The sequence below is a fragment of the Carassius carassius genome, chromosome 37 (genome assembly GCF_963082965.1).
Source record: "Carassius carassius chromosome 37, fCarCar2.1, whole genome shotgun sequence".
NCBI lineage: Eukaryota > Metazoa > Chordata > Actinopteri > Cypriniformes > Cyprinidae > Carassius > Carassius carassius.
In genome coordinates, this window is record NC_081791.1 from 7,725,228 (window position 1) to 7,869,406 (window position 144,179).

Below are 144,179 nucleotides of genomic sequence, written 5' to 3' on the forward strand. Positions count from 1 at the left end.
CACATTTCTAGCATTTGTAAAACTGCACTTTTCAATCTCAAAAATATATCTTAATTACAGCATATGCTCTCAATGTCAAATGCAGAAATGTTAATCCATGCATTTATGACCTCAAGGTTAGATTATTGTAATGCTTTATTGGGTGGTTGTTCTGCACGCTTAGTAAACAAACTACAGCTAGTACAAAATGCAGCAGCAAGAGTTCTTACTAGAACCAGGAAGTATGACCATATTAGCCCGGTCCTGTCAACACTGCACTGGCTCCCTATCAAACATCGTATAGATTTTAAAATCTTGCTTATTACTTATAAAGCCCTGAATGGTTTAGCACCTCAGTATTTGAATGAGCTCTTGTTACATTATATTCCTCCATGTCTGCTGCATTCTCAAAACTCATGAAATTTGATAATACCTAGAATATCAAAATCAACTGCGGGCGGCAGATCCTTTTCCTATTTGGTGCCTAAACTCTGGAATAACCTACCTAACATTGTTCGGGAGGCAGACACACTCTTGCAGTTTAAATCTAGATTAAAGACCCATCTCTTTAACCTGGCTTACACATAACACAATAATATGCTTCTAATATCCAAACCCGTTAAAGGTTTTTTAGGCTGCATTAATTAGGTAAACTGGAACCGGGAACACTTCCCATTACACCCGATGTACTAACTACATCATTAGAAGAATTGCATCTACGCTAATATTAGTCTGTTTCTCTCTTATTCCGAGGTTACCGTAGCCACCAGATCCAGTCTGTATCCAGGTCAGAGGGTCATTGCAGTCACCCGGATCCAGTAGGTATCCAGACCAGTTGGTGGATCGGCACCTAGAAAGGACGTTTACAGCCCCGAAAGACAGCGGAGACCAGGACAACTAGAGCCCCAGATACAGATCCCCTATAAACACCTTGTCTCAGATGATCACCAGGACAAGACCACAGGAAACAGATGATTCTTCTGCACAATCTGCCTTTGCTGCAGCCTGGAATTGAACTGCTGGTTTCGTCTGGTCAGAGGAGAACTAGCCCCCCTACTGAGCCTGGTTTCTCCCAAGGTTTTTTTTCTCCATTCTGTCACCGATGGAGTTTTGTTTTCGTGCCGCTGTCACCTCTGGCTTGCTTAGTTGGGGTCACTTAATTTACAGCGATATCGTCGACTTGATTGCAAATAAATGCACAGAAACTATTTAAACTGAACAGAGATAACATCACTGATGAACACTGATGAACTGCCTTTAACTGTCACTTTGCATTATTGACACACTGTTTTCCTAATTAATGTTGTTCAGTAAATGTATTTTGTTTAAAGCGCTATATAAATAAAGGTGACTTGACTTGACTTGAGTCTACCATTAAACCCACTTCTCTGATTAGACAGCAAATGTCCAACAGAAGTTCACTGAGAGTTGGTGGATGAATGGGATCTGAGAAAAACTCTTGCTTCTTCCGGAGAGTAGCTACAGCATTTCATGTTCACCTTGATTGAGAATGACCTTCAGCGTTGCAGGATAAAGAAGGAAATTCTGGATGCCAGCTTCTCTCAATTCCTTTCTAATTGGCACAAATGCACTTCTTCTTTTTACGGTGACCGGAGAAAAATGTAAGCTCATTGGCATGCAGTTATTGCATCCAGCTGCCACTGATCACAGCGTGATATAATAAGGCAGCAGGTGCAATGCATACCAGGTTTTCGCTGAGGAGTCGAGCTGGAGACCCAGCAGGTTCAGCGGTGGTACAGCAACCATGGCGATGGGACAGGGCGTGACGTCTCCGTTGCCTACTTCAGGAAACAAGAGTTACCATACGTAATCAAGATGTTCCCTTTCAGTCGTTCACTCTCGATGTCACGTCGGTGATAAATGAAATTGGTAGCCCTACCAAAGCGCCATGGGTGCTGCCCATTCCAGTGCCCTGTGCAAGCCGCCTGTGCCCCTATTAGGTGTACGTAGGCTGGGGCTAGGAACAAGTAGTTTCACTCACCATTGTCAAAGCACTCTTTCTCTGGGTGAGACTGGATAACACTGGGAAAACGTACCGTTCCGCTTGGAACAGGGACGCTGCGGAGGCCCCATCCTTCCCGAAGGAGTTTTCTGGAGCAAATACATATATAGCATCCATTTAGGTGTATATGAAGAAATTTGAGGTGATTAAAACCCTCTTGGGAAGGCAGAAGTCTGAAACAAAGACTCTAAGGCTATACCATGGACTATACACATATGAGTACCGCTTTGGTCTCAATATGCAATCCAGCATTCCATGATTCATCATGAAGGCCTGGTACTGGACGTTCCGCCGCATCCAGCTGCCTAGGGTGATGGAGGATCTCAACAGGGTCTACAGTATGGACACTCTGGAGTAGTTTAAGCAAGCCAACACTAACCGGGGCCTCCCACTACCCGTTTGAGGTGAGAACACAAACCGTAGAACAGGTCTGTGGCGCGGAAGGATGGATACATGATATTACGCGTCCTTCAGGTCGGTCGCTGCAAACCAATCTTGTGGACGGATGTAAGATCGGTCATAACCCACCGCCTTTCTTGGGTATAATGAAGTAAGGGCTGTAAATCCCCGTCCTTATATCGGCTGGAGGGACCAGCTTCCCCAGTAGGACTGCGACCTCTGCCCGCAGAACAGGGGCATCGGCTGCTTTGACTGCAGTGAAGCGGATACCACTGAACTTGGGGGGACACCGGGCAAACTGAATCGCATAGCCGAGGCTGATGGTCCGTAGAAGCCAGTGAGACGGGCTGGGTATCGCTGACCAGGCGCTTAGAAACCGTACACATGGGACTAATGGAACCACAGCCATACCCACGGTGGGGCAGCGAGGGCCTTTGTTGATGCTCTCGAACTGCCCGCTGCTGCCATCTGGCAAAGGAGGAGGATGAGTGAGATCCAGTGTTTGGCCGTCCGCAACTATCCGTGCCCTCCTGGGACCCAGAGATAGGAAAAACTGCTCTCTCATCGAGATTTCCAAATTCTCCGCCTGGCCCTCCTCCAGGGGAGAGAGAGGTGCCTTCGCCATCCCCCAGAAAGCAGCAACCTTTCTCTGGCCTGCCAGTCCCGGGGCCTCTAGCACTTCCGCTCACTGCCAGGTTTGATGGGGGCCAGGATGGGTGAGGTGGCCTGCCTGCGTCCAGCTCTACGGCACCACCTGTTGGAGAATGCTGCGGATGCGGCACGGGAGCAGACGCAGTGGGGCGCCCTCGGCAATTAGCAGGCTGGGGCACTGGGGCCGGTGGATGGGTGGAAATAGCAGCTGCCCGCAAGGGCAGGATGTGTCGGACTCGCCTCAGTCTGCTTCTGGGCAGCCGAGAACTGCTTGGCAAAGCTCTCGACCGCGTCGTCGAAGAGGCCGGTCTGGGACACAGGGGCATTGAGAAACCGGACCTTGTCGGTGTACCTCATGTATGCTAGACACAGCCAGAGATGGCGCTCCTGGACCACTAACATGGACATCGCAGGACCCAGCGAACTCACGGTGACCTTCATCGCTTGGGATGCGAGGTCAGTGGCAGTTCAGAGTTCTTCAGGAACCATTGGATCGTGACCACCCTTGTGCAGGTCCTTCAGTGCCTGAGCCTGGTGCACCTGCAATAATGCCATGGCATGTAAGGCAGAAGCAGCTTCCCCGCAAGACACATAGGCACCATCGTTTAGACCAGACGAATGCCTACAGGCACGGGAAGGCAGTAGTCGGTCTCCACACCAGGAGGAGGCAGACTTAGGACACAATTGCATCGCTACCACACGTTCCACTGGCAGGATCGCCAAATATCCCTTTCGCTGCACAGCCATCGAGGGTGGTGAGGGAGGAGGAGCTCACCGGCCGGTTTCTGGCAGTAAAACGTGCCTTCCACGACTTGGTGAGCTCATCATGCATTTCCTGGAAGACAGGCACTGGGGCGGGGAGCTGAGAACCAGCATGGGCCGCCCTGAGAAACCAATCATCCAGCCTGGATGGCTTGGGACACGGTGGAGGATTCCACTCGAGCCCTACCATCTCAGCGGCACGGGAAAGCATATCTGCCATCTCTGGATCCGGCTCAGGCTTTGCCACTATCCTGGAGGGAGGCAGTGCGGACGAATCTTCATCTGACAGCTCTCCCTCTGATGCTGAGATCGACATCTGGTTGGGGGGAGGCCCACTGGATCCACTGGATCAGAGTTGCAAAAGGAGTGATGGTCCCCAGAGTGTTGGTTCCCTGCGTGGTTAGCCACCACTGTTATTCTCAAACCACCCGCGCTACTGCCGGAAGTGGTTCTTGCCTGTCGGCCGCCAGAACGAGCCCCAGATCGTGGCAGTGGGACTCCGCCCCCTGAAGGTAGCAGAGCCTGGTTCGCAGCTCACGTGACCCCGATATATCTTGATAGTTTATAACATTCATGTGGTCATTCCAGGGGCTTTCAAAATTAAAACTAAATTATTTAGACCTGCTTGTAGTACCTCTACTATCATTTAATGGCACATTTGTGACCCTGGACCACAAAACCAGTCATAATTGTCAATTGGGTCAGATTTGGAGTTTAATTAGGAGATTCTGCTTTGTGGCAAAACTTAACTCAGAATGCAAAACTGTCAACAGAAAATAAACTAAAGTAAGAGAAGAGTGTGACAAAACTAGATGGCCTTTCTCCTTCTGATGTTACAGGAGCAGCAGACATGCAGGCTGGAGCACATGCGATGGCCACTTCATGGAAGTGTTTTTCAGTTTGTGATCATCGCATGTTCCCTTTGCTAACAGACTTCTGGAAGGGCCTTCAATGGAATTGAGTTGATCACTTTCGTTTGGAACATCCCTAGAAATTACGTCTCCTTTCCATAGTGCCCTTCAATATGATTTAAAGGGATAGTTCACCCAAAAATGAAAATGTTACGTTTATCTGCTTATTCCCAGGGCATCCAAGATGTAGGTGACTGTTTGTTGTTTCTTCAGTAGAACACAAACCTAGATTTTTTAACTCAAACCGTTGCAATCTATCAGTCATTTCAAACGTAAAAAATGTGAAAACCTCAAAAACATGTGAATGTTCTCTGAATGTGCAACACACAGGTGAGTGGGCTGGACAAACCACCTGTAGAAAAACTCATGCAAAACGTATGCTTTTGAATGCAGCCACAAATCATACTGCACTTCTTTTTTTTTACCTTAAATATCCATTTTGCACAATATTATTATATAAAGTACTTGTATCATCTGTCTTAGGTTATGTGTATGTATAGTCAATTATTTAAAGTATATGTATAGTTAGATTATTGCTTAAGATAGATATTATGCTTATTTATGTAGCACGGTGGTGCTGTGAGACTTGACATTTAATTCCACTGTATGTCCACACAAGTAGCGGAATGACAATAAAGTTTAACTTGAACTTGATATAATGGAAGTGAATGGGAATCATGGCTTTGAGAGTAAAAATACAAATAAGAAATGGACCATTGACACTCTTTCTACAATCTCAATTAGGAATGTCAATGGTACATTTGAGAGATAGGTGGTGGTAATGCACTTATGAATCTGCGATCTGCTGTAAAGCAAGAAGTAGAGAAAGCCAGCTGTTGAGAATGCAGTCAGGACAATTCAGAAATTGCGGTAAAACAAAGGTACAAAAAAAAAAGTATATAAATACTGTTCAGTTTCTTTCACGGACTGATCGTTTTGTGTGTTTACACATCAATGTATCGTCACAAGCTGCAGGGTTTAATTTTTTTGTTTGTTTTTATAACTTTCAAAGCTGTGATTCCCATTTACTTGTATTATACGACTGTCAAACTGCAATGGTTTGAGTTAAAAATCTTTGTTTGTGTTCCACTGAAGAAACAAAGTCACCTACATTTTGGAATGCCCAGAGGGTAAGCAGATAAACATAAAATTTTAATTTTTGGGTGAACTATCCCTGTAAGATGTTAGTGTAAGTAAGTTTAGTTTTAAAAAGTTTAATAGTAAATAAGACACAATTAGACAATATAAAAATAAGAAGAAATATATATATATATATATATATATATATATATATATATATATATATATAATATATATATATATATATATATATATATATATATATATATATATATATATATATGCTACAACTGAATGCTGTCAGTGTGACAGTAAATATCTTGCCTTTCATAATTTTTCCAAAGACTCACAAAATTATTCACAAAAGTGTAAAATTATTATATGTTTTGAAGTGGAACGTGGCGCTGTCTTATGCACCTGCTAACTTAAACTGTTATTAGTCAAGTAGTAAACTTCCTAGCCTGTGTAATAATGGATGTGATTTAAATGGATGCGACACTAAGTAATAAGTTTATGCAACTTTACACATTTACAATTGCTAACTATATTATTATTTACTATTACTCCACAAGGTCTGAAATATATATTGTATGTTTTAATCCCCTGGAACACACTACAAACATGATGATCTAAATCAGATTGCTGTGTCTCTCATAATTAAATTATTGAAAAAATTGGAGAAGGTGGCTGTACATGTGTTTGTGTGGTGTTTTTTTTTTCGTCCTTTAACGGATATTAATAAGACAATACTGCAAAAATAGCTTACGGTCAAGCTGTTATATTCCTGTTATATATTTATTGTCCAACATTCCTAAGTTTTCTGCCATTAATTTAATTTCATATGTTGGTATTAGTTCAGTGTTTATAATGCTAACATAATGTTTTTGTGAAAAAAGGAAAGACTTTAAAATAAAGTCTGTAAAATAAACTGTTAAAAGGATTTAATGATCACTAGTAATGGTACATTATTGTTGTCATCGTTCTGGCTGTATTTCAGTTTAGTGTAGGCCTACTTTTTTAAAAAAAAAAAAAGCAGCTGATATTTACCATAGCAACAGCTAGAATCTAGTGGAGTGCCAAGTCACTTTCACTCCAGAATGGCGGAAGTGTAGGGCTGCTGCTGGGCTTTCACTTCTTGTCAGTATTGGTAAAACAGAGCCGTTGAGAAAGCTTTACTTCCGCAATTCTCAGTTCCTATGGAAGCCTATGTGAGTGTCTCAACTCTGTTTCTCATTGGCTGTGCCGTTAAAGACACAGTTATGACAAAGTATTATGTCCCAAAGTTTGCCTACACTTCTGCTCAAAAGTATCTACTTTTTCTTCACAAAATCATTACATACTTTAAGACCATAGTATAATATGTGAATTGGAACAAAGTATGACTTAACTGTTGTGGTGCGGCATGACATGCAACTGTCACATCCCACATGTGTTAGTGTCATTTATTTACATTTTAGCATTTAATTTTCCTTTAATTAATAGATATCTTTTCATCAACACCTCATGAACCCCCCCGAAACTCCCTCGCGAACCCCCTTAGATTCAAGTGCGCAAAGACCACTTCTTTTCTCACAAAAACAGCTGTCTCTTCCATCCATCGCAATATCACAAATTTCCGTAATAATCAGTCTAAAGCTGTCTACCAATGTACATTATTTTATATAGACTATTGTTTGTCAAAATGAGTAATTCACGCATGATTGACTTTGCTCAACGATACAAAAACACATTTTGTAATTAGAAACACACTCTTTAGAGGGCAAAGTGGCAAACACATACACACTTGGAAAGGTTGCTAAATCTGTTTCGCCAGTAATTCTGTTATTACAGTTTCAACTGAGGGTGCTCTTGCTTTTGTTTCAGGCTGCTTGCTTTATCCCCCTCCCACTCCCCTACTTATGGGCTTCCTAAACCTAAAATGTTCAACAAACACTGTCACTTACAACAGAAAAAACTAACATTTATAAGTTGAAATGTGCTCTCTCTCTCCATCTCTATGTCTCACTCTCTCTCATACACACAAACACACACACGTTTGTTTTTGTGAAAAGTGGGGACATTCCATTGGCGTAATGGTTTTTCTACTGTACAAACTGTATATTCTATCGCCCTGCTTACCTCCATACAGTTACTGATGGCCGAAGCAAACCCAGACGACCCACTCATGGCTGATATAGTGAGTCTTACATCTGTTTCCTCAGTTTTTAATGGTCAAGTGCGTAATTTCTCTGTTTGTTTGAACAGCCCGTCATTACATTGGCTGAACCAGAGGCTTAAATTGGGTGTGGGATTAGCTGTTTGTTCAAAAATTGATTTCATTTTGTACCACTTACACACTTCTGACTGTTAATTATGGAAACCTGTTTCTGCCACAGAATAAAAAATAAAAAAAGTTAATTGTAACTTCTTATCTCACAATTCAGACATTTTTTCTCACATTTGCATGATATAAACTCAATTGTGAGAAATCAATTATGCATATTAAATAGGCTTTCTTCTCGCAATTGCAATTTAACTTTAATCTTAATTCTGACTTTTTACTCTGAATTTCATAATATAAACTTGAAATTGTGAGAAATAAAGCAATAATTGCAAGATAAAAAGTAGCAGTTACATTTTTTTATTTTTATTCAGTGGCAGAAATTAGTTTTCATTGTTATTGCTCTCACATTACACTTGAAAATGAACATGCTGACCTACTTTCCAGTCCTCGGAATTTAAATACAACAAATCACTATATCTAGAGAAGGCAAAGAAATGGACAGCTTAACACGCAATCCAGAAGAACAAGGTAAAATGCATGCTTTTCTGGACTGTCATATATTTAAACTGTAGCAATAGCAAAGTCAAACAGTTCTTAGATTGACATTACACACATCAGACACTAAAGGGAGCCAGTGTTCGTTCATCGCTTCACTCTGATGGCACTGTTTCTCTTCTCTCTTTTGTTTGAAGGGTTGTGTGGAGACAAAAGAAAAGACTCCTGAGATTAAAAATAAGAAAATTGCATACAAGAGAGAGGCTCTAATTGCACAGGAGAATTTAGCACACCAAGAAAGTATGCATGCAGTAGGCTTATGTTTTACAAATGACTGATTTTAAGTTTATTATACAAATCATTTCTGTTGTTTGTTCTGTTAGTTTGTTGTTTACAGCTGGTTATATGAATGTAATAAAATATATTTAAAATTGCCCCACATTTACATCCCCCTGAGTTGTTCATTAGTCTTCAAGATATACATTTAATAGTGCCATTCAATGTAACACTATTTCTTAATACACATTTAATATTTAATGAATAAAAATATATTAAAAGGTATCCCATACTATATCAGAGATAGTTATATTGAATAATATAATAGGTAGCTTACTTTACAATCTGTGAAAGATCTCAACCAAGCTTTATTACAAACTAATCAAATCACTCATGTTCATGATTTGTTGACTTGTGGTTTTATTTTAACACAATGTAAACATGAAAAACTTGATGAGCTTTTATTGTGACCTGTTTTAAACAAAACAAAAAATGTTGGTTGGGGATTTGTTTTTCATTTTTACAGTGTAAGAGTTTAAATTTATTGTAGAGTTGGTAACATTTGGTTGTAGGTTCAGTTATTTGTTCTTTTCTCCTGGCTGCGCAATTGTGAAGTGTCAGCTATAAAAAGATCAAATTAAAAGATATATAACTTTATATAACTATTACACGGCCCTGTGGAATACTCGATCCTGATTGGTCAGTTGTCACATTCAGAGGTATGCTATTCCAAGTCAGATAACAACAAAGTCGCTTTAAAGGCAAGTCGTGTCATTCGGCAGCCATCTTTGAAATGCCTCTCGGGCATGTGCAGCTCATTATCTCTTTGAATGGGGGGACATCAAATTCTCCAAAACTGTTTGTCAAGCATACGATTAATTTAATGAAATCACCAATGAAATCTGACAACAACTGTATCATAAATGTTGTTTATTTTGCTCAGATAGCGTTAAAAGTCTTGGGTATTCTATAGTCTTTGTTGATAACAATCTGTGAAAACTAGTAAGAGGTGGGGGAACTATGACATCACTTTGTTGGCCAATCAGCTGTGAGCATCACACTGGTCGACTTGTGTGTGTGTGTGTGTGTGTGTGTGTGTGCGCTCTTGTTTTTGTGACATATCAGGACACAACTCTGTATAATGACATGGATATGACACAGGTATTACAATGAGAAGGTGAATTATGAGGACATAACCCATGTCCCCATTTTTCAAAACGCTTATAAATCATACAGAATGAGTTTTTTTGAGAAAGTAAAGATGCACAAAGTTTCCTGTGAGGGTTAGGGTTAGGTGTAGGGTTGGTGAAGGGCGATAGAATATACAGTTTGTACAGTATAAAAGCCATTACGCCTATGGGATGTCCCCACTTTTCACAAAAACAAATGTGTGTGTGTGTGTGTGCATAACAGACTTGTGTATAGACTGACTTCTGATTAACTGGTTCTCACCATGAATATAGCCATAGATGCTGAAATGGCATTCAGAAGAAAGTAAACAAACAAACAAACAAACAAACATCACACTGGTTCTCTCAACAAAAAAACAATAGGATTTTTGTTCCATAGGCTTTTGTATTATCACAAAAAATAAACTCTGTGTTCAACCATAGTTGAACACATTTAGTCAGTCAAGACAATCCTTACAAAATAATACACCTTTTATGAATTTTGGAGCCTAAACAAAAGCACCAGAACTTAAAATCAAAACTTACGCTCTAAACTAACTAAACCACGGTCTCACCACCATCATTCTTCCCTTTTTCAAACTTATTTTTTAGAAACGTGTTTTGTGAAAAGGATTTACTTTGTATATGAATTTGAATCCATGCTTATATGAACCTTTTCCTATAAACTGGAATAAATACAAAACTGGAGCCAAACTAAAATTTTAATGAGACATTAGTAATAAATAGTATAGTAAATAAGTAAAATAATATACATTTCAAAATAAGGTGTGCATCAAAAGTCAATCAATCCTTGAATAACTTGAATAACAATCACCTGTCTCCATGTTCTATTAAATACCAATCTGGTGTATTTAATCTATTAACAGCAGAGTGAGTGCGTTTTTGGATATGGTAAGGTTAAACATATTTTTGTGAATAAAGTACCACATTTCAGCTATAATTTTGTTAGGGTGGGTACACAAAATTATATTTTATCCTTGCTTCTACAAAATCTTCAATCTTATATTTCAAACAGGTTCATGTGGCCACAAGCATTTAATTTTAACATGGCTTGAGCACTATGCATCATTAAAGTTTTACTTTCACCATGACTAATCCCGTAAACGTGTTGTTTACATGGAATATTTATACGAGTTTATCTCATGGTATGAACCCAGAGTCTCCGTATCAGTAGGAAAGTGATAAAATGAGCATCTTCCATCTGAAGACACAATAACTTCTGGAAGATATTGGTACAAAGCAAAAAATAATTGTCGAACAAGAATAGAAAATGCAGGAAACTGTTAATTGGTTATTCTACAATTAATTGTCAGATAATAATACATTTGGAAAGTACTGTAAATTAATAAACTGATCGGCGTGATAATGTTTAATGTCTCAGACAGTGCCTGTAGTCCAATCTAACAACTTGGTAGCAACATGTTTCTTTTTCTTTTTTATGTAACTGCTTCACGAGTGGTGTGTAACTGGTGTGTGTGTTTTTTGGGGGGTTTTTTTTGGTCCTACAATAAAACTTGAAAGTATTTTGAGCTTTTGTGAACCACAGACCTTATTTTAGGGGAATTAATCAAATTCCCATTTAAAAAAAAAAAAAAAACATTGACTCTGGGATGAGGGAACCAGAAGTGCTAAAATGCTACAATGAAATCACAAATAATAAAATTAAATCGCAAAGGTGAAAAATTGCGATTAGGCTGAAGATGCTATTGTCATGCATACCTTTCAGTGAAGCATGGTTCTTTTATCAGCAATAAAGACCATAGAATACCCAAGACCTGTCACTCGTATAGTTTTGAATGGGGAAAAATGCAATGCTTAGTATGGCAGCTCAATCGCAGGAAGCCATGCCTTCTGAATGAAAGAGCTAATCGGTAAAGTCAGCGCCTAGAAACAGTCAGCGCTCAGGACTGTGCATGCGCAATAGCTGATCTAGCCTGAAACACTAGCCTTTTGCTTTTTGAGCAAATGAAACTACAAACTACAAATGTTTACGCAAAGAAGGCGTAACTTTTATTCTCGCTGTTGCCGCCGCCGCCACCATGTTGTTGAGACACTGTGTGTTTCGTTGTGAAAGCGAAACTACTTTGTTTGGCCTTCCAAAAGAGGACATGACAAGAAATCAGTGGTTAAGTTGTATTTACAACACTGTTCCAGAACAGTTCAACTCAAATATTCAAATGTGTTTAGCACATTTTGCGGAGGACTGTTTCCTGTGAGAGTAGCCTACAATGGCAGTGTCTGTTTCTATAAAGTTGGGCAGTTCCAGCTTTGCAAGGACAGTCTGGAGCTTCTGACTCACAGTCTGTAAGTAAGTTTTCATATTTAAAGAATTTTCCACAGATAATTCAAACGTGAGTTTGGAGCAGTGTAGAATAGGTTTGTTGTTTGTCATTTCTCTGATCACAAGTGCAGACATGGTTTTATGTTTACGCAGCATGATACGCAACGAAAAAGACAGTATAAGTCATTATAATCCGTAATTATGTCCACCACTGGATGCAACAAATGCTTAGTTTGTAATGGGTTTTATTGGTTTTGTTTCCTCATGCTGGGAGTCAGCATCACAATGTGGTGAGGGGCATAACATTTCCGTCACACACTTGAGGTATTCAGCCAATCACAATGCACTGGATAGCTGGCCAATCAGCATACACTTCACTTTCCAGTACGATGAGCTTTGTAAAAATCCCCAGAAAGGGGGAGGCATAGAGGAGAAACAATAATGTACATTCCTGTGGCTCAGTTGTAGAGCATTGCATCAGCAGCGCAAAAGGTTGTGGGTTCAATTCCAAGGGAAGACATGTTAGCTAAAAAATGTTAGCCTGAATGCACTGTAAGACGCTTTGGATAAAATCATCTGCTAAATGCATTAATGTAATGTACATTATGTCAAAAATCAGTTTTCCTTTTTTTTTTTTTTAACCTTAAACCACATTAACACATTGCTTCACACCAAATACATGAAATAATGTTATTTTTAACAACGTCAAATGACCCCTTTAATACTTGATTTAAGGGACTATTTGGGAGTCTGATACAACTGGCAGAATGTAAAATTATGGTAGATTTTATAAATAGTAAAAGATGTTCCAGGTATTTGAGGTAGATAAATCACCTCAGTGGGGGCCTTTAGAATATATTACTGTATTTATTATTATAACTTTAAATCAGTGGACTCCTACGTTTTTACAGTGTGTGGAATTTTTACACGGTCCCTTGTTATGGCAAAGGCAAGTAATAGCACGTCTGCGCAGACATTATACTACTGCTACAATAAGCGTTGCTGGTTTTGATGTTTATGTTAAATATACATTTGTTTTAGTTATATAAAAATAAACGTAAGTGTGCTGTTGCTCTCTGTTGTAAGACTGTCACGACCAGAAGGAAGTGTATATCGACACCAAATCATGCGAAAGCCTTTAACCCACTTATATTAAAAGGTAGGCCTACAGTACCTGCACCGTACAAGTTTACACCGAATTACAACAGTATATGGACCTTGCCTTTCATAGTCGACAGCTAGGTACGCAGTTGTGAATTCAACGCCTATTTTTCTGTAGTATTAAATATAACTTTTGAACGGACTTCTGTCGGTTCTTTTGAGGCTAAACTTTGAAGTATTCTGTGAATTGAATTAACTTTAATTTCGTCTGCAGTTTTGCTGATAATAGTTCCTTTTTGGCTTAGGTCAATTAATAGTTCCGCGTTTGTTTGAGTCTTAATTATATTACCTACTTTGGAATGTTCTTAAGTTTTTGTTTTTTTTGTGTGTGCATAGAAATGCTGGCTAATAAAGTGGGCAAACAGCTGGGTCACCCCACGTATTCTTTAACTGGATGGTTGGTGACCAAGTTCTTTAAATGGAACAATCGGATTTTGGAGGAGAATGCTGTGAAACTGTGCAACATACAACCCAACGACACGGTGCTGGAGCTCGGTCACGGGCCAGGCTTCGGTCTGCAGGCGGCGGCGCAGCTCCTCACGGCTCCGGAGGGGAAACTGCTTGGTGTGGATTACTCTCAATACATGCATGAGATGGCCAGTCAGCGCATGAAGGAGCAGATTTCCAGAGGAAAGGCTGTGCTGTATTGCAGTGATTTGGTGGCCATGTCGATCGAGGAAAACACGGTTGACAAGGTGTTTCACTGCAACTGTTATTACTTCTGGCCGGATCTAAAAGCAGGAGCGGGAGCGATTCACAGAGTGATGAAACCAGGTGAGATCTCAAGAACTTGAGTGATTCAATAAAGTCTCGAACCAATATAAAGAAACATTAAAAAGGCATAAATGAGTCTAAAATAATAAGGTGCCTCACTTTTTGTTCACTAAATCTCTCACTAAATTAATTTTAAGTGCTGTCATTAATCATCTTAATTTTTCATCTGAACATAGACATTTGTGAGATTATTCTATCTAAATAGTTCTGACATATTTTAAGCGAAAGTTCAAGCAGGCTGTGATTGCATTATATATTTTTTTATATTGTGCTATACAAACTAGCCTAAATAAGCAGATGTTTTGATTTATTTCTCTTAATAATAATGGAGGATTTATCACCATCCTGTACGCTCATAACCCCTCTAAATATGTTCACACTTACACTTTTAACATAAAAGTGCTTCACAATGCCAGAAGAACCTTTTTTGTCTAAATGGTTCCATAAAGAATCTTTAACATCTCAAGAACCTGTCTGTTTCACATAATATTATTTGTGGTGAAAAAAGATTATATAAAAAAGAGATGGTTCTTTAAAAAAACCTTTGACTGAATGGTTCTTTGTGGAACCGAAAATGGTTCTTCTATGGCATCGCTATGAAGAACCTTTTAAGCACCTTTATTTTTATGAGTGTATAGCAATATATTCACATTGTTCTTAAGGGAGGCATATTTGGCCATTTCAACCTAAATGTAGGCCTATCACAAATTAAAAATGCAGGCTCCAACTGTGGGCACAATGTACATATTTATGAGTAAAAGTAGGCCTATATGTGGGTCGGATAGATGTGATGTATTGTCCAGTAGTAATTGCAGTGAAACTTAATTAGGAAACATTAGTTGATACTCAAATACAGTCATGTAGAAATTATTTAACAGCATGGAATAGAGATCTTATAAATATAGAAACTTTTTTGATTATAAGCTAATGTGTGATCAATCTTACAAGGAAAAACAGTGTTTATTTTGTGATCATTATTTTGTGATTTTTTTTGTTTTTTTTTTAATTGAAATTAAGTCTTCAGTGTTTGCCTTAAAGGTGCCATAGAATGGCATGGTTGAATTATAAGAGTGCTTTTCATGGAAATCACCATTGTTTCATCCATATCCTGCGTGCAAAAGACCACTGTTCTAGACCAGCTGGACCTCCACAGCCGAATCATCGATGCAGTGTTGCCAGATATTGCTATTAAAACAAACAAAAGCCAATACATAAATAAAAACAAACCACAATTATTTCAAATCTTTTGAAATTAAGGTAGTTTATAGATGTCGATGACTCTGAACTGCGCCGTCCTACTTTATTAACTTTCTAAAGTGTATAAAAAAGTGGAAAAGACAAGTCCAAAAATGCTTATATTATGACAGCCGAGACTGTGCCCGTGCCTTCACACACAACTCTTTCAAGCCTCGTTCACTCCACCAGCGTGACTCGCAGCGATCATGTTCATACCACAGACGATAAACATTCTTGCAAAATCTCTCAAAATCTGTATCTTCATCTGATACAGGCTCTAACAAATAAGGTTGGATGCCTAATCTCTCCATCATTCACGCTGGTACAGGGGTGTCCAAAGTCGATCCTGGAGAGCCACTGTCCTGCAGAATTTAGCTTACCTCAAAACACCTGCCTAGAAGTGTCTAGTATGCCTAATAAGATCTTGATTGGCTGGTTCAGGTGTGTTCAATTGGGGACGAAGCTGAACTCTGCAGGACAGTGGCCCTCCAGGAGCAGAATTTGGCTCCTACTCTAGTGCATATATTGTATAGCAGCATAACAGTATGTGATATAAAAAACAAGCTCTACTTTTAAGGACTGTTAAACTTAAATGATTAGTTCACCAGAGAATGAAAATTGGTCCATCTTCTATACCAGGCATAGGCAACTTCGGTCCTGGAGGGCCACTGTCCTGCAGAGTTTAGCTCCAACCCTAATTAAACACACCTGAACAAGGCAATCAGTGTTCCCTATCAAAAGCTACTCTCGATGCTGCGCTCAATAGCGCTAATGAGAACATTCTTTGTTCGACCGGTTGTGAAGCATGTGTGTCAAACACGCCAAGAATTGGCTTAAAGGGACTGTAAGTAGGAATTACTCCCATCTAGTGGTGAAATTGTATTTTGCATTCAAACTAATTTTGCTCTCCAGCGCCTCGCTTTTTCAAATGCGCGTTGCATCTACGGTAGGCGATATGTACCAAAAAGCTTTGACAGGATGTCTTCTAATAGCACTTCGTTTTGGCGACGATGTTTTCTCCTCCTGTGGCGCGGCATATGTATGGTCCATAATAAGAATGCAATCCAGACTTTTAAACTTGCCGGTGCAGTTTCAAGCGCCTCTCACTGCTCTGCACCTGCGTTTCTGGCTCGTACCGAAAACGCGCTGTGGAAACGCGTTGGCTTAGTACTTTTTGTCCCTCTCTGCTATTATAGTTTTGCAAGATGGCGGAACTACATGGAAGCCTCCGTCGACCTACCCGTCCCATGTATATAAAGATAATAAATTCTTCATTTACGAGGATTAGTTTAAACATTGGTATATGTATTTGTACACCATTGAGGGCATATTTATGAATAAAAATATTGATTTTAGATAATAAAATTCCTAAAAAGTTACTTATTGTCCCTTTAAATAACCTCGACAGTTGACGTCACTGATAACGTGCACCTGCAGGTTATAAATAGACGTGAAACGGAAACATCTTCAGGTTTCTTTGTCTTCAGAGACCGCATTGTGTGTGTGTGTGACACGCTGATGAAAGTATTAAGGCGGGCGTACACGGTGCGAATTCGGATGGTCGGAAGATTGTATGTCCACGCACACGGCACGAGTGAGTTTATCTGAAAATCGTACGGACGAGATGATATACAATCGCACGAAGTTGATAGACGCGTTCGACTTGAAGCACCGCTGCATGCACAAAAGGTATGACATTAAAGTACCGCGAGAGTGCTAAGAGAGCACACATATCCAATGCTTTCAAATCGCTCTCGCGGTACTTTGATGCCATACAGGTGATGTCATTCTGTGCAGCGCTGCTTCAAGTCGAACGCGCCTAATATAACTGCTCTCCCATAACTGCATATACAATATTGATACAAGCCGTGACTGTTTCCTACACATACATGTTATTTTTCAGCAATAGGAAACCGGGACGTTTGGTCACCCTATGTGTGTGTGTTCTTGTAGGTTTATAAATATCTGAAATAGGTATTACAATGTAAACATGGTTTGTGAGGACAATTCCTGTGCCCTCGTAAACCAAATGGCTTTAAAAAAATACTATACGGTGTTTAATAGAAATTTTAAACATGCATTTTGGAGATAATGGATAGAGGTAGTATATGGGTAGTATATACAGTATAGAATACCGTTACGTCTATGGAGAGTCCCTGTTAACTACATAATGCGTGTGTGAGAGAGAGCGCGCGCGAGAGATAGAGAACTAAAAAGCATGGTACACGTTGCTAGAAACATCATACAGCGCTCGCTGTTCCTGTCAGACTTCAGCGAGTTTATCCTCCTGGTCAATAGTCCACATTCGCAATGGCGCTGCCCTGTTCGTGTTTCTTCTTCTGTGGTTTTCCTAGTTCGTGATTGGTCAACTTCAGATAAATCAACAAATCGGCTCGTTCAACTGCACACATGTCACGAATTCAAACCGATAGCTCAGAAACTTTTTAGACATGTTTAAAAATGATCGGGAAATCGGGAAGTGCTCGTAAGCCACTCTGCTCGGCTCGTAATTCATCGCAAATGATACGAGCCGCGACCATACGAGCATACGCAATTTCCACACGATTGAAAAAAATCGCATGCGAACTCGTACGACAGCAAAAATCGCACCGTGTACGCCCGCCTTTAGTTTAAAGGGAAGTATGTTGAGAGTTAAAAAAAAAAAAAAAAGACAAGGAAAAAAGTTCTAACTATTCTTGCTGATTCTATAAGACAGGGGTCATCAACTTTATTTGTCAAAGGGCCAGAATCTTTCTCTGCAGACACTGTAAGGGCCAGATACTCATAATATAAAATAAAATTCGATTGCGATATTTTACGCTTCATATTTGTGAGGCTGTCAAGCTGTCCATCACTGTCACATGCAGGTCATAGTTTGTGGAGAACACTAGAAGAAAGGCCTTCTGAATATATTTGAATGAAAAATGGCACTCTCAAAGAGCCTTAAGTGAAAAGTTGATTCAGAGAACCATAGTTTTAATGAAGAATGGACTGATACGTACATATATATAGTGCCTACTGTTAGAAATGCTGTACCTGTGTGCCTCATTTGCTTTTTTTTCATTAGATTTAAAAATAAATAAATATGGAACGGACCCGAATATTCATTCGGTGGGTTGGTATTCTATTTGAAAATTTGACATTCGAATAATCGTTTTTTTTTTTTTTTCACACCTGGGATCCCCCGCGAAACGGTTCTCATTCCCCCTTGAATAAGGCCGGCGACACACTGGCTGCATGAGCGTCTCAGCTGCGTGGCGTGTCCGTTTTTATTTTGGCTCCCATATTTAACAGGTTGGAGTTTGCACACTGAGACACGCATCTCAGGCGCGCTCGAGCCACGCGGAAAACGCGTGCATGCTAGAAATAGAACCGACGCGTGTTCCACCAACTGGAGTGTTCTCTGGCTAGAGCGCAGAACAGCGGAGTTTGTATGGACCGAAGTGCATGTCTGAGCTTGTGTTTTGTTGCTTTGACATTGTTGAAAATAGAGTAATAGAAACAAAATGTATTAGCATTTTTACCCGTTATTATCAATCTAAATTAATCTCGTTTTTAATTTAACTTAATTTCATTTTTCTTCATTTAAATTTCGTTTTTTCTTTATTTAAATTTCGTTTTTCTTTATTTAAATTTCATTTTTCTTTATTTAAATCTACCCTTACTGTGCCAATTTGTTAGTCAGAAAAATATTAGACTAGGCTACCTTAAAAGTATTGCTTAATTTAACAGACCTGTGTGTGTGCATTTTATATCACTAGTGCAGTGTCCGTTCTTGGAGCATAAGCCCTGCACGCGTGTTCTGACGTGTTCCGCTGTTCTGACTGTAGTTTACTAAAAGTTTATTAATTCTGAATGTGTCGCGTCTTGCGGGTCCATCTATATTGCACCAAATGCGACACTGCACTCCCTTGTGAAGTCAATTGGATGAACGGTTCTCGAAATAATGAAAATGCAAACGGAAATACAGACACAGATTCCTGCCTCTATTAGAGAGAAAAATAAGTTCATCCCCTCTCTCCGAAAGTTTCGAATAGGCAATGTTCATTACTACCGAAGCTTCGAAGCTCAAAAAATGGTATTCAGACCAGCCCTAAACTTTTTCCTCTTACAAGGCTATTCCTGAATTCAGTATTATTCTGGGGGCCGGATGGAAATCTTTGGCCAAATCTTTTGGCCGCCAGTTGACGTTGCATGCTATAAGAGATGCGTGCCTCGCTCTCCATGGCCGATCTCTGAAGAGAAATCGCATGTTTATTGTTTGAAAAAAAAAAGGCTGCTTTTGAATTCCTGAGTGGCAGTTGTAAGCACCACGGTTCACTTCCTTTCCACGCTAGGCTCTTTGCTCTCATGAGGAACGAGCTGCTTCCCGCTCATTAAGATCACGCGGTTCTCGCGCCCACCTCCGAAGCGTGCCCAGGCACTTCTTCGGATTGGGCACAGGCTGCTGTAGCTCTAGCTTCTGTTGAAATGGACATTGAGAGTGCTCTCTCCTAGCGCTCCTCTCGCGATTATAAGCACATGAGGAGTTACTAGGTGGTGACTCGTGCAGTGACCAGATTAAAGCCTTAAAATTAGATTTTGTACATTATGATTTTGTATGTGAGAGAGACGCTAGCTTCTATCTCTCCCCTATTGGAGAAACATCATTTAAATAAAAATATAAATAAATGATGATGAAAATGATGATGATGATGATGAATAAAAAAAAAAATATATATAAAATATATATACGAAAAGACAGCAATTGTTCCCTGCCAAGCCACGTACTGTAGCAGCATCTACACTTGGATGGAACGCATTTTATGCTGTGGGTCAGACTAGTGCTGCCCTGCACACCATAGGTTCTGCAGGCATATCAGGCTGATCTAAAAAAATCTGAGTGCCAGGAGGAGACTTTTAATATGTTTCTCACTCACTGTGCTCAAGTGTCGGGGCTTTCAAAAAATAAATAAATAAACAGTCCCGACCCGATCCAGCTCCTCTGGGGTAGGAGGTTCAAAGAGAGAGTGTGAGTTGTGCGCCCCCTCATAAGACTGGGGAGCAGCTTGTAACACTTGGCAGCCGCAGATGGAGCTGGACTACGGTCATACGGAAGTACGGTCATCACGACCAAAACAAGGGCCTTAAGCTGTGCCCAGGACAAAGGGTTTGTCCCCTCAGGGAGGGCCCTGGAAAATTCCATCAGAAGTGTAAGGCTCCTTCCTGGCACCCTTAGGGGATCACTGAACAACCTCCGTTTCGGGGGGCAGTGCCCTCCAGTGAAATGATACATGCTCCGTTGCTTCCTGCCACGTTCAGGACACCAGACATCTTAACCCCCCCCCCCACAACAAACAAAGTGTCACAATTGGTGAAACACGGGAAATGGAATCTCCACCCCTAAGTAGTCAGTCAAATCTGGGAAAGATTTCAAGTAGCAGAAGTGGACCTCTGTGCTTCACAGGATATAGCACAATGTCCCCTCTACATCTCTCTGACTCATCCAGCTCCCCTGGGTCTGGACGCTATGGCCCATGCGTGGCCCAGACTGTGTCTTTACGCCTTTCCTCCGATTGCTCTGCTCCCGGTAGTCCTGGCCAAGGTGCGTCGACAGGGTTCTCGCCTCTTACTGATAGCGCCCCGTTGGCCGACTGGAGTTTGGTTCTCAGATCTAATATCCCCCCTCGATGGCTCGCCATGGGCGATTCCAGTCAGGAGAGATCTTCTCTCAGGCACAGGGGACAGTACTTCATCCCCGGCCTGAGCTCTGGAACCTTGACGTCTGGCCCCTGAGGGGGACCAACTAGAGATGCTGGCCTTCCAGCCACAGTAAAAGTGCTAGGACTCCCTCCACTAGAAGAACTTATGCCCTCATATGGAGTGTTTTTGAGGGCTGGTGCATGATACACCATGCAGACCCAGCTCACTGCCAAATTGTTTCAGTACTAGAGTTCCTGCAAGAGAAATTGTCCTAAGGCACATGCCCTAGTACTCTCAGAACTTACATGGCCACTAGTTTGGCTTGCCATGTTTTGATTGACTGGGTTTCTGTGGGGAAGCACCCGCTAGTCGCCTGCTTCATTCATGGGGCTCAGAGGTTGAGGCACCCACTAGAGCTACGGCCCCTTCAGGGGATTTAACCGTAGTGCTCGAGGGGCTGGCCGGCACCCCTTTCGAACCATTAGAATCAGCGCCTGCCAGGCTTCTGACTCTAAAGATGGTTTTTCTTATGGCCATTACCTCTCTAAGGAGAATTCGGGATTTACAGGCTTTGTCAGTCCTGCCATCCTGTTCCAATTTTGCCCCTAGGCGAGTCAAAGCTATTCTGCCTCCTCACCCTAATTATCTTCCGAATGTTCCTTACTGTATCCAGTACGTGCTCTTCCGACTTACGTCCACTGCACTAGCCAGTGGCGTAAGTCAGAGCCGCTTTTCATATGCCATGGGGGCCGCAACCGGGGGGGTGGCTGCCTCCAGCAGGCAAACAGTTTCACATTGGTTGAGGGATGCTCCTGCTCAAGTGTGTGATGCAGCAGGTTGGTCCTCTCCGCACACATTTGTCAGGTTCTATAGTTTTGATGTCCATCCTACTCGTTTCCAAAGACTTCTGTCCTCCGCCATTTACAACACCGGAGCAGAAAAGACTTCACTTACTGTGTCCAGTATGTGCTCTTCAGATTTACTTCCACCGCACTAGCCAGTGGCGTAAGTCAGAGCAGCTTTTCATATGCCGTGGGGGCCGCAGTCAGGGGTGCTGCTGCCACCAGGCAAACAGTTTCACATTGGGTGAGGGTTGCTATTGCCCTAGCTTGCGAGGCGCGTGGTCAAACTTCGCCTCTAGGAGTTAGTGCCCATTCAACCAGTTGGGTTGCATCTTCAATGGCTTGAGCAAGAGGTGCGCCCTTGCAGCAAGTGTGTGATGTGGCAGGTTGGTCCTTTCCGCACACATTTTTCAGATTCTATAGTTTGGATGTCGATGCTACTCTTGGCTCACATGCCCTTTAGTCCACATCCCAGTGGTGTCATGTCTGAGATCTCTTCGATGTTTGTGCGCACACACTACACAACCTTGGGGGTCCAGACACTTACAGTGCGGCGTTGGTATTCTCGTTCCCATTAGCGCTATTGAGCGCAGCATAGAGAGTAGCTTTTGATAGGGAACGTCTCGGGTTACTTGACTGTAACCTTGTTCCCTGAAAAAGCGGGAACGAGATGCTGCACCTCAATGCCGCACTGTCGACGTGTCCGGACGTCTCTTCAGACAAAGGGGTAACCTGAGGATGTTTCCGTTTCACGTCTATTTATAACCTGCAGGTGCACGTTATCAGTGACGTCACCTGCTGAGGTTATTTAAGCCAATTCTTGGCGTGTTTGACACACATGCTTCACAACCGGTCGAACAAAGAATGTTCTCATTAGCGCTATTGAGTGCAGCATCTTGTTCCCGCTTTTTCAGGGAACAGGGTTACAGTCAAGTAACCCGAGACGTTAGATAGATACAGGCAGGTGAGTTTCTATGAGGGCTGAAGCTAAACACTGCAGGATAGTGGCCTTGCAGGACCAGAGTTGCCTATCCCTGTTCTATACCCTCGAAGCATCCTAGGTGTATGGGACTTTCTTCTTTTAGAATGATCCAATCGGGTGAGTTTCATGGTGAATGCGTGAGAGTTGGCAGCCCTGTACAAAGTTAGAAATACAAAACAATTTACTTTATACATTTACAACAAAATCTGAGAGCAGGCAGTTTAAACTTAAAATTTAATATAATATAATCAATTCTGAATTCCATATAATATATAATTCTATAAAATAATATAATATAAAAAATTATGAATTACAAAATTATAATAGCCTATCTGAAAAATGTTGTTAGCTACCGATGCTGACTTGAAGTAATTTTTTTATATAAAGTCCAAATATTTTTATTCAACCAACTAGTTATAATGCATTTGACGGAAAAACAAAGGATTTGATGTTCAGAACAGAATAACTACAGTAATTGCCCATTGTTTTTACTCCACAGACTATGTTTGAGAAAAAAAAAATTGTCATTCTGAAAATATAATTATATTTTTCTTAAATGACACATACTCCCTGTCTACATGCTTTCATATAACCGTGTATTTTCTATGAAACAAGCTTTAAAACATTTATTTTTTCTTACTGCTGAAAATTAGATCATTTAAACGCCTTTTTAATGTACATCACCAGTTTAAGCTTCAAGGTGAAAACTTCTACATTACTCAACATCAATGTAGTACATACAATTAAAACTTTATCTTGTGCTTATTTGGGGAAAAACAGTAGGGAGGCATTTCCCCCACTCTACCCTAACATTGAAAACAATGTGCAAATTATTTGTATTTATTTTCTGTTTCTCAGGTGGAACTATGGTCACAGCTCTCAGGCTTGGTAGTGTTAAGAAAGTAGCCTCGAAGAACATGTTTAGCGGGGAGAGCTGGCATCCTGAGGTATACATGGAAGCACTGCAGTCCTCCGGATTCACAGATGTCCGAATGGAGAATAAAAGAGAGAAACTCATAACATTTCAAGCTATTTTTGCCACTGCTGTGAAATGAATTCCTGTGTGAAATATATGGCCTTTCTCACTTTTAAGATTGAATCTGAACTACATAAATCAAACAAGAGTAAATATTGCCAATTACATTATATATTGTATCTACAGTATATGAGATGCCAACACTTCTGAAACAATAAAAAAAATTACTTGCAAAACTATTGTTTTGACCAACATAAAGTATTATGGAAAATTTAAACCACAAATTGTATAAAAAAAATATATATATATTTATATATATATATATATATATATATATATATATATATATATATATATATATATATATATATATATATATATAAATAATAAAAATTGTAGTTTCTTGCATTTTTTATTTTGATTAATCACAATTAATCACATTGTTATGCACAAAACTAATAATGCATTCAAAAGTAGTGTATTCTGCACTTTTTTTCATTTTAAATTAGGACTACTGCTGTATGAACAAAAGTGTAATAACATTTGGTTTGCAAATACTTTAAATAAAATGCTTTTTACAGCTGTATTCTCTTTACATAGTAGCAGGTAAAATATTTATTGTAGCCTAAATCTCAACTTATAAAATTAATGTAATTAAATTGAACATAAAACAAGCTGACTTGTGAGAGACTTGTGTGTGCGGGATGCGTTAGAATAATTAGGATGTGCTCACACTAGGCAATCTTAAACCCCAAAGCCTGGTTCATTTGACTAGTGTGATCGTTCGCTTAGCAGTCCCTGGCTTGGCTGGAAGAGGTGGGCAAGAGCACGGTTCAGTTATATATAGATCAGTATGTGTGAGCGCACGCTGGAGTGCAGATCTTCTGATTAGGGATATGCCGGTATCAAATTTTCCTGTTGCAGTTAATTGATAATGTTTTTATCACGGTATACTGTATTATCACGGTATTGAAATTTTGTTTTAAAAAGTGGTCATAATACAGTATAACAGGTTAAATAACTTTTTTTTTTTCTTATAACAAAAATAACTAAACATTTAAAACAATAAAGCAATACAGAAAAATATATAAAAGTTAAATGTTTTACATATTAAAGTGCAAAAGAACTATAAAAACCAATAGGTATCACTTTACAATAAGACCTCATTAGTTAACCTTAGTTAATGCATTCAACATTCAAGGCTAGGCAAGGCAAGTTTATTTATAGCACATTTCGTACACAATGGTAATTCAAAATGAAAGTAAAAAAAAAAAAGTCATGAAGAAAAATAATCACAAAAATAAAACAAGCAATTTAAGAACTTGAAAAGGAAAATTATTTAAAAATGGACTTAAAATGAATTTAAGACAGTTTAAAAATAGAAAATGATTTTACATAAAATACAGTGTAATCAGTTCGGACATCGCATAGTGCTCATTCAATAAATGCACAGCTAAACAATGAGCAATAGCTACATTTGATATAGATGTTATTAATCTTTGTTAAAAAAATCTTAAAAGTCTTAGTTCATGTTAGCTCATTAAATAACACAGTTGCAACTTTCAATTTTAACAATGTGTTATTAAATATTGGAATACCTAAGATTAATGAATGTTCAGAATAATTTTTTCATTGGCAGTTTATGTTAACTAATGAAGCCATAATGTAAAGTGTGAATGAACAATAAAAGATCAAAACACTTTCAAACAATATCTAGGGCATTTGTAGTCCAGGTAAAAAAAAAAAATGAATGTTTGAAGATAAATAGCCTATTATGTCTAAATATTTCAGTAGTTGGCACTGTAATAAACACCATAGGGGAAACACAAATCTGAATGGTTATTTAAGATTATTTGTATATTTACAGGGTAAGGGCTGCATTTAGAGCCATTTGCTGTCAGAGAGTGAATGTGCTTTCATTCAGCGCGTCTCTCACGTGTTCCCTCATGTGCTTCTCATGCTGCTTGTTCACATCAGAGTGCATGCGCTCTTTCAAGCAGCATACAGCGATGTTGTGCATTTTAAGCAGATGATGGGAATAATATTCTTAAAATGCATTCCAAATTCTGAATAATTTGTAATTTATATTTATTCACGGTATTTAGAAGTGTCCACGATAACAGTACCGTGCATATTAATCACCGCAATATATCGCATTACAGAATACCGGCACAAGTCTACTTCTGATACGTGCTGCATGATTGCGTGAATATTTCTGAGCAGCAAAAGCTATAGATCTGTAAAGCAATATATTGTGAGAAGGACGTGTGTTACTGCGTACCATATGACTCAAAATAATAAACCACAAAGTTAACATAATGATTCACTCCACTGTGTTGAACGAGAGCACTTCTCTGCTGTTTTCACGTGCTATCAGAAACTTCCTATTTCCAACTTATAAAATCATGATTACGAGCTTGTTGCATTCTTTTCTGTTAAAAATAACAGTGGACAGTGGTTTGTGAATGTTGATGCTTAGCCTAAGTAATTTGACCGGGAGCATCCTGTGACCCATGATTTGTCTGTATGTGCATTCAGACCCAGTGAACAATGGACTTGCATAATAATAAAAAACTGCATTATCGCACGATAAAATAATTGTTGGCGTTAATCAATTAATGCATACATGTATATATAAGAAAGTAATAATTCAGGTTTGAGAAAATTATGACATAATTAAAATTTTTACTTTACTATCACTTTGTATCAATTTAGCAAATCCTTGCTGAATAAAAGTAGCCTTTTATTTTCTTTAAAAAAAAGAAGTATAAAAATGTACTGACTCCAAACAGTAAAACTGTAGTACATATTGTTACAATAGATTTATATTTTAAATAAATGCTGTTATTTTTATCTTTTTATTCAAAAGATCCTGACGAAAATAAAAATAAAGATAAAAATAAATAAATATTAAGCAGCCCAACAGTTTTATCATTGATTACGAATTAGCATGTTAGAATGATTTCTGAAGGATCATGTGACACTGAAGACTGGAGTAATGATGCTGAAAATTCAGCTTTGATCTCAGGAATAAATTACATTTTGAAATATATTCAAATAGAAAGCAGTTCTATTAAATAGTACAATTATTTAAATTATTGCTGCTTTTGATGTATTTTGGCTCAAATAAATGCAGACTTAGTGAGCAGAAGATCATTCTAAAATAATAATAATAATAATAATTAAAACCTTTAAAAAGCTTTATGTTCAAAAACTTTTGACTGGTGGTGTAGACAGATTATTCTTATAAACTGAAACAAATGTGCTTCAGCCATGAAAAATAATTTGTGAGAAAGAAAGTGCTCAGAGTTGCTGCAGAAAACAGAAAGCAACAACACAAACATGTTTCTGGAGACAGGCTTATTGAAAATGCAAATTCATTTTCAGCCAGGGCAGCAGGAGGCGCTTTTAGAGTTAGAAAGAGGGGTTTCCACACGAATGACCATGCACCTTTTTCATTTTTTTTTTCCTTGGGTGAACTATCCCTTTAAGTGTTTTGCTATTGCTTCAAAATCTCCTTAAAAACTGATGAATTGTCTGACATACTTTCCAGTCCTCAGATTTTAAACACAACAAACCAATACATAGATAGGAGAGAAGGCCAAGAAATGGACGGCTGACCATGAATCCAGAAGAACAAGGTAAGATGAGTACTTTTCATGACTCTTCAATGTTTTACTTCTCTCTTGAGTGTTGTGGACACAGATGAAAAGATTTTTCTTAAGCATAAAAATATGAAAACAAGAGAGGCACTGGAAGCACTTCAGAGCAACCCAAGAAAATCTTACAACATCTAAATGATATTGATCTCATTTTATTTTGTAACAGGATTTCATGTTTATTGCTGATGAAGATGTAGAAGTACCTTTGAATATATATATATATATATATATATATATATATATATATATATATATATTTACATTCATATCTCCCTGAATTGTTCAGTAGTCTTCAAGACATACATTTATGAAACTAATAACTTTATTAAATCATTCTTTATCACATGTATACAGAAATATGAAAATATTTACATCCAGAATAGTGTCTGTTGTACAAAGATCTTAAAATTTCAATATAAAAATTACATTTTAATATACATTTAATATAAAAAAGAATAGAAATCAATAAGGATAAAAAGGTATAGCATGCTAGATCAGAGGTAGTTATATTTTACAATACAATAGCTAGCCTAGTTTACAATCTGTAAAAGTTCCCAACCAAGCTTTATTACAACCTAATTAAATCACTCATAGTTATTTTTAATCTTCAGTTTATAGCGTCAACATGTTCAGTATATTTCATGTTTTGCTCTACCTTAATCATATGGACTTAAAAAAACAAAAATCCTGACATTGTGAAGCTCAAACATAGGCTATACAAGTACATGAATGCAAATGATTTTAGCTATGCAAGCTTGAATTTAAAGCAGTGTTTTATTTTGAAATGTGTTGCAAATAATAATAATAATACTAATAAAAATTATATATATATTTTTAATTTGCTTTAGTGTGTTTTAATTTTGTATATGTATTGCATTCTTAGAGTTACTGTCAGGTGGATCATGGTATGAATATGCATAATGTCTCCTATGGTGCATTTTTGCTTCTGTCAAAGTTTTTTACTGTCACAATGCATGCTAAATATATACAGCATGAACAGCTTGCAGAGCGTTTAGCAAGCCTTTTATGTACAGTACTTGCAGAGAGCATGCTTATGGCAGTATGTTTTAGCACCTGTTGGCATGATGTTTATGTTGTTGTTTTTCAAGACACTAAATATTATTTGACAATATACATAGGTATTTACCTTCCCATCATTTTTTTTATTATTATCTAGGGGCAAGTAAGCAAGTGATGACTTGCAAATAATTAACGAGACTTTGATATATATACACTTGGAAATGAATGCATAAAGATTTGTGTATACATAAGATTTGAGCTTTTTGTAGAGACATTTTTTTTTTTCAGATTGAAATATTTAGATGAATAACTCCTTGTACATCAGCAAACATCCCTGTGATATATTCTAATTAAAGGGATAGTTCACTCTCAAATTAAATTTTGATATGTTTTAGCTTACCTCAAGGACATCCAAGATGCAGGTTTCTTTGTTTCCTCAGTATTTCCCATTATGATATTTTTAGGTCCAACCGTTCTTGTCTGTGACTCACATAATGGATGTCTATGGTCACCACCTCAAAGAGCATGCACAGAGGAGTCAAAATTAAACAATTCCCCATCACAAGTACACATTGATGACCTAATACAAGAAACGAGCGGTTTGTGTAAGAAAACGAACAGTATTGATATCTTTTTTACCTTTTGTACACAACCACATCCAACTGATCTGAGTTCGCGAGTGCTTCCTGATATAACGTGTGTGCGCGCTCTGGCTTTAGTCTGCGCAAGCGCGGAAAGCCCCGGATGTGATGTCTCGCGCATGCACATCACTCATTGTTTACCACATGCTACGCTTTCAATCTGCACTGTCTGAAATATGTAGTAATTGTAGTGCAGTAATTGTAATAAATTAATGTTTATAATGTTTAATGTTTATAATGCACCCTATAATCGTTGCATTTATAATAAAAATACAACACATTACTCACTCTATTGACAGCGTGCCATTGGGTCCCTCTGGCATTGGACGTCGCCTCCAGTTTATACGTGGCAAACTAAACACAACGTGCAAAACGCTGGGTCTCAACAGCAGAGAAAACTCAGGATCTTCAGTCAGGCAGGTGTGTGATGCGATACTGTTAATGTCCTCGTCGTCATCTTGTAGTTGTTCCATTCGTGACAACATATGCTCTCTACTTCTGTTGGCATCTCACAACACTTGCTACTAAAACACCACCAATTTTGAAGAGATCTCTGTCTCTGAGGCTTGAAGACGTGCTGCTGCAGCGGGTCGCTCCTGAGTACTTGGTCTGTGTATTCTGTTTCAAATAAATATGGTTGTGAAAAAAATTCAACGTTGTCTATGGATATATTGAAATCGTCTTCCATTGCAATTTCCTGTACGTCTAAATATGTTTAGATCTTCACAGTGGAAGGTAATACTTCCAAAATCTGTGTAAACCATAGGCAGTAAGTGTAAACAATGAGTGATGTACACGCGCGAGAGATCGCTTCCGGCGCTTTCCGCGCTTGCGCAGACTAAAGCCAGAGCGCGTGCGCACCTCACATCAGGAAGCACTCGCGAACTCAGATCAGTTGGACGTGGTTGTGTACAAAAGGTAAAAAAGATATCAATACTGTTTGTTTTCTTACACAAACCGCTCGTTTCGTGTCTTAGGTCATCAATGTGTACTTATGATGGGGAATTGTTTAATTTTGACTCCTCTGTGCATGCTCTTTGAGGTGGTGACCATAGACATCCATTATGTGAGTCACAGACAAGAACGGTTGGACCTAAAAATATCAAAATGGGAAATACTGAGGAAACAGAGAAACCTACATCTTTGATGTCCTTGAGGTAAGCTAAAACATACCAAAATTTAATTTGAAAATGAACTATCCCTTTAAAGGAATGTTCCAGGTTTAAAACAATGAAAGTAGTGCTCATAAGACGTGAGACGTGTTTTGTAGATGCATTGTGAATTTGAATTTTTATGCAGGTGCAGTACTTCGCCTCATAGACTACCATTGTATGTACATTATGCATGTTTTCATTTTATTTATTATTATTTTTTGTTAAAAAAGAAATTACTTTCAGTGAAATTCCTAAATATTCCATGGATGAAGGTGATATTAAACCCAGAACACACCTTTAAGCCTAATTACACAAACAAGTTACAAAAAATAAATGTTTTTGAGCATTTTGCTTAAAAATAAGATTGTTGCTTAAATTAGTAAATTGCCCACAAGATTATGCCATAAAATATGATTAGGCTTTTCTTTTCTTTCCTTTTTTTTTCGCTTAAGAATGCCATGTAGCAGTTGGGACAGTGTGGTCATATATAGTCCCAAAACACATTTCATTGTTCATTAGCTCTGAAGGTTTTAGGGGTCAGTTCATATGTGGGCTTATGACTTCTCATGCTCAAAGGGTCTTTAAAAACTTTATAGTTCAGGAGAAGACTTAAGAATGAGTTGAGAGATGCGTTGTGTGGTAGACTCCAGAGAAGGTGGTTCCATTATGAGTGTCCAGTCCACTGCTCCTAATGTTCTCCTGCTCTTTGACAACGAGTCCTGGAGTTGACCTGATCAAGTTCTCTGCAATATTATCCTTCTCTGTTGAGGGGTTCATCTGCATCTGGCATGGGATGAGAGGCACTGAGGGTGGGCTAGAAAACCTGGCGACTGACTCTGGGTTTGCTGCTGATGAACTCTCGAATACTGCATCTGATTCAGCGGCAAAGGACACCAAGGCTTGAGTGGAGTCATAGGAGCTTTTCTCCGTGTCAACAGAGACGAAGGAATCCAGGTTGCGGTCATGATGGAGGTGAACTTTGCTCAAAAGCAGACGTGCATCTTCACGGAAGTGCGGATTGAAGAAAAGGTAGAGCAAGGGATTGATGCATGCAGGAAGAGGCAGAAGCACCAGGACAACAGATTTGACAACCTCCTCGCTCACAGGAAAGAGTCCCAGAAGGGAGGAGAAGGTGAGGAAGGCCACGGGGCAGTAGAGAAGGCAGTTGGTGAAGATGAGCCAGGCTACGTGCTTGATCATGGCGCAATCCCAAATGCTGTCAAACTCGCCCTTCATCAGGTCCCAGTACAGTTTGATGTAAGTTCCGGTGATCACCAGGAAACACAGGGAATTCATCATTATCAGAGCGACCATGAATCCCAACGTGGAAGGTTCGCCGTCTGGCAGTGGTGATGGCATGCAGAGCGGGGTTGCCCCATACTCCCCGACCCCAATTAGCGGAAAAGCGGCAACTGCCAATGAAAGTGCCAAGCACGCCACTGCGGCAGCTCGCACACTTCCCAGCGAGGGTGACTTTCCATAGGCTCGAGCGCATGACACGGACACGCTGCACTGCACTGCAGCCAAGGTCAGGAAGAGTATGGAGCCCTCCGAGGCTAGAACTGAAAGAAAGCCTGTTGTTTGGCATCCTGCACCCATTTCCCATTGAGCGCCATGTAGGGCAAACTCTCCAAATGTCCGGGCATCAACCAGTGCCAGGGTGCCAGTGCACAGGCCCGTAAGCAGGTTGGCACCACTGATGGTGCCGATGATAAACTTAACAGGGGAGAGATAGCTGGGGGATGCAAAGACTGTCATGAGGAGAAGGCTGTTTCCCATCAGCGAGACCAAAGAGATGAGCCACATGCCAAGCCGTACCACCCAACTGTCAAACAGGTTATCGCATGGTTTAAATGGACCTGAAGGGGTGACATGATAAAACAGAATTTAAACAGTAAGAACACATCACCTTGAAGCCTATTCACACCATGCATTTCCTTATGGATCATATACAAAACAAAATGTTACACAAAATTCTGTGTAAATCTTTTTTCAAATAGTTTTCTACTAAGTTTGAATTTTTACAAATGAAGTACACATCAAATTGTTGTACTGGTTTCATGAGACCTAACACATCTTTATCAGCATCTTTGCACCACGTCAGAAAACTTGTACTGCAAGTGTCTGTCATTTGTTTTATTGCTTATTTATGAATATTTTTTTAGGCTTAGGCTTAAATCGCAGGCTAATGTTTAAGTCTGAGCTGTTTCAACTGAAAGAAAGTTGCACTAACTGATCTTAAAATATGGCAGTGCCTTTTTTGTCTCAAGATGCACAGTATTGTTTTTTTTTTGTTTAGTTTTTTAAAGACATGTTTATAAAAAAGTATTTAAATGTCCCAATTTAATTATTGCCTAATCCTGTTTTAACCTAAAGCCTGTCTGTGAATCCAGGACATAGAATATTAAATCTGAGAAAGATTATAGGCCACATTTTCCTTGGCATAAAATATTTTGTTCTCTTGTGTGTTTATCAATACATAAAATTACACTTTAGTTAGTCCTATGAACTACTTAAGAACTGTGACCCATCAAAAAATCTAATTATAATATATATAGAGTATACATATGTATATTTTTTTTTATCTGAAGTGTTTCTGGAAACTGCAACACAAAGTTTTATCAGAGCGTAATCAAATAACGCTAGACTTAAGTGTATGTGGGGATCTGGAGAAGCATGCATAGTTTTAGTGTAAAAAAATCTATTTGCAAATATCTCTTTCTTTAGCATTGCTTGTTGTTTAGTTTATACAGTACTTGATGTGAACAGGCCATTATAGTCTTGATGGCATATGTAGAAGCTTGAGTTCAGATCTGCTGCTGGTTGAATTTACCTGGGATGGGGGTACACTGTATGCTGGTTTGTACTTTGGACTCTTCAATAGCTAACTGGAATTCCTCTAAGTCAAGGTCATCTGCAAGTGAACACATGAAAAGCATGAAACACCTTTGGTTTGTTCTTATACACCAGTATGATGAAACAGTCTTTAGTGTTCTTCAAGATGACATGATGCACTCAGTCTTGCAGAAGATAAATCACCATGTTATGGACATCTAGTCTGCTGGAACAGATTAATTTATCTAAGGGCTTTAGCGGCACTCAACACCATACACATCTCATTTGCAACTTTCCATTTCTCCTTCAGCTTGCAATCAATCATCAGGCTTTGTTCACGTTATGGTTTTCTTATTTTCTGATAACTCAAATGGTATGTTTTGGACCTTGAATTGTTAATGTTAATCTAATTTCCCATGGAGTGTATTTACGGAGAGCTCCTTTCAAGTCTGAAACCTGATCAGATCACATCAAGGAATGCATGGAGAGAAGACATTTTATTTCATCTGTCAAATACCTGCGGTTACTGTAAGGCCCTGACATGTTTCTTCTGTGCTAATTAAAGATGAAGAGACTGGCAGATGGAACAGAGCAGATAAAAATAGACGCGCACACACACACACACACTGTGTGGAAAACTGCTACAAGTGGTTCGTTTATGTTCCTTTCATTTGAGGAACATATTTGTGTAGGGCCAGTGTTTTAATTTTGGCTACAGGGACTCTGATAAAAGGTTAACTGTACAAACTTGAGTGACTTGCTACAATACAGTACTGAAGTTTGTAAACTTGCCCCGATAATTTCAACCTAACCAACTGGTTTCTTCTAGCTGTTAGCATGTCTGTTCTCACGGTGGAAAGACCATCTCAAGAAGTCTACCTGTTCTGTTCAGTGCAATAGTATTTACATCAGGGATTCTCAAACTCTGGCCCTCAAGATCCTATTTCCTACAGAGTTTTGCTTCAACCCTGATCAAACTGAAATCATAGAGCTTGCTTTGATTGTCAAACACTGATCATTCTGCACAGTGCTGGATCAAGTCGAACACTCCTAAGATCTTAAGAATAACAAGAGAATTACAGGTGAGTGAGTTTGGTCAAGGTTGGAGCCCAACCCTGTAGGAAAGTGGTCTTCGAGGGTCCGGGGTGAGAACCCCCTTATTTACCAGAGGTGTCTAAACTCACTCCTGAAGGGCCAGTGTCCTGCAGAGTTTAGCTCCAACTTGCCTAAACAAACCTGCCTGGAAAGTTTCCAGTATGCCTAGTAAGTCCATGATTAGCTGGTTCAGGTGTTTATTTGGGCTTGGAGCTAAACTCGATAGGAGAGTGGCCTACCAGGAAGAGGACTGTTCACCCCTGGTTTAGATCATTAGCCGCTTTTCCACTGTCGGGCCAGTGCTCCAGGTCCTGGAGTACCGCCCAAACTCTGCACATTTTGTATTAAACACAACTGATTGAACTCATCAGCTAGTTAGTAGAGACTTCAACCCTAAAATGGTTGTGCCAGCGAAACATGCAAAATATGTTTTGTTGGGGGTACTCACAGCCTGTACTTATGGGGAAGTCATGGCCTAATGGTTAGAGTTTGACTCCTAACCCTAAGGTTGTGGGTTCGAGTCTCAGGCAGGCAAAACCACGCCTGTGTGTTCACTGCTGTGTGTGCACTTTGGATGAGTTAAATGCAGAGCACAAATTCTGAGTATGGGTCACCATACTAGGCTGTATGTCACTTCACTTCACTACTGTTTGGGGTACTCGGGAGGCAAGAGGAGAACGAGCCTCGAACTGAGCCTGGTTTCTCCCTATTTCTGTTACTGATGGAGTGTTGGTTCCTTGACACTGTTGCCTTTGGCTGGCTTAGTTGGAGACACTTAATTTCTGGCAATATAATACAGTGTGGATGAACGTAATAATAAATAATGTGCAGGTAACCTAACTTTTGGCAGGTAGCAGTACTCCAAAGAATACCATGCTATTGTAAAAAAGCAATTGTAATATGTAAAATGGTGAAGCCACCTTCACAGTTACAAAACTGTATAATCTTTCCAGATCTGTAGGATGGCCTAGTGAAGTTGTAGGACTTACAGTTGTTGTCGGCATGAATGGGGAACAAGGACAGCGCTTTCTTCTGGAGATCTTCCTCTTCACTGCCCATCTGTTCTTCCCACTGGCTGGCTGCTTTGTAGCTGTTGCATGCTCCAAAAACACAGCACTGATAGGCATATGGCATCTCAATGACCCTGTTTCAACGATAGTGACACTATAAAATTTTGTTTATATCAGATGTTTCTTCAGTTGTGCCAAATGGAGTTTGAACATTAAAATAAGTGCACATTGTATCAATTTGAGGAAATATGAAAACTATAAAAGATCCCATTTCAGAAGAAGAAATCAGAAAAAGAATGATTCATCAATCTGCAAATGACGCATGAAGTAAACTAGCAATACATCGAACCACAAGGACTATTTTATATGTATTTGGGTCACAGTTGAAACTGTGATTCTCTTTCAATTGGTTTTGCATAATTGGTTGCTTTTAGGAAATGGTAATACTTGAAATCTCCCATTTTTTGAGGTGCTAATCAAATCACGCAAGTACTTAAGACTGAAGTTTTGGAGTGTCTCCAAAGCCCTGAGCAGTTAATGAATCGGGACCAGGTATTTATAACAGGCTCTTTGTATTGTGAATATTGAGGTATCTTGAAATAATCTTTCCGCTTGTCAGATGACTTGCTTTGAGCCAGATATTCTAGGACACTTCAACAGAAACCGTTTATTCCTTGAGCAGCATATTATCTTGAAACTGTCAATTCTATAAACAGTTGAATGTTTCTCTGAAAACAAAGCAAACCTTCATGTGTTTTGGAGCTGTTCAAGGCACTTGTGTTGTGGGAATTAAGAACCACATACCCTTTTGATTTTTCTTTGACGGTTTAATATGAAAGTGTTTTAATCTGTTGCTGTGCGGGATGGCAGATTAGATTTTTTGGGGGTTATTGGTTACCACAAATGTACCTTATGTTGGGGAAGTCCTCCTCTCTGAAGGAACGTGAGAGTGCCATGTTTCCTTTCAGTTTCAGGTGAGTGAGACTTGTTAGCCCAGTGAGAGGAAGAATGTTCAATCGGTTCCCAGTGAGATCTCTGGATGGAGATAGAAGATTAGCATGTGTAAGAAAATTGCAGATGGAAGCCACACTTGAAGTATCTATTTAAAATGTCCCATATCATATAAATAGTTTAAACATTTGCCAACATCTTCAGCAGGAAATCATGGTAGTAGAATCATGAGCGTCTAGAATTTATGAAAAGTGAAATTAGTCACCCCATTAGACATCACATTGAACCATCATATTTTTGTAGTTACTTGTAATCAGCTGGTGTGCCAGTGATTTGAGTGGATTTTATTGTGAAGTTAGTTCTCCTCAAGTTCACAAAGGTGTCTTACCAGAGGAACCACATTTCAGATTAAATATAAATGTTTTACACTGACATCTGCCAATATAGCCAATATATTTCCATTCCAATTTTTGAAATATAAACATAAATGCAACTTGATTGAATATTTTGAAATTCAAACATTTTAGGTGCAAACACCTTTTGTGGACACTTTGCAAGTACTTAACAGAGTGTAAATCCAACAGCATGACTTGATTAGAGAAAGTTTTATTTAAACCGACATGTTTTGGCATACAGGCCTTGAACTTTTAACCCCGATGAAAGCTAGAATGTGTCAGTTTAAATAAAACGCTGCATGTTCCAGGTTCAGTAAAAGTTAAGCTCTATCGACAGCATCTGTGGCATGCTATTTATTACCGCAGAAAAGTATTTTTGCTTGTTATTACAACTGAAGGACGAGTCAAAATTATATTCTGTGGTAATCAACAGCATGCCATAGATGCTGTCGATGGAGTTGTACTTGTATTGAGCCCAGAACTGTCAACAAATACTGCTGGTTTTGACTTCTCTACCAGTGATTTGACTTTTCCATGCATGTTGTTTGCTAGTGAATTTGCACAAGGCAAACTTGAGGTTTATAACTTATAACAATATCTACTCGGGTATGACGATCTACTTGTTCACCGCTGCACACATTTATCAGCCACACTCTGTCACTCTTTATCAGTCTCCCTCATTCATTCATCACATTCTTTAAGTAATGCTGTTTGCATTTAATTGCCTGTGACTGACGAAGCACGTCTTTACCGCTGTGCAGAGATTTTGACCGTGATCACAACCAGTCTTTTCACTTTGAGCCAAACAAAGCATTGCACAGATGACAAAAACTCCAAAGTGTACATCATGGAATCTCATTGTTTGTGTAAATGGGATGGTTGTGCCAAGTCACAGTTTAATAACAGTTTTTGTACGACTACACAGACATCTAGACTCTGAGGTGTGTAATCTCTATCTTCAGTGCTAAATCCGATGATATGCATTGCCACTGATTTGCATTAATTATACTTACAGCTTAATAAGTGACTGAAGAGAGGAAAAGGCATCAGGGTGGATGGTGTTGATCCTGTTCCAGCTTAGATCCCTGTAATGAGAAATCATTCACTTATCCGTACATCTGTCATGTCTCATTTTCTCAGAAAAACAGAAATGTTTTTGCTCAGATCTTGACAGCCAATATTAAATATTTTATTGTTCTCAAGATCTGATATCTGAAAACAGTCTTGCTTTCAAATTCTTTTAACAATAATCATTATTTAAAGTTTAAGAATGTGATCTTCTGCCTTTTAGTTTTGGTTGTACAAGATTTTTATAGTTAACTTGTGTACTGTAGAATGTTTGGCCTCTAGGGGGAAGTATTGGTGAGCCAAAAAAATGAATAAATAAATCAAATAATAATAATAATAAAATAAAAAAAAAATATATATATATATATATATATATATATATATATATGATTCAACTAAAATCATGCACGCTCATTATATATATTCTATATATACAGAAGGGACAACTTTGAAATTTTTTATAAAAAATAGTTATATAGTTATGTTTTGAAAGTAAAAAAAGAAGTCTGTTTTTATTATTTAAGATACATTTAATTATTTTTAGGTCAGTAATCAGTCACCAATTGATGACATGAACTAGATTTTTCAAGTCAATAATGCAGTTTGAAAAGTGGGTTTTGGCAATGAAATTGTTCACTTAAATTGTTCTGCCAATATAATTTTAATTGAATTGTGTATTAAATTAGAAAAGTGCCAAATAGAAACACTTTAAGGCCAGCTGAGCGTGTGTACAGTACTCACAGTGAACGCAGAGAGCTGAGCTGTTGGAATGTGTTCATCTCAATCTGTTTGATCAGATTGTGCTGCAGGCCTCTGCCGAGTCAAAACAAAAGAACTGGCATTACTACATCACACACACACACACACACAAACATACACACTATGGCAGACATCATGAACACCAGGCACGTGCACAGGTAGGGCTCAACCTGTGCCGAGCACATGCCCTTTTTGCCCTTACACTCCGAAGTGCCCTTTTTTGGTGGTGGTGTTTTTTTTATTTTATTTTTTTATCAATGCTATTGGTCACCCTTTATGTCTGTCTGTCTGTTTTAGCAAATGAAAGTTCTTAAAACGAGCTTGTGTTAATCTTATTCGATCCTCAAGCTGTCAGTAAGCTGATAACTCCGCCCCCTCTATATTCATTGAATCAACTGAAGGTCCACAGCAGCCGCACAGTAGACAACAGCTGACCTGAACAAAGTTTTGCGAAGGGTAAATAAATATCTTGTTGTTTGAATAAGTACTACTAAACACTATGTCTATAAAGGCTCATATTTTATTTATGATGTCTGACTGACTCACTGACTGAGACATGTGGGACGTCGCCTGAGAGAGAGGGCTAGCATTTGCCATCTAGTCATAGCCAATACATAGCCAACACTTTAATAGCCTGTGCATATAGTAGCATTTCATCTTTTATAAAATAAGATTTTGGCCAAATGCATTTTACCACAGGAAAAACTGAGCGCTTCGTCTATATAGCTACAAAAACTAGTTTGTAACCTGTAGATGAAAATGTAGTGTGATGCCGGCAGCGGCAGGCAGGCATTTTAATGACGGACAAAAAAAATTCACATTTGCACACATTCGCTGGTCAAAAACTATATATTGATAAGTAATACAACAACATATAATTTGTTTTTACCATCGGAAAACCATAACAAGTGCGCCCCCGCTCTGTTTCGTACTGGAACTTACACAAAGCGACGAGTGATCCTCGTCACCTAGATAACATATATTTCTAAGAAATTTCTTCTTTGATTTATGATTGCTGATACACTTAATTTATTAACATTTAGGCTAATCATGTTATGGTATACTCTCCGCTATTCCTCACATGTATAAAATGTAGTAAAACATGGTTCCCTTTCGAAAGGGAACTCTACACTACGTCAGAATGACGCTTTGGGGAACGCCTCAGGCGTGACAGGTGTCTGAAATCACTATCAAATCACGGCAATCATAATGACCGACGACAGCCCGTGAATCATTAACGTGAATGATTAACGTGCGACCTGCAAGTATAAAAGGGAGCCTTGCAAACATGACAAACATCTTTTCGTCTTCAGGGACTGTCTGTTTGATATCGCTGGAAAAGTCGGCAAAGAAAATGAAACGCACGGAGAAGGCTGAAAGCTTCAGGAAGTGTGCGGATCCGTGCCCAAGGTATTTGACGCCGGGTGATTCACACGAACTGTGCGTTCTCTGTCTGGGCAAAGAGCATGCACAGGCGGCTCTTGAGGGAGCTGTCTGTGCAAACTTTGAGCGTTTTGCTTTGAAAACGCTCCGCTCTCGTCTAGCCTTCTTCTCGAGTGAGGAGGGCTCACCATCTGTACCTCGTGGCTCAGGTCCCGCTCGCGCTGAGGCAGAGCGGCGACTCGCGTCATGGGGTTCCCAGAGGGATCTCGCCGATCGTCTTGAGAGGGGTGTTAACCTCTCAGATGATTCGGCGGATGACGAGGGTGAGTTGCAGGTGGATGACGAAGAGGATTTTTCTCCTACTGTTCCTGCAACAGATGCTCTTCAGGACGGGCAGGTGATGGATGATGAGGAGGTCATTCAGGTGGACCCTGAACCCTCTCAGCCACCCTGCCCCGTGTATGCTGAGCTGCTGGATGTAATGGAACGCGCCACTGACAGGTTGCAACTGCCATGGCGGCGCGTTAGGGGAGAAGTTGTTCGTGGCAGGCTGGACGATCGATTTCTCCCCGGCCATAGACCACCAGCTCAGGCGAGCCTTCCATTTCTTCCTGATCTCCATACTGAGATCGAGAGGGCATGGAAGAACCCATACTCTGCTCGGATCCACCGACATCAGCGGGCTAGTTTCGCTGATGTTGAGGGGATCGGCGAGTATGGGTATGTGTCGATGCCGCCCATTGACGAGACGTTTGCGAACCATCTCGTGTCTGGGCGGGCGTCGACACTGAGTGCTCCAGCCCTGCCATCCAAACCGCTCAAGACCACAGCGCGTTTGAATGGCAGAGCATACACGGCAGCGGGTCAGGCCGGTGCTGCCCTGCACACTATGGCGGTGTTGCAGGCGTACCAGGCCGACCTGCTGGGGGATCTCGACCAGGGGGCAGGGCTGTCCCCTGAGGCGGTGGCTGAGCTGCGCCGCACCACAGATCTTGCTCTCCGGGCCACTAAACAGACTGCCGCTTCGATCGGTCGATCGATGGCGGCAATGGTGGCCACGGAGAGGCATCTGTGGTTGAACCTGGCTGGCATCGGGGAGAAAGAGAAGGCCTTTCTCCTTGATGCACCGGTTTCGCCCTCTGAACTTTTTGGCACCTCCGTGGAGGCGGTGGTTGGAAAGTTCAGGGAGGCGAAGGCGCGCTCAGCGGCGTTTAAGACCTGTATACCGCTGAGATCCGGATCCGAGCCCAGACAGGCGGGAGAGCCTGGCCCTTCACGACCTGAGGGCCGTAGACAGGGCCAGAGAGCTAGTGTCGCCTCTCGTGCACCCCCTCCATGTAGGAGCAGGTCACAGAGGAGGCGTGACTCCCGCAGGAAAAAGAAGGATCTGAGGGAGGTGATCCAGTACAAACGATCACAGCGTTAGTGATGGATCATCTCCTGGAGGGCTGTTACTATCCTAGCCCTCTCCTCTTTTTCCCGACCCCCCAGGCGTTTCTTACACCAGGCCTGGGGCTGGGTCTATGATGAGAACAAGGTTCTGATGGCCCGCCTCGGCTTGGTTGGTGAGAGCGCCTCTTTCAGGCATGTAAAGTGATGGCCCCCAGGTTCATAGAGAACTCTCTGGCGAGTCTTCACTCTGCACGCCGCAGGTGAACTGGTTGGTTTTTAATATAATTTCTGTGTGTATACTAACACTGATTTGTATTTCTCTACAGACCTTGTTCCCTGTATAGACCTAGGGAGTCATTCTTAGAGGAGCAATGAGGTGAGGTATTGGAACTTCAGGGCCCTGAAGCCCCCCCCAGCTTGTGGCTAGAACGATTTAGGGAGAAGCTCAAAAAAAGATTTGACTCCCGTGTGAGTAGGTGATGGCCTTCCTGTCATGACATTTTTATGCGTGGTGGGCCACCACTCATTTCTATGTTAGCCTCAGGGCTTTAAGCCGCCTAGGGGTAGAGTAGTTGGTCTTCCTAAAAAAAAAAAAAAAAAAAACTTTTTTACTTTAGGTTTAGACTGACGCTGGCGCTTCAGATAGATCTTATGTCCTACCTTTCGGTTTGTGACATTGGTATCCTGAGTACTTCGCTCCCCTGGCAGTAGGTTGAGTGTTTCACAGCCTCTCAATCAAGTAGGCTGTGGCTCCTCCGAGCCCTCAGGTAGATCTATGCTTGTAGGTCGGCCCTAACCCGGGCCGCCTCTGTAGCTGGCCTAGGCTATGTTTGGGATGTTGGAGGCGTTTTGCTAAGTATAGCTGCCGCATTTTATTATGTGTAGGCTTCCTCCCCGAGATTTCAGCCTCCTCCCTTAAATGGGAGTTGTTGGCCAAAGCCCGCCCCTTTCACTGCATTCAGGGGTGATAGAGTAATGCAGGGTGGTAGTTGAGGTATGATCCTTCAGGCAGGTCAGGCTGTCTTTCGCTCTGCGATGTGATAGTTTGCCAGACCCTGCCGAACAGAGGTACTTGCAGGCCCGCTCCCTGTCTAACATTTCAGGGGCATATGGTGTTACTCCCCCGCTAACGCAGGGTAGTTTTGAGTAATCCATTCTCAGCTCTGTATTATCTACCTCACACCATGATGGCTCCGGTTGAGCAGGGAGTTCTAACTACATTTCATTCCGGTATTTGAACTCCGCTCCCTTGAAGCCAGAGCATTGCCATGAGCTGATGCCCTTGCATTTAGTAGGTAGGCCCTTAAAATGGGGCCTCCACTAGGCAGAGTGGCGTATGTTGTACTCCCCTGCTATGAGGGTATTGCTTTTTGCTGAGTACACTGCCTTTGGCAATGTGATTAGGTACCAGGATGCTGTAAGCGCTGTAGTAACAGTTTTTCTGCCTTGAAGGCTGCACAGTTAGGTAGTAGGCCCCAGCAGGCCTCCTTGACTGGGTAACCCCTAAGATAGGGCTCCTAGGCCAGCTCACCTTTGGTGGTTGGCCCTGGTAGTTTGGGCAGAAGACTCACTACCGAGTAGTAGGTCTTAACAGGCCTCCTCGGAGGTGGGTCACAACATTGTGGAGCATACACTAGGTCAAAACTTTAGGAAAGTTTTTTATTAGTATGGTTCCAGCAGTGTTCATTAAAGTAGCAGAAAGACTCGCTATCAGCTAGTAGGCTCGACCGGGCCTCCCTGTTAGGCGAGTCCCCAGCAGCAGTACACATCCAGCTGATTAGACCGTTTCAGGAAGTAGGCCTCTTCAGGCCTCCCTGAAGATGGGCTCCCACATTTTTTGTGGAGATCAGGTAGTAGGCTTTACTAGGCCTCCCTGAGGGCTGAATCCCTCATACTGTGGTACTAAGTAGCCCTGAGGTTGAACTATCAGGTAGTAGGCCTCATAAGGCCTCCCTGAAGGCAAAGCCCCATAGACAGTCAACTGGACTGCCAGTCTGGCCCACTGTCAGCTGTGGTTTTCAGGTAGTAGGCCTCTCCAGGCCTCCCTGAAAGTAAGCTCCTTCATGTCATGGTTCTCTGGTAGTAGGCCTCACCAGGCCTCCCTGGAGTTGAGTTCCAACATACTTTGAGTTTCCACTTAATGTGGGTTTTCTGGTAATGGGTAGTAGGCCTCTCTAGGCCTCTCTGTAAGCGAACTCCTATGTACTGTGGTAGGCTTCACTAGGCCTCCCTTAAGTTGAGCTCCCAGGTTTTGTGGTTGTCATGTAGCAGGCCTCTCCAGGCCTCTCTGTAAGTGAACTCCCATGCGCTGTGGTTATCAGGTAGTAGGCCTCACTAGGCCTCCCTGAAGTTGAGCCCCCGCATACTGTGGTTGTCATGTAGTAGGCCTCTCCAGGCCTCTCTGTAAGTGAACTCCCATGCGCTGTGGTTATCAGGTAGTAGGCCTCACTAGGCCTCCCTGAAGTTGAGCTCCCACATACTGTGGTTATCATGTAGTAGGCCTCTCCAGGCCTCCTTGGAAGGTTAGCTCCCACTTACTGTGTGTTCCACTGAGCATGGTTTTTCAGGTAGTAGGCCTCTCCAGGCCTCTCTGAAAGTGAGCTCTCACGTTTTATGGTTATCAGATAGTAGGCTGCACCAGGCCTCTCTGATGGTGAGCTCCCACATACTGTGGTTGTCAGGTAGTAGGCCTCTCCAGGTCTCCCTGAGTAGTTTCACAGTGGTGCTGGGTTTTGTAAGCTAGTGGCCGCTTACTTTCAGTTTAGCAGACCTTATCAGGCAGCTACCAAAGGTGAGCTTGCGCCCTGGCTCGACTCAAGTTTTTATTCTCTGCTACGGGTTCCCTCCTGGAACCTCTTTATCTTGCTACAGCCTGGTTGCCTACCAGGTAGATCTAATGCTCCCCTCACTGAGGGTCAGTATGAGTATGTGGTCTCCTGAGTCTGATCAGTCGGTCGTAGGCCTCTCATGAGGCCTCCCAGTTAGATCAGTCCTTAGGCCCTCACAGGCCTCCTTAGTGTTTTGAAACACAAACACTGGGTTGATCCGTGGATCGAGTAGAGAAACTCCCCTCGCTGGCAAGGGTTGTAATGCACTATGCTGAGTCATACTCTCCAGGATATCCCGTCTCTGAGATCCGGTCCGAGTGGTCCACTGCCTGCTTCGCAGTCCCTCGGGTTGGATGCCTTCCTAAAGGCAAGTGTCCAGAGGCTCTGTCTTCGGACAGACAGGAAGTGGCCAGACTATAGTGTCTTGTATGGTGACACCAGGTCAGGCCTGCCTGGTGGCATTTCAGGTGGCACGTTCCCCTGAATAGTGACTGGCTGGGGTTCCCTCAGGTTCCCTAGCCACATTCCCTAGAAGGGACCCCTTCTAAGAAGTTGAAGTTGTGGTCCTAGGCCCTTGAGCAGGCCCAGGTAGACCTTTCACTAAAACTATGTTTATGGAGGTTTTTCTGTGGTATCATATAGCTTGGGCTATGACCGTAGGGAGTGCTGTCACTGACAGCCCAGTGTGACCTGAGGGTGAGTGGTTCTAGCGTTTCATTTGAATTTGCTAGTTCTGTCAGTTGTCACTGCCGCTTGGCAGGCACTCCCCTTAGCATGGTGGCGTTGGTATATCGTTCCCCAAAGCGTCATTCTGACGTAGTGTAGAGTTCCCTTTCGAAAGGGAACGTTTCAGGTTACGACTGTAACCTATGTTCCCTGAGAACAGGGAACGAGACACTACGTCTTCCTGCCATGCCTCGGGGCCTGCCTGCAACAGTCCCTTCAGACGATAGGATGTTTGTCATGTTTGCAAGGCTCCCTTTTATACTTGCAGGTCGCACGTTAATTATTCACGTTAATGATTCACGGGCTGTCGCCGGTCATTATGATTGCCGTGATTTGATAGTGATTTCAGACACCTGTCACGCCTGAGGCGTTCCCCAAAGCGTCATTCTGACGTAGTGTCTCGTTCCCTGTTCTCAGGGAACATAGGTTACAGTCGTAACCTGAGACGTTTTACTACAGTAATGTAGTAGTAACTAAAAAAAAAAATTACAGAAGATCCCTGTGAAATCTTTATATTTTATCATGCAGAATGTAATTCATGATTCATTTCAAGGCTTCATTTATTTGATCCAAAATACAGCAAAAACAGTAATATTGTGTAATATTTTTACAATTTTAAATAAGTGTTTTCTATTTGAATATATTTTAAAATGTAATTTATTTTGTGATCAAAGCTGAATTTTCAGCATCATTACTCCAGTTCAGTACTCTTCAGTGTCACGTGATCCTTCAGAAATGCTTTTTACTGCAACTGTACTTTTCACACTATTTTTATTTTATTTTTTCATTGCTGGCTTATTTTAGGGAAAGTGTAGTGAATAAGAGACCTTCAAGAGACCAACGTACCTGGTCCACCACAGTATCAAATTTTTGCCAGGTAAGCGGATACATGTTGGATATGTTATAGTAACGGTATGGCTATAGTTTCTTATAATCTGGAATTGAGTTGGACATAATTACTTAAATTATATTTCAAAAAAGTTTGTCAAAAATACTTGACTCATTGCTCACCTTCCCCTCTTCTCAATGTCATTCATAATCATGTTAACCAAATAATACAAATTAGCTTATAAAACCAAACAGAATAGCTAAAAAAGAGAATATATATAATTGATATGAAAAAAAGGGAGGGGGTGCCCTTTTTTAGTTTCAGCACATGCCCCTCAAAAGGTCCGTGCACGGCCCTGATGAACACATTTGAAAGCTTCCCAAATATGGACACTGATGGATTGCTACAGTAATGACTGTCATTTGTCAAGTACTATGTGGGTTATTTAGGGCTCTTAGAGTTATCATAGATATGTTAGTGATATTACTCTATTCCTGTTTCACTGGAGAAAGAGAGCAAGGGACGCCTGAACTCACATCTCCTGAAGAGAGGCACAGTGGTAGAAACTCGGCAGCTCTTCGATGACATTGTGTGACAGCTCCCTGAAATCAAACACATATAGACTGTCTGTTAATGGAAGATTCCTGATAACTGAAGAGTGCTGTCAGTAAAGGATGCATAAAACTTCTTAACAAGACAAGATATATTTATCTTAAAAAGCATGAATTTATGTGGAAATACACAAAATGTGGCCTATAATTAATTTTGATGTAAGGGCAGTAACGTGCGGTGAAATCTTGTCATGGGTAGGCTGTGACCTATCAATGTGTGGAATATATGTTCATATATTCATTCAGTTAATTTAGCAACCCAAGTTCATATCAGGCATCATCAGATCGCTGCCTGCATTCAGCAAAGTCAGTCATGTGAGGCTAATGCACAATCAAATATAATAATCAAATTAATGGACACATCTATCTTATGACTTATACAACAAACAAATGTTTTGTGCGGGACACAGAGAAGGAGGCGGCGCGGCAGCCTAGTCACTCCATCAAAATGCGCAAACGCGCACAGACAGCCACGGCGCACGCACACACACACACACACACACACACTTTTGGTCTGGTGACGGCGCACCAGGCTACAGTCAGAAAACATTGCGTCAGCAGTACAGCTTTAAAGTACAAAAACAGCTTATTCGCCCCTACAAACTGCTAGGCGCACACACCGACACGCAAGTATACTAGATGCTAGTATTCGGGAAGCGCGCGGATTGAGTCAGAGCGAGTAGATCACGTGACATGAAGCAAGCTCGGTCTCTGCCTCAATGTTGATAATTCAAGACAGCATGAGAACTGACTGCGCATGCGCAAATCTACATAAACTACGTTCTATGGACCAAAGAGGCACCGCTCACCTCTGCCTCAATGGCCATGGCTTTTGAATTTCCCGCATGAAACAACGGTTTTTAGGAGCAAACAATGGCAAAATGAGTATATTATGTGTATTCCTGAAAATTTTTGTTACAAAAAATAATATTTGGAATAAAATTAATGCAATTAATAATGTGGTGAATTAATAAAGCTCTTGGAATTAATAAATGTAATGTCAACATTTCCTTTGGTGAGGCACTGCCTACCCTGCCTACCCTGACCGCACGTCCCTGTGTAAGGGTACATTTACACGACAATGGTGTATTCAAAACGGTACAGTTTTAGAAATGTTTTTGTACAGAAAACAATCTCCGTTCACTTGGATCGGCCAATACAGCTAAAATGCTATATTATGCATGCCTGGCCTAGGCCAGTAGTTGGCAATATCCCTTTGTTTAAAGAAACACTTTGTTTCTGCACACATACCTATAGAATGAACACGTAATACACATGGACATCAAGTGCACATTCATGTTTTTGTACTTTACATGGAGACAATAACAATAGCGTTTCAAATAACTCGCAATTGGCACAACCGATAAAAACGATCACATTGCTCTCTTTGTAAAGTTGGCTAAATATCTGCCTGCTGATGTGTTTTGAAGTTTATGTTAAAACAGGCTTTTAGGGACTCCATCAAATCCCTCAGGATGAATTTGAACTCCCTTTCCAGCCCTGATCTTTAGGAATCGTTTGAGGTTTCCAATGTGTTTGTGTGTTGCAGGAGTATATTTGTGTTTGGAAACTCACAGCACTCTTAATTTAGGCAGCAGGTGGCAGAGATCGAATGGCAGGCCGGTCAGTCCAGCTCGGGTCAGCGTACTGAGAGAAAATCAAAGAGAAGAGTTTGAGCTGAATATGTGTGCGCAAAACAGGAGACAGAAACAGAATGTGCATGCACTGCAAAGATTATAAGAAAAAAATAAGAAATTGAGATTTATTCCTAGAACAAGTTTTGCTAATGTAAATAGAGTATTCAAGATTCTCAAAATACATCTCGTTTTAAGGATGTCCGGAAATTTATAAAGGAAATAAGATAAATCTTATTAAAACTGATTTAAAAAAATGTATTTCCATTAAAATTGTTAATAAACATTGACATTATCAAAATGTTAAGTTTGAGCGTCCCATCCGACCCTTGTGCGTGAGACTGGTGCACAAACAAAACCCATTTCAAAACCCTTCTCTTTAACTCTAATGAACAGTTTAACGCTCCTTTAGGATCAGTAATCATATACAGGGGCTTTATATTAACCGATCATTCACCAGTAAACAAGATGCTCGGTTCAGTATGCCTTTGCCGTCCATCAATATTAACCTTGTACGAAACTCGCTGACATGGTGAGAGTTCAGTAAAAGCATCTCTATTTTGTCAACGGTTATTCCTTTGTCCTTAACGGTGGGAAGAACTTCTGGAAGTCTCTTAAGTGAAACTGATCCTGCGTGAAATGGGGAAATTTGATCTCAGACTCACAGAACTTGCAGGCTGCTGGTTCCTTTCAAATCGGGAAACTCTCGGATCTCAGTGGCCCCGTTCAAAGAGCTAAAACGAGATTAGATAACTCATTAGTGAGGCTCGTTCTGCTAATGAAGATGTCGTCCAGCAAAACCACAGGGATGTCTACTGTTACCGTACACACTTAGATCTCCATCATCTAGAGGCAATATTATTCCACTTGATTCCATCATTTTGATTACACTCGCAACACTACCCAAAATCATCAACGGAAGACTTTATATCAAAATAATGAAGGCTGAATAGACTCTCACAGCATTCTTATGCACTGTCTGTGTAACTGGAGAGAGATAAATTAATTTGTATAAGTTTTTTTGAAAAGCTAAATCTCATATTTTGGCATTTATGAGGTTATAATTGAAACACGCTGTTTTTTGGAGACAAATTACTAGTTTAATGTTTACTTATGAGAGACATGATGGCAAGAGGTGAGCAAGATTACAGTATTCATCAAAATGAAAGCAATGATGGAATGGAAATTATACACATTTGCCAACTGGTGCTTAAAGGTGCCTCATCGGAAGCCAAACTGCTCTGTTTAATCATGTGTGTGTTATCATTTCACACACAGCTTTCTACTTACAGTGTGTGTAACTTTGGCAAGAACTGAAATGCTGATCTGCCAACAAACTGAATGGGATTCTCGTAGAAATGTCTAAATAGAGAAGAAAAAGACATCTTTTGTTAGAAACTGGATAGATCATTCTAAATGAAGTGTCTGTTCGATTTTGACAAGGATATTTACATTCTTTCAGGAAAGGTTGTATTTAAGTGTTAACAATGACAGTGCCATATCCAAATTAAATCTAAATGAATAAAACCTAATAACCTCTATGCAATATATAAAATAACACCCTTTTTTGAATACAACTCAATAAATTTGGTACTACAAGGAGAACAAATACATTTTAAAATAAATCTGCTTTGTTGATGTATTTACACATACGTTTTGCACATATTTAAACTTGTAAAAGAAGAAAAAAAAGGCACCCATTTGTAAAAAAAAAAAAAAAAACAATTCCAAATATTTGTCGCACATTTCCTGGTCCGTTGGCTGAGATAAACAGACTTTTAACATGTCTTTCTATCACACAGTGAGGCATGTTTAGTCAACAGAGAAGCTCAGAGAAGTTGCTGAGACAAGATACTCACATGGTCTGCAGAAGTGGGTTCCCCACAAACGCTTTCTCGGGAATGGCCTTAATATTGTTGTTGTGGAAACCCCTGTAAGATGCATGGAGAGTGAGAATATGACCATCTGCACACTTGAACACAGTCCACTATTGAACGAGGAAATCCAGCGATGAAGAACAGCTTTGCAGAATGCTTTTGCTAACTGCATCTGCTCCATATAGCCTATAAATTGTAGCGCTGACGTGCTATTCGGAGCAGCCGCAAATTCAACTACTGAAACAGCTTATAATTCATCATCATCTGCCATCACTATGAGTATAACATGCTAAAGTTAATTTATGGGACACACGTTGCCAGCAAATTGTAATCCAAAAATTCTAAAAAGTCTAAAATAATTACGCGTGTTAAATAAACAAAGCTATAAGGTCCTTTTTGGGTGCCGAAAATGAATTCATCACCTTGGGCAATCGAGTCCAGTTGCATTTTATCTCATACTCCTCCATAAGCACACGTGTGAGCCATTTGGTTGCGTCAATTCACATTTGCCCATGTAAACATCCTTTGTATCTTACAGAAACACCTGTCTGGAGGCAGTCCCGCAGGCAAAAAAACACTTTAGGATACTTGAGAAGGAAGGACTTAAGAGCTCATCCCCAAGCATCTGCTTTTTTCAGGAGACTTGTGCTTGAGAACCACATTCTAGGGACTAAGCGGGATTTACAAGGAGCATGAGGCCAGGCCAAGCGGTCCACTTTAAAGGAAGCACACTGACGCATGTATTCTGGGTAAGTTAGTTTCGGTTACTCACAGTTCCTGAAGCTTGGCTAGTGTGCGAATGGCCACGGGGAACTCTTGAAGCTCATTGAAGTTCAATTCCCTAGAGAAAGGAGACCAACCATAAGAGCAGAAGAACTTTGAGAAACACAAACTAAGCGAAAAAGATGTACGTCTTGTATTAGATCACCTTTCGAACAACAATTAGTGGTCTCCTAACATATTAGCCCAACTGTTTTGACGTTTATATTTGATCTTTCATCCTACGTGTCTGTAACATAAGCAAACACTTAAGAACTGTGGTTCCAATCAGTCAAAATCCCTCCCTGTGACCTTGCGGGTTTTCCGTGTTGGCTGCTCCTTGGAGACCAAGACAGCTGTTCTAAGCTAATCTGACATGGCGTGACCTCTCTCCTCTGCATACATTATTTTTGTTGTATGCATTTCATTAGCCTTCTAGGAAACCTACGTACAAAAACCGTGCTTGAACCAAAACATGGGCGGTTGCTAAGGGCAAGCGGCCTTTACACGCAAGTGCAAGAACAAAGTGTTTATGGCTGTAGTTTGCATGTTGTTTTCCTTGGATCTCAGCGTTCCTTTTCATCTCTGATTCTTTTGGAATTTTTCAGAGAATAATTATTAGGAAAGTCCTATAATTGAACAGGAGACTTTTTTATACCCCACAAACCTTTTTGCCCAGTAAAGGCAAATGGGCTGTATTAATGGGTGACTTTGGCCCTGTATCCCCTCGTGAAGGCCCAGGTCTTAGTCATATCGTCCACTCCCTTACAATACAATACCGAATGCTCAATGTGTCTCTTCATACCCATAATTATATGTCTTATACTTTAGTGTTAAGTGTAAATGTTTATATATATATATATATTTTTTTTTTTAAGAAAAAAAAAAGTTTCTGGCAGGTAGCCAGTGCATTTGAAGTAAGCTTGGTGAATAGGGGTGGACCTGCGTTGGCCGCCATCCAGAATGGGTGAAGCACTTGCTTAATTCCAGTGTGTGGGTGTACATGTGTGTGTTTATATGTGTGTGAGTGTGTCTGTGTTGCACAAGAGTGTTAAAGGTGGGGTAAGCGATTTTTCAAAAATGCTTTAGAAAACTGATTCGGGCCGAGTAGCAAAACAAACTTGTAGCCAATCAGCAGTAAGGGACATGTCATGATGTGGAGGATAGAGCGTTTAGTGCACAGGACAGACATGAGCCAAGTGACAGAAAAATAGAGATGGTGGATAAAAAAACTAAAGATGAAAACGTCTGTGGAACAAAAGAAGGCTTAAAGGGATAGTTCACCCAAAAATGAAAATTATGTAATTAATGACTCACCATCATGTCGTTCCAAAACCAGTAAGACCTCCGTTCATTTTCGGAACACAGTTTAAGATATTTTAGATTTAGTCCGAGAGCTCTCAGTCCCTCCATAGAAAGTGTGTGTACAGTATACTGTCCATGCTAAGAAAGGTAATAAAAACATCTTCAAAGTAGTCCATGTGACATCAGAGGGTCAGGTAGAATTTTTTGAAGCACCGAAAATACATTTTGGTCCAAAAATAGCAAAAATTACAACTTTATTCAGCACTGTCTTCTCTTCCGTGTCTGTTGTGAGTGAGTTCAAAACGCTGCAGTTTGTGATATCTGGTTCGCGATCGAATCACTCCATGTAACCGGATCTTTTTGAACCAGTTCACCAAATCGAACTGAATCGTTTTAAACGGTTCGCATCTCCAATACGCATTAATCCACAAATGACTTAAACTGTTAACTTTTTTAATGTGGCTGACACTCCCTCTGAGTCAAAATAAACCAATATCCGTAGTAATTCATTTACTCAAACAGTACACTGACTGAACTGCTGTGAAGAGAGAACTGAAGATGAACACCGAGCCGAGCCAGATAACGAATGAAAGATTGACTCAATCTCGAGTCAAGATCCAGTTGCATCCGTTTTCGGATCACCAGTAGTGATGGGAAGTTCGGTTCTTTTCCGCGAAACGGTTCTTCCGGACAGTTCAATTCAATAAACCAGTTGAAGAAAATGGTTCACCGGTTCTTTTGCGCTCGAAGTAATGGCGTCATTGGCGATGATTGCCCTTGATTCAAGCCTTCGGTTTACCTTGGCTCATAACATTAGCACAAAATCAGTTCACAATCAATCACCAAAAGAATCAGTTTGGTTCAGACGCTCTGTGTGTCAGTCTGGTTCACGCTGAATCACACATGCGCAGTATCATCAGCTAAGTTCTCAAATCGGACGTGTCTGACAGAAACGGTTCTTGACTCGAGAGCGAGTCAATCTTTCGTTCGTTATCTGGCTCGCCTCGGTGTTCATCTTCAGTTCTCTCTTCACAGCAGTTCAGTCAGTGTACTGTTTGAGTAAATGAATTACTCCGGGATATTGGTTTGTTTTAACTCAGAGGGAGTGTCAGCCACATTAAAAAAGTTAACAGCTTAAGTCATTTGTGGATTAATGCGTATTGGAGACGTGAACCGTTTAAAATGATTCATTTCGATTGGTTCAAGAAGATCCGGTTACATCAAGTGATTCGTTTGCGAACCGGGTATCACTAAACTGCAGTGTTTTGAAATCGCTCACAACAGACACGGAAGAGAAGACAATGCTGAATAAAGTCGTAGTTTTTGCTATTTTTGGACCAAAAATTATTTTTCATGCTTCAACAAATTCTAACTGACCTTCTGATGTTACATGGACTACTTTAATTATGTTTTTATTACCTTTCTGGACATGGACAGTATACCGTACATACGTTTTCAATGGAGGGACAGAAAGCTCTCGGAAGATAAACAGAGGTTTTACGTGTTTGGAACGACATGAGGGTGAGTTATTAATTACATAATTTTCATTTTTCGGTGAACTAACCCTTTAAGGTAATAAGTAGGGCCCATGTGAAAATCAGATCAGCTTTCCAGCATTGGAGATAACTCAAGGAGTGGAAGGCCTGCGATTGGACACAGAGGTTGCTTTGTTTCATCTCGATAGGTGAGTAACATCGTGTCTGCGCCGCAACAGCTAAAGTCTGTCTACACTGGACGCGACAAAGCGACTGTTGAAACTCATTTGAAATTTGTGTCAATACGTCATAAATAGAACGCAGCAGCATTTTCCGTTGGGGATTTCTCGTGTCCTGCCACATCCAGTGAAGACCATAGATATGTACATACATATATATATATATATATATATATATATATATATATATATATATATATATATATATATATATATATATATATATATATATATATATATATATATATATGGAGTAGACAGCATCACTGATTATAATGAGTTCTATATATTTAGTCATGCTGTGCCACTCGCATCCGGTATAGACGCGGTGTAACATTGGTTTTTATTTCTTTCACAGAACTAATTGTTGCCTGGGTTACATACGTATGTGTAGGGTAGAGATATCAAAATAGGGGTTAGACCCTTTGGGGGTAGAGGCGTGTTTGTTTGTAAATTTTAACTTACAAATACAAATATTAATATGACAAGTTCTCACAATCAGATCTTCAACCTCTCGAGTTTTGCTACTGATTTACCTTCATATATTTCTGCACCATTAGCATCACCACCCAAACTGCAAAAAGTTTTCAAACACAAAGATAGCTATGCCTAGGGTGACCATATGAACCGTTCATACAGGACACGTCCCAGCCAGGATTTTAACAATGCCTAAAACATCCAGAGCAGTTTGACCAATAACATGCAGGTATTGTACATAATTGACCAATCGTGGGGCTGCGTGTGAGAAGGTGAGATCTAGAGGGAACAATCAAAGCGATGCAAATATGCGCACGTGTTTGTTTGTTCGATTGACTTGAAGCGTCGCTGCGCACAAATCCATAAAAAAAATCAAAGTGCGCCACAATGCTTCAAGACAAACGAACGAACAAACACGTGAAAGCAATTCGAAAGCATAAGGAGCCGCCTGCTCTGCTCTTTATAGCTCTCATGAATCACACAAAGAAATGAAAGTTACACAATGATCAACCTGCACAGAGCAAATAGCCAAAACCTGGATATTTTAGGCAATATTAAAATCCTGGCTGGGATGTGTCCCGTATGAACGGCGCATATGGTCACCCTAGCTATGCCCCAAACCATTGGTTGAACCATTATTGGTGAGCTTGTTGGGATGCACCACAGAGGCATGTCTTGTAAATGCTAAAAATAAAGATTCCAAAAGGGAGTGCATTATAGAAGAACCATTTTTGGTTTCCCAAAAGAACCTTTCTTTAAAAAAAAAAAAACAGTGTCTCATAGTGTGAAGAACACTTGAATAATTCATAGAACCTGTTTTCCACTATGAAAAACCTCTTGTGGAATGGAAAGTTTCCATGGATGGTGAAGGTTTTTCATGGAACCATCAATGCCAATAAAGAATTTATTTTTAAAAGTAGCACTTTTAAACAACATGAGCCATTTAGATTATATGAATGTGAATCAACATCTTTTTCTTCATTAGTTCGCTCACTTCTAGTGAGTCATGTAAGTGTTTAAGTAATTTTCTTTAAACACTGCATGGAAATCCACTTGGCTTGCGGCCTATAAAATGGGCTGCATATGGAGAGACTGGGAACACGCTGCTGTGGGTGAGCCATGCCACGTGGTTCTGCCATGTCTACATCCTGGTTTTGTTTAGAACATCCGTCAGTCTTGTTTGGAGACATTACTTTGAAATAGCAGAGAAGAGAAATGCCTTTCATTTCCTGGGAAGACCTCATTGTTTAGAACAGGAGCTGTCAGTTACCTCGATTTACAATTTGTCAAACCACGCAGAAGTTTGTTTGAAAGTTAAATCTTCAGGCATCATGACAAAACAAAACTGTGGTGGCCACTTTTTCTGATGGTTGTGAATGCATTTTCAGAGATAATTACAGTGATGGGGATTACAGTGGCATCAATAAAAAGATGCAGATTGTCCCAGGGAAAGATGCCTGAGATCGCTAAAAAAAGGCAAACATGTTTCCATCTGTTGTTTCAGGAAGCTCAACACTTCCCAAACACACATGTGCAACTGAACTGAGACAGCTGGCATGATTTCTTCCAGTGTGTCATGTTACATACAAGAATATTTGCCTCCGGAAGATTAGTTTCTTGCTTAGCCATCATTATAACAGTAATTAAAATGTCATTCAATATGCAACATGACTACATATTACAGTTTCTGGGAGCTTTTTTAATCGTGTGGAATTTTAATTGTAATGCTTGATACTTAATAAATACTAACAGGTGACTTATTCTTGTTCTTGTACAAAAGAGTTTAATGTACAAATTACTCCTAAAATTTATGCCCAGTAGAAATGTTTTTCAAATTGTTTTTTTGTCTCTATCATTTTTGTCATTTTCAAGAGCTTAAATATTTTCTCCTTGAAACAAATCTTCCAAAAGCCAAATTTATCGAGCATCACAATCGCCAAGGGAGAATTCTCAGTGATTGCTTTCAAATGAAGTGTTTCAGTTCAGTGTGTGCAATTCTCAAGACTGAAATCCTTCTCGTAAAAAGGAAAACGTAATCTTTAGCACTTCAGCAGGCTGTTAAAAAGCAGGTGTGAACCTCTCTGTATCCTGGAGACCACCGTGACTTCAACATATGCTTATTCTTTTAAAGCCAAACTTTCATAGCATGGTCCATGTAATGTCTTTCATACATTACATTACAAATATGCATTGGCTCTGGTTCGTAAGCCCCTTTCAAAATTTCTCATGAATTTTAATAGCATTTCTAGTGTATTTATTGGACCTATTTCACATTTGATCTCAGTCTACCATGTTCAGTAATGTATAGGTTACCGTATATAGCCTGGATTGAGGCAGATAATGTGCACTATTGTTCAGCTATGATATGAAAACGTCTCAAGGTTACGAATGTAACCCTAGTTCCTTGAAGGAACGAGATTCTGCGTCAAGCGCTTTGGGGAACGTCCCTGACGAGACCGACTCTGAATATCGTGTGCAATCTTTCCAATGGAAGGGTGTGACGTCATGAGCGGGGTGATGTAGTGACCAGGAAGCTATAAAGGCACCTGCCACGAAGCTGGCTTCAGCTTCGAGTAGGGAAGCAAGCGCCGGCAGAGATGCCGGGAGTATGGCTCTGCGACGCAGCGTCTCGTTCCTTCAAGGAACCAGGGTTACATTCGTAACCTTGAGACGTTCCTTTTCAGGAACTCGAGCTGCGTCAAGCGCTTTGGCGAACGATTTTCCCATGCTGCCAGACTTCCAAATCCCTGCCTAGTGTGTATCCAAAGAGCACAGCTAAGACGAGAGAACAGAAGAGTGGCTCGCATATCAAGGTCATAAAATCTGGCAAATGTAGAGGGCGTGGATCATCCCGCAGTGTTGCAGATGTCCAAGAGGGACACACCTGCTAGAGAGGCCTTAGAGGCAGCCATACCCTGAGTGGAGTGAGCCTTGTCTCCCAAAGGAAGGGGAAGACCTGAGGACTCATAGGATACGTTGATAGTCTTGACTATCCAACGACTAAGGGTCTGCTTAGAGGCAGGAAAAGCCTTTTAGGAAGACCGTAGCAAACAAGCAATTGGTCAGATTTTCTCCACAGGCTCCACGTATGCGTCCAGCGCTCGAACTGGACACATACAGTTTAGCTTCTCCTGGTCTGGCTCCCGAAGGGAAGAGGGCAGAAGGCCTGCAGTACTATGGGTTGTGGAGTAACAGAGGGAACTTTAGGAACATAACCCGCTCGAGGGTATAAGAATGCTTTGGCCATACCAGGGGCAAAGTCCAAGTAGGTAGGGGCCACCGAGGGGGCCTGAAGATCTCCAACTCTCTTTAGAGAAGCAATAGCCAGTAACAGGGCAGTCTTAAGGGTCAGATGTCTATCTGATATATCTTGAATTGGTTCGAATGGAACTTTACAGAGAGCCTCTAACACCACAACCAAGTCCCACGGGGGAATACAGGACCGTACTGGAGGTCTCAGCCTCAGTGCACCGTGGAGGAAACGTGTAACTAGGGGGTGTCTACCCACTTACTGACCGTTGAAAGGGACGTGGTAAGCAGCTATGGCCGCCACATACACCTTTAAGATGGAGTGAGTTAACCCCGCAGAGAGCCTAGCTTGGAGAAACTCAAGAACTGTACCAACTAGGCAGTTAACAGGGTCAAGCTGGCGGTCTCTGCACCATGAGGTGAAGAGCTTCCACCTCAGGGCGTACAGTTTCCTCGTAGAGGGAGCTCTGGATTGGAGGAGGGTCTTAACAACCTCGTTTGAGAGACCGGAAGCTATGAACTGTGCCCCCTCAGGGGCCACGCCCACAACTTTCACAAATCCGGGCGAGGGTGAATTATTTTGCCCTGCGCCTGAGAGAGAAGATTTGTCCTGATCGGAATCTCCCATGGAGAGCCGTCGAGGAGAGAGATCAGATCTGCAAGCCATAACGGGCCCGACCAGAAAGGGGCTAGTAATAGAAGACGGACCCCGTCAGAACTCCCGGGAGCAGAGCGATAGGGGGAAAGGCGTACAGATGAAGCCTCAGCCTGGTCTGTACCATAGCGTCCAGTCCCAGAGGAGCTGGATGAACTAGAGAGAAACAGAGGGGACATAGCGATATCTCCTGAGTTGCAAAGAGGTCCAAAAACTCTCCATATCTACTTCACCACCTCGGGGTGAAGCCCCCCTGGGCCTTGGCCCCTGTCTCGACAGTATGTCTGCTCCCACAGTTCATCTCCCAGGAATATACACTGCTCCGAATGAGAGGAGTTTGTCCTGGGACCACAGAAGGATCTGGTGTGCCAGCTTGTACAAGGGGCGCGAATGCAGATCTCTCTGGTGACTGATATAAGAAATCGCCAAAGTGTTGTTGGTGCGCACCAACACATGGTCACCTCTCAGGTCTGGGAGGAAATATTTCAATGCTCGATGCACAGCTAGCATCTCTAGACAACTGGTATGCCATGTCAGATGGCGACCACTCCACAGACCGCGGGCAGGGTGGCCACTCATGGCCACACCCCAACCGGTGAGGGACGCGTCTGTCGCTAACGTTACACGGCGACCAAGAGCTCCCAGCACCGGGCCCTGATTCAAGAACCAAGGTTTCTCCACATGAAGAAGGCCGCGTGACCTTGATAGTTCGTAATGGATTCCCCCTTGGGGAAAATCCCTTGGTCTTGAGCCACCACTGTAGGGGTCTCATGTACAGGAGGCCAAAAGGTATCACGTTGGACACAGCTGCCATAAGCCCTAACAGTCTCTGAAAGTGACTGAGTGACTGGCCTTCTTTGACTCTCTCGACTGATGTGAGGATCGACTCGATCCGAGCAGAAGACAGACGTGCCTGCATCGTGGTCGAATCCCACACTACGCCTAGATAGGTGGTTCTCTGAACTGGAGAAAGTACACTCTTCTTGGCGTTTAGTCTCAAACCCAGCTCCCCCATATATGCGAGAACGACATCTCGATGTTGAACTGCCATTTGCTCTGATTGAGCTAAAATCAACCAAACGTCGATATAGTTCAGAATGCGGATGCCCTGCATACGGAGGGATACCAGAGCCGCATCTACACATACTGTGAACGTGCGGGGTGAGAGTGCAAGGCCAAAGGGAAGTACTCGATATTGGTAGGCTTTGCCCCCGAAAGCGAACCTCAGAAACTTCCTGTGTTGTGGAAGGATGGATATGGAAGTATGCGTCTTTGAGATCTATTGTGACAAACCAGTCCTCGGATCTGATTTGAGCTACAACCTGTTTGACAGTGAGCATTTTGAACTTCAGTGACATTACTGAGAGGTTTAGATGATGTAAGTCTAAGATCGGACGCAACCCCCCATCCTTCTTTGGAACTATGAAATACCGGCTATAAACCCGGACTCCCTGTCTAGAGGAGGGACCACCTCGATGGCCTCCTTCCTTAATAGGGTATTCACTTCTTGTTCCATAACCAGAGCCTGCCGGGGGCCGACTATTGTCGGTGTAACCCCGTTGAATGTCGGCGGTGGATGGCCGAACTGAATGCAATAGCCTCTTTCTACTGTGTGCACGACCCATTGAGATACATTTGGCAGTAGTTTCCATGCTGCTAACTAATGTACTAAGGGAATCAGTCTCTCGAGACTGACCTCTGGTGTAAGAGGCCCCCGAAGGGGCGGCGAGCGTCTCAGCTCCGCTACGCTCACGGGCGGAAATAACTGAGAGCAGTGCTCGCTGGAAGCCGCTGCACCCTGAAACTCTGGCAGGGTTGGCAGACCCACCTCCTGAGGGCACTGAGGTGAGACGGGCACCGTGTAATGAGGTGGACACCGCTCTACCCCAGTAGGGGCCGCCCTCTGTAGTCGTGACCGAAATGCGTCATGACTTCTTGGCCGTGGACCTCCCAGCCGGAAGTACGCTCCATCGGATTCGGATTAGGCTGAGAAGTCACTGGCCCAGAGCGTTGCTTCAGCCTCTGGTCCCGAAGCGGCAACGCTCTGTTTGTACGCGGAGGGGGCTGCTCCCACCCAGCAGTCCCTCCAGTACATCTAACTTCATGAGTCAAATAACTGTCATTATATTCCTCAGAATTTAATGCAATCAAACAATCAGACAAGTAAATACGGTCTGGATTGTGATACAATACACATTGAAGTGATATATTGAACTTCTCGAAGTTAGATAACAGTCATTAGATTCCTCAGAATCCAATGCAATCCAACAATCAGACAAGCAAACACGGTCTAGAATGTGATAAAGTACACATTGTAGTGATATATTGACTTCTCAAAGTCATCATATTCCTCAGAATTTAAAATAAACAAACAATCAGACAAGTAAACATGGTCTAGATTGTCATACAATACACATTGAAGTGATATATTAACTTCTCAATGTCATTAAATTTCTCAGAATTTAATGTAATCAAACAATCAGACAAGTAAACGGTCTAGTTTGTTATAAAGTACACATTGAAGTGATAGAACTGACTCCTCCTTATTTAATGGAGTTTAAATAACCAGACACGCGGTCGGGTATGGAAAAATTCACATCAAAACTGAAAATGATGTAATACACGCGTTGCGTCGACAGCGCGCGAATAGCTTAGTCACACAAACAATATTAAATCCCTCAGAGATTAAATAGCTGCTCATCAACGCTGCCCATATAATGTTAGGCATAACACTGTTTGTTGTATACTGGTGCTTATGCAACTTTATGTTTGTGCAACTACAAGCTCGCCGACGCCCTCCGTGTCAATCTCCTCGGAGAAAGAAAGGCAGAGCGTCAAGCCCGATGCTCGGTGGGGAAGAAGCAAAGCTCGGGCTTCCGAACCCCGGAATCGGGCAGATCTGGTGGGTAAGTTAGGAGATAAGGACGTGCCCGTCTCCATTCCTTCCAGCAGATCGATCTGCGAACCCAACGAATGCTGGCGCAGCTCCGCCTCGCGAAAGCGGGACCGGCATCGCGAGGAACGCTGGCGAAGGCTCACTTCTCGAAGAGAGCCCTCCGGGATCGAAGCGCACATGAAATCATACGCAACGCGCTTTGATCCCGGGCAGACCACGCACAGACCGTGTGTATCCCCGCCTCTAAAGTTTAGCTTTGTTGAGTAGGGAGGAACACACAATCTGAACGCGGTCTGGATTCACCCTTCAGATGCCAGTCTTAGTTTTGCTCTCTGACATACTATAGCTACTTAAAGGAGCTAATAGTGACAAACGACAATAAATAAGCCTGACAAGACAGAAAGACATGCACACACAGAGCGCTTGTTGAAGGACAAGAAGCTGAAGCCAGCTACGTGGCAGGTGCCTTTATAGCTTCCTGGTCGCTACGTCACCCCGCCCGTGACGTCACGCCCTTCCATTGGAAAGATTGCACACGATATTCAGAGTCGGTCTCGTCAGGGACGTTCCCCAAAGCCCTTGGCGCAGCTCGAGTTCCTGAAAAGGAACTGTATTTTCACTAGTATGTCAATTAGTTTTTATATATTTTTTTATATTTTATACGTTTATATAATATAAATTTGAGCAGGGATTATGCCATTGACATTGCACCCAAAAAAAAAAGTGTAGTGATAGAATGCATACCCACACATAAGTATTAAGATAATACATTTTTATATGGATATCAGATTGCTACATTATGAATGGAAAGTATTTCCTATTACATTTCCCACTCAATTTTATGATTAAATACTATATATACTATATATATATATATATATATATATATATATATAGGTAGCCTGTCATACCAAAATCAGCCACATGATAACTGAAACCACAAAGTTCCCCTAAAAATCACTGTATAGTTTTGTATAGTATTGCTTTCACACATATTTTTGTATGGAACACTAAAGAGATCACCCAACACTGAAGTCATTGTCAGGACATTATTGTTGTTTCTATCACAGAAAATGAAAGACTGCCATTCATGCATTCTTTAATTTTAATGAGAGGTGAGAGTGTTTTTAAGAAAACAAGGTACTGCAATTAACATGTGCATATCTCAACAGCAGAAGTATTGTGTAAAGAATGATTTGTTTAAAGTTCATACAAAGCTTAACCACTGAGCGAGTTTGCTAGTAATTTTGATTTATATTTATAGACGCCGCCCCTTCCATAATGATCCCAAGTGGACGCCAAAATCAAATAACAAATCAGAGTTTGTTTGCATTAAAAACAGGAAATGCTTTCATGTTTTTAATCTTTCATGAGGGGACGGTCTTACTTACAGGGTCTCGAGGCTGTGCAGTCCCTCAAAGCAGTTCTGTTCGAGGGTCCGGATCATGTTGTTATGAAGATGCCTAAACATGAAAACATTCATTAGGATTATAGTAAACATCAAAACATACCCCAGGAATGACACCTGCTTGGTTGTGTACATTGCTTCAAATGAACATAAACCGGTGGTGGATGAGATATAAAATTAATCCACACTATAATTTCAGTTCTTTGTAATTGAAAGAGTTTAAGATTCTTGTGGTGTCCTGTCAAACCAAGACGTGTTCCAACTTCCTCTTATTTCATGGCTTTCCTTCCTCATACTGACACAAGCAATATAGTTAGTGTGATTTAGTTAAATATATCAAGGGTTAGGGTAAAACATTTAAGATCGGGTTTAGGGGCTCTAAAGGGTTAGTTCACCCAAAAATGTAAATTCTGTCATTAATTACTCACCCTGATATTGCATGTGTCATTGTACTCTTGTGAACATGTGTAGGAGACTGACACGGAAAAGAAGAAATTGTTGAAAAACAAAAGTTTTTAATTTGTTCTTTGCGCTCAACAAGTATAATTGTTGAAAAACAAAAGTTGTTCATTTTGTTTTCTTTGCGCTCAACAAGTATTCTCGTAGCTTCATAAAATTGTTCATAAAACAATGTCCTTACTACCTTTCTGGGTCTTGAATTGCAGTCTAGTCAGGATCAGAAAGCTCTTGGATTTCATCAAAAATATCTTAATTTCTCTTCCGAAGAACAAAGGTTTTACGTTGTTTGAAACAACATGAGGGTGAATAATTAATGAAAGAATTTTCAGTTCAGGGAGATATATCCCTTTAAGAGCATTCCTACATTTCTCATCTGCCTGATAAGTTGATCCAGGAATACATCCTACTTGGTTTATTTGTGTTGTGTGGAAGTAGATACGTACAGAACAACCAGGTTGGAAAGGTTCCTGAATGCATAGTCTGGGATGTGGGTGATGCGGTTTAGGGCAAGGGTCATAGCCTGGAGCGAAGAGAGGTCGTTGAGGGCGCTTACTGGGATCTCTGTCAGGGCATTGTCATCAAGCCACAAGTGCCGCAGGGATCGCATACCCGAGAGAGTCCTTGCTGGCACCTCCATAATCAGGTTGGCATCCAGACGCCTGTGTAGAAGCAGATGTTTATTTCAATACACAGTTCATGTATGGAGCAGAAAATTAGCAGATAATACAGTAAGTTATGTTTAACTAAGTCACCAGTGTGTCCAATTAGCAGTAGATATTAGTGAAACTGAGCAATTACAGGACAGGTAGTATATTCTTTCCATGTAGATTAATTACTGAAGGAAGTTTCGGAACCTGTGTTAACTAGACACTGTACATTACCCACCCTTCATAAAACAACTTGTTTTTCTCCACTTGCTTTTTTGATATTGAGGCCTGACCTGGCATGACACCAGCCCCACAATGTTTGTGACCCAGTCAAATGCAACACTCTTTGTCCGGGCAGTGTCCTGTCACGGAATCTTACCTCTTTCATTTTATTCATCAAACTGCCACGCCTTACAGAAGTACATAAAAAAGATGAACAAAGGAGCCACAAATTGTGGCTAAACAGAAAGAGATACCATGCTGTGGTCTGCGGTCACAACATTTATGCTTTGACAATATCATAATTAAAGCATAATTTTGTTGCCTCTTTGTTTCTGTCTTTTGTTCTTCTAGTGTAAGGATTGGTGGTAAGGATTGATTTAGTTTTCCCCCAAGCAATTTATATGCAAGTGTTTTATGAAGCTATCTTTAGTTACTCCAGCATGGACTTGTTTAATGAGAGTTTTGGCACGGTCGCCACTCTGAATGTTTGATGAAGTATCGGGAGCCCACAGGTGGAGTGCTATGCTTTGTGGGTTTTTACGTTTTTCAATTTAAAGCATTCAGAGAAAGGGTGCTAAATCACAACAAGTGGCTTTCAGAGGATACAAAGAAAAGTTGTGCAATCACAAACCAGCCATACAAGGGCTGTCGAGGCAAAGATTCCACTCTTGATCCAACCACATAAAGGCGTTTCGAAAATTGGCCATTCCTCTTTCATTTTGCTTGCACTCATATGGTGTTATAAAGCACCGACTGATAATTTGATGGCTTTGTGGCATGGTGAGTTGATTTGGTTAAAGCCACCAAGCAATTGTTGCTCCACACTGACTGGAATGCTTTAAGATGCTATTGAACAGTTTTTCTCTGATTTTTGGAAATTAAACAAAGAAACTGAGCTAAAGATAAAAGCTGTGATAAAAACAACAACAACAACAACAAAAAACATCAGAGGTTGCTGGAAATAACTGAAAGTGCCGACGTTTGGATTCTTTCACAAATTGAAATTCTCTCCACCCACCTCATTTTTTTGCAAGGCTGTTGTTCACAGACCTTGACATCTCCACAACCAAGATGAATGTCCTCCCTATGTCAACAAGTTAAGACTTTGATCTAATGAATGTTGCCCCCTGGATTCAGTGGAACCTCAGTGATCAGCAAGTCTTGATGTATGATAGCAGAAGAGCCTGTGGAGTTAGCCGCAAGCACTTCCTCTGCATTTTTCCCACATGACCTTTCATACACATTCATTTTACACTGGCCTCTCCTCACCTTCCCTCTGGCCTTCTCAACCCTCGAGTCCTTCAGCTGAGGGTAATGCACGACAATCATCAATCAAAGAATTACTTGAACCCAAAGTACAATGCCAATTGGCTTAAAAAATGCCCCATATGTTCAGACTGCATTTTCCATGCTGTGCAACCATGCTAGGTAAACACCAAGATCTTGCTGATAATGCCTCAATCATCTGGCTTGATAGACTTAAGACTTGAAATTGAATGTGTATATATTGCTTACATGGTCCCTTTTGTGTGGAATTTTATTGGTAGGCATAATTTGATCAAAAGGTATAGCGTTGCCTCTGATTTAAGGAAGGCGAGTCTTGTTGCTCAGCTTTTACTAGATCTTTATCAGATCTTTCTTTCATAGATTAAATCCTGGAAGGATGGTCTTGACATCAAAGGATGCTCTGTGCTGAGTGTAGCAAGTATAGCCTACAGACCTTAACTCTAGTAAAGAAACAAAGATGAGTTTCATCACCAATCCTCTGTCCTGCCCCAACTCATCTTCCCTCTGTCTACAACGGGCGCCAGTGGACTTCAAACCTTATAGCCCCCCAGTGGTTAACTGATCCCCATCTTATCATTACCCTAAATTACATGTTTGTTGAGAACTAAATGCCTTTATACTCTTGTGGGAACTCAGGATAGAGCACCTAGCCGAATCACTGCATATTCTTTGTTATGGGGGATTGAAAGTGAGCGTAAGTTGTCTGGATGAATGCCAGAGTCTCTGCCTCACTACAGGGAGGGCCTGGACACAGTCTATGCATGTCTGGAGCCTCTTCTGGAACCAGGCACGTCTTCCATGCGGAAAAAAAACTCTGTAGGTGGCAAAGGAATTAAATTTGTACGCCATGACTCTAATGAAAACATCCTCGCAAAGGTAGAAGGAAATGAGCGTATAGATATTTACATGGAATTATTCATTTGGAAAAAAGTGGGTGTGCAGCTCCACTCCAGGATGCTGACTGGCATCGGAAATAATTGAAAGGAGCTGAGGGGTGGATGTAAGTGGAGCAGATGGACAGGGCTAGACAAAATACCAGACAATATTTAGATTCTGACCTTTTCATGGGAAACCAGTTAGGAAGGGGGCGTGATTCCGATTAGGAGGGAAAATTTGGACATAAGGGAAGAGGGAAGAGTAACTGATGGAAAATTGGGCTCTTCACAGCTCATTGAATCTCCCAGCACTCACTCAGGAGCTAGTGCACAGTGTCTGGCGGCTTCCTCATGGGTTCCAGATGCGCCAACAGCCCTGTAAAGGCTCCTCTTTTTCACAGTTCTGATATTAAATTTGACGTAGTTACGTTTTGTCTTTCTCAAGAAGAATATCATATTTGTCTCTCTTGTTAGTTAGCATTTAGCTAATAGCTCTTAGGGAAAAGCTACAAACCCAGATTCACTGAATTCATTTTCAAACAATATTCATTTTAAATACTGAACTGCACAGACCACACAAGAACTACTATGTAATTTGTTTCTCGTTCTTGGTTCTTTATTTGTTGGATCTCCTCTGAGAAGTACATGGCACTTTTTGTGTGATCGAGACCCCACCCCCCAAAAAAGAAGAACATTTGCTGAAAAAATTCTACTTGCCTCACTATTTCACAGCCAAATAACACCTGTTTTACCACTGCCATGTGTGTCCTAAATTGCAAACTTTACCCTCCCTGGTGGGGAGTTCTTTAATGAAGGGCCTAATGGTCCTAATAGGCATATACATAACTGGGGTTTCCTGCATCAACTCTAGTAGAGAGTAATGCCAAGAGTTACCTCATGACTAGATTGCACTGTGAACCAAATTACTACTGCTAGAGACCTTATCTGTTAGAGTGGTACTAAATAATTTATTGTGTGCTGTGCTTATGATGCAATATCTGATACACAATTTCTTGATCTTTAAATCAAGTGTATCCATTTTATTCTAGCTGTTAAGCTTAAAGCTGTGGTCACAACCAGGAGGTCCATGCTTGGCATGTCAGCCTATCCAATGTTGCTTTAATATACACCATTGTTTAATGTAAAACTCTATAAGCCCAAGTTTGCTTTTGATCACTTGAACTATGTGATACTTACAGAGAGAGCAAATTGGGTAATTCCCAAGGGTCTTCACTGGGCAATCTCTCTAACTGGTTATTCTGCAACATCCTGTAAAGATAACGGAAATGAAAATTAGAAAGGAAATAAATTCTGCTCTGGTGAATAATACATTTTTTAAAACACTAAATGTGGCCCTCTCTTTGTATTAACAAAATGTGTATATAAAAACGTTAACACTAGTCAGTTCCATATGTGTTTCCTGGGTGGTATAGCTGAGCATTAACACTTGTCAAAAAAACAGACTAAAAAGGCCTTTTTTGAATGGAGCATGTCAGTATGGCTCCAGGGCACAAGAGTTGTCCATCTAACTGCTGATGAGGTTACCTGTCGCAGACATCAATCAGTCAGGAGATATGATTTCAGGTACTGTGTGGTGCACTTTTCAGTGGACAAAACCAGAACATGGGAGGGGCAGAGAGACTGAACAAGACGAAACGGACAGAGGGGGAGAAACTGCTTGGGTGGGCCACTGAGGACATGCTCACAGGACTCATCGAATAAAAGAACGAAAGAAACAGGAAGTGGTGGAACAATGACACTGAGCTCTTTGAACAAAGCAAATTATTCTAAAGTGAGAGTATGCGGCCACAGACATTGAGCTTTAATTAGAAGGCAGACAGCTTTATCATGTCCAATCAAATGAAACTCCTGACACTGACCACACAGCAGAGAACTGCTAGTGTTTGAATGAATAAATATGCCTTTGTGGGCAGGATGCCCTTATCAAGGAAATCATGGTGCTACCATAGCCATTGTGAATATAGCCATAAAAGGTCCAGAAGTCTTTATGACATTGTGAACAAGCCTCTATTATTTTGTCATTTAAATGCCACAAAGTATGTATTCACCCCACCCCCTGCTCTTTCAGTTTTGTCATATTTTCACTAACAAATGCTTTGAATGTAATATTTTCACTATGTTTTTTCATGTTGTTTTGGTTTATGTGATTCCATATTTAAATGTAATTCCGTCTGGCTCATTGAAAACAGAACATTAGTTTAAATGTCAGGAGGTCAGGTACTCGTGCCTTACACAAGTTCGGTTGTTGAATAAGATAGTACAAAACACAATAGGACACAGAAAGCAAACAAAGAACATTTGTAACTATTGTTGTACCCAACCCAATCCCTTTTTGTCTACATTGACCACTGAAATAAGATCTCTGACAATTACAATTATATTGTTTTCAATACAAGGGAAAGGATATTAAATATTAAACTGAACTAAATTAATGTTCTCATTAACCTACTAAAATGTAAATCTAGAAACAGTTAAAGCAAACATTTTATACAAGGTAGTTACTGAAAATGTATGTTTTTTGTGGTGTGCAAAAAAAATAAAATAAATGTGACTATTGTTAAATGACAATACAGGGCAAATTTACTGTAACTTCCAGGACGGAATGGAAAGGTGCACTTAATCCTATGTGGAAATTTTGAGATGCATATTGGCGTGAATGAAGTTGTTCCATGCCTGGTCTTTGTCTGTCCTATTCAATTCCATCAACTGGGTTTAAGTCAGTCAATAAAATAAAAATCTGTCAATAAACCATTAACAAACACCCATGCATAAGTACAGCTCAGTGACCATTCACCGCAAAGCAAAACCTGAATCATCACCTGTCCAAAATTCTGTTTCTAATTTCGCAGTGTGTGACACTGCAACAAAAGTCTTTTTTTTTTCAGAATGAATCACCCTGAATGTTATTTTCCACAGAAGCATTAACTGAAACAAAAACTCTCTCGCTCTTTCTGTCTTTCATTACTTACAGGACTTTGAGGTTGTAGAGGCCTTGAAGAACGGGGCCAGGGATGTGTCTCAGGTGGTTGCCCGAGAGTCTCCTGTGGAAGGACAAAAGAAGTGGTTTGGTTCATTTGCAGTCCAACACATTGATGACTTTAACAGAGAGAAGAGAATCTGTTGAATTCATAAAGATGAGTATGCATGTGTGTGCGTTCAAGGAGTCAATGGTGAAAACAAAAGTGAGAGATCTCCTTAGAAGCAAGAATCATGGCAGCTGGGTTTCAGATCTCTCTGGCCACTGGTTTTTACCGCTCATGTACAGAAATCTCTCTTTTGTATGGTCTTCAAACATGTCAAAACATTTTGAAAGCGGAGCCAAGATATGAATGTGCTCTAAGCTCCTTTTGCCTCCTTTGGCAACAAACATGTCATAGTACAAGTGAATTTAGTAAAAATGACACAAAATGCCTGACGAGTTTGCCATGAACGTGAGATATTCGCCTCAATCGCATCTTCCACGCAAGTTTAAAAATTTAAACTCGAGTGGAAAATTCACCTTACGTGTTCTCGCGCAAGTCAATCAGCAAAGAGCTTATTGGCATGTCTGGTTGAATCAGAAAATGGAGGAGCGCATTATTGTAGCTGTTTGTTACAATATGTTTATAATATGGGATATGGGATGTTTTTCGCCTCACTCGTGCGAGTAATCTAGAGCGAGGGATGCGATGGGCACATTTGCTTCACGTTTGGTGTGAACACACCATTAGATCTTAGTATAGATTGAGGGCCTCATTATACAATCAGTGCGCAAATTAGTTGAGTTTGACGTGTTTACTTAAACGCTAAATGGTGTTTTTAAACAACATGTAGTCAGAGAGTATATTGTCACCTGATGCCAAATAGGCATTCTTAAACAGAAATTGTGTTCCGCTGAGGTAATCATACCCACATGGTACATTCAGTGCCAAAAGTGGCCTATAGGCAGCCAAAATCCAATTTTAGTCATTTCAGCAAATCATCCTTTAAGTTATCTACCAAAATTTGAGTTGACTCCTTAGAAAAATTGCTATATAATGCACATAGAGCCACAGCCAAGCATCATGGCTGATAGCTACCTCTGAAAGTACTCGATACACAGGAAAGACCTTCCCAGAGAGAGTGAGAGCCAATATCAACCAGCTGTAGGCTCACTCATCCGGACTAATCAATTTGTTTATCAAACAAATCACTTAATAAGCATTCGTGACTGTTTTTTCCTGGGTGGCAGAGTTTGAGGAAAGTCTGTCGAAGCCTCACAAGAAGTCCTGACAAGCTAAACAGGACCACCCAGACCTCCAGACTTCTTTGCCTCAAAGTTGCTCCATCCTGCCGGAGTAGCCTCATCTACTCGCATACTCCAAACGGTTCTTTTTGTGTGACAAGATGAAAGTTTTGAGAATTGCTGCTAATGTTTAACATGTAAGTCAGCTTAGCTAATGTGATTGGTGCGACAGCTCTGGAAAAGCAACAACCGTGTTGTATACAAGCACATTAAGGGCCACAATAGCCCAGAAAGCAGAACGACAAAACCCAGAAGTGGCTCTTTGTCAAGGTCTGACATATCATACTCACACACGCTCACACACACTACCATCTTCCACAATTGAGCCATGAAGTCTCTGAGGTTTTTAATGGCTGTCACTTCATGTTGTGCCAGACCACACTCCCATCCGTCGACTCTATTTCTGGTAAGACCATGTGCCGGCACTCTTTCACAAACATTTGTTTTGCGCAGGGCAAGAGACAGAGGGAAATACAGCAGGGGTATGGAGGGTATGGGGAAGGCAAAAATATAAGTGTCAGATTTGGAGGCTGCGAAGCTTAGCGGTTCACCCCGTGTAAATAGGCCAGTGACGGTTTAACATGCATGTCGGATGAGGTTTCAGGCACGTACCACAGCAAGCTGTTCTGCTGAAAGCTCGTGCCAGCTCTGTGGTCAGCTTTTATCCCTAGTTATAATTCAGTCATGTATCTAAACACTGGAGCTTTCTGCTTTTAGTGTTCTCTCACTTTACAGACAAACATGGCTTTAATGCTAATTTTCTTAAGCCACTTGTGTCAACATGTTGTATATTCTTCTGAGAAATGATGAGTGTATTGATATGAATATTATGAATGTTTGTAAAGTCTTCAAAATTGAATCTGGCAAAGGAAACAAAATATGATATATTAAATAAATATATTTTATTATATCAATGCAATTAAATTTTGACGCACTGTATACACACAAAGACAAATCCAGTAGGATTTCTTCACAAACTGTAATTTCATTTCTGTATATGAAGTCTTTCATTTCAAAATTGGTCTGGTTTGAGTCATGTGAACTCGTATTATTTGCAATCAATACGAACCCAATCCATGCTAAACTGAATCTGTTAGCCTCTGTTGCAAAGGTAGCCAAACCTGCTCCTGGAGGTCTACCTTACAACACACCTGCCCTATATTAGCAAGTAATCCTGAACACCTTTATTACATTCAAATGTGTTTGTTTAGGGTTGGAGCTGAACTCTGATGTAGCCCACCAGGAGCAGGGTTGGCTACAAATGCTCTGTTGATAACCTAGTCACGTTTTAGGAGTAGCATTTTAGTATTCTGTGCAGCTTGTCTCATAATAAATTGCCTTTGGAGAATGAAACATAGGCATTATCTTGTCCTGAGTCATTAACTGACAGTGTCACAGTGGTAGTAGGATCTACTACTACACCAGCTGTGTCCATTGTTGGTCCCAGAGAGCCACAATCCAGGAGAGTTCAGCCCCAACCCTAATCAAACACGCCTGAACAAGCTAATCAAGCTCAAAGGGTTACTAGTAAGCTACAGGCAGGTGAGTTCTCATCAGGGTTGGAGCAGGACTGTGGCTTTCCAGGACTGATGTTGGCCACCCCTATACAACACATACTACCTCAAACCCAATAATACAACATGAAAAGAGGCTAGTGGAGGCAGGGAAAGAGGAGTGAAATCAAACTCAGGTTCAGAACAAGCAATCAAACCAAGTGTGAAAACAGCCTAAGAGACACTGCATTAAACAGAACCTCTTTGAACCCTTTCCTAATAACCTGTGCCAGCCTTAATAGTCTATGCTCTTACTCCAAAATTGTCCAAACTGCCCTCAACACTCAACTCCCCTACAAAGGATCATTGAATAGTGAGATTAAGAAAGTTGTGAATGAGAAAAATATGTTATTGGTGGCAACCATTTCAAAAGCTTTGATACATTTTGGGGTTTAGCTCTAAACTGATCTTTAAACCAAATGGTGTAAAACTCCAAAACAGTTTTTCAAAACAGAATTAATGCATTTTGCTGGATGCAAGTTACACAAGGCGTATTTACTTGCTGTTGTGTGGGATCTCCAGCATCAGTCTAAATCAGACCAAACAATAAAAGTCTGCATCAGATGAGGTGTGAGCTGAGCTTTTTCATACTGCAACATTCCCACAGATGTTTGTTGAAATTAAGTGTCAGGACACATTTGGTTGTCAAAAAGCATAATCACAACCTACTAACTGCACTATTGTTGCAGTTCCAGTCCGTTTTAGCATCAATTGCAACCTCATAAACCAGCAACCGCATGTTTATTGGGAGTAGTTTACGAGAATCGGCTGCATTGCAGATAGTGTGTAAAAAGGTGAAGGCTGGCCATTGTCATTAAATCACTGAAAGCTGTGTTGATAACAAGCAGCACAAGTCAGAGGCAAAAAACTTTGGGATTGCTGGTTAGTGTTAGGCCTCCTGCAGCACATCTGTCTTCTGTTAGATGCCTCATTGGGGGCCAAAATACTGTAAAACTTTAATCATACTTGTCTTTTTTAAATTATGGTTTGTTCTTGTAGAGCTAATTACAGCTGAGTTTCAGAGAAGAATAGTTAGCAGGCCTTGATGGGTATTTATACTGATTCAGCTCTTAATGTATTCTCATTTACTCTAGTCTCATGGATGTATCAGTGAGGAATTTGAATTATTAAGGGTTTTCCTCATCCACATGGAATCTATTCCAGCAAAATAAAAAGCCAAATAAAGAGGGTAAAAAGCTTTTCAGACTTCAGCAAAATTGTAAAACCTGTCATTCAAGAAATGTAAAAAAGGTGGTTATTAGCTGAAGTGCAAAACGGAATACTTAATTGTTTTCAAACAGGTTTCCCAAAAGTTCTCCGTGCCAGCTATTGGTTAAAAACATTAGTAGCGCTGCTTCAAAACTCACACTATTAAACAATGTTTCTATGTTGGGCTGGTAAGGATGTTTAACTTATAAATGGTATTTTAACACAGAAAAAAAGCACACTTTACAGCTTTAAACATTTTGGCAAATGTAATGATGACTGAAGCTTGCAGCTAGCAGTCAGTTTACCATATTCTACCATGTTAAAATCCATTCTGCAGATTTTCACACTCAATCAGTGCAGATAGAAACATCAGCAGATTCCTTATAGCCCTGCACATCCACAATCAAACTTTATTACATATTTTATTAACATGTGGCAGTACGCAAACAATACAACTTTTTGTTTCTCCTTTTTGGGATTAAAGCCTACATGATAAATTACTTTTATAGAATAAAATGCATACTGTGACCTTGAGATAGCTTTTAAAGAGTTCACTTTCATTGTCTACCAATTAAATTATTTATTTTTGCAATTACCAAAAGCATGCTGCAAAACAATGGCAAACATAAACCTGTACAAATGGTGATTACTTGAACAAATTGCTTAAACCACATATGTATTGCATTATTGAACAATTGAACCTAAAGAATTCTCTGACTGGTGAAAATATCATTGGCTCTAAAAGCCTAAGAACGGGGTCATATTATTTGCAATATAGTTTAATGCGATATCAATTTCACAGCACGATGGAAAAACGTTTCTATAGCTAAATCATTTTTGATTGGATCCTGGCCTGAAGAGGATCTGCAAATGGAAAAATGTACACATTGTGACTGCACTTCCTCTGGCTTTGAAATCTAAACTCTCGCCAGCTCCCTGAAAGTGACCCTTTCTTCTCGAATATGTATTCATCATCATCAGTATAAACTCTGCGCGCAGCCCCTTTTGATTCTCTTGTAAAAATATTGGATTGATTTTATGGCATTTACACAGATCTTTATCACAGTGCTCATGCACTGTCCCATGTGGGCACTTGTGTGAGAAGGAAGATTAAAAAAAAAAAAGAAAAAAAAAATTCCTGTAATATGTCTTTGCTGTCATACATATCTGATAAGACTAACCAAAAATTTACATTTCAGAAAAACAGACAAGATTTAAGACTGATTCCAATTGTCCTAGCTTTGATTTCACAAGCCAGTGTTGTGGAAGCTAAGTTGTTTATGACTGTAGTTGGCTACACTACAAACTAGTAGTGTTGACTAGTAACATACTAAAATACTTATAATTCTAAAATAGAAAGAATCCGTGAGGAGATCAAAAAACATTGTCTAATCTGACATGAAGTGTCAGAGATATCCAGACAGCTGAAGTCATGGTACAATGAACATCACTTCGACTAAATGCAGTATGTTACCATGTTTTGGTTACTACAGAGAATCAAAATGAGGGTTGCTGTGAAAAGCGTTGATTGGATGCATATCGACATCCAATCTTTCCAGGTGGCATTATCTTTGGTAACGAAAAGATGTGAGAAGAGAAAAGAAAGGAGAAGAGGTTATCTGCAAACACATGGATAGGGTGTGGGTTTTTACGTAGGTGCTAATCTAAGTGAGTTTATCTGAGTCTGACATTGTGACTGTAATATCAGACTACCGTCTGATGAAAGACATCTGCACAGAGCACTCGATTTGCTGATATATTGTTCTGACAATATCTACAGAAGAAAGGAGATTATATTTGAAGTGAAACATAGATCCAAATTTGTCTTTTGGACATTCTTTAAAGAAGCCATCACATCACCTTTTAATAATTTAAGCTTTAATTTTAAGGGTTTTATGTGTGTCAAAAATCTTATTTTACTTTTTCATATACATACAGGTCCATCTCAATAAATTAGAATGTCGTGGAAAAGTTCATTTATTTCAGTAATTCAAATCAAATTGTGAAACTTGTGTATTAAATAAATTCAATGTACACAGACTAGTAGTTTAAGTCTTTGGTTCTTTGAATTTTGATGATTTTGGCTCAAAAATCATCCCCCCCCCCCAATTCACTGAATTCACATCTCAACAAATTAGAATATGGTGACATGCCAATCAGCTAATCAACTCAAAACACCTGCAAAGGTTTACTAAGCCTTTAAAATGGTCTCTCAATTTGGTTCACTAGGCTACACAATCATGGGAAAGATTGCAGATCTGACAGTTGTAAAGAAGGCAATCATTGACACCCTTCACAGGGAGGGTAAGCCACAAACATTCATTGCCAAAGAAGCTGGCTGTTCACAGAGTGCTGTATCCAAGCATGTTAACAGAAAGTTGAGTGGAAGGAAAAAGAGTGCACAACCAACCGAGAGAACCACAGCCTTATGAGGATTCAAGCAAAATCGATTCAATAATTTGAGTGAACTTCACGAGGAATGGACTGAGGCTGGGGTCAAGGAATTTGGATACAGTTGTCGTATTCCTCTTGTTAAGCCACTCCTGAACCACAGACAACATCAGAGGTGTCTTACCTGGGCTAAGAAGAAGAACTGGACTGTTGCCCAGTGGTCCAAAGTCCTCTTTTCAGATGAGAGCAAGTTTCGTATTTCATTTGGAAACCAAGGTCCTAGAGTCTGGAGGAAGAGTGGAGAAGCTCATAGCCCAAGTTGCTTGAAGTCCAGTGTTAAGTTTCCACCGTCTGTGATGATTTGGGTTGCAATGTCATCTGCTGGTGTTGGTCCATAGTGTTTTTTGAAAACCAGAGTCACTGCCCCCGTTTACCAAGAAATTTTGGAGCACTTCATGCTTCCTTCTGCTGACCAGCTTTTTGAAGATGCTGATTTCATTTTCCAGCAGGATTTGGCACCTGCCCACACTGCCAAAAGCACCAAAAGTTTGTTAAATGACCATGGTTTTTGTGTGCTTGACTGGCCAGCAAACTCACCAGACCTGAACCCCATAGAGAATCTATGGGCTATTGTCAAGGAAAATGAGAAACAAGAGACCAAAAAATGCAGATGAGCTGAAGGCCACTTTCAAAGAAACCTGGGCCTCCAGACCACCTCAGCAGTGCCACAAACTGATCACCTCCATGCCACACTGAACTGAGGCAGTAATTAAAGCAAAAGGAGCCCCTACCAAGTATTGAGTATATGCACAGTAACTGAACATACTTTCCAGAAGGCCAACAATTCACATTTTTTTTTTTTTTGTTTATGGCCCTATGAAGTAATCTTATTTGTTGAGATAGTGAATTGGTGGGTTTTGTTAAATGTGAGCCAAAATCATTACAATTAAAAGAACCGAAAGCTTAAACTACTTCAGTCTGTGTACATTGAATTTATTTAATACACAAGTTTCACAATTTGAGTTGAATTACTGAAATACATGAACTTTTCAATGACAATCTAATTTACTGAGATGCACCTGTATGTATTAGATACATTTTACAAATGCATTAGTCATATTTTATATACCTGTATCTCCTGCAAGATTAAGTTTAAGAGATTGAAACTTTCAATACAGTATATAAGATACATGAATTAGTGTTTGCAGACTAATATAATTGGATATAAGCCCATTTCCACCACAGAATAAAATATAAGGTCAAATGACTGTTTTTTTTTTTTTAAATGTCACAATTTCTCGCAATTCCAAGTGAATACAGTATATTGCAGTTTTGAGTTAGGATCTCACAATTCTGAATTTTCCCTCCGAGTTTTTATCTTTGAATTTCGAGTTCACAGTACATGTCTTTTAGGGAGCGTTTAATTTCGTGCTCATCTAAAAAAAAAAAATTCTATTATTTGGAATAATTCTTTATTCATTTTACAGTCATATTCATGCCTTTCTACATAATGAATGACTTAGACCACATTCCTATTCATTGTTTAGTTGAGAAATACCACCTGTTCTACTTGCTCTGTCATTTTCCTTTATGACTGGATGACTTAAGTTTCTGATCATCTAATAGACATCAATGACGTGTAAACGTAGACCATCCTGTGTCAAGCATCTGACATCATAGACGTTTTGAAAGTTACAGTATGTTTTCATAGTACAAGCCTTTTTATCTCAAAAGATCGAGGAAAATTTGATTGCTTATGATACGACCCCTTTAAGGTTGACGGCGTGTGACTTCAGAGGCAAGCTTTGCAAACAGTGCATGACTTAAAGTTACTATTGGCTTACAGCTAGACCACAAAAATGAAAGTAAGATTTTTATCTCACAGCAAGTTTCTATACTCTTTCCCAATGTTTTTGGTTAAATCACAAATTAAAGCCTGACTAACTCAAACAAGGGCCCTTTTGATCTGCCTGATCCAGTAAAACTCAAAAAAAATTCTACAACCATATTTTTTAGATTCAGATTTTCAGAAAAGTCACTGTGATGTGTGTACCGAAAACGAGGCCACGTCATTGCGGTATAGTGGAAGGCGCCAGGTACAGGAGAGGATACAGTACAGTCTGATATTAAGTCATATTATTTAGTCATTAAAGCAGATGGAAGCTTTTATTCTGATGTCTGTAAGCTTCTCTGTCCTCCAGTCTGCAGTCACTGCATTTATCCTTCATTAATTACAGGATATAAGACAAACCCAGAACTCTAAAGATTACCTAATCACACTTCACTCGCGAGTGTTAAATGAATGCTTAATGACAGGGATTAAATATCAATGAAAGATTAAAAAAGAAGGGAATTAAAAGAGAGGAAAGGGGAGTGGTGCACCCCAGGAGATCATCTGCAAAAGCAGGTGGGTGGCAACCTCCAATCTAGTTATTTATTTAGCTTGAACTGCGCAGTGACCATAGAGATACATTTAAACACTCCTCAATATGGTTAGTAACCAACAGGCAAGGGAAGGGATCTTATTAATGATAATGTGCTTCTTGCCATTATTGTGTCAGAAACATAACAGTAACACTAAAGGTGTGTTCAAATGTCTGATATTGTATATATTTCATCATGTTCCTTTAATTAAAATATTAAGATGCAAAAAAATGTTTTGTGGTTTTAAATCACCCATAATCCGTCAATTGATAAAACAGCAACACAGAAAAAGCGTGCATCTATGTTCACTGCTGCAAAAATCCAAAAACACACTTTTACAAATTATGATTGCAATGGGAAGATTTACATTTAAATACTTGTTTTGTGCAGTTCTGTCCACAATGGTATGTAATGTCCTCAAAACATGTTTGCAATACTACACTAATACATTTTGACATTTTTATCACATACTTAGCTCCATTATATGGCTTTTTTTGATGTAGTAGACCTGCTCGGTAGCGCACCTGGTACAGTACCTCACTGCTTGAGTCCTGTTAAACACGAGTCAAAGACATGTAGAAGCATGTTGAAATCCTAATTAAAGTTACTTCAGAAAATGTGTTTTTATGTCTTGTTTGCTATTTAAACTCTATCGGTTAGTTTCAGCATAGGGTTTTTGTTTAGGTTTTACATTATTTGTCAATGTTATTGGACATTTCACTATAACACTGAAAAGTAACCAGGACATTTCTGGACATTTCACTTTGAAAGTGTCAAGAAACACTTGCAGTTTCACACTTTTCATTTTGCAGAAATGTTGCCACAGGTCCGTTTTTCCATTTGAGCCTGAGTGTTAAAATTCATGTACCATGAATGCATTGCAAATCACTCAGAGTAAGCATCTGGCTCCAGTAATAAGTTCCTGGCACCTTTCTATGGAGCCATTATGTGAAATTTAAAGAAACAAGTTCCACCTGCTCTGGTTATGTTGGCCATAATAAATGATTCTTCATAAATAGATTTAAAATTAAGGAAAAAATAATAATTAATTGTTAAAAAAGATGCACAGTGGAAACAAGTAAAATCCTGGGAGTCTTGGGTGTAAGATATCTTAATACAGTAGTGTCAGTTCTGGCGCTGTGCCGAGCTCTGCCACAACATGCTTCATTCTGCGTGTCTGCTAGGTGTGTTTTTAAAGGACCTATTTATATTCATAAGACGTTTTCGTTTGATGTGTGTAAGGAGATCTACCATTCACTTTAAAGGATTTCTGCAGTTATACTTTCCAGCTAATAGCAGGACTTTGATTTATTTTGTGGCAGCTCGCTGTTTATCTTACTGGTGTGCAAACCAGACAGTGTCATGTTAATTTTTTTGCGTTTTGCGCAAGGTGTTATTTTAACTGCATGTCATCGGCCTTCATGCTGAATATATATATTATCGCGCGTCTGTATTTGCTCATCTGCTCGGCAGAAGCTTCCTCTGATGTGAAGACAGCTTATTTCTCTGTGTGTGGTTCTCTGTTTTCATACTGGAAGTGTGTGTGGAGTGTACAGCTCATCTCTGTGATTACTTCACATTGATCTGACGACCGTCACATTGAACCAGACATGTTACAAATTACTACACTGAGTCCGTGCATGTGCGTGTGTGTTGGGGGCTGTGTTTGATGGATATAGCAACACAGGCTGTGTAATTTGCTCCATATGAGTGGGGCTGCCGGTTGGGTTCTGGTTTATTATGGCAGGACAGAGCGGGGGAAAGCATCCAGCACTCTGCGGTAGGTGACTCCAGTGCTGTCACCTGCACTGACAGGCGTCAATCAAAATGATTCACCACCACCTCCTTCAGTTCACATGACTGCATCCTTAAAGTGAAAGGAGGGATTTTCCTGCCCACAAGGCCAATTTGTATAAATGTGTAATGTAAACAGCTTTTATGAAGATTACAATTTTGGTTTGTGGATTTTGACAGATTTATAGCTGTATGACTTTTCTAACAAAGCTGTATTTGGAATTGTTATTTTTGCAAATGTAGATTAAACCACAGCATGGAAGCTTCATATTGAGATTTCTTTTTATTTTTTATTTTTTTAGTAAAATTCAGTTGTCTTTATTTTGAACCTGTGTGCATTTATATCTTCTGCATAGTGCAAAAGAAGATATTTTGAAGAATGTGGGTAACCAAAGCGTTTTGTTATCTATTGACTTCCACAGAAGAAAATCAGTCATACAGGTATGGAATGGCATGAGGGTGAGTAAATGATGACACAACGGTCATTTATTTTTGGGTGAACTATCCCTTTAAAATCAAATCTACCATCCTCTACACACATACCAGAGTTCTGAAAAAGATTTATCCTTCTCAAACTGTTTCTCGTTACCTAGATTTTCACTGCAGCTGAAATGTAAACACAATTTTTTGTGTGAAAATACACAAATTACATGTATAAACATACACCAAACAGATGTGAATTCCAAACATTGTCAAGACGTGATTTGTGTGTTTTTACTGTGGTTTGTGTTTAGTAAATTTGCTGAGGACCCCTCTGTATTTCTTGGACAATTAAGCTACACCGTCATTTACCTCCCCTTGTATAGTAAACTATGATGTACCAATGATTTCTCCACTCGTAGCACAGTTGTACTACTGTTTGTGTCCTCACGAAGGTTGTTCCGTCACTGATGAAGCCAAGTTTAGGCTTTTCTGTTTATTGCTGTTCCACATGCAAATCACCAAAAATCAAAACAAAACTCTCAAGACTTATTCTGTCTTGTCTGTCTGTCTGTCTAGTGATTTCATCTCTGTCTGTCTGTATTCCTGTTTGTCTCACTGTTTTATCTGTCTTTCTTTGTCCTTATGTCCATTTATCTATTCTTTTCATCCATCTCTGTTTTTATTTATCTATATCTGTCTGTCTGTGTCCATGTATTAGTGTTTTCATTCATGCTTCATTGTTATTCTGTCCTCAAAAGGGTCAAAACACCATTAAAGTCCTCTCCATGGCAGTCACGTCCTCACTGGAAGCAACACAAAGCAACAAGTATGTCTCATAAAATGTCACGACATGAAAGTGGACAGTAGAGACCAACAAAACCTTTTGCACTCCTCCAGGGCTGAAGCCTGCCAGAGACATGAGCTCTATATTTTGTTTTTTTGGCTTCCTGACATAAAATCGGAGATGGGGACCAAAGCAGGGTTGAGTCTGTTTAGGGGGTTACATTGAAATTGCAGCTGGTCTTTTTCCTCATATGATACCTTTCAAGGCTTTCATCTCCAAATTTGGCCCCAGAGAACTGAGGAGAGGTAGAGAGAAAGAGCAGTATTCATCACATTTCTGTTGATTTGCACAAGCATCTACAATGAAAACATCAGATGCTGAGGCTTAGTTGGGTAAACGGTCAGAGTGGGCTGGCGAGAGAGGGGCTTAAGGGTCATCACGGCCTGGTGCGCTCCAGCCTTGTTTCATAATGTAAGTCCTATGCTGGATTAGGCTCTGAAGGTCTCGCATCACCAGGGTGCCGTTCAAAGCCGGGTGTTCACTTTTAAGTGCTTTTCGTTCACCGCTATGGGATAGAAAAGTAGTTTGAACTACCTGAGCAGCAGTGTAGTGTTAGCAAACATCCTCATGCTGCACATGCTGCTGAGAGACATAAGTAACTATATATAAAGTAACTATATGCAGTACCCTTTCCTTTCAATAACAAAATTAACACGACAAAGATAACTGAGGTGAGAAAACAGCAGTTAAGAAAGCATCGGATTATAGCGATGTGGATATGTTTGCACCAGATCTACAATCTCAAGATCAAGTCATGTCACGTTTATTTATATGCCACTTTATGCAATAGATTGCTTTAAAGCAAGCAGCTTTACGGTATTAAACATGCAATATCACTGTCAGTGTCATTTTAAGTTAAACTTTTGACTTCAGTTTCTACTATGAAGCATCTCGCATTTGACCTCAACTGATAGAACAGAAGAAATAAACCTTCTGCTTCAAAGAAGGTGGAGCCACAGAGCCACACCTACCTATTACATCATTGTCACAGACCAATGGTAGTTCAAAGGTGTTTAGCATCTGGAGCAAACTTTTCCGGGAAAGTTTAGTCTAAATGAACTCCAAACAAACTTTGTTTTGGCTCGATTTTGATTATGTTATACTAGTTTGTTCTTCAATTTCACTACCAGTCTAAAAGCTGGACATACATGAGTAAATTAATGTTTCTTATTAATTTGTACTAAACCTACCAGGAAACATCAATTGATAGAACATGAGAGCTTCTTGCTCGCTACAAATCGCAATTAGTAAAGCAAACACCAGCAGTATTTCCAGTCAGCCGTAATGCCGTCAGAGCAGCTGATTAATGGCCTATACACATGAGGGATTAACCATTTTCGAATGGGGCAACAATGCACCCATTAAACCCCATCAGCAGTGACAGGGCTTGTCCTGTGAGATGGAGGTACCTTTAGCCCTCTAATGGCTCAGCATCAGCTTGCAATAATAAAGAAACAGAGCAATCTGGCCGCGGTTTGTTTGGTTGATGACGAAGGAGCCATGAACTGTGATTTCAGCTGAGAGCCATTACGGAAAAAAGAGTGAAAGGTGGGAGAGGGGAGCTGGCCATGGCCTTGTGTCTCACACAGGATGAGGAAGATCAGAAGATTGAACACAGGAGGACGAGTGTGAGACAGGAATTCCAGGTCTTTAGCATCGGATTGTTCCCTTCTTAAAGGTGCTGATAGGTCACTTACTGCCCGAGCCTGGAAAAGAAGCTTGCGCTTGACTGCAGCAAGCCAATGAAGTTTAGCTGGACTTCCAACTGGTTATGCTGGCCTGTTTTGATGGTTTTAAAGGGGTTTTGGATGCTTTTCAGCTATTCAGGCTGAAAAACCAGCTGAACGACTCGCTGGGAGGCCAGTTTAGTCAGCAGTATGTTTGTATTTTTGACATCAGGGCAAATCATGGTTAGGTTTATGTGAAAAGTATGTAGCATTTCTTTAATCTAGGTTACACTTAACAAGAAAGATACATAAACAAATACTAAAAATACTGAAGGCCTGGAATTTGTTTCTCACCAATCCTCTTGTTTTCTCAAGCCTTCTGATCTTTGTGCTCTTTTATACAAATTCGATTCAAAAATGATACATATTTAAAGTTCTCTTTGGTCTCATCTGGAATCTAAAACTACTTCAAATAAGTCTAAAAAAGTACTTGATCTGTTTCTTAACAACACTTAAGCAACTATATTTTTAAATGGTTTCAACTGCAAGTTCATCATTACAAATGTGTAATTACTAATTTATTAATATCCAATACGTACATATTCTTATTGAAATTAGGTGTACAAAACCATAAATTTTTGTCAGTACATACAGCATTGCACTTAAACCACCTTTCAAAGACAATAGAAATATAAAATTAAATTTAAAGATGTACTTGGGTCCTACTTAAAGTTTAGCTAACTGCATTTCATATCAGTTTAAACTAAAATACATTTTCATTTAATTGCAATTACGAAACAATAACATGTCCAATAAAATTACATTTTGGCCAAAGTTTAATACCGCACTGCATAGTTTAGGGGGAAAATAAATCCCAGAATGCACTGCATAAATTATTTTATTTGAGATACCGAAAACAGAGATTTCACTAATTACTGGTTACTATTGAAGAAAGCAGTTAAATCTAATGAAATAATTGTACTGTTTATATAAAGTTCTACCTAATACTTGTGTGTGTTTATGGACTTTTTAGCTTTATTAGAGTCAAGCCATTAGTCAAATTCTGTTGGATTTAACTATGAGTGTGTGTTGAGTGGTATGCAGAGTACGACTGTTGAAATCATTTCTATTTAGTTTAGATTTGCTACAGTATATAGACAGTACAAAGTAGCTTTTGGATGAGAGTTCTTGTGTGAGCTCAGAAAATCATCAGCTCTGAAGAATGCGAGGTAGAGCTGAAGTAAAAAGGTGGGATTTGGGAAGTAGAAGGACACACTCGGCTCAGATTGCGTTTCATCTGTCCCAAAGGCTCACAACAAGACTTCCTCTTCCCCCTTCCACACTCACAGATGACCTTGGAGTTGATAGGACAGCAGCCAGAATCTGACAGCCGCAGGTCATGGGAGTAGTTTATGTAATGCTGAGGGACTTCAGTGGGTTATAGTATTACAGAAGTGAACAAGCAGATATTGATGGCTCAGTCTCATTTCTTATTGAAGTAGACACACACCGCATAACTCAAACACAGGATGTGGAGTGATAGTGCTTGGGTCAGGTAAAATCCACCTCTCTGGACAATAAACGTAAAGACTTGTCTGTGCTCTCTCATACATTTTATCACATCTGATTGTTCCAATTAATCATTCACGTTTGGTAGGCAGCTTAAGGTGTAACAGAGACTAAAAGACCCAAAAGTCCTAAAAGTCCCAAAGAGCCTGCCGTTGACCCCAGGGCAAAGAACTTTACAGATGATCCTCAAAATTGTAATTTAGACTCGTGAAATTACACTGTGCAAACTGCGGTGCCTAGGGGTGTAAACGAGTACCAGAAAGGGTGAAAACACACAAATTCATCATTCCCAGCAGCACTTCAAAGGATGACATTTATCTCCCACTAATATCACTGTAATGTGTTTTCAGACAAACTGTCTCGAGGAGATTCTTGCTATTCATAATGCAGTTATTGAATAGAAACAAAGAAGCCCATTATATTCCTTAACAACTACAGAAAAAATAAAAAATATGATTTTTTAAGAGGTACAACATTACTAGGGTTCCAGACTGTAAGCCGAGGAGTGCTTGGGGCATTAAAATCATATTTTAATGACACTTTAGATATTAATAGTTCATATTACGCATTATGTGTAATGATGTGTGCATTCATTTAATATCTTAATTTCAGATAATGAAGAAGTGCAGAATCATTTTTTTTTTTTTTTTCAGAGTTTGCAAAAGTACAATTACTTTTTGCTCATCATCTTAAGATATTGTGAAATTTTAGGCTCTTTAATCCAATTAAAGGTTGGGAGAGAATGGTATATTCTAGGTTTGTGCCAAAGCAATCACAAATAAATAATAAATATAATCCTATATCAATAATATGATATGTTGCATCAAACTATATTAAAATAAATTTTACCTGCATTATTAAATTGTATTTATTTAAATATATTTCAATCATTTTTTATTGTAATACATACATTTTGTATACTCTTTTTTTTCTTGACTTTTTTAAATGTATAAATTAAATGTATGTGTTAAAGTTGAACTAACAAACAATCAGAAATAACTGTTATTTTAATATCATTGATATACTATAATAGTATCTTGTAGTATAGTTGTATTATAGTTTTTGTTAATATTCAAAACTATTTTTTGTATTAATTTCATTAACATATATATATATATATATATATATATATATATATATATATATACATATACACATTTCATTAAATACACAATTTACATGTTAATGTTAGTTAAAGGTAAAGTATTAGTTGTTTTGCTGTTTGTTTGTTTTTTGTCATATATATATATATATGCATACAGTATGTTTTAGTTATTTTAGTACATCTAGTGAGTAAGTTAATCTAGATGAGAAATATTGCCTTGGATATTAGTAGAAATATTTTTTGTATAGTTTTTTATTTATTTATATTTTATTCAACCCCATCTCACGGCAATTCGTATATTTTTCATGAGGTGGCTTATTCGTACGAATGCGTACGACCACACTCGTACAAATTCATACGATTTTTGCCAAATCGTACGTATTTTACGAGTTGCACAATTCGTATGAATTTGTACGAATGACCTACACCTAACCCCGCCCCTAAACCTAACCGTCACTGGGGTTTAGACAAATCGTATAAAATTGTACGAGTGAGGTCGTACAAATTCGTACGAATAAGCCATCTCGTAAAATATGTACGAATTGGTCGTGAGATAGCGTTGATTTTATTACAATTAACATTTATTTTATTTCAAGTATTTTCTTATCTTATCTTAATGGAGATAAAATATGATACTGTATGTTGCAAGACATTGTGATTGTTAGTTGAACAGAGGTTTCAGGAGGTACAGAACAGCTTCATCTTTGCTATTTTGTTGAAGCTTCGACACTTCCCCCACTTCACCCTGTTGTTTGAAATGTAGCAACAGCACACCATTCCCAGGGAAGTGAGGACTAATTCAGTGAAATGGAATGAGGAATTGCCGTTTTCTTTGACAGCCACACCATAAATATTGACTCCTGCAAAAATGTTACATTTCCTGCAGCCCTCCTGCCGTCTGCACGTCCCCCAACACTTTCTGACAGCTCTGGTCATTCCCAAATCCCAATCCATCCTGTTTGTGTCAGTCAGGTGTCCAAGAGTCCCAGCTGTTCTGCAGCCCTGCTGCTGCTGCTGCTGCCGGCGGCACCATGTGTGAGCCTCCACAGCCGCCAGGTGCTTTTCATTTCAACCTCAATGCTCTCCAGAGACTCTCTGAGGGGTTACGCTAGGTCTCACCTGAGCTAATTGGTCCTTCAGGGGGAAAAGTGTGAGCAGACATGCTATGTGCTTTAGCCTTCAACTTCTTTTGATTGATGGCTGACATGTAAATGTCTAGACAGAGTGTGTACATGCTAGATGTTGGTATAAAATATGTTTGATCTTTTATGTGGCTCTGTTGAAGCATCTCTGTACGTCTTTGAGCTTTGAACAAAACATTTGTGTCTGACACATGCAGTGTTGCATAAATCAGTCTCAGAAACGTGACATAGGAAACTGAAATGTATACATTTTCACCAAAATTTTAATATTGGTATAATAAAGACCTAATATAAATTGGTTTCCTGGAGTGTAACATGCTAAATTACAACTGAAACTATTTTTAGTGGGTTTTTTTTTTCAATGTTTTATTATTATTATTATTTTTATTATTTTTTTTATGCATTCATATAAACTCATTAATAACTACATTGAAAAAAATCTTGCTTGTCTTATTTTCTGGTAAAAAAAAATCTAAAAATATTTAACATATTTTTTAATATCATAATATTTAATATATTTAACAAAATATAAAAATTATAAGTTATAATGGGACAAGAAATAAAGAAATATTTAAATTATTTAATCCCCAGTACATTACGATTAATAATTTGAACAAGTTTAGTTGTTTTTATTCAAATAAAATAAATAAGAAAAAAAATTATTTGAAATTATTTAAAACCTAAAAGAAAAATAAATGCTATTTCAAGTAGCACTTTACATTAATGCAATAACTAACAATGAGCAATGCATTTTTCACAGTATTCATTAATGTTTGTTGACATTAGTTAATAAACCGTTCATTTTTAGTTCATGTTAGATCAGGTCCATTTAATAATATTTATAATAATAATAATAATAATAATAATAATAATAATAATAATAATAATAACATATCCTATTCTATTGAATATATTCAATTTCATGTTGATAAAAGCATATGGTAAAAAATGTAAAAATTGTATTTTTATAAAAATGAATCAACTAAGTCAACTACACACAAGCCATGTTAAGGTCATTATCAGCAGAGCTGGTGATTTCATTTATTTGTTTATTCCTGATTTTATGGTACACTTCTACCTAGATCTTGTATAACACATCTGGAATTACGTCAGTCTCCAACTTAACCTTCACTGAACCACTTCACATAAATAACCACTCATCAACTGGATCTTTTGTATACACCGTTTTGTCACACCACAGAGGTGAACGCAGCTGAATACATGAGGAGCAGGTTTAAATGCCCTTCAAATGTACTTACAGTTCACTGAGGAAGTGCAGGTTGTGGAAAGCGTTGGGCTGAATCTCACTGATGTTGTTCATACTGAGATCCCTAAAAGCAGAAGAAAAGAGAAAGAAACCGAGAGGTCAATGGCAATGACAATCATATCAGTGTCTCCTTCAGAAATCAAGAAACATACATTCAGAAACATTATCAACGTTGAAAACAGTTGATCTGCTTCTTATTTTTTGAAATAACTTTTTTTTATTCTTCTTCAGGATACTTTAATTAACAGAAAGTTTAAAAGAACAATTATTTGAAATAAAAACATATTTACTGTCACCTTTGATCCATTTAACTAATTAAGTTTTAGCATTATTTTAGTATAAATTAAATGACTTGTTTAAAAATTGTACTAATCCCCAACTTTTGAATGGTAATGTAAGTCATATTATAAATGTATGCAAATTTCTTAAAAATAAAGAAGCATTGCATACAAAAAATAAAAAAATAAAATCTTTTCATGATAAAACACAAATGTATTACTATAATCATGAACTGCACGGATCCGGCAATATGTAAAATTAGACCAAATAAAGGGAGATAAACAAGTATGTGTTATGTGAATGATTCGTGAAAATATTTTCATATAAAAGTTCATATAGTTAGCATTTTATTACTTATTTAGCATTGTTTTCCCCTGCTAATCAGACCAGAACTCATTCTGGAACAGTTGAAAACCGCTGATTTGTTTAATTAAGGTCTGCATGCTGCAGAGAAATACAGTGATATTTAGTTTATGAGTTTATGCTTGATTAGTTTATGAGTTCCTTAATTTACCATCATGGCTCCACGGTCACATATTTGACCTTTCCTGTAATAGCTGGAGCTTTAGACACACGCTCATGATCAATGATCACCAGTACGATATTCATTAAGCTTTAAACGCAAACAAGATGAAAAACTGCACATTATTGATTATACGAGAGTAATTCTAAGTAATCCAGCACAGTAGATCTCACATTTTAAATGAAAATGAATCGGTTGGCTGGCTTCAAAAACACAGCTACGATATGTCCCTTGATTATAACACGTGAAATCTGGCCTTGTGCTTTTTATTATTATTATCATGGATGCCTCTCTCAATTTCCAGTTCAATGAATTAATGGAATGCAGGGTTTGTATGTGATTGTTACTTCAGCTGTGCCAGTATTGTCTAATCAATAGTGTTGATTATAAACCCTGTCTGATCTAGACAACACCTTAAGTCAGAGCCCTGGACAATCTCTGAAAAGTGAGCAGCTCTGGCTTTGACAGTTTCGTCCGAAGGCAGCCAAGAACCTTCTGAATGAAACATGTGGACTCTCGTATCAAAGAAATCCCACACCTGCACATTTTACCATCCATCAGAGAGGAAGAAGAAGAAGAAGAAAAAAACAATAAAAGAGGAAAAACTTTCCACTCTGAATGATTGTTCGACAGATGTAATTTCCTTTCTGGTTTGTAGTAAATGTGTGTGCAGTTGTGTTCCAGATGTTTCTGCCTTCAGTCGAATCAAAACTTCCTGATCATCTAATATTTTTCACTTCATTTCAGGGTCAGGCATATATCTTTATTTTCACTCTCATATTTTACCCATCGGTGTGTTCTGAAGTCTTAAATGACCTTTGACCTGTGATGGTTGTCAAAATTTAACTGATTAGGCTGATATTGTAGATATAGTGCCATCTGAGTATTATAGTATTATGAATTAGCTTTTGTTATCAGTTTATATATATATATATATATTTATTTATTTATTAGTTACACTTTATAATAAGGTTCTATTTGTTAACAGTACTTACATTAACTTTATTTCTTGACATTAACTAACAATGAAAAAAAAATGCTCAGTTAATGTGATTTAACATTTATTAAAATCAAAAGATCTATCTATTTGTTAATTGACCTATATGCTTACATGAACAAACAATAAACGTTTGTCACTTTTATTAACTAAAAGATATGAATAAATTCTGTAACAAATATATTGCTTATGTTAAGTAAATGTTAATGCATTAAATCTTCCCATTAAACGTATTTTCTTTGAGTTTTAAGATTGAAAATCTTGGTTTCGGTGTTTGTTTGAATCTTTATTTGTTTGTTTGTTGATCAGCACTTGGTGTATGTCCTTTTCTAAATTACATACAGTACACATAGTTGTGGTTTTGTTTTTTGTTTAGTTTTAATTCATTTCTATTTCAGTTTTAGTCGTTTTAGTAATTCATCTTAAAAAAAAATTCCAGTGAGCTGACAAGACGACAGTTTAAAATGTTAATTTTTCATTTATATATGTTCAATTATTTCAGCTTTATTTTAATAACCAAAAACATTTTGAATAGTTTAAGGCAAAAATCCATCAATGTCAAAGTAGCTGTGTAATCTTAACGAGCCATTTATTCTAGTATATATTTCACAGTTATTATTCTTTTTTTTTTAGCTTGTAATTCAGACAGTACATTATCTACCCCTAAATTAATACTTAAATTTTATGTCTGACAAACTAGAATTAATTCACATGCACTTTAGACATAACCAAGCAAATATTCAGTAACTGCAGTGCTTATTCCCCATGACAAATTATTCATAAGTTGAAGAAAACTACACAATTAAAATCATTCACTTCTTTTAGTAGCTCTGTCAGGCGCCGTTATTATTCTTTCCACCAACCGCACACATACACACACACACACACACACACACACACACACAAGACTGAGGGATACCATAGACAGCTATATTTGCGAAGGCAGCATTTTTCAGCTTTCGGATACAGACTGATGGATCTCGGTAGTGTTACTCAACCTACAGGTGAAATAAATTATTCAAACTGAGGGTCGTGTCACTCCAGAAGTGTAACAGTGCTGCAAGATGAATCAGGAATGGGCTAAAGTGGTTTTACTGCAAAGTCCTTGAACATTTTTAGCAAGGTTTTCGTCTAGGCAATGTCGAGTCGACATTGATGCAACCAAACTGCAACATTACTTCATTTGTTGTCCCTGGAGGTCTGGAACAGCCAAAAGGGCAGCGTCTCATAACCGTAGACCACCAGGCTTGAGAAGATAAACTGAAAAGTCTGAAAATATTCATCACACAGACTTTGATACTTAGCTATTTATTTGTTTTGTCAGCGTGTCAGCCATGACAAGGTGAAAAGCTAATTTGCTGTAGATGGGGCCTGGAAAATTTCACTCAGAAAAAGAAACAGATTGAGTTGACCTGACCACCGCTGTTTTCCACTGACATGGTGGCATGGAATGCAGTCAACACAAACCTGTTAAACCGGAGAGAATATTTGGGTTTTGAACGACTCCCAATATATCGCACACATGAGCTGGTATTTATGGCTTAATGAGCGTTTGCTATCGAGGTGTCGACGGCTAGCCTACAGCAGGGCTAACGGAATACTGAATCTGTATCATAAAAAAAAGATAGCTGTGTGAAACACGTCTCACAATATCAGCATATTCTGTGCAATAGAATAAATATCAATAAAGGCCCTTTCACACCAGAACTATAACTATAAAGATAATAATAAAGATACAATTGTCGCATATATATAGTAAAAATCATTAAAAATTTAAAAGACTAGCAGAGTCCACACTAAAATTATAGCGATGATAGCAGAGCGAAACAATATCATTGCAATCACTTTCACAATGATTTTTTAAGTATTTTTATAATAAAAAACACCAACGGTCAATTAGCGCTGGACAATATATAGAGTATTAGCAATATTATCGTGATGATTGAATATACGATATCAAATTACAGAATATTACTATCAACTATTGTTGAAAATTGATTAATATGCCAAAATTTGTACATATTGGCCATTTTTCTCCTCCTTTATATCTGACGAGTAGCACACAAAGTAACTGTAAACGAGTTACTGATATAACATACGTGTGAAGATTATCATCAAATTTTTGAAAGATATACTGAGATATATCTCACATTTTAGGTACAGTATATCACCCAGCCCTGCAGCCAATTATAATAATAATTTCACTATAATTTTACTAAGGTGACCTTTAAGCCCAAAGTATACATAAAAAAAATGTGAATACTGTACGCTAGTATATGCATATAGATGAACACACAGCCTTTCAAAATCTATTCTATTTGATTGCAGGCAGTCGACATATGCACTCTAAATAGCGTCATCTTTTTCTAGCATCTGCTCTATTTTTATCCAGAAGTTATGACCGATAAAAATGTCTTTGTACTCTTTTAAACTAAATATATACTGTACATACTATTCTGGTGATGATATTTGCATCACTCGCACTGTGCGGGGATCCTCACACAACGTGTAAAAACCGAAGTATGCTTTGGCGAGGTAACAAGCTCCCTTAACTTTCAGATGCAGCCTCTTGTCTCTGCACTCTTGTAATTGGTGTTAAGAAAAAAAAATTGCTGAGCTTTTTGTGTGTGTATTTCTACTGCTCTAAAAGCGCCACCTACTGTCAGAGAGTGGATGTGGATATTAATTCAGTCTGTCTGCCATTCCTTAACACATTAGTCTGACTGGACAAAACACCTAATGATGGTTTTTATTAGAGACTTCTGACTACTGATGAGCTTAAATAATCACCGGCAAGCTTACTTGCATCACAAACTTTATCACCATCTGCTGTGGGGTGTCTTAAAAAGATTGGAATCAGAATGACTGATCATTTTTTTTGGTTGTTTATTATTTCATTTTAGGTAATTCTTCATTCACTTTTTAGTTAATTTTGTTCCTTTAGTATGCAAAGTCAATATCTTATGTCTTCAGTTTCACTGTATGATAATAACCCCTATTGATCTTTCGATATAAACCCACTCCCTCATGTGGCAATCCTTAGTTCTTTCCACACTTAACAAACACATGCTGCTTTTTTATTGCAATAATTACAATTAATGAAAACGACTTTTGTTTTACAGCCAAATGGGCAATGTTGATTTAAGTCTTTAAGAAGTGTAACCGATCTCCTGCTGCCTTTACAGAGAAACTCATGTTCTTCACACTGCACATGCAGCTTCATATTTCAACCACTGCAATCATGAAGATATTGATTTTCTTTATTGTTTTTTTTGTTTTTTTAATTAAAAAAAGGCAGATGTGACCGGTTCACAAGAGGTCATACTCACAATGTTTTGAAACTACAGGGAATATCTGGCAACCATGTTTAGGCACTGAACACATGGTTCCTGATTGTTATTTCAATTATTACTAAGTGTGTTCAGGCAATGCGGCACGTTTGTTCATAACTGTCCCGTCCCCCCTTCAGTACACCCTGTGGGAAATGGTCGAGGCTGTGTCGCAATCTCACCCCCCAGCCCCCCCGCCCCCCCAGGGGTTTGCACATGTAGGGGTTTTGATGCACGGCCATCAGAAAAATGATACTCGTAAACGTCAACACATGCAATGAAGACTTTACTAGTTTCAAACAGCTGCTGCCTCTCTCTGCTGCCTCTCCCCATTCATCATACATTTACATGTCATTATGGCCTTTGTCTTCAACTTCATTCTACAGCTGCAGTGGCATCTTCACTTGAAACATTTGTAAAAAGTGTTATTCATACAGTGAGGAAATGCAATTATAATAAAAGAAAATACAATTTCAGTCCGTCAAAATTTCACATTTAAGTCAATGTGTTATTCAGTGTTGACAGTGCATTTGTGGAATTTACTTGCATTACGTGAAGTGCAAACTGATTTAAATCCATTTTTCAATGTATAGAAATAGTGTACGTTGCAGTTTGAGTTTTTGCCATCTGAAAGCGACTGACAGCATCTGCCACTGCAACTGTAGAAGAACTCCTTTATATATAGTGGATGATTAAGTGAAATAGGACCACCTGTGTCCCCCTGCCATGTTTTCATGACTTTAACGCTCTGGACAGAGGTGAAGTGTAGGTTACAACAGCATTTTTAGCCCTCTAAGGACATATGACATAAGCCCAGCTAGAGAGAAAGACAGCATGTGTTGACTCTACCAGCATAGTCTGGCATTTACCCTGTAAATGCTTCCGATGTTTATCATTTACAAAGAAATGATAGTCAGGAATATGTACTGTACCTGCAGACATAGCATATTTTTATAAAACAGTAATCGTTTCATGTAACAGAATATGCATTGATAACAAAAGTGTTTTTTCTTTTTTTTGCTGCTAATGCCTTCATGTCAATGACACATAACAATGTTGAGATGATGGAAAATCGTATTTTTTTCTTACCCCTTGAATAATAAAGATGTTTATCATCTATAGAGAAATTATAGTTTGTACTAGCCGACATGTCTTTGTAAGCTCTCGGGAAATGTTAAATTTAAAGTGTATATTTTTGGTTGTACAGTATGGCGCATGAAGATATGATATAAAGGATATAATGGATATTGAATATGATGATATAATGGAACTTAATAAAATATAATGATATGATATAATGAATTTAATAAAATATGCAGTTATAATGTTTGTTTTTTTGATATACATTATATACTGAAGGCTTGTGATTTTGAATTTGCAGCTGTTATAAAAAAAGACTTTTTATATATCTGCTTGAATGTTCCTAATTAAGTAAGTAACTTTTCAACAAATACTGTGTACAACTTTTCAACTATGAAAAAAGACTAATTATGAATTCATATTAAAGTAGAAAAGTTAGAACTAAGTATAAATTAGTTAGTTTTTTAGTTTACATTGAATATTTTACCTTTTAGCATTAAGTCCCCCAAACTATGTCATAACCACTTATTTGTTAAACCTACTTACTGTAGGACGATGCATAATTACATGCAATAAACCCTAATCCTGTAGTAAGTGCATGCTTCAGTATTTCTTCAGTATTGTGCAATATTATTTTTTACAGTATATAATAAGTTAATTCAAAGCATTTTGTTTTTTTTATAGGAAAATAAAGGTTTCTATATAAATTATATATATAGTTCTAGGTATATGTTCTAGGACATTGACAAAAGCAGGGTGCTGAAGGAATCCAGCGCTGAGGACATGACTAGACTGCTCTGCCGGTCGTGTCGAGGCACAGCAACAGAGAGGAGACTATGTAATAGCCGTCTTTGAAGTGGCTCTCGAGGGCTCGCTCCTTCCGCCAAACCCTGGCACAGGTATGCTTTAATCTCGCCTGCCTCACGCCAACTCATCATCAAAAGCATGGCACGCTGTTCCCTTTACAATAATGCCATTTACTGTACAATTTACCTAGAATCAGTGTGAGCAAATATCCTCTCCACTGCTGAAGCCGAAGTAAAAATGGAAAGCGCTCAGCACTTTCCAGCTTAAAAAAAAACCATTAAGGTGTGTCAGAAGTTGACGAAGATGATGATGATGATGATGAATTGGATGATGATGATGATGATGACTTCAATCTCTGAGTCAGACCTGCCACATTAGTAGAAACCTTTGGGGCGCGTCCACTGCGAACAGCAAGGAAACTTCTGGGAACTTTATTTGACAAATGCAAAATTCCTACCGAGGAGCATAAGAATATTTTTAAAGAAGAAAGGGAAGGGGAAAAGTGGGTGAGACCGATGCATAGATTAGGAGGCTGTTTGGGAGAAGTTGATACAGTCTCCATGGTGAGAAACCTCAAGCCCTTTTCGGGTGAAACTAAGTGTGGAGGTCGGAGCCATGCTTCAATTCATCATTCACTCCAAGCTGACGTAATGGCATATCAGACAGACCCGGGTACCCAAAACAACAGTCTTAAACTTTGCTCTGAAATTGTTTCCTGTAACCTTCGAACAATTCCCACATCGCACACAAAGGACAGCAGACTGATATGCTTGTGCCGCTTTGTTTGATGATAAGGCCCATGCAAGTGTTACACGAAAGTTCATTAGAGATATTCTCCATCTTTCTCAGCCTCTTGATGACAGCCGGCCATTTATCAGCACTACTGGAACAATCTGAGCTTTGTTGGCACGCTTCCTGTTTTTTGTCTCTTGCTAACTCACAAACACTTTCCTATAAGTCAGGGGCCAAAGCTTCTCAAAGTGTATTTACACCAGCTTTAGACGAGACCACCCTGGAGAGGAAGGAGTGATTGAAGTTAAAGCTTCACAACATAACGTGTGATAAGGCAAAAATCATAGTTGCCCTTTAAAAGACAGAATGAGGATAAGGGTTCCTCTTTGTACAATGGAGCACCAGGCCATAATACTCCACGCCTGAGTGCACAATCACACCTCTGTCTTTAGCACATCGCTTTTGCTTCATGGCCACGGATCGTATTTTAGTACATCTGTAAATATGTTTTATTTCATTTGCTTCTTTTACTTCATTCACTTCAATGGTTATTTTAAGGATTTATTTACCATCTACTGACAAAGATTTTTTTTGCTTACATTTCTATCTCATCTTATTTTATTTTTAACTTCTCTCACTTTATGATCAGTGGTTATTTTCAGTGTTTATTTTATTTTATTTTATTTTTTTATTACATTATTTTGTTTATTTGGTTTTTAGCTTCTTGCCCAAGGTCTGTTTTAAGAATTTTTTTTTTATATAACTTTTCTCATGAAGCATTTCAATGAGAAATGCTTATATTTTATTTTGTTGCATTTGTATGACATTTATTTTATTTTTAAGTTTTTTTTTATTATTATTTATTTTATTTATTTACGTTTTTTAATTTTAACTTTTCATGAAACAATGGTCATTTTATTTATTTATTTATTTTAATCACATTTGTTTTATTTTGTATGTTTTTTTCCCTCTTACCTCATGACAAGGTGTGTTTTAAGTATTTATTTCATAACTTCTTTAACGTAATGACCAAGGTTTATTTGATTTGATTGTAATCATGACACAAACTTGCGTTCCCACATATGCAACAGTGAGCACCCACATTTTCAGTCACAATTTTTAAACATTGTGAAAGGCACGATTAAATCATTAACAACAGAACAATATATAAATACTGACTCAAAGTCTCTGATTATAAGTATGAGATATAATATCGCAGTGTACTCACATGTTTGCAATACAAACAATATAGTTTGAGAGTGTAGGGAGACTTGAGTTCAGAGCCCAAATGATGTAAACTATGCACTTTCGCCACTATGCACTTGGCAGACCTAATCGTCCCCGTAGTCACCCTCCGACCTTAAAAGCTGACATGTTTGGGTAAACATTACACAGTGCTGTGAATCCTGAGCCACTGGTGGAAAGCCACAAGACAAACAGGCCATCCTCAGGTGCTGCCGGCCTCTTCAAAGCGCTGGATCATATTCAACAGCTCTCTGTCGTTAACACGGCTGCTCTAGTCCCGCTGTTCTTCGGTTAAACCCAAAAGAGAAAAGCAGGCCCTCCAGACATATCTGTCTCTCTCTTACACCAGCACGCTTTCATTTCTCCTTACACAGGTTGTGCAGGCTTTATCTTCTCCTGTACTTTTTTCTTCTTGTCAAACTCTTCTTAAATCATTTACCAAAAAGCTGTTCTTTGGCTTCGTGGGACTTTGAATATGGCGCTCAAGTTGTGTAAACTTCCTTTATGGAGCTTTTTGCAATTTTGTAACTTAACAGATGTGGCAACTGTGAACAAAGATGCATTAAGATTCTTTAGAATTTTTTTTTACCCCAAAACAAATAGCAGCATATGGGTTTAAACTGACATGAGGTTTAGTAAACATTAACAGAATTTTTGTTTTCGGCTGAACTATGCCTTTAAATCTTTTACATCCCTCATCTCAAAAGTCACTGTGTTCTCAGGCAAGTCTTGACAAGTGTTCCCATCAATATCAGCTAATAAATGCAGGAAAACTAGTGAGAACAGGAATGATTTTGAGCGCTTGCTTAAATGGCTTTGATCATTTAAAAGGTGTATTTTGAAGCAGGTGCCAGAATGGATTTGAACAGGAAATGTTTGCAGAGTGATCCAAAAAGATCCAAAAAAAGAAAACTCTTGAAACTGGAGTAAATGTCAATTATGTAATCGACTGAGGCGAACTCGACAATGAAAGGCATACGATACCCTGACCTGAACTTTTGGAAAACTGTGGAAAAATGAGAGAGAAATTTGGTGAAAAGAAAAGAAGAACAATAATTGCCCTTCCTCAAGTCTTGAAAAGGCAGTCTGGCTTAGCATTCTCCTCACACAGATTCACAATGAAACAGGAAGGAGGAAACAATACTCACTTCCCCTCCTTCTGTTTTCCTAGAGACATGTTTTTCTTTAACATACTGTCAAGCTTCCTGAGCTCCATATTCTGTCTTTTGTTGCTCTGAGTGGCCTCCCTTTCACTCACACACAATGAACAAGAGGACACTCTTTCACCTGAGTGAAAAAACACGAGGTGAGCGCTAAAAAACAGGGAGGAAGAAAATGAGGACAGAAAGAATAAGGGAGGGAAAGATGCGTTCTCATTGGACGTCCTTTATTTTCCATATACCACAAATGCTTAACGTTTTAAAAAGGAGCAAAGAGAGAGAGAGTCAGATGTTTGGGTGGCTAAATTGGATGTTTTAGTTTGTGGATCTGTCATGGAAGCTGCGCTTTATACATCTCTTACCCTCTTTGCATTGCTAGGATGTCATTTGATTTAACACACACACACACACACACACACACACACACACACACACACACACACACACACACACACACACGTTTGTTTTTGTGAAAAGTGGGTTCATCCCATAGGCGTAATGGTTTTTATACTGTACAAACTGTATATTCTATGGCCCTACACCTAACCCTCACAGGAAACTTTTGTGGATTTTTACTTTCTCAAAAAAACTCATTCTGTATGATTGTATTTATAAGAGTTTTGAAAAATGGGGACATACACTCTCTCCTTGTAATACCTGTGTCATACCCATGTCATTATACAGAGTTGTGTCCTGATATGTCACAAAAACAAGAGCACACACACACACACACACACACACACACACACACACACACACACACACACACACACACACTGATAGAGCTCAAAGTTCCTGTTCATCATTATCTTCATTGAAGCCTTGCTGTCTATATTGAGATCTAGATTGACGTTATTATATTTCTTTTTTTTTTATGACACCATCCATTTTAAGGCCATTTGAGATTAATAACTGACGGTTGTTTCGGCATCACTTTGTTGTATTTCCTCTAATGCACTGATGAGTAAGTTCGCGAAAAGCCTCCTTGGCTTTGCGTAGCTTTCAAAGAATTAGGCCCCGAGAGGATGTTTTTGTGCGCTATTATGAAGCACCAACAGCAAACCGAATTCAGAGGAATTCAAATGTGATACAAACACCAGCATCAGAGGGTAAGCCTACACAACATGCGCTTTAACACAGAAGGCTCTCTATATCCCAGAATTCCATCTACCTCCCACACGGACACAGGGAGAACAGACATTGTTCTGTTCGTTCAGCCTCTTTTTGCATATAGACAAAAGATGACGTCATTTGGACTAAAGTCATGAGTCAAAGGTCACACCATTGGACAATACTCACAGGAAGTGGACTGATAGTCTTACTTCCTCTGATCAGACACAGAAACATTCACAACAAGTCTTTTCTCGGTATACAATAACTAGTAGCCTTTGACCCACATACATGACAGTGTCTTTGTAGCATTGGTTTGAAGCCACAAGTGGTCTACATTATCATGTCTATCATGTGTATTGTTCATTTAATGTTGAGGGTAACGGAACGTTATCAGATTACTTTTTAAAGTAACTAGTAAAGTAAAGCATTACTTTCAAATTTACAAGAAAAATCTGTTACTTCTTCAAAAAAAGTAATGCAAGTTACAATTCATTGACCCCTCACACACAATGAACAGAGGCACTTCCTTCATCTTGAGGTTTATTAATTTCACTTTTGGTGCAAGGGCCTTTACAGTTGTCAAAATATAACTTTTGGGTTTTTGTAGCGCTATCAAAGGATTGATCGCAATTAATCGCATTTTTGTTTACATGATATATGTATATATATATGTGATATTTGTACTGTTTATTTAGTATTTATATATATATATATATATATATATATATATATATATATATATATAAACATAACTAAATATATAAATGCATGTGTTTGTATTTATATACAGTACATAATAAATATACACAGTACACACAGTAACTTTTATTTTGGATTAATAGCGATTAATTGTTTGATAGCACCAGTTTTTTGTTATTAAAAACAAATAAGAAAGCCCAGCTCAGGTGACAAAAAGATGTTACACAAAAGTAATTCGATTAGTTACTTTTTTATGGATGAACGCAATATTGCAATGCTTAAGTAATTTTACAGCTATTTTAAAGTTTCTTTATAACAGTTTCTTTATTAAAGAATTTACTGTAGTTAAGTTCATTTTTGAAGGAGAGTGATGTATGCTTCATGAACAAGCTGGTTCTTTCAAATGAACCTGTTAAATTAGATGAATCATAATTAGTTGAATTAATGTTAAAACATAATTCACTGAATGATTCAGTCATGAATCAGACTGATCCAACTGCAGCTGTTCATGAACCTAAATATCTGACTAATGATGTTCTCAAAATCTAATGAAAATACCTGGATTAGAACAGAATTCCATCACTGATTCTTTCAAGAACTCTAAGAGATCATCTTACCCACAAAACAAAGTCTTTGGAATCTGAGATGACAGTTTAAATATCTCATCTGCTATTTAATGTGTGATTCTTACTGATTTGTAATTTGGTAAGAAAGAACTTCTGGACTCTGTCTGAACCGCTTGCCAGTTGTGCTGTTGCCACATTGCAGCTCCCTGAAACGAGACAATGTGTGTGACACCTAAGCCTCCGCCAGTGCTCTCCATGAGGACTGTATTTAAAGTGCCTGTGTCCTTCAAACAATCTCCATATCGGTTTCTCTCCCTCATTTTTTTTCGGTCTACAAGGGCATGGAAATAATGCATGCCTCAATTAAGAAGAGAAAAGCTCACCATAAAAATAAACTCTTTATAAACACAAATTACAGTTTTTTTTGTTGTTGTTTTGTTTTATACCAGTTTAATTGAATGAAATAAAATCTTGGATGCAAATCCACCATAAAAACAAACTATGCATTATATTCCAAGTCTTCTGAAGTCATGCCTATTATATTTGTCAGAGAACAGTCCAAATTGTTATTTACGTTTATATATATATATATATTTTTTTTCTACTTGCTTTCATGAGAGAAGTAGCGATGTCAGATTTGTAAATGATGTAAATGAATCATAATGAATCATACTTCTGTGAATCAATCATTCTTTTGATCTTTAACTCAGTGGTTGATTTGATTCTGATTCACAAAACCAGTTGGAATGATTCATTCATGAATCAGACCGATTGAGTGAAAGATTATAAGTGGATAATTAATTTCCGTTGGTTTGTCTCGCAAAGCTGTCCTTTGACTCCTCAAGACTTGAAATAGGAGAACAAACAATTTGAGAGTATTTATTATCAGATGCAAAATAATTCACAATGACAAATGCATGATATAAATAGAAATGTAAAAAATAAATGAGTCAAATTAATCTTTAACTTGGTTTGTGGCCATTGAAACACACTTAAACTACAAGTGTAATGAGGCAGAGAGAGTGTTTGTGACCATAAATGTACAAAAACCTACAAATGAATTCAGAACAAGATGTCTAATACCAGTCTTTCTATGCATTTTTTTTTTTAATCTAAAAAAAAATCCCACACTCGACTGTGGATAGAATATATTGCTTTCGCCTATAGCATTTTTTCCATTTTACGATAAATGGCAACCAGCATTAAGGTGCAATACTGCCATCTACTATGTTGAACAGTCAACTGGTTAGTTACTGGTCATTGGTGATTTTTAAAATATCAGTTTTGACACCCCTAGCTATTCTACAGAAAAGCAAAACCAGCATAGTCTTTCTGCTTTTGTGTTCCAAAAAAGAAAGAAAGTTGTAAAGGTTTGGATTGACATATGGGTAAGTAATTGATGACAGAATTCTAATTTTTGGCTAAACTTTCCCTTTAATGAAGACATTTCGAGTGTCTTATTCCCCTGCTCCATCGCAGGACCCCTGTACCCAACCCCTCCCAGTCCTCCACCAAAAACGCATTCCTCCACCTCTCCCACCGCCTTTGTTGGCTCTAAGTGTCGCTGTGATCTCCCGCTTTTCTTCCCGCTCACCGTTGTCTCGTCACCGCGTTCTCCTTTTCTCTGCCGTGTAATCCTTCGTTCCATATAGTGGCATTAGCACAGGGACTCTTATCGTCTTTGATGCTACTGCAGGGATTTGGGCAAGCATTAAGTGTCATTAACGCTGGGACTATTTATCACCTGCCTGCCAGCGGATCTGGCTGCTGCTGGAAGAGAGCTTTGAGCAGGCTTTACTCACCACACTTGGCTACAGATCTGAGCCCTGGATGGGTGGGAGGGGAGTTTATGCAGAGCGGGGCCCTTGCTGCGTGTTGACTGCAGCCTGCCACGTCATGCTAAGCATGCTGACAAAGTCGTCTATTGGGTTCAAGATGTACCGTACTCAGGCAAATGAGTTTAGAGATTTGAGGAAATACTTTGAGAGCTAGGAAATGGTGTTAAGATATATCTATATAACTGTTAAAACCAAGATGGAAAATTAAACTTCAACCACAAATAAAAATATGTGTGGCTAAATTGTCAGTGGAAGTTCCTTCTTGTTCACTCTAGAATATTTATTCTTAAAGTGAAGCTTTAAAGCCATAGCTCCTCCTGAAAATTATTTATTGAGTCAATATTTATTCACTCTAATGCCATGTAATTAATTGTAATTAATCTATATTTATGTATACACTCACACACGTTCATTCAACAAAAGTTCATTTCTGCACGACATTGCATGCACATCAGGCCACTTCTCATTGAAAGTTTTAAAGGAGTTCCTGTACACATCATCTTGTCAGCAACTCCAGCTCTCATCTTCCTGTTAATCCTTCTGTTCTAACGAGGCTCACTTTGCCAAACATGATTGGTTTGAGGACAGTCTGCCCGGGTCTGGGACTGAACACAATGCCCCCTTTGTGGCAAGAGAGAATGGGGGTTGATGACAGGACAGGGGTCCGGCAGATTTCAATGGTGCGGAGGAATCTCTGCAATGTGAGCGTGCACATCTTACGCTGTGGAAGTTATCACGAAACCTTTGAGTGGTGTTACTTGGAAGAATCCGAGAGTCTCCAAGTTGCATGAGAAAACTGGAGGAAACATCTTTTCTCTGCTCATATACAAACCACCTTCAATAAATAGGCCTAAAGCAACTCCTACAAGTACAGACTGGACAAGTCCCACCATATCATCAGCTCACACTTCCTGCCCTCCCATCATCACCTTGTATCAAATTCACAATCTCAAACCATGAGCGCAAACATTGACACTGACACCTTAGCTTTCTTTATTCCTTTGACAGGAACAGGAAATATCATTGTGACTAAGCTTACTCTCCTCTTTGTTTCTCCCTCCCCCTTTACTAAAGCTATTGTCGGTGTAATAACCCTGTCATCTAGCATCTGTCCCAGGGCAATGTACATCTTAAAGGTGGGGCGAATGAAACCTCATGCCTGCCACCTCTCTCCCCATGAATATAACTGTACCTTTGTCTTCAACGGAAGCTATATTGTGTTTGTTCACAATGCCACTGCATCTTTAGCTCCCAAGGGACTTTCATTGAGTAACTGCATCAAGTGTTGTTCAGGATCTAGAGAGCGCTGTAAGAAATGTGTAAGGTGCATAAGAAAAGGTTTTCATGTGGTGACATTTACATTTACACATTATCTTTTTAAGTCAAACCACATGACAACACAAGTTTACACCAACAAAGGTAATTTTATTGGATAAAAATAGTGGAATTTCTATGCCGCTAGCAGCACCATAGGCAAAAAATAATAAGACTTTGGCTGCTGCTGGATGCAAAAGATCAGTGAGATTTTCCATTTGCACTTGAGGGGATAGTTATAAACGAAGACATAAATACATTTAAATGACAACTATGTACTAAAAACGTAAAAGTTTTAAAAAGGTTTTGTGTGGAGACAACAATTTTATCAAAACGATCCCCGTTCGCATGAATTCACGAAAATGACTAAAGAGGCTGTATTATGCCTGCCAGGCCAGTAGTTTGCAATGTCACTTTGTAAAGAAACACTACAAGAACACATATTATGCTGCGTATGATGCCACAGTTTCCACAAGTACCCACTTTTTTGTTTAGACAGAGATAATAATCGTAGCGTTTAAAAACATATACTTGAAACTTGTTTTTAAAAGTTTGTGCTTTGAGTCCCTTAAATTGCATTGTCATGTAAATTAATGGCCAAAATACATAAAAGAGTTAACATGTTTTTAGTTGAAAACTGTGTCGTGCAAAACACTACCAAAGTTGGACACGTTCCACATCCCAAAGTTCACAAAACACGCATAATCTTTGTCATCTGTGAATACAGGCAATCGTGAAACAAGCTGTATCGTCAAATTGCCATTTTGGTACTTTAATGCCATTCACTGAAACAAATAAAAAAATTCTAACCAGCATGCGCTGCTTCAAGTCAAATTGATTGGTTTGAGCACCTAATTACTGTTTTTAAAAAGGTTTTCCAAATACTCCACCGATCTGCCATTGGTCAGCAAACAGATCGCCCTGCCCCAAACGTATTCCACTTGTAAAGCTGTTGTTGTGGTAATTTGGTTAAAATGTTCAAACAAAAACAACAGTGCTCTGATGTGCTCCACAACACTACTGTGTTACAATGTTGAGAAATCAACCTACAAATGGTTTACTTAAAGTTGTCTCTGCATATTAAGTGAAAGAATTTTAACATCGAAAAATTTACACAAGTCACCTTTAAGTTAACAAATGCACATAGAGTGTGAAACGTTTAGCACTCTACACAAAAGTTTCCTGGAACATGTCCAAAAATTAGACAATAAACAGGAAAACTTCTGTGTTATTGTCGCTATTGGCACATGATTGTTATTTTGTCTTCTTTTATTAATATGTGTTGGTACTAAATGATTGTTTTTGCCATCTGTGGAACAGTTACTTGTTTATTTAATTTGACTAAAGGAATGTGGACTGTTGAACTCAATAAGAATGCAGAAGGAAGTTATTAAATTCTCCTCTCCATTGTTGCTGTCAAAAACATGTGTTCCTATCCGCCTAAGAAACATGGAAAAAGCTGTTGATGAACTGTGCAGTCACCATGACGTCCTGGGATGAGGGCCATTCACTAATCCAGAGGTTATGAACCAACAATAGTTTTGTCATACCTAATTGAGTAATGAAACTCATAGGCAGCACACAGACAGAGGCTGATTCTCTTGTGATTTTGGTGGCGTTCATAAAAGTTGTGTTTAGATAAATCATGCAAAGCAAGAAATTTGTTGTGTTGGGAAGACTTGTAGAGGAAGCCGAGATCAAAGTTTTCCAGAGGATTGTTGTAATAGTGTTGCTGAGATGCTTTGGATTTGGATACATACACAACAGTTCAAAAGTTTCGGATCATTTTTTTTTTTTTTTTCTGTTTCAATAATATATTTACTCCTGTGATTGCAAAGCCGGATTTCATGCAACCATTACTCCAGTCTTTAGTGTTCCATGATCCTTCAGAAATCATTCTATAAATGTCTTTACTGTCATTTTTAATCAAATATAATATTGTATCAATGGATACTGTAATAGTGTCACCAAAACAAGTTCTAATAGAGACTTTGTGGTCATCTGAACTCTGCGGGCTCCTCGGTGTACTGGCCTGTAGTAATTACAGGCATCTATCTTTCACTCAGTGCTTTTCTCTAACAACATTGTCCTGGCCTGCAGCCAAACACACACTGAGCCGGCAGCAATGTGAGCAACATCAAACCGCACCCTGTCCTCCTCAACAGACTCCCTGTCAACACATTTCCTTTGAGTCTTCAAAGAGGGTATTGGTGATACTTTGAATGTACCTGCTTCTCACCGCATATTAGCACACTATGTACACATTCAGTGCTTTTAGACTACGGGTTTACTTATACTTACATAATAACAGTGGAATAAATGAAAAAAATGTTCTGGGTTCAATACAAACTCTACTGACAATGTCTGTTCCATGCTTTGTGCAAATTGCCACCAAAAATAAAGCAAAAAAATACATTTAGAGTGATGCACTTACAATGGATCCTATGGAACAAGGCATTGTACAGATATAAATACTAAAACACAAAATGCAGAGCACGACATACTAACTTGAGATTAGTTTGTTAAAATTGCTCTAAGCTAAGTTATATCCAGTCTTTATACGGTCATGACCTGAGTTTGGATATAACTTTGGATATAACCTTTGGTTATGACCATATAAAGCCGATAAACACTAAATTTTTTATGCAATATTTACCTCAATGATATGATCTATTAATTTAGATCCAACAAGCAGTTCATACATTGGACTTGAATGTACCTCTTTTTTCCTTTTTTATAATATTACATAATATTTAAGCAGCCATGTTTTGTGTTTTTTTTTATCTGCTGATGAACAGAAAAAAGTCTGAATTTGTCAGCATTTTACTTTTATTTGTTCAGATCCTCGCAATTTCTTTTCATCCACGTTTAAATGATTGCACACACCAAAATAGTAACAGGACACTTTATAAAACAGAGAACACAGAGATATTTACATAAAACCCACTGAAAACAAAACCTGCAAATGACTTTTATCATTTGTCAGCAATGAAGCACATTGATTCTGTACTGTAAAGCCAATTTATATACTCTAAATATATCTATAACAGCATCCAAAAAAGTATTAAAATATTAGAATCCTTTTTTGATGTTGTTGTTTTACGTCCCCAACAAGCATTGTTGTCATATTTAACCATGCGTTAGCAACTACCTTTTTTAAGAAAATTAAAAGCTTGAATTTGTATTCACTCTCTACAGATCTTACCTTTAATTGAACCTGGATGTACTGTTTACATGTAAAGAACATTAGCATTGCTTTTCATAAGTGCTTTTCATAGTTTTCATGAAAGGGCAGCGAAACAAGGTTAGTCTTTGCATCTACATATGACGTTTTTTTCTTCATGCATTGTGGATACTACAGCCATGTGGAGAATCAGCCACGATCCAACACCCAAACCAACACCCATTCCCTCCCTGGTAAAATGGGGGGCGGGAGGCTCCAACTCTGAGAGGAGCTTGAGAGGGAGCAGTCTGGAGCCAGGATCCTGATGCTGGGGCTGATAGTGGGCTTGTCCCGTCGTCTGGCTTCAGCGTTGCACCTCTCTCCTCAGCCGTCCGACTCTGAACACAGTCCTGTTTACAGTGCTGCTTGACCTGGGTCAGTACCGATAACCATCGCTCCACTGACATAATGGGCAATCCGCATGGAAGCCATTTTTGCTTTACGGACAGGAATGCAATACGGAAGAGGAGAACCTTGGAGGAAGAGATTAAAGTTTGGAGGAAGTTTTTGAGAGAAGTGAGACTCTTTAGGGCCAAGACACACGCAAATGTTTCCGACTTTGATAGGAATGTGTGTTCACGATTTACAATAGTGCAGATTTGCAATGTTCTGAGGGACTATGATAGTAAAACAAAGACCAAATATTGCTAATCTAGATACTACCTGTATGTCAACAATTGTCTCATTTGTATCTATATGCCAAACAAGCAACTGAGAACCCAGTTTAATCTCCTAAACTACAAAAAGCAGCCTCTAAGTAATAAAAGTTTCTCTCTTTGGTATATATGAGCATAAAAATAGATTCAGCACATTAAATTATATAGCATATAAGTGAATTTCTCAATGAAATTAACTTATAGGGTCTCATGGATTTGGCTTCAGTTTATATGACCACAAAGATAAGACTGTGAGACCAAGAGAACGAAGCAGCAAGAGCGATTGAGAAGGAGACAAAGGAGAAACAAATAGTTCTAAATATAGACAGAAAGTGAGGGACCGAGATGCGGGCTGCAGAACAGAGTCGCTCCTGCTTGTGGTCTCACCCTCTGGTTATGAGAGTCTGGGTGGTCCACGCACACACACACAAACACACACAGGCCCTCAATTTCCCTCAGCTCTTAATTCGCTTGTCGTGGTTTTCTCCACAGGCCAGACTCTGGTTAGCCATCACCACTGCAATGCATCACATAATGACAGCAATTTGTGGTCATAAAGGGAGAAAACGAGAAAAAGAAGACAGAAAGACATGAGTGTCTTACTATTTTTGTGGAAGACAGAGCCGCAAATATCTCAGAGTGAAGGGATGAGAGAATCGAGTGGATGAGGAATGGAGAAAAACTATGTGGAAGGACAGACAGACCCCAGAACTGTCTCTGCGGCGTTGTTTGACCATGCTTTTGCACATGTCATCAAAATATATCCATGAGATTGCATATGTCACGACTGATGTGTGGATTAAAAATGTCAAAACTGTCACAGAAAGTGGTTTGAGTTACAATTACAAACTGAGATGAGGCTGCTAGCCACATGATGTATAGTTTTCCATAACTTAGAATCATTCTCTATTTTGTTAAGTGAAAGTGAAGTGAAAGTGAAGTGACATTCAGCCAAGTATGGTGACCCATACTCAGAATTTGTGCTCTGCATTTAACCCATCCGAAATGCACACACACAGAGCAGTGAACACACACACACACACTGTGAGCACACACCCGGAGCAGTGGGCAGCCATTTATGCTGCGGCGCCCGGGGAGCAGTTGGGGGTTCGATGCCTTGCTCAAGGGCACCTAAGTCGTGGTATTGAAGGTGGAGAGAGAACTGTACATGCACTCCCCCCACCCACAATTCCTGCCGGCCCGGGACTCGGGCCCAATCAGGAGTTCAATTCACATGTCATAATGTTCTGAGAAGACTAGAAATTGATATTTTGTATGTATTTGCTCAAAACTTTGGCATCCTAAAATTCCCTGTACTGTTTAGTCTTTAAAACTTAGTTTCTCAACTCTGCCCCCTGAGATCCACTGTTCAGCTGGTTTAGCCACAACATCAAACTCACTTGCATATAATTTTCCAGTAGCCATAGTAGACCTTGATTAGCTTCTTCAGGTTTATTTGCTAAGGTTAGAGCTAAACTCTGCATGGCAGTGGACATTTTCTAGAATGAAATTTGGAATTGAACTGGGATATCAATCAATGTCATTGTCTGAGATAAAGTATATATTGTCATTAAAAACAATATTTCAATGTATAATGAGATCACAGAAATATCAGATTCCAGACCAGGTTGTGTGCATGTACATGTCGCACCATGTGTGCTATTCGGCAGGCTATCACTGACCTTTTTTCTGACCTCTTTCGGGTAAAGCAGGGGTGTTCAATCTTGGTCCTAGAGAGCCACTGTCTTGCAGAGATTAGCTCCAACTTGCCTCAACACACCTGCCTGGAAGTTTCTTGTATGTCTAGTAAGCCCTTGATTAGCTGGTTCAGGTTTAATTGGGTTAACTCAAGACAAGAGGGAGGAACTGAAAATGTTGCAAGCCAGATTCATTTCACATGAACACCATGGCTAGATATAGACACTAACTGGTAGAGTTCAGCTCCAACACATGCAGTCTCTCAAAACACTTATGGTCTAACTGTCTCTTTGACCCAAAGCAGACATACTCTTGCGGTTTAATTAATATTGAAGTTTGCATTGATCTCTATTGTTAACTTTACAATATTTGAAGCCTAGTACTCCAAAAGTATGCTAATAAGTTTTGAAGTCATGTTTCAGATGTAGTCCAGACTTCATTTTAGTCCACAAGTTTTGTGCCACAAAGAGAGTTCACAATGCATGAAATCACACATGTTTTCATTTTTATGATGCATTCAACATGTTCTGCTCGCTGTTCATCTGGAATGTCCAATAAATCATTACAGGGCCCAATATGTACTTTTGTTCAGTCTTTTACAAACAAAAATAATTTTTTGACCTATACAAGTTTACACTAAAAAACGTTGACCAGCTTCTGGGAGAGATGTACAGAGGTGGAGGATTGAATTCAAACATGATGTAGACATAAAAGATTACCTAAAATACACTCTTGGTACCTTTAACATTGCTGCATGTAAAATAGTACAATTTTAAACATTGCTGCTTGTAAAATTGTAAAAAAATAAAATAAAATAATAATAATAATAATAAATGAAACTAATTTTATCTTATTTAAAATAAAATATGCTAAACTCAATAGCTACTACCTTCAAATATAGTAAAATAACCAATTAACCACATTAACACTAAAGGAAGCAAACATAAAAAAAATATCCAACAACTCTCTACATGTTAAGACTGTTTGCCAACTCCTGAAAACTTCACTCTCTAATCAAGTATCAAAGAGAAAGTATTTCAAAGCCTTTTCAAAGCAGGAGTGAGCTATTTAATGTGTTGCCTAGAGAGATGATTATTGCAATAAATTTCCTGTTGTCCCCAGTGGCGAGCAGCTGAGACAACTGCAGGTTGGGCGGAGGAAACACCCTCTCCATCTATCCTTTTCACTGGCTGGAGCTCACCCTGTCCCTGGATGTCCCAATCCCAACTCTCAAGAAGATGTACAAGATTATTTGCCGGACTTTGCAAGACACTGGTCATGGGAAATAGTGCTTAGAGATATTGACTGTTCAACACCAAATGACAGTTTTTCCATTGACATTTGCTTCAAGTTTTAAGTTGGGAAACCAAATCTAACAAAGCCAATGGAACACATTCAAAAAAATAAAATAATAATAATAAAAAAAAATCACATGGTGACCTCAACATCAGATTTTACTCTTTTCATTTATTTTCATCGGATACTATATGTACTTATTCTTAAGTCTCAAAGCAGAACAACTATTCATATTCAAAGTGGCAAATCATCTGTAATGCCTTTTTGCCTATATCTTTGGTGTTCGTCAGCAGTTTGGCAAGTAAGAACATGCTGTGGTTTTAGTCATAAAGGATTGTACCTTAACAGATGGCAAGGTTCTTGCCTGCAATAGTGTTTCTTAATGGTATTATTGGAAACTGATCACATTCGTTTATCAGCATTACCGGTTGGTCAGTTGGGAGACGCCATGTTCAGCTTGAAAGTACACTAGCACTCAATCTTGTTTATCTTCTCGGCATATAGTCAAACAGGCCTTTTCCATCCTTCCGGGAAACTACCGGAGAGGTAATTTTCAGTTCATTACAAAATAATTGGCTTTGATTTGAATTATTCTCCCACAGTCGCTCTTAAAATTCACACTATGTTTTCTTTGGCACAATTATACAAAGCATCAAAGAAAGTTGTGATTTTCAGAGAAATTGTTTACAAGGTTCCTGATGTGTAGATTCCTCACAGTTTAAAGACACCACCTGCATTTCGGCATGCACATGTGAGGTATGAGCATTGTAGGCTGGTTTATGATGCAATTAGGCACTGAATGGATTTCTTTGGACTGTAGTTCTACTTCTTTCAGAGATGTGCAGCTGCAAGTGATGCGACTCCGGCACGTCACACATACTTCATGGCTCCCTTCTTAAGCAACCATTCTCTCATCTGTTCCTGCTAGACACAATGCCCAGAAATAAACTAGCCATCCATCAGAAATGCCCTAACTTGAGTTTTTCATGAAAGACTGAAAAAGTGTCAATCCAATTTACATTCCTAGATGATTTGATTTTTTTTGTCTGGTTACAGAATTTTTCCAGTTGCTGCAATAAATCTTATGACGCAAATCTTCCTCTGGTATTGACAGGGAAGCAGGTTATGAGAGTTCCCTTTCCTAGTTTGGCGAGGATACCTTCTCAAATAAGCCTGATACATAGATAGTAACCAGGATTCAGTGAGCAATCTTTCCTGATGCAAGGCACAACCCTAAATAGTTCAGATAAGAGAAAAAAATGCTTTGAGCCTGCCTCAGTCTGGCCAGTGATCCTTCCTGGCCAACATATTGCAATCTTGGATGAGTTGTATATTCTCAATGCGGCAAATGTAAGCAAACTCATTAATAAAGAATTAGGGGGGACTGTGTAATGCTGTAAGCTGTATGCATGTAAAGTAATATATTTGGAAACTCAGAAGGTTTCATTTGCTCCTTTATTTGAGAAGACTGCTTCTCACATGTGTGGATCACAAGCATCTCTGGATGAGCAGTTAACCATTACCGCTTTGGTGCGACTGGACTCCTTTACAGTAAGGATCATGAATCTGAAATCTATGCCTCTGTATAAACCATTTCCACTTAACGAACAGTATTCTGGGTATCTTCTTTCCCATCCATGGTCCTCCCTTAAGGTTTCCTGTGGTGTTTGAGGGGGTGAGAACATGTCACCTCAAAAGCACCGTTTATAGCTTCTGTCAGATCCAAAGAGCCGATGGTGAAATGTGGCTAAAGACTTAACCACAGGTTAAGAGACCCCCACACAGACCCCCACAGAGGTCTGTGATGGATTGTCAAGTTTGCCCAGGGGGTGATTTATGAACCTCTACCATTGAAAAGAACAGAATCCACACTTAGCCACCGATTCAGTTGTTATTCCCTTACCAGAACCCATGGGAAAATTTTATTGCTCAGTGGTTGCTCTTTCATAGACCATGCAAATTCTCTTAATCTCACTTAAGAATCATCTTTCCCACAGATATTTTTCCTAAAATTCCTACGGAGACAAATGAGACCATTTTTACAGTCATTTGAATCATTTGAGATGTCGTACTTCTGATGGTAAATCTTGGTATCTTGCCATATCTGACAACAGTCTGAAACTCTTCTGAAACATTTTGTGCTTACATACATTGCAAAAAGCAGAGCAAATGATTCCCCTTGATCTGATTGCTGTCTAGAGGAACCACTTGAGATTGGCTGATTTAATTTCTTCTGTCCTACAGCCTTATGTCTTTATTTCAAAGATGGATCAGGAACTCAGGAAGGAAGTGGCCTTGAAGAAAAGTCTTCAATCAATAATAGATGATGATGAGACCAAGGTCTACATCTCTGCAATCCTACATAATAGTTAGGGGGTCCCACACAGAGTTTGCTCCTCAGGTTTGGTTTTTTCTACAGCATGCTGAGTAGAAGCATTCGGGTCTTCTCCTCCAGCTCTGGATCTATTTAAAGATGTTCTGGAGATGAGGCAGTCTGCGGTAGGTCCACTGGTTTATTTATCCTGCATGGGCTCTGACTATTTTCGGGCTGACTTCACAGGGCACTAATTGCTCTCGTTTCACTGTTAGGTAATGGGAAGAGAAGGAAATGAACAATCACTCCCATGTTTGTTTGAGGGTGAGGTTGAGTCTGCAACTCTCCGTATGTGTACAAGCTTGTACGCAAATGGAGTCGTGTGTTAATGACAAGACATTCTGCTTGGAGAGAAAAAATGCACGGCCTGTTTTTTGTATATTTGTTTTCTTTCCATTCAGCCATTTTTATCCAGAATTTGAATTGAGGAACTAAGGAATTTATGAAAGAAAGTGTTGTTGTTTTTTTCTCCACAAATTGCATAAAGTAGTATGGAGAAGTTTAAAAAGTAAAAACAAAAAGAGGCAGTAAGAAAAAGCTCGTAGTCATATATCATGAATGTGATTTGTTTCTGCAAGTGGGATCATAACACTCTCAGGTGTAAACATCTGTCTGTCCTACAGCCTGGAGGGTATGTTGTACATCCTGACCCCTCTCACTCACTCACTACATTGCACATCGGTGTGGCAGATTCCTATGTCTGTTTGAATTGTCCAATGCTCTGAAAAGATCAAACTCTCTCCCCGTTGCCTTGTCCGTGACCTGTCCTGACACACAAAGCAGGTAAACAGGCCACTGGGTTACTGTGAGCTCAGATCAACGGTCTAAGCCGTCTTCTTGTTTGATATAATACAAGACTTTCACCTTCTTCTCACTTCGGTCATGAACCCAGGGTGAAATTTCACCCCAGCAAATATGTACATCTCTGTAAACTGTGGATTCGTCTGCTGGGGGTTTTAATAAACCCAGATATCCCATTGACATTTGGAGTCTCACTTGAAAAAAGTTTTTATTCTCTTTCTCTGAGGAACAGTCAGTGAGAATGCCAAATTTGTCCATGTGTTTCATATATTTGTTAAATTTCGAGTATTACTTCTTGGAGACTCTGGATTTTGGTAATGGACTGTTGATGGAGGGTATACATACAGAAATATAAATTGACTGAAGCACCTCAGCTGTGATGTTATTCCTCAGCTCTTTGCTCTATGTGAATCCCACTGCGTTGCTTTGCAGTGGAACCATAAGTATCAAAGCTGTGAGTGATTGTCCGTGCAGTTTGTCTGCTAGCACCCCCTGAGGGATCAGCCTACAAACTTACCACATTATAAAGCTCAAAGCGTTCACCACTGCCAGGATGAAAAGAGCATTATCACCCTGTTTCATTGAAGAGCTTAGGTGGTTAAATGGAGAGAACATTAGAGCCCTTGGAGCCGTTTAATGATGTAGGCTGCCAGAGTTAAATTCACTAGGATTCAGAAGTGCATAAACAACTCTGAAGATCTGAGCCCTGATCCCGAGAAGGCCTACCTCTAAATTTTTCGTGAATGCTTTTTTATTTTGTATTTTTTTATTGACAGCATAAAGAGAGGACACAAACTGATGCAAAAAAGCGGCAGGAAAGAGATCGGTAAATGATGTACCTGAAAGTCCTATTTAAACTTCTCTTCTTAGTATGAGCACCATGTAGCAACTTGTGTGTGTTAGCTACTAGGTGCTAGGTAAAATTTGACATATATTTGACATCTGCTTTCTCAATAGCACTTAGTCACTATGAAATCAAAATAAAATAAATAAATAAACAAAATCTAGTATTTTATCAAATTATACTTAGCTGTTGGAGTCTTTCCCATGGCTGCCTCATGGGCAGGGCTTTTGGTGACACAAGTTTGAATCTTGCATTCCTTTAAAACAAAAAACAACTCAACACTTATTTATTTATTACTGATTTGCATATTCAAGTGCAAAAGATCTCAGATCCACTAGAAAAGCATTTTATTTATTTATTTATTTTTTTTTTAATTGCAAGACAAAACAATTAAAATAGGGCCGCTGAGTTGATATTTTAAATAATACTAATTTAAGCACTGGTTGCTAGGCAAATGTACATCGCATAATTACAATATCAGCAATGTAAAATGTCAAAATGCAACAATTGGCCACAGAAACTTCCAGTGGATTTATTTACTGTAATTTCTTCTCATTTAATGTCTGTATTTATGTTAGAAAAATGGGTTGTGAACAGCATTTTGTATTGACTGAACTAAACTAAAATTTGTTTCATGGTCACGTGACATAATTGATAAGTGTGTTCCAGCTGTTTGTAATATTTGTTACACAGTGATTTAGGTGTCAACTCTTCCTGTTTGACACTTAAAACATAAATCTCTGGTCAAAAGGGCCACTAATAGATTTATGGCCCTCAAATTAGATAACATAACACACTTCAGAACTTGAAGGCATCTTTCACACACTCTCTCTGTTCTTGTTTCTGACTCTAAAAGGTTTCAAGGCCAAAGCACTGGAAGTTGAGGCGGGCCAGTAAACGAAAACATGTGTCTGCAGCCCTCAGCTCGAGCTCAACATTAATTTGTGTTTGTGTAGAAAATTGCCCTGAAAGATGAAAATGTATGGACCTTGGCTTCAGGGAATGGGTTGACAGCTTTGAGGTTTGAGCTGGTTGATTCTTATACTCATCTTAAGCTGAGCTAACCTGATGCTAACTCGTTTCAGTACAGCTCTAAAATAAATTTTCAGTGTGTTCTTTGAATTGAGGGTTTTATCCTTATTTTAATACAGTTATAGTTATTTAAAAATTGCCTTAAAGCCTAATTTAAACCAACTGTCATATATGTGTTTGTAATATATTGTTATTGGATTAAATGTGTTGCTTAAAAATATGCAGTTATTTTTATATTAAGTATTTATTTATTTATTTAAAAAACTAAATATCGTCAACTATGGCACATATTGTATAGTTCTAAAATGACTTTTAATCTCCTGAAAGTCTAAAAGGCTTCTATCTGCATCTGTACTGAAAGACAAACAATAATTTGACATTAAAAGAGGGTGAAAGGTGAAAAACGAAAATTGCCATCTTTTACTCAACCTCATGAAATACAAAAAAAAAACGATTTTTGTTCATTCAATGAAAGTCTGTGACGGCCCAATGTTGTTTTAGGCCCCATTGACTTTCATTGTATAGACAAAACAGTTAAAACATTCTTTAAAATATCTTCTTTTGTGATCTGCAGAAGAAAAAAAGCCATACAGGTTTGAAATTCATAGAGGTTTGAGCGTGAGTAAATTAATTTTGAATGAGCATCTGATGTTCTGCTTCTTCTCAATGCAACAGCGCCATGAAGTTTGTGTGAAGACTTCATTTCCAGGCTTTTTAGATCCTCCGTATCTACAAATATAAATCAATCAGCAGTCAGTGTGTTTAGGAATGTGTATGCGAGTGTTATTCATGTTAGTGTACAAACCGCAATCTCTAACTATTCCTGATCTGATGTACCTAACGTCCACTCCTGTTGAAACCAACAGAAACAAACAAAAATCAGTGCAAAAACAGACTCTCTTGGTGACAGACTTTTTCTATTTAATACTGGCAGAATGTCCAGCGCTGCTGCCTGCTTTCTCAGTAGCACGTTTGCACAGCTCCCACTTTTTGCTCTATAAACTATTCTAAATGTAATTTTAAGAAAGACTCACCATGCATAAAATAATAATGATAGTATCTGCTTGTTATGTCCATAAAGAAATAAGCTGTAGTAGATACATAATATTAATGAATCCATTGAGTAAGGATGCTTTTGCAGAGATGACAGAATGTTTTGATTGTTTTTATATTTATTAATTACTGATTTGCATATTAAAGTGTAAACGATCTCAGATTCACTAGAAAAGCAGTTAATGAAAATGCATTATATATATATATATATATATATATATATATATATATATATATATATATATATAATTTCAAGACAAATAAATTACAGTACAAAGGGGTGCTGGGCTGATATTTCAAATAATGCTCATTTAAGCACTGGTTGCTAGGCAACCAAACATCACATAATTAAAATGTCAGCAATGCAAAATGTCAAAATGCAAGAACTGGTCACAGACACTTCATGCATTTAAAGTTTGGTGAGTTTTCAGGGCAGGGATTAGAAGTTATAGCAGTTCGAAGTGGAATAATAATGACAGGCCAGGGCATATGCAATAGAAATCAGACCGGAAAGCAGTTGCATGTTCTGTACATGTCTAATGCACACACTTTTTCTTAGTTTGTCTAAAAGTTTGGCATAAAATTTTTTAAAAAAGACGACCGATGAATGAGCACTTTGAGTAAATGGCGTCAGTAGAATAGAGCTTTCTTGCAGAATGGTCTCCATCGTGCTTAAACACACACTTTGACATCTCAACAATGACATGCACATCAAAGCTCAGTCAATATTTACATCAATCTGCTCTCCTCCAGTGAAGAAAGAAAGTGTTAGACGAGGCATTGCATGTGAAAGACTGCTGGTCTGATTTGCACAGACTCAAAATCTGTGAAATACCTGGCAGAATCAGTTTGACCAACAGTATTGGCTGGATTATTCATCATCAAGTTTCATAAAAATCCTAATTATATTAATAGTTTAGTTTGCTGCAGTGTTTAATAAATGTACTAAATGGACACAAATTTTACATTTAAAGTCATGCGATATATTGCATGAAGCAATAAAAATCCCTATAGCACTTGCAGAATAAAAATAGATACAATCTTATGCACTTGCAACTGTCTAGAGACACTGCTCAAGACATTTCAATATGTTTGAAAGGTTGTGGTACATGTGTTTGCAATCCAATTCCCAACCGTGAGCTACGCTTCCTCCGAAGCCTGAAACACAACTCTCTCCAGTTATTGATTCACGTGAGCTGCACAACGTTTTATGAGCGAACATTTGAGTCCTCCTTTGCGTCATCATTCACAATCAGGGGACATATGGCATGCCTTAGCGATTAGCATGGACTTAAACCCAACAGGCTTCCAGCTGACATGGAGAAACCCAATACTCTACGGAGCGCCCCACTGCATCACTCTACACACACGTTCCCATCAGATACCGCTGCACTGAGAACTGTCACAGGACACATAAACCAGCATTGCTTTTCACGTTTGGTAACCAGCCTGTACGGTTCGCTCGTGCTGAAAGTGTCCCATTTGGGTCAACGTAGTTTCACATATTTTGTATTACAGTCCTGATTGAAGGTGCAAATCAACACCGATCACTCAAGACAAATCACATGTATGTCATACATCCATAAATGGGATCAGAAAAGAAAGGTCTTAATAATATAATGCATTTAATCTCATAATCATAATTAGGATAGCATAAATGTTAATAATCACGATAATTTAAAATATAAGCATTAAATAGAGGAGAAAAATACTTCCCATATGGTTCTCGTTGACATGAAGGTCATGCGCTAAATTAAACAATGGCATTTTAGCACAAATCCATCTGTCACTTAGTAGAAACTGTCAAATCAGACAAACGCCAGGTAGCATGACTTGCACTCATCCTAATAAACCACGAACAAACTACTCAAGATAAAAGAAAACATGCCACAGACTACATTAAATACATGTGCACTTAAGCATAAATATGATTTATGAAGTCCTAAATGTGTTTTCTGCAACCGCTGACAGCATGAAACCACAGATCCTTATGAAACCAAAATTTTCAGTCTATCTCTTGTTAATAACTTTACATGTGTTTGTAGCTCATGGTAATATCAACAAATTCTAATAGTTTTGTTCACCTCTGAACAATCACTCATATTTAAGTGACGCAAGTTCTGGGTCTTGAAGCAAAACCAATTGAGAACCATTAAGTCTGTGATTAACCTAGAGCCTTTTATATCTTCCCAACCCCTCATCCAGGCATAAAACAATAATATTTCAGCGTCCTTTTGAAGATATTTAAGGTAATCAAACCAAACATCCCTCAAGAACTTTTCACAACCCCTCAGTCTCAGCAAAGCAGGCGATGGAAGCAGGAGGTCGTACTCACAGGTAAGATGTCAAAGGACTTAGGTCGGTTGGTACACTGGATAGTCCTTGTTCGGAGCAGTCCACGAGCAGTAGGATGCCATCCTCCTCACACTGGCACGCGGACGGGCACTGCTTACCAGGCACAGCGGCACCCGGCGACCCGTGAGAATGAGCACACGAGACGGCATGCAGGATCAGTAACACCACCAACATGACAATGACTCCAACTCTTGTCTTTCTCTGGGTGAGCTTTATATGTGTCTGTCTCTCTGCAGTCTCACTCAGCTGTAGCTCTGTTTGTGTGTATGTGTCTGTCCGCTCTCAGCTCTCTGAAATGTTATCCTGAGCCTCGTCTCTGTAGATTTATTCTGTCACTTCAAACTCCCATGGGTGAATGAGTCAGTCAGGGGCTTACACAGGTCTTCTCTCTCTCTCTCTCGTCTCATCTCATTTAGGAGACATTCACCTATTGTAGTGGAAGCTTGCAGCACTCCTCTCATTGGCTGGAGCTTTTGGAGGGCGGGGATGGCTGGCACAGCACTCCTCCTACTTTCTCTTGCGCGCTCTTTCTGCCTGAGGCAGCTGGAGTGGATGGTTGGAAGAAAGCAGGAGAGCCGAACTCTGAGAGGGGGGACTGTATGCTGTATGCAGAGATCTCATTTTTACTATGGTTTCCCATCATAACTTTAAAGCTACCACAATCCTTCCCTCACAATTACTTTTCTACAACTGCTGCAATCCACTTTCGTGGAAAGTTCCCTAGATCCTACAACATAAATTTAGCTGACAAGCACTGACCGCTTCTCCTGCCGTTGCTCCATATGAATAATGCGTGAATGTTGTTTCGCTCCATTTCTTTCGGAGAAACGCTTACATGGTGTTTTATAACCCCAACAACATTAATTGAGTTAAGCTGCGGGCTCCCCTCAACACCATCAGCCAAACAAACTACAGATTTACTACTTTTCTGTCCTAGCTTGAACAGCAGGGTGTCTCTTCACTGCAAGAGGCATGAATATACAGAGTGAGAGACATTCTCATGGCTTGCTCGGTGGGTCTCACTTTAGCAAGTGGAAGGTACAATGATGAATTACGCTGTTTCTTCCATTGGAAAGGTGGACAATGGAATTTTCCGTTTCGCTAGGCGAAAAATACAATTTGTTTATGTCTCAAAGGATCATGGGAACTCCTGATTGATTGGCGTCAAGGGTCCCAACTGTGGCAACAGGTGAATTTTACCTAAACATTTCAGAAAAACACTATAGAGATGTACCAAAACATACAAGCTTCCAGGAAACATCCAGGATATTTCCAGAAGCTGTGGTAGATGTGGCTCCAAATGTCTGTAAAACTCTTTAAGTACTTTCACTGTGGCTGTATCGTTGAGCACATGGTGTTATACAATATGAATTGTAAAAGGACGTAATATTTGTGCTATTGTGATCATCTTTTACTCTGTTGGCAGTGGTTTCTGGAAAAATTCCCATTATGGATCTAGCGTAGTATAGTGCCCGAAGCACTATCCTCTCTCTCGTTCTGCTTCATTCTATTATTTTTAGGCTTGTTTTTGTTATGTTCATGGGGGGTCTTGATTGTTAGCGTGACACATTTCCTTTTGTGAAACTGTGGCCAGTTTCTGAGAATCAAATAACATTAGTTTTGAGTGCTTCAGTTGTTTCGCATTAATCTTAGTCATCCCATCTGTTTCAAAATCTCTTTCTTGTAGTTGATGCTTTTTATGCTTTCAACATTGCAGTCCAGCATGAAGATCTCCAGCGCTGCTCATTCATCTGATTTAGAATCATTCACAATGGCCTCAAATGAATTCCATTAATTCATTAAAATTCCTCAGCTGAGCTCATTTTCTGTGGAGCCTTTGTTGCATTCCCTCAAAAAAAAAAGAACTGTAGTCATTGCTGCACATTATCTCTGCATTCTCCACACACACACACACACACACCAGCAAATCAGTCGACCTTTCACACACCAAACACCATCAAGAGCTCAATTCTCATGCAAACACTCATTGCAGTAATTGCTTTGCCTGAGGACAGCCTCAAAATATAGATCCACAAACATGCAATACTCCCCTGTCTCTGAGGTTTAATTTATGTCAGTTCAGTTTCCAGTCATGTCATGCAAGAAGTGATGAAAGGTAAGAGATGCTGAATAAGAAAGATTAAATAAATAAAACTTGAGGATTGCCTCTACCCAGAGGAAATTTTAATTGCTTAAAGGATGCTCTGTCATAGCTCAGAAGACTTAAAAAGAGCTCTCATTTATGTTTTCTCCCTAATAGGCCTATCTCTTTCAGTAGAATTCATGTTTTACAGTAAAAATATCTAAACAGCCTTTACACAAGAGACATGAAGATTCATTTAGATTTATGTCTAGACTAATAAAAAATATATATAAAAAATACTTTAAAAGGTATATTCAGTTTTACTAGTCAAATCAATTGCGTTATTTAGATCTAAAAAAAAAAATACAATATTTAGATAATTGTATGGGGAAACTAGCTAAAGTACACACTAAGACAACATTTCTGCAGTGCTTTGTGACTGTGAGGTTTGTGTTTTTCTGTATAGCATGAATGAAATCTGCTTTCACTATTTTTCTTGAAGAACAAAACAGAAAGAACAAGCAACTCTGAAAAGCTCAGACGTTGAAAAGCAGGGATTTGTGAACAATGTGCCGACAGTAAAGGAGAAGCTGAAAGTTAGACGTGCTGTCACCAAACACAGCTCTGCAAACAGTTCCCACCTCTGGGCACCTGCTCGCTGAGTCGGAGGCCAAAACAGGGTTGGGTTACTTATACGGCTGGAGCTACAGGGACCGCTGGAAGATTTGCCCCATTCCCTGCCCCTTAAGATCAAAGGCCTACACTCCCCACTCAATCTCATATCCACCCACACACACTCTATCCAAGCATCGGCAATCTTTTAAGACACAAAAGGGAAGCAGTTACCTGGCTCTCACCTGTCTGAATCTGCCACAGGTTATTCGAGCTCCGTCAAGCACGGAAGTCCATTCAGCGGCTGCCTGATGAGAGGAGAAACTGGAGACCTGGTTCTACCCACTTACCGAGGCTGGGAACAGACAATTACGGGTAAACGCAGTCATATCTGACTGCTATGACCACCTGCTTAGTTCACTTGAGGGAACGTCTCAGAATAAAAGCAAACAATAACTCTCAGTTTCTATGTTTCTAAACCTAGACTTTGCTGTAGTGATCAAAATGTTTTATGTATAGATAGCACTGTATGAAAGGGCTTTTAATAGGCTTACTTCTTAAGTAAAATATATGTAGGTATTGCTTAGGGTTTCTGAATAATATTTCAAAGTAGTATTAGCTAATCCATTACTAAGGTGTTGCTGGATGCTTTTATGGCATTACAAATCTGTTATCTGTTGGTGTTAAAGTTATGTGTTGTTGCCAGGCCATAGAATTTTACCTTACTGGTCAGTGTGTCAGTGAGAAAGCCAGGGTTTAAGCCCCAGAAATTAAATGAAGCCAATATCAAACGAAAAACGGCTTCATATATATATATATATATATATATATATATATATATATATATATATATATATATATCTCACACAAACAGAGCACTGTGTGTAGCTCCATTAGCAAAAGCACTACTGTAAGTGTGACTCTTTTGAACAACTTCTAGCCTAAAAGAAAAATAAATCAACAGTAACATTTTAGTTTCTGAATATATTAGGTTACTCTGCATTTTTCTACTTACATTTATGAAAGTAGGCCTAGTTCAACTTCCACAGTCAAAGCTTGTCACATTTCTTCAGGCAAAGTAGACAAAGCATTTAGTTCCTGAATGAATGAAGGATTTTGAATGAGTCAACGATTCAGTGACTCACTTAAAACGGACACTTATCGCCACCTACTGGCATAAAGATGCAGAAACCTGTAGAAAATATCCATCTTTAATGCCCAGACTGCAGTCTGAACACAGAAACTGAATGATAATATATTTTGGAAGGCCACTTTGCTAAATAAAATTCAAGCACATGAACTTAGCTAACTCTACTCAACTAACTGCCATGTATACCTCATAGCATTTGTGCATGATACCCACTGTAGCCATTCAAACTCTGCTATCCACCGTAAAGTAACACTCCACTTTTTTTGAAAATAGGCTAATTTTCCAACTCCCCTAGAGTTAAACAGTTGAGTTTTACCGTTTCTGAATCCATTCAGCCGATCTCAGGGTCTGGCGGTAGCACTTTTAGCTTAGCTTAGCATAGATCATTGAATCTGATTAGACCATTAGCATCTCACTTAATATTACGCAGTGCCTGAAAATAGGCTTATTGGAAGCAGGGCTTGAAAACGAAAAAAAAATTCAATCGGTTCACTCCGAGCAGAATCGATATTAACATCGATTAACGACATTAACGATATTAGCATATTAACGACAAACCAAAACTAATTAATTTATGCCAAAACGAAACTCAAACCAACGTTGGGTCTCATTCAACACAAAATCAAATGTTTCAGTATTCGCGATGTAGTTGAATGCCAAATGATTATAGAAAATAGCCTATGTTAACATTGTTTATTATAGTTTGTAATGTTTGTAAACATTTTCTGAATGAACTTTTTTATTTTTTTTAGAGAGAAAAAATATTATTTCATTCAGAAATAGACATATATACTGTATATATACACATACATATGTATGTATATATATATATACGAGTAGCGTATATTAACCATGCAGCAAACCTTTTTAAATACTGAAAATAAATAAATGACTTTTTAAACTGTTTAACTGATTATTAATCGGTCAAAATTAGCTGATACAGTTTGCTGCATTCATGCACTCAGAAACTGGTGACTGTGAACAATCAGCAGAGATTGTACAAGCTTTTGTCATCGGTAAATCTTTCCAGACGTTTTCGAAATGTCGAAATTGGGTTGCGCATCTATCTGTGCATGATGATGTCCAATGCCATCGGCGACCAGAGCTTCTCAAAGTTGGGAATAATCAGAAGAGAGCCACGGTCCTCAGTTGGGCAGGAAAGGTTAAGCATGCTGGCGCTTGAGTGTCGAATGCACATGCACCAATGCCGAGAAAAAATAGGCCTTTTTTGCGCTGCGTCATCAAGCCTAATTTGGTCTTAATCCGGCCCTGAAGGCAATGCATTGCGACTTACCTATGATGAGTTCACAGCTGAGCGGACATTTCAATCACTGGATTCAGCACATTTGCATATGCCGTACTGCTGGAATTCATGATTGGTTGACAGCAAATTTAAAATATTAAATGGAACGATAAAATAACGTTATTAACCGGTTAATGGCCATTTCAATTTTCCGATTCTGTTCGGAACTATAAAATTTGATTTCGTTTCTGTTTCTGGTTCTGTTCCTGTCAAAATTTCTTTCGTTTCTGGTTTTCGTTTTGGTTCCTTGAACCGGTTCAGAGCCCTGATTGGAAGTTACCTAGCTGGGACTATTTTCAAGTGCTGTGTAATATCAGTGCGCCTGCTGCACCCATGGTACGGCAGAAAAGTTCCTTAATTATTATGCTAGAATGAGAGTATAGTTCCTAGCCATATCAGCCTAGAAAATTACAAATTTTCATTTTCCAATGAATATAATACACAATGTAACTACAGAAAAGTTTTAATAGGAAAAATATAAAAAATCTTTGACCATTTTTGAGTGAGATGCTAATGGTCTAATCAGATTCAATTATCTATGCTAAGCTAAGCTAAAAGTGACCGGAGATCGTCTGAATGGATTCACAAACAGTAAAACTCAACTGTTTAACTCTAGGGGAGTTGGAAAATTAGCTTATTTTCAAAAAAAGTTGAGTGTTCCTTTAACGTAAGAATACAGGCACAGTTATTTTCAAATTGGATGTAGGCTACGAGGCATCCTGTGCAGCCGCTTTCAGTATTTCAGCTGTAAAAGATATTTACAAAATTTATTCTCAACACGTTTATCTTTTTATTTCTTAGTTTTGAAATGCCATCACCTCAAGACATTTACCTGTGAACCTGCACAAGACCTCATGTCCCAGAATGTTTACCCCAAAGACAGCAAGCTGAATTCATGTTGACTCAAACGTGAGAATCACGTTGACAATATAAAATGCAGTCAGCATACATGATAACACATTCACGAGTCAGAGCCTGCCATGAAGAACAGAGAAAAGAAAAGGATCTTATTTTGGATTCTATTTTAAGTCTTGCCATTGGCAGTCCAATTATAGAAGCAAAGGTAAGGAGGGGGCATGAATTAAATAGCAATAAATAAAGATGATATATTATCAATTGTCTTAAATTTGATTGCTTCAATTATTTCCAGGCAAAGACTTGTTGCACGTGTTACTTCGGGACAAGTCAGACAGGTTAGAATCTAAACTCTTTCAATGACTCTGCATCACATTCAAAGTATGAAGGTAAATATTAAGAAATCAATTGATTCAAGATGTTTTTGCAGGGATATTTGGCAACTGTGCTTTTGAGGCCTACTTTTTGATGTTAATCAAACCAAAAAAAATGAAAAGCTGAAGTTGTTAAAATGTCCACAGAAGCAAATAAGAGACAGCTAAGTAGTCTTGAGAGCAAGCTGAGCACATATTTAGTCTATTTTAGAGCATTTTACTACCATGTATAGGCAGTAGAAATTATTGCATTGTTGACTTTGAATTTAATGAAAAATAATATTACCAAGTTGATAAATGGACAGTACTCATAACATAATGAGGTCATGTGGCAAAACTGTAGCATTATTGCTGTTTGAAATGATTATTGTTGCAAAGTGCATTCTATTTCACATATTACACTCTTAAAAGTAAAATCCTTTATTGGCATCGATGGTTCCATGAAGACACACCATCACCCCAAACTTTTCAATGTACAGAGGGTTCTTTATAATTAAAAAGGTTCTTCAGATTATTAAAATATATATATTGTTTCCACTAAGAAAAATAATTGTTTACTGAAATCTTCTTTGGGAAACCAAATATGTCTTTCATCTATTGCATCACTAACTCTTTCTGAACCTTTTGTAGAGACAAAATACTGTGAAATATACAGCAATGTAGTATTCCATTTCGAACACATTCAATAGGTTTTCCTGTGATGGAAATTTAGCATACAACAGTTATCAGTTCACAACAGCATAGTAGAAAGAGAGGACTGAGATGAGATGGCACTTGTTAAGCTGTGTTTGGATTCATGCAACAGATATGTACACCAACAGAGGGAGAGAGAGACAAAAACACAGGCACAGTAAGTGATGATTGTATCTGGCATGCAAGCTGCGATTACAGCTCAGGTGGAATGTTAACATTGCCCGATAATATTTTACTGTCTCCATTTGAGTTCAGCCAACCAGAACCAGAGAAAAATGATTGACCTGAAAAGCAGGAGGTGTTTGTGCCCATAAAGGCGTGTGTGCGAAGGAGGGACCGCTTCATCTTTGTCAACAACAACGAGACTAATCACGACATAGAAAACATGTGTTGAATTTAATTCTATTCAAATCTTGATTTTTAGGTTCCTAGCAGATAAATACTCACAGAATCATAAGATGTTTCTCTCATTCTTTCTCTTTCTCTTATTCAGTGATGATAACCCCAAATATACTTTGGTCCTTGTAAACGCATTTCTTTCATAAGTGCTTCAATATGTAACACATAACATCACTGATGTGATGTTATGTGTTGGTACTGTGATGTGACAACTCTGGTCTCATGTACTTTTTATTTAAATTAACATCCTAGAGCGCCTCCTAGAGCATAAGGTTAAGCATGACACTTAGGTACAATTCGAGCAGGGAGGTACAAACTCTGTCCCGCAGGGCCACTGTCCTGGAGATTTTAGCTCCAACTTGCCTCAACAAACCAGCATGGAAGTGTCTAGTAAGACCTTGATTAGCTGGTTCGGGTGTGTTTAAATAGGGTTGGGGCTAAACTCTACAGGACAGTCAGGACAGGTGTATAATTCACAATGCTTCAAGAGACCTATCTGCAAAGCTACATTTCTGTTAAGGCACTTTTGTAAAAATGCTGTAAAATGAGGATTCTGTCAAAATAATGTTGTAAATAGATTTTATTTATCAATTAACTTCTATTAATTAAATTAAATCAACATTTGGTGTGGCCATCCTTGGCGTCTAAAGCAGCTTCTGGCCTCGGTGCACTTGTGCATAGTTTTGCAGGTAGGTCTCTTGAAGCATCTCGGAGATGTTGTTTGGCCTTGTGTTTGCTTGAAAAATGTGGATTATCTCTGGGAAACGGCAACCTTTTGTGACAGCTTAAAAATATATGCAAAGAAACTGAACGGTGACTCAGACTGTCAGTCTGTTAATAGCTTACTTTCTTACATCCTAACATATCATTTTGTTTGTTTCAGTGAAGGAAGAAAGCAACATCAAGGTCAATTAATCATTGACATCTTTCTGTCTTCATAGGCCAGGGTTAGAAACCATATTATGTGTGTCTTTCACATTGTGTGGCATGAGCAGGTGGATTCAGTGTCTGTTATCTGTGGCTCCCTCTTGTGGACACTTGATAACACGTTGGTCTCAGCCGTAGAAATGTGTAATTCCTGAAGGCTAGTCATTATTATTCCCATTCATCTTAAGGGTAGATCTGCTTAACACATAACATGTCACAACTCACATAGAACATATGTTGCTTTCAAAATTGTTTCAGTAAGAATACATGGCTACTTTTAGTGGACGCCAGTAGAGAAAGATGCTTTTTGCATCGGAATATACCATCAAAGGATAACTTTACAATGCCAATTAATTAAACCTTGACCCTTTGGGTTCTGTATTTAACAGACTCAAAGATTGGACCTGCCAAAGGTTTAATTTTGAGGTGAGAAAATCACCTTGGGAAGTGTTTTTAAAACATGTTTTAAAGATCTTGAAAGAAAATATTTTCACTGAAAATACTGCATTATTGCTAATATGTTGTTATATTTAATAGAAGGGGTTTGCTCCTGTGACAAATAAAGAACAAATGATTGCTTACAGCAGATGGAGAATGGGAGTATGAATAAGCAGAGGGACTACAGTACAGTTTCATAACAAAGCCCATCTGTTTGTGTGTGTGTGTGTGTGTGTGTGTGTGTGTGTGTGTGTGTGTGTGTGTGTGTGTGTGTGTGTGTGTGTGTGTGTGTGTGTGTTTCTTCACACCTCGTACCGTGGGTCTCTTCAGATCTCTGTGGAATCAAGCTTGTCCTGCATGAGACTCAGGAAGGCCTTCTCTCCTATCTAATCTTTCTCACTTGAGAAAACATGATTTACATTCATGTATGTTCTACCCAGCTACAGATAAAATGGGCTTTGTTTGTTTAGAGGTTTATTGCCTTTGGATACAGGCTGGGAAAGTTGTGTCCCGTGGGATAACTGTACTGGATCTAAAGGGCTTCATGTTGGATCATTCCTAGTCCTAAATCTTTTTTTGGATAAGGGATGCAATGTAACACACTACACTGTAACCTCATAGTTTGCTGGGATCAAACTTTAAGGAAAAGCTGGTGTTTCAAATTGTATCCACATTTGCCCTAATTTGTCTCAGATCATCAACTTTTATGACAGGTGTGAGTTGTCAGTACAGTGGAGTTATTGTCTTTTAAGTGTCATAGATCAGAACAAGTGCAATAACGCTGCAAGAATCAATAACACTCAGATGAATTGGGCGTTGGAAGGGAAGGGTTTTCCCAGCTTTATTAGAGACATATGTGAAACTGTTTTTCTGTGTGTGCAGATTGTGATTCATCAGCAGTTATGGTTAGATAAGCAATTATTGAATAGAATTCAGCTGCTTTAAAATGAATGATACACTTACTGCAAACCACCCACAAACTGCAGGATTTAGTTTAGGCTTTAATCAGTTTTAGGCTTTCATACTGATTAATTATTATTATTATTATTTTATAAGATGATTACATTTAGACAGCAGTGATGCACTGAACATTTCAAAAGCGAGAGTAAACACATGTTTTTTTTATAATAATAAATATATATTATCAGCATATTCACAAGATTTCTGAAGGATCATGTGACACTGAAGACTGGAGTATTATGCTGAAAAATCAGCTTTGCCACCCTAAATATAACTTTTTAAAATTTACTGAAATAGATAACAGTTAATGTATCCAATGTGTTAATGTGACCAAATAAATGAATTTCACAGACACCAAACTCATGAATGGTAGTATACAAATGTTTTATATCATGTTTACCTTATTTTCTGTATAATTAACGTATAGCTATTTATATTATTTAATGCATTTACCTGGAGGGAAAGTATGATTTGGAGATTTTGGAGGTTGATTTGAGATGGAGGTACAATTGTCAGTAACCTTTTCTTTTTGATATTTTGACAGACACACAGAGACTGATGTTTATAAATCAATAATTGATTTTTTTAGATACATATAAATTAGTTATATACATAAAAAATTTAGATACATTTATTTAGATACATAAAAAATTATACTCAGTCTGTGGCTTACAGTGTAAATGCATCCAAAGTTGAATTTTTATACAAATAATGTGTATCCCAATTTAAAAACCTTCCACCCAAATTTGGCTTTGTTTATACACTGCTCTATTTGTTCAATGCTTGAAACTGTCCATAACATCATGCCTGTGGGCCTTTGGGGGAAATTCCCGGCAAACCTCTATCTGCATGTAGCTAATTTGCTTATAGTTTTCTAAATGTGAATTCGGTTGGGGATTCTTTTTAAACTGTTAAGTACACCTGCACTGTGCTGACAATGATTTAATAATTACCCTTTAGATTTCCGAGCAGCTAAGAGCTGTGAAATGCCACCCCCAAACCACCAATATATTCAGATGTACACAACATACAGTACAGATCCATGAAGGCCTGTTTGTATATCAGAGAGATAAAGGATATATTTGCATGCTGGATTACACAAGTACAGTAAAACAGACACCACTTATGAAAAACTAGACGAAAATACAGTAGATATTTATCTAGCTCAAAATACAATTGGAAAAAGCTATTTTAGGAATAAATGTAACATGGTAAAAAACATCTAAAACTTTTTATAAAAATAAAATTTAAATATAAAAATTACTTGCCTTTGGCTTCACAACAGTAAACATGTATTTACTTGTTACAAACATTGAGCTTAACCATTAAAAACATAAAACAAGAAAAAAATATACGACAAAATATATAAACCCTAAATATTTTGATTGAATTTTTTTATTGCATTTTAATTGTTACAAATTGGGTGGTCGCCAATAACACAATACATCTGATTGACATTAAATAAATGTACTTATTTCAATATTATGAACTATATTATCATTTATAATGTAGTGCAATCTACTCATTTTATTAATTTTATTTCAAAGAATTGTAAATTACACTAAAAGTAAAAAAAAATCACTCCCTCATTACACATTACATCATTGATCCATTCCTAGTTGGTGCTGTGATTCTCTGCCTTGTACAATATGTCTAACTAGTCTAACTATTAATAGACGATAGCAGTTATTTTTAGAAAACACTTTCCTCATTCCTGTCAAGGTCAGTTGCATTCTTAAAGCAGTTTTCTATCCAACAACAGCAACACATCTCAAAGCACTTAAAAACGAAAAAAATAAACAATTCATAACTTTACTTACCTAAATCAACTGACCTGACTGACTGACTGATTGACTGATTGTCCATTCATTCAGTGAGTAACATTTAACATTTAATCATTTAGCAGACACTTTTATCCAAAGCGAATTACAAATGAGAACAATAGAAGCAGTCAGGTCAACAAGAGAACAACATTATAAGGGTGCCATGACAAGTCTCAGTTAGTCTAGTACAGAACGCATAGCCAGGGTGTTTTTTTTTTTATTAATAAATATGAAAGACAAGAAAAGAAGGAAAAGTGCTAGCTGTACGAATTGAGATTGGGAGGTCATTCCACGAGCTGGGCACAGTCCAGGAAAAGGTCCGTGAGAGTGATATTGAACTTCTTTGGGATTGCACCACAAGGCATCTTTCACTTGCAGAGCTCTGGAGGGCACACAAACTTCTGGAGGGCACACAAGATTTAACCAGCGAGTTTAGGTATGTTGGTGCCGTGCCAGTGGTCATCTTGTAGCCAAGCATCAGTACTTTGAATTTGATGCGAGCGCCTACTGGTAGCCAGTGTAACCTGATGAGGAGAGGAGTAATGTGAGCTTTTTTTTGGCTCATTGAAGACAACCCTCGCTGCTGCATTCTGGTTCAATTGCAGAGGCTTGATAGTACATGCAGGAAGGCCTGCCAGGAGAGCATTAAAAGAGTCCAGTCTAGAGAACAAGAGCTTGGACAAGAAAGTTGGGTGGCTTGCTCTGATAGGAAGGGTCTAATCTTCCTTATGTTGTAAAAGGCAAATCTGCAGGACAGGGTCATTGTAGCAATTTGGTCTGTGAAGCTTAACTGATGATCTATCACAACTCCTAAGTTTCTGGCTGTCCTCAAAGGAGTAATGGTTGACAAACCCAGCTGTATAGAGAAGTTGTGATGAAACAATGGGTTATTTGGAATCGCCTTAGTAAGGTTGAGCTGAAGGTAATCTGGTTGATCATCTGGTTGGAATGAGAAGTAAAGTTGGGTGTCATCAGCGTAGCAGTGATAAGAAAAACCATGCTTCTGAATGAAAGATCCTAATGACGGGGATCACGGGACCCTTCGACGGCGATGCAGGCTTAGTCTTTTGCTCTGCTCACTTTGCCATATTTTGTATGATCCTGTCAGTAAAATTTGAACCACTCTGCATTGGACCCGTCATGAATGCTAAGGCAGACAAAGGAGATCGGAAAAGAGAGATTGAGCAATCGCCAATGAAGAAAAAATTCAGAGATTCCGCTATCTCCAGAGAAGACCTCGACGATGCTATTGCTAGCCGCATCGAACTAGCATTTAAAGAGCAGCAAAACACGTTGAATTCGGTTGTGAACTCGGCAGTAAGAGAAGCGATGGACTCTGTTTTGATTCCAGCATTACGCGAATTGCGTGAAGACATACAAGCGACCAACAAGTCTGTTAAAGAGCTAAGAGAGGAGTTTGAGGCCATAGATACCGCAGCGAAGCAGACACATGACCGCGTTGACTCTGTCCAAGCAGCTGCACGTGAGGATAGGAGGACAGTCACGGGCTTAATTCCAGTTAATCAAGTATCTGCAAGGTGTACGCTGGCGCGTTTGGCTGCCGCTGCCGCTGCCGCTGCCGCTGCTCACTGGGACTAGAGCCCTTATTTGGATTATTTTATACCAATCGAAGTTTGACCAACCCCTCAGAAAGGACCTGAAAAGCCCTCTTTCATCGCTTTCACGAACTTGATTTGGAGTTATTTGGATTTGTTATACCAATCAAAGTTTGACCAACCTGAAAATTCCTGAATCTCCGTTTCCACAAACTTCCATGAACTTGACTGGAGTCCACCGTGAGAGGTTTTCCTGACGGCTGCTCCATGATCTGGGCTGTCCTCCTGTGTCTGACTGTTTTCCGTCCGTGGGACTTGTGTCCCATAAGCGGGCTATCGCATAAGCGGGCTATCGGCAGACAGGCTGCCTTGTCGGCCAGCGGTTTGCGAGGCTGCGTTGCATTCGTCCTTGTTTGGCATGACGTTCAGTTATTCCTCTTCACAATTCCGTGGACTCAACCCTGCATTCACTCCTGGACTTAACATCTCCATTGTAAATAAACTCAGAGTTCTGTGTCGCTCCCGTTATGTCCATCGGAGTACACGCAGATGCTTTGTTTACCATCAGCAGCCTGAGCAGTGCATTCCGTCGATCTGGACACGTCATCAGAGCGCTGCCACCAAGAGGCTATTTCATTCCAAGCAGGACAGAAAACGCGGAGTGGATCACAGCCTACTCCGGCCCCTACAGAGACATTCTGTTATCACAAATCCAGCGTCCCCTGTAAAAATTTAATTTTTAAATGCACAATCCCTTAACAACAAGGCATCTTTTATTCATGACCATATAATTAACGAGCAGATACACTTCATGTGCCTAGTTGAAACCTGGCAACAACCAGAAGTTTATTCTAGTCTCAATGAAGCCTGTCCCTCTGGCTACACCTACCTCAGCAAGGCCCGCACCACTGGCCGAGGTGGTGGCCTTGCCGTTGTGCACCGGGTAGATTTTGAGTTGTCCTCCCTTTCCCTGCCTGTCCATTCCTCTTTTGAATGCCTTGCATTCAAATGTAAACCGCCACTTTCCACTACAATGCTTCTGATTTACCGGCCTCCAAAACCGAATCCAGCTTTCATTTCCGAGATGTATGATCTTCTCACCACACTTTACACAACTCCAGGGAATATCATCATACTTGGTGATTTTAATATTCATGTAAACGACTCTTCTTCCTACTCTGTAGCTGAATTTAATAATCTTCTTGACAGTCTTAATTTCACCCAACATGTCAATGTCCCAACACACTCCAGAGGCCACACTCTTGATTTGTTGATCACCAACTCTACCTCCATCACCAATCTCTCGGTGCATGATCTGGGCGTGTCAGACCATAAGGCCATCACATTGGAGTTACCCAATCTGTTCCCCATCAGTAAGCCCAGCAGAAAAATCAGTTTTAGGAACCTTAAAAATATCAACCCAGTCACCCTGACTACTGACCTCTGCCATCTCTTTGCTGCAAACCCCCTTTCAGTCACTAATTCTGTGGATCTCTACAATTCATCACTCAGCTCACTTCTGGACCGCCATGCCCCAGTCAAGTCCAGAACCGTCACCTTCACATGCTCAGCCCCCTGGTACACCAAGGAGCTGCGGCTACAAAAGAGAACAGGGCGTGTCCTCGAACGGCGTTTCAAGGACTCAGGACTCGCTGTTCACAAGCTAGCCTACCAGGAACATCAGAAGGCCTACAGCAAGTCCCTCAGTGACACACGGTCCCGGTTCTACTCCCACATAATCAACAATAGCCCTGGAAACTCCAAGCAACCTTTTCTCAACTGTAAATCATCTCCTCAAACCCCAGACTCCCCTATACTTCGATAATATGCAGGAGCGGTGCAACAGCTTCATCCGATTCTTTAAAACAAAAGTAGGAAAGATACGCTCCATTCTCTCCAGCCTCTCTTGTATCTGCTTCCCCGCCTCCCCCCCCCCCTCTTCACCCTAGTTTTTCTATCCCCCCAGTAATATCCACAGACCCTCAATCTTGGACTACCCAGCTCCTCTGCTGTTTCAAGAATATCATTCAGCATGAAATTGAAGTCCTGCTAAGGAAGATGAAGCCATCCACCTGTGACCTGGATCCATTTCCCTCAGCCCTGATAAAAAGTCACTCTTTTGCAATAAGTTCCATGATCACCAATATCATCAATCAGTCTCTTCGGTCCGGCCATGTCCCCACGTCTCTGAAAAAAGCGGTCATCAAGCCACTACTCAAAAAGCCCAGCCTTGATCCAGAAGTTCCTGCTAACTACCGCCCCATCTCCAACCTCCCTTTCCTGTCAAAGGTGTTGGAAAAGGTAGTTTCCGACCAACTCCACAACCATCTCATAACTAACAGTCTTTATGAGAAGTTCCAGTCTGGTTTTCGCTCTGGCCACAGTACAGAAACTGCCTTGGTCAGAGTCACTAATGACCTACTGATGACGGCTGATGCTGGATCTCCATCACTTCTCATCCTTCTCGACCTCACTGCAGCATTTGACACCGTGGATCACCATATCCTTCTACACCGCCTCCACTCCTCTATTGGACTCTCTGATACTACCTTGGCTTGGTTTACATCATATCTCACGGACAGAACAGAGTATGTTTCCCTGGGTGGTGCTAAATCGGACACACACTCTGTCACTTGTGGTGTCCCTCAAGGATCAGTCCTTGGCCCCACCCTCTTCGCACTGTACATGTCAAGGGTTGACTCAGTATTTTGTTTGTTTTTGATCAGAGACATTTGGGCCTTATATTGTGCAGTGTCATGTGTGATGGTGTTTACTGTGTGCATTAATATATTGGCACTCTGAATTGTAGTGGTTATTTACTGTGCATTTGCATCAAATTTGTAGTGGGTTTCTATTTCTTAATCTGCCCTGCTTGACTCTTTATAGACACCTATTAATGGACAAACCTGGCAACCCGCTTCCTGTTTTATTATTCCGCCCATATTTGGACTGTGCTTCCTCCCTGCTAATGTGACTTAATTAATTCATTAGAACTTGTCACCATGCTCCACCTTTTTGCCCATATTTGGACGACACTTCCTGTGATTTGAGTAACTTTATTATTGCCTCTGCATTGCTGCTGATAATGGCAATTAGTGACTAATTCTCTAACAGCTGGCCATGCCTAGTTTGAAGGAGATAAAAACTGACTCTTTGGAACAGAGAGGGGTCTTGCCTGGTGGCTGCTGTTCTGCTGCCATTTTGTGTTCTGTGCACTTCCCTGCTCTGTACACGAAGCCCAAGTTCCCAGGCATCTCTGTTTGACCACCGGTATACTGCAGCTGGGTTTTCTCAACGCTCTCTAATGTTGCCTAAAGGGCCGTAAATATATTTTATTACCACACATTGTGAATGTGTGTCCATTTTCTGTGGTGTTGGTGTTTATTGTGGTCGTTTGCTTTTAGCCTCAGCAATACCTGTCTTATGGTTCCAGTGGTTGGCATTGTCCTGAAGACTGTGGCTATCCTCGAACCTCCCTCAACGCTCTCTAATCCTCGAACCTCCCTCAACGCTCTCTAATGCTGCCTGAAGGGCCGTAATTATATTTTATCGTACTACAGTGTAAGTGTGACCCGCTATCTGTGATGTTGGTGGTCATTCGTGGTACTCCCTTCTAGCCTCTGGATTATCCACCTTGGATCCCTGGGCCCAGTGTTGCTGTGAAGACTGCCTTGGTTACACCGGAATCTCTCTCAGCATTTGCTGTTTGCCGCCGAGAGTATCTTAACGTTTCCCTGTGGGTCGGACGACTGCCGTGACCTTCTGGACGTGTCCGCTTGACTTTTTGGAGGGAGGACCGCTGGAGCGAACTGTCGTGAAGCCACCGAACCTTAGCCTCTTTCCAAACGGCTTCAGAGACATCATTTTAGTGAACTCTTCCCCCTACATAACACTATTTCTAGTTAGTGCTTGCTGTCTCAATAAAGACTATTTGTTGTATCCACACATTGACTGTCTGTTTTGTTTCTGTGGCTGGGACCTGATTTATTTTATGTAACGTTGGTCACTAGGTGACATACATGCTCCCCCTTGGTTGTGTCATCAGCCAGCATGGAATATCTTTCCATTGCTACCCTGATGACACTCAACTCTACATTAAAACAAACCCAAGCCCCTCTGCAGCCCTCTCCACAATTTCCACCTGCCTGGAGGAGATAAAGGCGTGGATGACGGCTAACTTTCTGCAACTCAATAGCTCAAAAACGGAAGCCATTCTTGTTGGCACTCCACATCAGACCCGGTCATCCACCATCACCAGCAACACCTTCTCCGGCCATGACATCCATCTTTTATCCTCAGTCACAAACCTTGGTGTTAGAATGGATTCTCACTTGACCTATGAGGCCTACATTAAACAGCTATGCAAAACCTCATTCTTTCACCTCAGGAATATTGCAAAACTTCGTCCCATACTCACTCTCCCTGATGCAGAAAAACTTGTCCACGCCTTTGTATCCTCCAGGCTGGACTACTGCAACGCACTCCTCATCGGGATCCCAAGTAAGAACATCCAGCAATTGCAATACATTCAGAACTGTGCTGCGAGGATCCTGATGGGGGTGCGGAAGTACCACCACATCACACCCATCCTAAAATCCCTCCACTGGCTTCCTGTCCAGTACAGGATTGAATTCAAAGTTTCCCTTCTGACCCACCAGTGCCTCCATGGAACTGCCCCCTTATATCTCAAACAACTCATCACCCCCCTTTCCTCCTCACGCCATGCTGAGGGATCCGACGCGGCTGGTTTCCTAAGAGTTAATATCTCCAAGTGGATTCCTTCCCTGAAGGGCCGTGACATTGAGATTGACCGGGCACATCGCGTATATGACGGAGGGAGGGGTTCCGATCGGCCGCGCACTCTCATCTTCCGTGTACTGAGATGGCATGACAGATCAGATATCCTGAAGGGTGCTCGGCAGGCTTATCCGGTGAAATGCTCACGGAACAACGTCACACTGCTATTTTTTCCTGACTTTAGTCCAGCCACAGTGATCAGGAGAAAGGCATTTGGTCCGGTTTTGAAGAAGATGACAGCGCTTGGTCTCCAACCCTTCCTCATCTATCCGGCCTTATTTAAACTACGGCAAAAAGGGGAACAGAAAAGCTTCGATACCCCTCAGAAAGCGGAGGATTTCATTAGCTCCCTGTCCCAGCAGAAGACGTATGCCACGGCTCTGCGCGGGGGAACGGCGGCCACTGTCTCTTCAGGCCGGCGGGAGGAGCTTGATGGCCGGGATGAACATGGTCCCAGCTGCTTAGGAGTGGAAGAGGGCAGAATGGACATGGACACTGGATAAAAGGGAGGAGAAAGGAAAAGAGAAGGAAGAAGGAAAAAAAAAAAAAAGATTCTCACTGATATTCTTTCTTTTCTACTCTGCTACTGAGATATTGTTTCTTTATATCCGGTACAACGTTCTTGTTGTTGGCAAGACTGACCCCTCTTTTTTCTCTTTTGGAGGGGACTAATGGAGAGTTGGTTTAAGTAAAAAATGTGTTTTGGCGGTGCAAGCTTTTTGGGAGACATGTTCTGCGTTGGGGTGGATCGGTCACGATCCATAGCTATTTTATGTTGCTTAGTCAGGCCTATGTTCTCGGTAATGTGCGGTCTGAGTTGTTCCTTGTTCAAGGTTGTCGATTGTTCATGTTTTTATGTTGTTTTTACTTTTTACAACAGACATTCATACTCTTCATACTTGTTTATTTTACCGTATTTCTAAAGGGATTTTTCATCTAGGAGGTTTGGTATCTAAAATATACATCAACGTTTACACGCTGTATATTCAATGCATACTCTAAATATTTTATCACTTAATGTGAATGGCTTAAATTCTGCTGTTAAGCGAACTCGTGTGTTAGAATATTTACATCATAAATCTATTTCTTGTGTCTTAATTCAAGAGACACATTTAAAGCAATCTGATGTGGCACGTTTCCAGAATAAGTATTACAAACTGGCAGCTTTCTCCTGCACTCAAAATAAAACTAAAGGGGTGCTTATTCTTGTTAATCGGAAGTTAAATTTAACAATTGAACACCTTGGTAATGATGAGAAAGGTAGATTTGTTTTTATCCGATGCAAAATATATAATAATAGGTTAGCCTTGGTCTCTATTTATGGCCCGAATGAGACAGACAGTGCATTCCTGTCACAGATTTCCAAAACTTTGCTTGAACAGATTGACTGCCCTTTAGTGGTGGGTGGGGATTTTAATGCTGTCATAAATCCTGCTTTAGATAAATCTCAATCTGATACAACAGCCAATTTATCCTCTAAATTACTGAATAAATTTATCACTGAGCTAAACCTAATCGATCTTTGGAGAATTCAGAATATTAAATCTAAGGATTTCACTTTCTTTTCTAATAGACATAAGACTTTCTCTAGGATAGACTACATATTTCTCAGCCCATCTTTAATTTCGTCTGATTCCTCCATCTCTATATTACCAATTTTATTATCTGATCATTCTGCTGTGTTGTGCAGTGTTCCTCTTTCCGATGTTAGAGCCAAGTCCCCTAGATGGCGCTTTAACCTATCATTATTAAGTAATCAGACTTTCATTACTTCTTTAAAAGAATATATTAAGGAGTTTCTTGAAATTAATATGTCTTCTGATGTGGATCCTCAAAAACTGTGGGAGGCGACTAAGTGTGCCATACGAGGTTTCTGTATATCTTTCTCTTCTACTCTTGCCAAAGCGAAAACCCGCCAGTTTACACAATTAGAAAATAAAATCCAATCATTACAAAATCTACAAAAACAACATTTTACAGACCTACAGGCTGCACAGTTGTCCTCTTTAAAAGAAGAATATGATTTGCTTTCACAATCAAAGGCGGAATTTATTTTACATAGGACTAGGCAAAACTATTATTTTGAATCAGAGAGACCTAGTCATTTATTGGCCCTTAGGTTGAAAGAATGCGAGTCTAAGGCATATATTAGTGCAATAAAATCATCGGATGATCAGGTCACCACAAACCCCGTGGCAATTAATGATATATTTAAAGGTTTCTACACAAATTTGTATAAAGCCAAAACAGATTTTGATGAACCAATTTGTAAGCAGTATTTAGATAAATTGGAACTGCCTCGGGTCTCACAGATGGACAAAGAATCTTTGGAGGCCCCATTAAGTTTGGAGGAACTCCATGTCTCTCTAAAAAGCCTTCAAAAGGGCAAATCGCAGCGCCTAGATGGTCTCCCCCCAGAACTATATTTAGAAATTTGGGATTCGGTAGGGACGCTTATGTTTAATTCATTTAATTTTGCAATCGAACATGGGGTATTTCATAGAGATAAAAAAACTTCACTTATTTCATTACTTCTTAAAAAAGGGAAAGATCCGTTAGATTGTTCCAGCTACAGACCGATTTCGCTTATCCCATGTGATCTAAAAATGTATGTTAAAGTTATTGCTTCTCGTATGGAGAAGGTAATTCATAGTCTGATCAAGGATGACCAAACTGGTTTCATCAAGGGGCGCAATGCATCTGATAATATGCGTCGACTCCTTCATATTCTTGACTTTGCGGACTCCCACCCAACCCCTTGTGCGGTCTTTTCACTTGATGCAGAAAAAGCCTTTGACAGGCTAGAGTGGAATTATATGTGGACAGTGTTGCAATGTTTCGGCTTCGGTGAATACTTCATCTCTATGATTAAGACATTATATCGCTCACCTGCAGCATCAGTCATAACTGATAATATTATTTCCCCCCCATTCCCTTTACAGCGGGGAAAGAGGCAGGGCTGTCCGCTTTCCCCCTTATTGTTTTGTCTCTCTCTTGAACCCTTAGCACAAGCCATCAGGAAGTCTGAAGTATCGATTAAGATTCATGATCATAATCATAGTATTTCATTATACGCTGATGATATTATTCTATACTTAGACCACTTTGATGTTTCAGTCTCTAGTATAATTAAGGAATTTGATAATTTTAGTAGTCTATCAGGATATAAAATAAATTGGAGCAAATCTGCATTAATGCCAATTAACAATGTTAAAGTCTATTCTTCTCTTCCCTCATTTATCCCTATTAAGGAATCTTTCACTTATCTGGGCATTACTATATTTAAAACATTCATAAGATTGCCAGTGACAATTTTAATAATAATTTAGTTAAGATCAAGAATGACATTCAAAGATGGAAGAATCTTAACGTTTCCCTCCAAGGAAGAATCTCCACTGTTAAGATGAACTTGTTACCTCGATTAAATTTTTTTTTCTCTATGCTACCACTTTCTCCCCCTCCAGGTTACTTTAAGGAGATCAACTCCATAATTACTAAATTTATCTGGAATGATAAATGCCCCCGAATTAAACTTACCACATTACAACATCCTAATAGCGCAGGAGGAATGGCTGTACCAGATTTTGAACTGTATTATTGGTCGTTCCAGCTTAAGGCTCTTCATACTTGGGTTGATCCTCAATCTACAGTTTCTTGGAGAGTGATTGAAGATGACAAGGTTAAACCAAATAGACTACAAGATATTTTATTTACTGGTACAGGAAAAAAGAGGGATAATTATAAATTTGGTCCGGTTGTGGCCAACTCTATTAAAATCTGGAAAACGGTTGAACGTCGGATAGGAGGACCCTTCAAATTTAGTAATAGTACACCTTTATGGCACAATTTTAATTTTATGTGCGGAAATCGCCCATTTGTCCAACCCTCTTGGTCTTCTTTAGGTGTAAACACATGCGGTGATATTTATGATAACCAGGGCCTATGTTCATTTCAGATGTTAAGAACCAAATTTTGTCTACCAGCATCTGCATATTTTGTCTTTCTTCAACTACGTTCTGCTCTCAAAGCGTATGGTGTTCCTTGGTCCTTTCCTGTTTCCTCTCATCCTATGCGGGACTGGATTGCATCAGCTGCTGGTCAGCTATCTGCTTCCTTAATATATAATAAGATTCTTGATTATACTATAAAACCGCTTTCTGTTAAAACTATTTGGAACAAGGAATTATCTGACCTTAATCTATCTGTTGACTGGGAGAGGGTGTGGTCTAATCTCAGTTTAACATCTAAAAATCTGGCTCATCGTCTTATTCACTTCAAAGTCATTCATAGAGCATACATAACTCCTTACAAAAGATTCAAAAAGAAGCTACAATCGAATTTCAACTGCCATATATGTTATACCACATCATCAGGTACCTTTCTTCATATGTTTTGGGAGTGTCCTAGCACTGTCAGTCTATGGACACATGTAAACTTGGTTTTATCAGCTTTACTGCAAACTGATTGGTCAGTTAACCCATGTTTATGTCTTCTTAATGATGATTCTGGTCTTTGTATAAGTTTGATGCAAAAAAAATGTTGTTTGCTGGATTTACAGCTGCTAAAAAGACCATAATACAGAACTGGTTTACACCGCATATGTGTGGGAAAACGTATTGGATCCGTAGCCTCCTGCAAATAGTGTCTTGTGAATATATAACAGCACGAATCAATGGGGCCAAGTCTTCTACCATTGATGCTTGGCAGTGCTTTCTCTTTGGAATACGTGATTGTATGGAGGAGTGACTTCTGTGTTTTTGTTTTTTTTTTCTCCCTCCTTTTGACTGGACATTGAGATGTTGAGTATGTGTCTGTTGTTGTTTTGTTATGTAAAATAAAAAATGTTGATAACAAAAAAAAAAGATCCTAATGACGCATTGTAGATGGAGAAGAGAAGTGGTCCAAGCACTGAGATTTGAAGGGTAATGATTCATTATTAAAGATATCGAGATGATGTCTTGATTCTGTCATAAGTTCACCCATTTATATCTTTCTGCTCGTCACAAGACTAGTCACCTCTGCACACTACATTTCCCAGAATCCTCCTCGGGTCACACCGCTCAATGTTCCAAATCACCACATATGTTTGCCATCAGCATCATCATTGGGTCTTTTTAAGCCAGCACTAACCCGTCACGAAATATGCCGGGGAAAGAGCTGGCCTTTGCTGTCAATTTGGAGGACAGAACGCTGATGGCTTTCTTCCATGTAGGTTTGGATGAACCATTATATTCATGGATGCCTTCGAACATGAACAACTGCACATTGGAACAATACATTCTTTATGCCCTCCTGCTGAGCCAGTCTACTCCTGAAAGACCACTCATCCTTCCTGTGATATCAGAGTCTTCACCAGTTCAAATCCATCCAGAGACCGTTACAGTCCAAACCATTTTAAAGTCCAATCCAGTGTTTACTCAAGCTCATAAACCCTATCCACAGTCTACTCCAGGTCAAGTCAAGGCAGAGTCCATTCCAGTGTCAGCTCCAGCCCCTGAGTCCACTCGAGACTCACGATAGAGCCTACATACTAATATTACTGTCTAAGCGGAGCTCTAGAGACGGGAGTACACTGCATAATGACTCAAAAAGCTAGAGTACTGAGCTAGGAGTACTAACCATGCTCCTAAGTTCTGAGCTGAACACTCAGTATAACAACCTTCTAAGCAAGGGGATCGCAATCATCCACCCTCATGGATCAGCCTACTCAGTACAAAGACCCCCAAGTGAGGGGAGTATTTGAAAGCTCAACCTGAAAAGTGACTAATCAAGGAGGCCCACAAGAGCCTAACAACCTAAAACAGCCACAGAGCTCTGTAGAGAGAACACTAGGGACTGTGAACTCAGCATAGTGACCCTCAAAGGGAGGGGAGCTACCATGCTCAAGAACAGCTGATTAGAGAGGCTCACAGAGAGCCTCACAACCTGAAATAACTGCAAATCAAAAAATTATTGGGAGCAGAGTGCTCAGCATAACTCTCTGTGCGAGAGGGGCAGAAACCATGCTCAACCTAATACATGCATCTGGACTAGAAACAAAAAGGAATTCTGAAAGAGAAAGCACTCCTCATCAGATTCCTTTCATGCCCCACCTACAAAACCTCATGATCGGTCTGAGAAACTGCCTCGACAACCGTGAAAACTGAAACACAGGTGAAAGGCACTCAATTCTCAAAGAGAATCAATCATACAAGGCATTCTTAAAGCGATCACATCTCGCAGCATGGCTATCCCCTTAGAGAGCTTAACACACTCTAAAGAACAGAAACATGTATGGCTATGTGACGCAGCGTCTCGTTCCATCGAGGAACTAGGGTTACATTCGTAACCTAGAGGCGTTCCTCTTCAAGAACTCGAGCTGTGTCGAACACTTTGGGGAACGATGTGCCAACGCTGCCAGACTTCCAAGCCCCTGCCTAGTGTGTATCCGAAGAGCACAGCTAAGGCAAGAGGAAAGAAGAGCCAGGAGTGGCTCACATATCAAGATTGTAGAATCTGGCAAATGTACAGGGCATGGACCATCCCGCAGCATTGCAGATGTCCAAGAGGGACACACCTACTAAGAAGGCCATAGAGGCAGCCATACCCCGAGTGGAGTGAGCCTTGGCTCCCAAAGGAAGGGGAAGACCAGAGGACTCATAGGAGACGTTGATAGCATCAACTATCCAACGACTTAGGGTCTGCTTAGAGGCAGGAAACCCTCTTTAGGAGGACCATAGCAAACAAGCAATTGGTCTGATTTTCTCTACAGGGCAGCTCTGTGGACGTATGCGTCCAGCGCTCGAACTGGACACCTCAGCGCACCGCAGAGGAAATGTGTAACTAGGGGGTGTCTACCCACTGACTGACCGTTGAAAGGGTCATGGTAAGCAGCTATGGCCGTCACATACACCTTTAAGGTGGAGTGAGTTAACCCCGCAGAAAGCCTAGCTTGGAGAAACTCAAGAACTGTACCAACTGGGCAGTTAACAGGGTCTAGCTGGCGGTATCTGCACCATGAGGTGAAGAGCTTCCACCTCAGGGCGTACAGTTTCTTTGCAGAGGGAGCTCTGGATTGGAGGAGGGTCTCAACAACCTCGGTTGAGAGAACGAAGCTATGAACTGTGCCCCCTCAAGTGCCACACCCACAACTTCCACAACTCCGGGCGAGGGGTGAATTATTTTGCCCTGTACATGAGAGAGTAGATCTGTCCTGATCGGAATCTCCAATGGAGAGCCGTCGAGGAGAGAGATCAGATCTGCGAGCCATACTGGGCCCTGCCAGAACGGGGCTACTGATAGAAGACAGACCCCGGCCCGGCGTACTTTCGCCAGAACTCCCGGCAGCAGAGCGATAGGGGGAAGGGGTACAGACCAAGCCTCAGCCTGGTCTGTACCATAGCGTCCAGTCCCAGAGGAGCTGGATGAACTAGAGAGAAACAGAGGGGACATTGTGATATCTCTTGAGTCGCAAAGAGGTCCAAAAACTCTCCATATCTACTTCACCACCTCCTGGGCCTCAGCCCCTGTCTCGACAGTATGTCTGCTCCCACAGTCAATCTCCCAGGAATATACACTACTCCGAACGAGAGGAGTTTGTCCTGGGACCACAGAAGGATCTGGTGTGCCAGCTTATACAAGGGGCGCGAATGCAGATTTCTCTGGTGACTGATATAAGAGATCGCCAATGTGTTGTCTGTGCGCACCAACACATGGTGACCTCTCAGGTCTGGGAGGAAATATTTCAATGCTCGATG

General features: G+C 39.5%; 2 protein-coding genes across 2 annotated transcripts; one reads left to right on the forward strand and one right to left on the reverse strand.

Annotated features, from left to right (window-relative positions):
- Window positions 1-13,265: 13,265 nt before the first annotated feature.
- Window positions 13,266-24,241, forward strand: zgc:194242 (uncharacterized protein LOC100005854 homolog). The gene is made up of 3 exons (XM_059526992.1): window positions 13,266-13,469; window positions 13,808-14,245; window positions 23,846-24,241. The coding sequence occupies exons 2-3, from the start codon at window positions 13,810-13,812 to the stop codon at window positions 24,040-24,042; spliced, it is 633 nt and encodes a 210-aa protein (XP_059382975.1). The 5' UTR covers window positions 13,266-13,469; window positions 13,808-13,809; the 3' UTR covers window positions 24,043-24,241.
- Window positions 24,242-30,495: 6,254 nt separating this feature from the next.
- Window positions 30,496-118,891, reverse strand: LOC132117916 (leucine-rich repeat-containing G-protein coupled receptor 6). Its single transcript, XM_059527279.1, has 18 exons — window positions 118,454-118,891; window positions 87,452-87,523; window positions 68,777-68,848; window positions 66,984-67,055; window positions 63,199-63,414; window positions 62,280-62,351; window positions 50,606-50,674; window positions 49,816-49,887; window positions 49,247-49,318; window positions 48,622-48,690; window positions 47,898-47,969; window positions 46,248-46,313; window positions 38,536-38,607; window positions 37,740-37,811; window positions 36,290-36,415; window positions 35,360-35,514; window positions 33,274-33,354; window positions 30,496-32,299 (listed from the first exon to the last, which is right to left on the reverse strand). Exons 1-18 carry the CDS (start codon window positions 118,645-118,647, stop codon window positions 31,050-31,052), a joined length of 2,874 nt encoding a protein of 957 aa, XP_059383262.1. The 5' UTR covers window positions 118,648-118,891; the 3' UTR covers window positions 30,496-31,049.
- Window positions 118,892-144,179: the final 25,288 nt, after the last annotated feature.

Bases quoted from the DNA above. Each gene is read 5' to 3' on its own strand.
- zgc:194242 (XM_059526992.1), top strand. From the start codon at position 13,810: ATGCTGGCTAATAAAGTGGGCAAACAGCTGGGTCACCCCACGTATTCT. The intron at 14,246-23,845 runs GTGAGATCTCAA...TCTGTTTCTCAG, and splicing joins TCACAGAGTGATGAAACCAG to GTGGAACTATGGTCACAGCT.
- LOC132117916 (XM_059527279.1), bottom strand. From the start codon at position 118,647: ATGTTGGTGGTGTTACTGATCCTGCATGCCGTCTCGTGTGCTCATTCT. The intron at 47,970-48,621 runs GTGAGTCTGAGA...ATTTTCTCTCAG, and splicing joins ACCAGCAGCCTGCAAGTTCT to TACGCTGACCCGAGCTGGAC. The intron at 37,812-38,535 runs GTGAGTACTGTA...TTCTCATTACAG, and splicing joins CTCAGCTCTCTGCGTTCACT to GGATCTAAGCTGGAACAGGA.